Source organism: Leucopleurus acutus (assembly GCF_964270905.1).
Source record: "Leucopleurus acutus genome assembly, chromosome: 14".
Classification (NCBI taxonomy): domain Eukaryota; kingdom Metazoa; phylum Chordata; class Mammalia; order Artiodactyla; family Delphinidae; genus Leucopleurus; species Leucopleurus acutus.
This window is the reverse complement of record NC_139156.1, coordinates 75396606-75540784: the sequence shown is the minus strand read 5'-3', so window position 1 is coordinate 75540784 and position 144179 is coordinate 75396606.

Here is a 144179-nt window from a genome sequence, read left to right as displayed (position 1 = left end):
TCCTTCGTTTGCCTATTTCTTTAATTGCCCGCAGAAATTAAGAGAACCTCTTACAATAATGAATTGGGGTGAGGGTTGCGAGTTTCATTCCATGACAGTTTTGCAGGAAAGCATCGACGTGACTGGACTTTTTCTTTAATCGTACTCTATACCTGCGTTTTGGAAATCAGCTTTTGGTCCCTTCTCTCAGACCCATCCTCATCCCTGATAACCTTGTGCTTTTCATTTCTCACTCTGATGCCATCAATAGTTGTAGGATCCACCTCTGTGGATCAGGGTAAGCCTCCGTATAAATATTAGGGTGGGGCTTCCCTGGCGGCGCAGTGGTTGAGAGTCCGCCTGCCGGTGCAGGGGACGCGGGTTCGTGCCCCGGTCCGGGAAGATCCCACATGCCGCGGAGCGGCTGGGCCCGTGAGCCATGGCCGCTGAGCCTGCGCGTCCGGAGCCTGTGCTCCGCAACGAGAGAGGCCACAACAGTGAGAGGCCCGCGTACCGGTAAAAAAAAAAAAAAAAAAAAAAAATTTCCTCCCCAGGGAAAGTTTTCAGTCTTTCGACGCTGCTCTTGGATGGCTGGACGTGGTCAGTTTGGTATTAGAAACCTGTTAAATAGATGTTTGGACATGAGGAATAAAATGAGAGAGAGAAAGCCAAAGCCTAGCCTAAACTTTCTTTTCCCAGTTCTTTTTTTTTTTTTTTTTTTCTTTTCCCAGTTCTTACGCACTGGGAACAGAGACTGAAAATCAACCACTTGGGCAGTGTTTCTGCTCTCAGGAGGTTTGCAGAGTGTCCTCAGTGCACTGTGTACAAAATAGATATTATTCAGAAAGTTGTGTATTATTAGGAAAGGATTGAAAATGACCATCCATGTAGGGCCCCGGAAAGGATAGGTTTCACATAAGACTTGTTTTGCAGGTAGAAGCCTCGTTTCAGTCACTACTGAAGCGGGGAACGTGTCATGTCTTTTCTGAGGTTGCTCCTGAGGGATTCTATACGCCCGCTGCCACATTCGCCTCTCACTATCCCTACCTGTTTCCATAGATTTCAATAGTTCTGTTAATGTTCACTACTGGAAGAACCTAAGAATTGACTCGCTGCCCTGAGCAGGTTCTATCTTGGGACATGATGGGTGGAGAACAGCCGAGAACATTGTAGCAAATAGGTGTCCAGTTGGGCTTTTCAATATTATGTATTTGACAGAGCGCAGCAGCACCAACATGCATCGGCATTGAAAAAACACAGTGCCCAGTGCTGTTTGAAAACTCCCTGTCATTTCAGAAGCACTTGGAAACAGGCATGCACTGGGCTTTGCTGCTGTGCTTGCAGGGACTATTAATAGGAGTTCAAGACTTGTACTTGTATTGCCCTTCTTATCTGAGAAAAAAAAGTCCAAAAGCTTTACTTTTCCAAAACAGTACCAATCAAGCCAACTGTGGCCATCTTCCCACATTACATCATGTAGCTCTTAAAACTTGTCGGGTGAGCTGAATCACATTCACTTTTAGGCAAGATATTTCCTTTGTGCAGAAGATATTATAGGATTCACATTGAATGAAGGTGGTGAATGCTGGGCTTCCCTACCCAGTCTGGGAACTAGCCAACTCAGGGATAATGCTAGGGCACTGGGTGATTCTGAAGAGCTCAGCTGCATATTATATACCCTGATAGCCACAGTCACGTGCCAGAGGAGAGTTAGGTATAGGTATAGATATAGGTATAGATGCTTTTTTTGGCTTGTTTTAAATACTATAAGGTAAAAAAAGGGAGTGTGTTCCAATCATCTCAGGGAACATAGTGGAAGTGATGTCAAAAAACTTAATGTCTCTTTTTTCAGTAACCTAATATTTTTGTTTTTTACATGAATTTTCATAGCATTTTTATTTATTACATCCAAAACCTGGATTGAAGGAAGGAGTGTCCATCAGCTGGTGAATAGATAAACAAATTGTGCCATATCCCAAGAAGGAATACTACTCAGCCGCAAAAGGGAACAAACTATTGATCCATGCAACAACATGGATGAATCCCCAAAGCGCCATGCCGAGTGAAAGATGACAGACACCAGAGAGTACAGAATAAAGAATTCCATTTATATTAAATTCTAGAACTGAAATGGTGGAAAACAGGCCGGCGATTGCCAAGGGTTAAGATAAAAGAAAGGGATTAACTACAGATTGGCAAAAGGGAACTTTCTGGGATGATAGAAATATTCTGTATGACGATTACAGTAATGATTCAGGAACCTAATATTTTTAAAGACATCGATTTGTCTTACACACTGCTAGCTGGCGGGTGCTTGGCATCTGGAGGCCAGTTGACTTTGCTTTTTGTCCTGTTACTTAATGGGAGAGTGTGAGCTGCTTTACATAGGAGAGCTGTCCAGGGAGATGTCTTTTTGTATGGGACTTCACTCTATGGTCATTCATGGAGTAAATGTGCTAGTTTCTGAGTCGGAAGAGCAAAAAAAGGAAGGGAAATATTCCACAAAGGACAGAGCACAGTGATTCAGTAGTGGAGCAGAGTCAGCCTGCTGGGAGGAGTATGGGTGCCTCCTGCAAGGTCACTTTCCATCATACAACCGTCTTCTTCCTGTCAGGGAAAAGGATGTTCTCTAGGTCAGGAATTTTAGAGGTTGAAACTGAAGTTAAGAAAACTATTCTCCTTTCAAACAACAACTGGAAATCTCTTGAAAATAATACCATGAAGTGCTTTGCCTAGGATTTGAGGGAAAAAAAATATTTCTTTTTTCCTTACTATTGTTTACCAATTTTCAAAGCTGGAAGTTTGGAATTTCGACAAGATGTTCTAGGCTCCCTCAGAGCTGCTCAAGCAGCAACATGAGTTCTGCTCGTTCTGAGGTGCCGCTGGCTTCCAAGCAAGTTGACATTGAGGATGTTTTTACAAACATGCACTGAGGTGAGGGTGAAGTAAATTTAGTTAAATGAATCGTTATTGTTTTTAAAAATGATTCCCCCAGCCTAATCTTATTATCACTCCCTGTTCTTATTTTTTCTTGATGTATTCATATATTTTCTTCTCACCTCTGTGTGTGTGTTCTGTAAGCCATCTCATATCCTTTTAGTAAAACATCTGGGCTTGAACCGATAAAAGAATTCCATCACTGAAACCAATGGAGTATTGGCTGAATTCAATCAGTTAAAGCCTTCTGAGATGTTTGCAGTTAAATAAGTCACCACACCCACTCACATATACTTACATTCACACACACACACACACACACACACACACAATCTTATATTTGTATGTAAACATAGTCAAAGCTATGTTTCGCTCTACAAAGATAGAGTCACGGCAGATTAGGATAAGAAAGTAAGACTTCTTTCTAAACAATAAATCTCATTTCCTTTTGCCCATCAGCCTCCTTTCCGCCTACCCATCTAACAGCCTCTGCATGGGGCGGAGTCCGCCCCACATATCATGGCAGTTGTGGCTTCTACTCATCTCTTAAGCCCTTCACCTTGTCACCATCTTCTCCAACCATCTTTGCCCTGTCCAAAGCCTTCTCACACTCCACCAAATCCCAGGCCTCTCTCATTCTTTCGAAGATCTGTTCCATTTCAATTATGACCTATAGGCCCTAGCAGTTAACATTGTTTATCCCTTAAATAATTCGACATTTTTGCCTCCTAATTATGTAGTGTGTAAAAGTATGTATGAATTCTGCATCTCACGAGTCACAAAGTACAACGTGAGGCACCTAAAAGGTACTTCATGATTTCAGTTTGTAGAAGTTGGTTTCATAATACACTTTTGGAGAAATGTCTCTCAACTTCTAAATTTCTTCCAAGATATGATGAATCCAACTTTTTTCTGGGGGAAAAAAAAAGATAAGTGAAAACAATTGCCATGTGTATTTGCTTGAACAGAATGTTGCAATTTTCGCTGTATCACTGCAGCATGCATACATATTTTGGTCCTTCTCTGTTTATGTGGCTTTGGCTAAACTTGATACAAGAGAAATTTTATATTAAAATGACCTATTTTAGGAAATATTTTTATGATTTAAGTTATTTTAAGAACTGCTGTCTCGGTTATCAGCTGCTGTACAACCACCCCAAATTTTAGTGACTTAAAGCAATAACCATCTCTTGATGACATTTCTGTACTTTGGATTGGTCCCACTTGGGGTCACTCATGAATCTGGAGGTTCGGCAGAGGCCACATGGCCCCACATTGTCTCGCTAGTCTGGGTGGCAGCTGGTGGGACTGTCTGCAGGTGATTCAGCCCTCCTTCACTTGGCTGATCTAGCAGGATAGCCTGGTTTCTTATGACACTCTAGCCAGTCCAAGACGGGAAGAGCAGAAGCAACAGACAGGGCAGTTACACGTTAGGACCTTCACATCCTCTTGGTCAAGGCAAGCCACAAGGCCAGCGTAGATTCAAGGGAAGAGAGGAGATACACTCCCACAATGGGAAGAGCAGGAAATAATTTGTGACCATGTTTAATCTATCATGGTCTTAATTTTTATCAAATCCACTTAATTAGTTGTAGATATGCAAATAAGAGAAATAAGATTTTTACGTTGCAAGACTCAATATTAATGAAACAAGTATCTGGTGTCATTTTTAAACCTCTAACAAAGTTCATTCAGAAACTATGGCCCTGTGATAGTTGAAAGAAAACCAAAAAGCTGTATTGCTGTTTTCCATTTTATTTGTACTTACCACCATCTAGCTCTACCTAAACCTCAACTGAATATAGATGTTTTTAAAAGCTACCAATTTCTATAATTTATTGTAAGAGGAAACAGTTTCAGGATATGTTTAACATCTAGTCATATTTAATGAAGCCATGCCTTGGAACCTAAAGTAAAACAAGTCAGACAAAGAAATGACTTCTATTTAAGTAGAGCTAACAATTGTTTAGGAAATGAGGATGCCTTCATTTTAGTACCTACTTTATTTATAATTTGAACTAAAAATTGAAATTGCTTTTCTTTTTTTTCTAAATTAGCTACACATTTATTTGTTTCAGTGTTTTAAAATCTAAGCTCTATGTCTTTTCTGAACACTCAGAATAATTGAGTTGAAATGATTTAATGATATAACAGCTCAATTAAGTAAACTCTCAGGATATCTTCCATCTTATGAGTCTATTAAAAATAGCCCTCTATCCTGTAATAAACCATAATAGAAAAGAATACGAAAAAGTACATATATATATATATATATATATCCGAATCACTTCGCTGTACCTCAGAACCTAACACAATATTGTATATCAACTATACTTAAATTAAAACAAAATAGCCCTCTTGGTGTACCTAGTACCTAGATCTTGGTCTTTAATACCATTTTGCACTAAAAGGAATCCTTGGAGAAATGGTTGAGTCCAGAGCTGGCACAGGAAATACACAAGATGAGCCTAGAACATCTTGTTAGGCCACAAGTAAGGAAGTGTTCAAAATAAATAAATAATGGAGTATGTTACAAAGACTAGGGAGATAGCTTGAAGGTTTTCTACTGGTCAAATCAAAAACAATTTGAACACAAAATAATTAAGTACACTAATGAATTATAAGCAATTGCAAAAAATCAGAAATCATGATTCATATTAATAATAAATAGGTAAATAAATAAGTAGGGGTGAAGGGAGTACTCTGGAGGAATCAGGCTCCCTGACTTCAGACTATACTACAAAGCTGTAGTCATCAAAACAGTATAGTACTGGCACAAAAATTGAAATTGGTTTTCAAAGGAAAGAGAGAATTTTTTTTTTTTTTTACATTAGCAACAAGTTTCTTTCTTAGAGGATTGTAGGCTTGAGTTATTTAAGGAGGGATCCCCTAATCACATACTACTATAAAATTAGCTAATGATGCAAACAATAATAACAGCTACCATTGCACTAAGGTTTCTTGAGTGTCTATTGCAGTTTTAAACAATTATCCCTTTTAATCCTAGTTTGTGGAAGGTGGATCTTGAGGATCTTAAAGATTATGAAATTTGCTGAGTGTTACACAGCAGAGATTGGAAGCTGGTATGCCTGACTGCTACTCACCTCTACAAATAAGGGCAGGCATCACACCTTCTAACAAGCTTCCTCTGTCAGCCTCACTGAATTGAAATTTGGTGCCGAGCTCGCCCATCATGCCTGTAATAAAATATATAGCATATAAGTAAGTGATAAAAACTGTAGGGAAAATAGGAAAAGGGAAGGTGTGTGGGGCAGGGGCGGTGATGGGGGAGTCATCAAATCAGTTTTAGATGGAGTTCAAGGAAAGCCTCACTGAGCAAGGGGCCAGGTAGCTAGGGAAGAAGGATGTTCTGAGCAGAAGGAAAGAAAATTGCAGATGTCCTGAGGCAGGAGTATGAACGGCTTGTTCAGGAAAGAACAAGGAGGCCAGCATGGCTGGAGGGCAGCCAGGAAGAAGGGCAGGTTGGCAGGGGAGGGTTTGTTTTAGATATTTTAATTTTCATATGCTTATGAAACATCCATGGGGAGATGTAGAAGAGACACATAAATAGATAGATGTAAGAATCCAGACTGCCGGAGGACATCAGGGCTGGTACCTACCTGTAGAAGTCATCGGTTCATAGACTGTTTCAATCGGTGGCAACTCAGATTGGGAAGAGAATAACAAACTTGTGGTGACTTGTCCAGGGAGAGATGCTATCAGGGCAGGATCCTGAGGAAGTTGCCTGAGATCAAGGAGCAGAAATTGGGGAAGAGGACATGGCAGGTGAAGGGATCGGCTTTATGCAAGGACACCGGACGTGGGGAGGTTTGGAGCGTGGGGAGCAACATCAGATGCGGCCGCTTGCAGGACACAACACTGAGGGAGAAGAAAGGGTGTAGGAGAGGGGCTGGTAATGAGGTTAGAGAAATAGATTGGAGAGCCGGAGAGCCAGATTGCTAACATCTTTATATGACACACTAAGAAATATAGTATTCGTTCTGCAACCAGATGGGAGCCATTGAAGGCTTTTAAGCAGGAATGTGACACGATCAGATGCATCCTTTAGGAAAATAACTAGCAGACCAGTGAAGGTTAAATTGGAGACGAGAAAGATTTAATTCATGTACATAATAACTGTCAACAATGTTGAAAGTGATGGTCACACGATGTACAGGTTAAGTGCTATGGAAAGATTTATATGTACCTCTTTAATGTTGAAAAATATCTCTGAAAAGACAAATAGTGATCTGTGTTTGATGTTACTCATTTTTTTCTTTCTTTCTACATAAGTCCAGTTTATATTTTTTACCTTATAGTCTTTAATTTAAGAAGAAATTACAGACTTTAGGAAGCAGGTTCCAAACCCAAGTTAAAAGGACCCCTGTTTGTAACAGCTACAGCATCATTGTTTTTCATTTCATTTTAGTTTGTTTTGCCTTCCAGTTAAAATCTCTAAATATATTTATTTCACAGTTTATATAGCGCCCATCAGGAAGACATCTACCTGGGTGCCTTACAGTTTTGTATTTAATTTTTATTTTATATTGGAGTATAGTTGATTTACAATATTGTGTTTGTTTCAGGTGTACAGCAAAGGGATGTTACTCTTTATTATAATTTTTGTTAGAGAATAATATGCTATGATTGACTTCTTTTTCCTAAAGGCCTTTCTTATCTTGAAAGGTCTAAAATTATAATCTATTTTGAAATGTGAATACACTGTAAATATTCACATCTCTGGCCACAGGGCTGAACCCTCAGGTGCCACAGTTAGCTCACCATTTTACTTGGTTCCTAAAGAAACCTGTCCAACTCACTTGTAATTAAATCCCATTTCAATGGGATATGAAAAAAAAAGAAAGATGGCAATTCAGAAATGCCCTCGTGTTTTCTATCCCAGAATACCACCAGCCATGTAATACTGGTCAGATTGTAGTATTTCATTTTGGAAAAACAATGGAGCATTTAGCCCAAACACAAGGTATAGGAGCCAGAAATATGCATCCCTTAAAGCTTGCTTAAAGGAATTCCCCTTAATCAGACGGGAGCCTGTTCTTCCTGTTGGTGGAGATTGAGAGAAAAGCCACATTTCTTGCATGTCTGTTCTGTGCCAGGCAACTTTCACATGAATTTTCATTTAACTTTTAAAACGCTGTGGTATAGGTGTAATTTTACAAGTGACAAAATTAAGGCTCAGAGATTTAAATAACTTGGCTAAGGATAACAGCTCTTATCTGAAGTGATTGTTACTTCCATTTCACCTCTGCTTACCTTATTAAGAGAAAACATACTCGATGTCTCAAGACAGACAGGTAGCAGAAAGGTCCTATGAATATTGTTTCTCATAGAAGGGTTTGAGTGCTGTTGAAGATTCATCCATCTCAATAAATATCAAGTCTCTTTCTTTCGAAGTATTTCTTTCTGCATCCCTGGTCATGATGCAAGTGTTGGCTGAAAAAATGCACAACCCAGAGGTTGAGAGTTATGTTTTATTTGGCCGACTTTCTGAGGACTTCAAGCCTGGGAGACAAGACTCTCAGATCACTCTGAGGGACTGCTCCAAAGAGGCAAGATGGGGAGCCAGGATATATAGTTTTTGCAGCAAAGACCAGGTAGTCGGAACATCAAAAGGTTACTGTTAATTAAAGAAAACTAGACCTCTCAAGTTAAAGAAATTAGCGTTTTTCTGTGTATGGGAAGATGCAAAGTCTGGGCTCATTGAAACCATTCCTTGGATATGCACCTCAGCTACCTGGAGCCAGTATGCTGTGCTTTCTCATCCTGAGTCTCCCCAGGGTGCACTGTTGTGATGGGGTCAGCTATTGCAGTGGGCATTCTGTTTCCATCCTGAGTTCCCTCAGGGCTCACCTTTGGGGCAGCTGTAATGTGCTGGCTTCATGGCTGCAACATTCTTTGTTTATTGATATGGGAAGTGGCATTCTTAGTTCACACAGGTATAGGTATGAAGGGTTGAAAAAAATTAAATTGGGAGGGTTTTTTTTTCCCCTCCAGGACTTAAAAGTCTTATTAAAGATGAGCATTTATTACTTTAAGTATGTCATTCCATTAAGAAGATATTTGGCTAATTTGGGTGAATAATTGATGAAGTTAAGAGAAAAATCTAAATTTGTTCTTGTATCATGTAAAAAAAGATTAGAAATCATTTGAATTTTCCTGCATTCGAATGGACTGGTTTCTACTCTCGTTTTCTCATCAAGGGACTCAATAAATATCATTCATAGTGTAAATATTTATTGAGCACCTACTCCCTCCCTACTAGGCATTGTTCTGGAAGCTAAATAGAGAACAGTAAACAAAATAAACAAAACTCCCTGCCTTTTGGAAGCAGACATCCAGTATAAGTTTGTGGTATGTTCAGTGAAAGATGTACATCAGAGTCGTCCACAGAACAGTTTAAAGATGCAGAGCTCTTCCCATCAGAATGTGAGGACATTTGCAGGTTTTATCAGTTTCACAGACGATTGTGATTAGGAAGCTCAGACTGAGAAACTTTTGTAGAAAGAAGTGGTGACACTCACATTTTTCCTCCATTGAAACCGGTCTTGCTCCACTTTTCTTATCAAATCCCCACCCTTTGTCAGATATGGAGAGAATATGAGAAAACACAAGGCACAGAGTTACTGCTTTGAAAAAGTGTGGTTTGCTCAGTGTTTTAAATGTATTGATTAAATCAACTTTACAAGCAGAATAATGTTTTAATCCATGAGAAATATTGATGTATAAAGGAACACTATCAAAATAAGAATGAGGGAATGATCTTATTCTAATTTGAATAGACACCTGTAGATCTCACTGTTTCATAAAATTGTACTCAATCATCAACTGTTGGGGTATCTTAAACCGCCGCTCCAGAAGAAGGTGTACACACACTGACCCATTTTCTGCACTAATCTAAAATGTATTGGATATTAACTACTTTTATCATTAATTCTCATTTTGAGAGTCACATTTCTCATTTTTGTCTTATTTTGGTTTTCCAAACATCAGTGCTCTCTTGTTATGAGGACAGAGTTTTATTGGCAATTCTTTCTAATTCTCAGCCTGATCAGTCTCCCATTGTATACTGTGCTTTTGCTCAGCCATACCCTTAAAGGATAAATCATAATACCCACCTGTCCTCGATGCTTTTTAATTCCATAAAATTTTAAAATATATGTTTTTCAGTTAATTAAATGTCTGGACAGCTAAGTAGTAAATTCTGTGCAGAAGTGGACTTCGAGGTCAGGAAAATTTCAACTATGAAGTTATTACCTAGAATCAGTTTGCATATATCTTGCTTCATTGTTACCTCAATGTTAGGAAGAAAAGATGGAACAGCCAGGGAATATGTGATTAGTCCAAGATGAATGAATTGAATTCACTTGATAAATGTAATTAGCCATTACACACCAACTTCATAAACAAGGAACAGTTCGCAGAAAACAAAGGTGTATGCAAATTCCGGTGTGCCTTCTATTTTATGTTAGGCCTTCTCTAGATGTATGCAGGACTGAGGTAACTTGACCTTCATGTTGGGTGGATGGCTTTCTTGAGGGAAAACTATTTGTGTGCAATACCAAGGCTGCACTGGTGGCTCTGTGATGGATGTTTAACTCTGAGAAAACGGTGCTGAAATGAGCGTCGGTATTGAAATACACAGTAATGATGGCTCCTCATTAAGGTGCAGGTAAGGAGAACCTAGGCAATGAGCAATACAGTTACCAAGGCCACAGGCTGTGTTTCTCACTAGTTCAGAAGGCCAAGGATACATTTATTTTTCACCCCTCCATGTTTGCTTTCTCTTTTAGTAAAATTTGGAGTAGGCACTATGTGGTAGAGAAAGGAATCATTACCAGTGGCGAGACTTTACCTTTTGACCCTTGACGACTTTTCAGTAGTGAACTTAAATAGGATCTTTTTTTCCGTTTTGGAGGCTGGTTTTGATCAGACCACTGTACATGGCTGCATAGGTCAGATAAACCCTAAAGCAGGAAAGCAGCTGTCTTCTCGTTATCCCTCCAAACTCCGAGAGCTGGGCACGAAGTTTCGAGGGTGGCTTTGCGTATTGTGTGAGCTGAGTTTCAGGGTGCTGGAAGCCCATTTTAACAAGGACAGTTAAATCATTAACCAGAATGGTTGCATTTGGTTAAATCAGAATTTCTTTCGTAAGCAAATTAAAATTTAGGTAGGACATGCTGACCTCAGATTATAAAATAACCCATTTCGGAAGAACTTACCCAAATGGTAAGAGGATACTTGAGTTATAACGATCTGTGTGAATGATACAAAATAACACTATCACTTTGAGTCTCAGTTAAGGGTTAGGATACTCCATGACTGCCGTTGAAGAAATAGTTATTCATAGATTGAATTCTTACTAATCAGGATAATAATTACCCTATTACATCAAGTTTTATCTTAAATATCACCCGTTCTTACCACTCCTCCATTCATATCACCCCCTCTAACTGCTCTTTTCTGGAGCACTCCTTTTCGTAACTGTTCTGACCTGTACTTACCTGCGTCTTTGCGCCTGTAACTCAGCATTAGAGTTTGCAACTTACTTGTTTGGTTGGCTGGCACAGGATTTAGTAAAATGTGCAGGATATAAATGGAAAAATATTAGATGAATAGATATAAAGTCACTGGGAAGAAAGTACATGAAAGGCTATAATAATGAAATTGTAAAAATCGTACCTATGCTGAATGAATACCCTAGGAAGTCTCCAATGACATATATTTATTGTAGTCAAATGCACTTTGGCCATTTATCCAGAAATTTCTTTCTTTGATAACTTGTGCTGCTGCCGTCATTCAGTCAACTCTTCAAATTCCATTTTCCACGTGAGGACTTCTCATTCAAAGATTTTTGTATTGCCATCACCCAAAAATGTTCTTCTTACCGAATTTCTCCTGATGGATTCTTTCATCTTATCCTTAACAGAACCCCTCTGGGATTTCTTGCTAACATCAAAATGTGTAAAATAATTATCCCTTGAAGGGATGTTCAATGAATAATTGTTGCTACCTCCTATTTGCATCTTTCGTGTTGCTCTAAGGCAGGGGTCCCCAACCCCCGGGCCTCGGACCGGTACCAGGCTACACAGCAGGAGGCGAGCCGTGGACGAGTGAGCAAAGCTTCATCTGCCGCTCCCCGTCGCTCGCATTACTGCCTGAACCGTCACTTGCATTAGTGCTTGAACTATCCCCACCCCTCGTCCATGGAAAAATTGTCTTCCACGAAACCGGTCCCTGGTACCAAAAAGGTTGGGGACCGCTGCTCTGAGGGAAAACAAACGCAAGGTTTCTGTGCTGAAGGTGCCAGCCTCCCAGTCAATTTCTGCGACGTAAATCTGCATTTTACATCAGTCACCTTAAACTGACTTGTGCTGTTAAGATAAGAACAAGTAGACATCAGACGTCTAAATAAAGTTCATATTGTTGGGATTCTTATAAAGATTTTTATTAAAATGTTTTTACTCATAACAACATTTCTTTTGGAAATGGACTTGTGGGTCACAGTTCATGTGCATAACTAGCTAGCGTAATTCCAGAGAAGCAAAGAATCGTCAGGTCAGAAGAAGGAGCATAGGCACTCAGTCAGACACACTGTGATTCTCATCTCAGAACCACCAGGTTATTCAAGGAGCCTCAGTATTCTCATCTACAAAATGGGGACAACAGTAGAATCTACCTGAGAGAGTTTGTGGTAAATAAATAATATCCATGTAAAGTGTTTAACATTCTGTGAAACACAGACTAAGCATTGAAGAACTAGGAGCTCTAATAATTTTAACACATTATTATTTTAAAGGTATGCAAGAAGACACAAAGCAGAATTAATTTGCTGAAGAGTCCATCAGGGCTATGTGTTAGTTAGAGAATGCTGCACTGCTCTATCAAAAGATTCCTTATAGTCCAGGGGCTCAAGGAATGCAGAAGTGTACGCATTGTTCACTTAACCCTCCTCAACAGGTATTCCAAGTCAGCGAGTTCTATTTTATATGATCATTTTCAAGGTCTCTCTGGTTAGCATCATTTCAGCATGGAAAGGACAAAAGAACATGGAAAAGCAAATGTGGGAGATTTAGGGTCAGACATGGAAATTGCATCTGTCAGGTCCACTCAGATTGCACCGGGAGAAAAAAATAGTCACAAAGCTTTTCACAACCGGAAGGAGGCAGGATGGTAAAGGAACACACGTAGCTGGGCAGCCATACGGTTCTATGGAAAAAGAGGAAGATGAATTTTGGTTAGCTGTTAGTCTTCTACGGAAGATTGAAGTTTTCAGAAGATTGGCAGAGCACACGTGGGTCTTAAGGAAATTGCCTACATTAGAGGTTATAAGCCAGCCTGTCTAGAGTTTACAATTTTGTGGTTTTCCTTGTATTAAATGAGTGAGTGGGAATAAACTTGCAAGGTCGTTTCCAGTTCTCGGTATTACAGAATTAGAGAATACTGACTTTCAGCAAAATACCACCTTGGTTATCTTTCCTAATTGGAAAATCACCAACAAAAATATAGGGTAAGTACTATGTGGATTTTGTTTTCCATTTTCAAAGGTGAATAACATTAAGTGTGAAGTTATGAAGAACAATTGCCAAATGTATCCATTCAGACATTTTTAAAAACAAAATAGTTTAATTATGCTGGTTTTTCTAAGTTTTTCTGAACTGGAAAATCGTGAAATTTCTGTGATTGTCTATTTGATGTGATAGTTATATTTTTAAGTGTATTTTCACTAGACTTCACCTGTTGTGGGATTCACATCATAACTCAGAGGAAAAAAAGGGATTAGGGTCGGGGTTAACCTCTTCGTATCTCGGTAAAGAGAATGTGAAGCTTAAGATATACATCATTTTTATTGATATTTATGTAGAAGGAGATAGGTAATGTTTTTTAAATTCATTCTTTGTGGGCTTCCCTGGTGGCGCAGTGGTTGAGAGTCTGCCTGCCGATGCAGGGGACACGGGTTCGTGCCCTGGTCCGGGAGGATCCCACATGCCGTGGAGCGGCTGGGCCCGTGAGCCATGGCCGCTGAGCCTGCGCGTCCGGAGCCTGTGCTCCGCAACGGGAGAGGCCACAATAGTGAGAGGCCCGCGTACCGCAAAAAAAAAAAAAAAAAATTATTATTCTTTTAGGCAGCACAGTATTTGTTTGGAAGAAATACTTTGATAAGCTCCCTAAGGTAGAAGGCAAGACTGCAAAGACATAAACTACTGTGTGTAAGATAAGAATCATTTATATTCTTTCTGAAATCTAGAGTGAGCATATGAACTTCTCCCAAGCTTATTAGCACTTAGAATGACTTTGGGTGAAAAACATAGAAGTTTCTTTATAGTTTCTTGAAGGCAAGAGTTATATCTGTCTTGTTTACCAAGGAGCAGCCCCAGGATCTGGAAGGATGCCTATATCTATAGACATAGATGATATAGGTATAGATACAGATATAGGTGTAGATATAAATGATAGAGACAGTGCATCCTCATATTCTGTTGAAAGAATGGATGATTGTAGAAGTCTGAGCTTCAGGGAGACCCCAGCTGACTCCTGGGTTGTATAGGTAACCTGCAGATTGGGAAGATGTCATTTAGCAAACGACTGCACTTGTTACAAAGACGACAGTGGATATTTCCCAAGAGATTTTTTTTTAAGACGTTTTTCAACAGAGTAAAACATGTAACTCAATAGAAGTAGACAGTTTCCTCTGTTGACCTTTTGAACATCGAAAGTCATGTGTGACCAAGCTCATTCCTGCTTGAATTGTGAGTGTCTTGAATCGTCGGTGGAGACTTTGCTGAGTTCATTCATTTACTAATTTATTGTTGGTTTTCAGTGTTTATTTATGCCAGACTCTGTGCTTATTAGCACTGTGATTACAGTGACAAGCAAGGGGAATAAGACACCCTACTCTAAATGAGCTTATAGTTCAGAAGCAAATGTAGCCAGGTCACCACCAGGCTATTAGGTATAGGCTGACTGTGGGGGGGAGGGGAGGGAAGGGGGGGGATCCAAGAAAATGTCTTCCAATTGCAGTGGTTGGTACAGAGGAAATATGTCTGATAACCACATTTACAAGCTGTGAATATCTGTGTTCCATGTGAACAAATAATTCTGAACCTAAACATCTTCCTCATATTGACTTGGCAACAGTTTAATGGGAATATCACTGCTGGCCTAATTTGAAGCTATGTTTGTTGAGACAGTGATGGTTTCTGTAGACGTTTCAGCACAGCACAATGACTACAGTGGTTCTCAATTGGGGCCAGTATGACCCCTCCAGGAGCCTTTTGGCAATATGTTGGAGCATTTCTGGTTCTCACAATGACTGCGGATACTGGGCAGAGACCAAGATTCCTAGACACCCTACAGCTCAGTACCACAGAGGATGGTTTCACCCGAAATGTCACTGGCTCCCCACTGAGAAGCCCTGGGAGAGATCAAGTCGTTCTTTCTCCCTTTCTGTGTCCTGAAGCTCCTACTCTAGGTATCCATCCCGGGCTAAGCATGTAAAGAGGCAATCCGTTCCCACACTGGGGCACAAGACAAAAAGAGTCATACCAGAATCTGTGATGACTAATGCTATGTTCATAAGGGGAGCGGTGATCCTGGAGTTAACCCCAACCAAAGGACAGTGAGGAAGAAAAACATCAAAGCCCATCAAAGCCATGAGTTATAGGCTGGTCCTCCAGAGGCTGAAAGAGGCAGAAGGAGGAAGGAGGATTTTCTTTCATGATTTGCCCGATTGTGGGGAAAAATGCCCAATCTAATTCTCAGCTTAAGATCATTAATGAATTTTAAATGTGCAGACCCAAGGCTGTCCTACCCAGTCTTAAAAGGATTAGGGATCGTTTTAAGGGACTTTTCTGTTCCATCAAAACTTACGAGAACTTTCCTACTTTATTGAGGTAGAATTCGTTTTCATCTTAATGAGATTTATCCTTTCTTTGTTCTCTTAAAACTAAATCTAAAGCATGTCCTTATCAATGCTTCTATTGCCCAGGTTAAATATTCCAGAGGCCTCTATCCTCCTATTTTTTTTTAAAGGAAATCTGTTCAAAACCACTGGGGATGTCGTGATCAACATTCTAAAAGGTTTCATTTACCTTAAGTATGTCAGGCAGCCCCCAGATTTAATTTTGCAAACCATTGTGTTTTATTTCAGTAACACAATAAAACCTCACTTATCAGGAAGTGCCTTATCTGTGAACTTCAAATACCTAGGACATGGTAAACTCAGGGAACAAAGTTCCTGATTTTTACACCCAAAATGGAAAACTTTTGGCGTCTCCTGGGAGTCAATTTATTTTCAATTTACGTAGAGTCCTAAGGAGCTTGGTTACCTGGTTCTCTAGCTTACAACAGATTGGAAAGTGAACAGCCAGGGTCTTGTTTAGTTCAGGCTGGGGACTGGAGCAGGAGCCTGCCTGTAGCCTTGCAAGGAAAAGGTAGAGAAAATGGTATCAAACATTTGAAAACAATAGAGGAAGTCCAAAACCATGAGAGTCTGGAGCCGTGCTCTTATGTTCAGAGGAAACATCCTAACCAGGTGGTTCCCGAAGCGTGGCTGGTGCCCAGCTAGGGGTAGTCATTGATGATCATGGTAACCGCATCGTAAGAAGTGAGAGAAGTTTGTAGCATATTTTAAAAGGTTCCCCTCAAATTTGTAATTTTTTTAAGTTGTGTTAGTTATAAGACTAAGCTATAGTGGTCTGGGGGGGGAAGCTTATTTAGACTGTCCTATTTCCTAATAAAACTGGATGGATGAGACAGTTGTATGTGAAATTCAGTTGAGAAATCCACCATTGAAAGTTGGAACGATTCAAAGCTGATCACAGCAAGTTCTGTATTTTCTTATGCCCCTCAAAGGGTAGGTGTGTTTCTGAGCTACAGACTTCCTGATACTGTGTGTAGTTCACTTGGTTTCCTCATATGCACATTTGGGTCCGTCCTGGCTCAGATACACATGCTAATGTGTATCCTGAGGCTGGTTCATGCATGAGATCGTCAGTTCCCAGCATTTATTAAGGTGGAAAGAGAGAGCTTCTCCTACTCAGTTCGCACTAGTATGGATAAAAAGGATTGAGGAATTGGACTGAAATCAGATGCTACCAAAATAGAAGATAACTGTTACATAATATTACTAAAGCTTACATATAACATTATTTCTGTATCTTTATCACTCTTAGATTAATATAATTGCATTTGTATTTGTAGAGTACGATTTCAATGAAATCAGTTTATTTCAGAGAAAGACTAATCAATGTTGATAGAGTAAAATGTATAGCCCTAAAATGTTTGTATGTATGGGTCACTATTGTTCTAATACCCAATGTCTGATAAGGAAGAAAAATGTAATAGTTACTGAAATGATGATAAACAATGGGAGTGCTTTGAGACAATGAACTGGATGCTCTGAGAGAAAAAAAAAATGGTGGGAGGAAGATTGACCTGTTTTCTATGCGAAGTTTTGAATTATAGAACCATCCAGTTACAGTTATATTTTGATGCCCAAAGTGGGCAGCATAGATAAATCGTTGCTCTTAGCAAATATTGCCTCTTCTTGTCTTATTCTTTCCTGAGTTTTTAACATAATATTCCTGCCCTCTTACTACATAGAGCTAAATTTTTAGACTGTTTATATTATGAGGAAATTCTGAGATGTAGGTTGTCATTTGCATTTTTAATCATTATGCAAGTGACTTGTAATCATTGAAGAGTTGTATAATTATACATAATCTATTTAATGGAATCTAAAATAGAACATATGCCTTGCTGTAGCCTCATGTTTCTCATTTGAGAATAAAATAGCATTTCTTTTCCTCACATGACAATGTTGTGAATATTGTTTGTAAAGGACTTTGAGAATTTCAAGACAAAGGTGCTAAAGGTTTTTCAGTACAGAAATGAATATTGTTGCAGTTCTTAATTTATCTTCCTCATTCATGAAATAATTTCAAATTCCTATGTATTCCAAACTTCGTCTTGTTGTTAATTCAAGGAATGAGATACTGAAAGATCAATTTCACATGTCTTATCTTTTCCTGTTTAGTTAATGAATGTATGTTATGTCTCCATTCAGTATATACAACCTATTTGAAAATAACTATAGGGAAGACTTCTTTATTAAGAATGTCTGAGTGGTAGATGTGGAAGTATTTTTTATGTACTTGCCAGTGGCTTTATAAAGTAGAAGTTCAGTATAAGCAATCCATTTTAATCCTTTGCTGGTCTGACTTTAAAGCTCAATAAACATTTGGTAAATGAATGTTGAATGTTAATGCATTCTGTTTACCCAGCTCATGAAATAGACAAAAGGAAGCAGCTACCTTAATAAAGGCAGCAGTGGCTGAAGCACTTAATCCTGGTGATATGAAGATGTTTAAATGCAACTCACTCTTCCTGAGTGACTCTAGGTCAGAAGCAGTCAGTTCAACTGCAAGCATCTTATATGTGGTTAAGAAATCTAAGTTAATTTGTAGAATTTAATAATTCCCAGCACTGCCCAACAAAGTAGTGCTAGATCGTAACTGTTTGTTGCATAAATAACAATTATTGATATTGGTTTATAACACTGAGTACCTTACACAGCTCTCCTGGACTTAGCAGGGATTCCTGAAACCTCCCAATCTCATTGGACATAATAGTCAAGAATAACACGTTTCAAAGGAATCCTTTCTCTTGCTTGTTACCAGAGTAAATTTTAGCTCTGACTATATCCCCAAAATATTTTAAAATGAATATAAAAATTCAGCAAATTATATATATTTTTAATGCAATTTTTTTATTGGCCTATAGTTGATTTACAATGTTGTGTTAGTTTCAGGTATACAGCAAAGTGAATCAGACATACACATATATCCACTCTTTTTTAGATTCTTTTCCCATATAGGCCATTATAGAGTATTGAATAGAGTTCCCTGCGCTATGCAGTAGAGTAGGTCCTTATAGAGAGTCAAATATCAGATTTAAGACTGCGGTTGGAAGGTAAGGGATACGAAACAGCTTGCATCGACCTAATATAATACGTTCCAAGGATTGTAGCTCTTGAAACTTTAAATAGTGTCTCAAAATTGTCATTAGGAAAGGGCCTTTTATAGCCAGTATTTTTCATAACTGTGTACTAGGTGGTAGGCAGGAGATATTTCCTGTTCCTCTGAGTTTTGCCCCAAGCATCCAGCTCTGCTCCTGCACATAGTAGCTCTTGGTGAGTAAATGCTGAATGCATCACTGAGTGGTACTTTCCCCGGTGTCTCCCCTCCCCACCCCAGCACACAAGGTGGTGTGTAATGATTGTAATGATCCTGCAGAAGCAGCAGCACATTTCCATGAAAATGGTTGGCAATTGCCTACTGGGATATGAATATATAAAAACATTTATGTAGGTGATTCCAAATTTATCCAACATTTTGGGAGTTGTCTTCATGCTTCATAATCTTTAGGTAACAGGAATTGTTAACTGTCTGAACTTTTTTTTTAATTGCCTTGTCTATTAATAGCATTTCAAAGGAAAGAATATTTTTTCTACTTCTATGATTTTTTTTTTCTTAAGAAAACTCTTATCTCACATTGTTTTTTGGTAAATTATTGTGGTTATTGATTGATTTCAGAAGTGGGCAACTTTGTTTTGTAAATATTCATGTAATAGAGTTTGGGCTTGATCAATATGATTCCTCATTCTCATGCATCTATTTAAGCTGTCCTGCCAGGAAATTCTAAGCCTCAGGCATCTTTTCTAAGAAGTCAGGGAATCAACTGTACAGACTGTCTCAGAGTCAGGTACCTGACGCTTAAATTTGTAGGTTTTTCCACAGTGTTTGTGGTCAAGCATTCAGATTTATTAAATGGCGCCATACCTAAATCATCAGAGCTGGAGTGAACAACCAATCAAAACTTGGACATTTTCCTCCTAACTCATTGTTTAGTTTAAGCGGCTTATCCAGAATGTCTGTGGGCTTTAGCAGAGAGGAAACTCATGTTTTAAAATAAATGCGTACACACCTTTGGCTGAATTTTAATGCAATAAAAAATACGTTTTTTTGCAACAAGCTCTTTAATATATTATCTAAGTTTACCTGGGATTTCATTTCATATTAATTTATCAAAGAGAAAGGGAGAATGAATAGGGATACCATTCATACTTTAGAAAAGGAGCTGCAAGCAAAAGAAATAACAGGCTTTTTGGTATTCCGCATAAATCTTGGCCATGTAACCACAAAACGAAAGGGACTAGAGGATTTAACCTTCAGCATTTTCTAGCCTTTTTATCATTCAAAATGAAACAAAACTGACTGTGGCTTCTTGTTTGTTTGTTTGTTGATATCTAAATTTGTTCTTCAGTCTGTGTATAAAAATAGCAAAATATAATCATATTGCTACTTTAAATTTATTTTGAAAAAACTATACAATTAAGAGATTTTGAAACGGAAAAATGGGTGTGGTCATGCCATGTTTCCCCATTTTTACGCAGCCAGGAAGGAACAGGGGAAATGAGTGCAGACCCCTGCTCTTTCTCCTGTAACAAAATTTCGAGTGCTTAGTTGATTACAGTGTAATTTTACTCCTTAATAAAAGTAAATAGTAAATAGGTAGTAAATAAGACATTATTTTTTAAAACACCTAGAAAGGTGTAGGCGAATAATTTTTAACCAGTTTCTAAGATGTGTCCTTTAATGTCTGTTTATCTTTCACAGTCATATTTAAAATAATCCTATACATCGTCTATAATATAGAACACGTATAATATGTAGCTTTATATATTTACATATACATATAATTTCTAAAAATTTTGCCTCACCAATTGGTTCTCCAGTCTTTATTCAGTCTTCACAAGGTCTCTAAAGTACCGTACAATGTATCATCCCATTTTAAAATTTTCACTGAAGTCTCCGCTTTACTTGAAAAAAAAAAATAGTTTCTTTATTGTGGCTTGAAAGTCAAGGACCTCTTAGCTCTGTTGCTAATCTGTCTTTCCCTCCTCTTGTCCACCCCTGTCCCTCCATTTACACTGCTGGTGCTACCCCTTTCCTGTCTGTTCCCTGAATTCACACTACTGCCTCCTTACCCACACACCTTTTCTTACACTATCCCCTTCTTCCCCTGTGATTCCTCTCTTCTGTTTACCCCACCTTTCTGTCTGTGAAATAGTTTCTCTGATTCTGAACTCTAGGTTGGCAGGTGACGTTCTTCGTTGAGTCTAAAGGGGCTGCTCTGCTGACGCATTTTTGCAGTGTCTCCGACCAGAAGTTGGCTGTCACTTGTATCTTCACTCCTCTATAGAATTTGTTTGTTTCTCTGAGCACTTTTGTTTTAAGCAATGTGATTATAATGTTCCTTGGTGTGGTTTCTCTCCATATTTCTTTTGCGTGGCATTTTTTTGAGCTTCTTGAATCGATGGGTTTATAGTTTTCATCAGATCGGGACATTTTTCAGTCAATATTTCTTTAAGTAGTTTATCCATTTCCCTCTCTGCTCCCCTTTCATGAAACTCTAGTTACCCATTTATATGGTCATCTGATGTTGTTCCACTGTTCACTGATACTCCATTCTTTGTTTTTATCCCAGCCACTGTATATTCGGTTTGATTGATGCTTTTTATATCTTGTATAATTCTCTTATTGTGTTCATGCTTTCCTTTACCTTCTTCAACAGAGAGAGGGAGACGGACAGAGAATGCGTGTGTGTGTGTGTGTGTGTGTGTGTGTGTGTGTGTGTGTGTTCTGTTAACATCCTGTCTACTAAATTACATCATCTTTGTCATGGCTGGGTCCATTTCTATTGATTCTCTTAATTATAGATTGTATGTTCCTGCTTGTTTGCATGTCTGAGGATTTTTTTACTTTGATGCCAGCTATTGTGAATTGTGAATTTTACACCCTGGGGTACTGGTATTTTTGTACTCCTGTAAAATGTCTTATCTTTGTTTTGGGATGCATTTAAGTTGGAAACATTTCCATCTTTTTGAGACTTACTTTTAAGATTTGTTAGGAAGGACCAAAAACTCCTTTAGTCTAAGGCTGCCAAGGCAGTGCCCTTCAGAGTGTTCTGCAGATGTCCCACGCGTCACTCTGGCTGGAGGAGATGTGGACTCTTCCTGGCCTGTGTGCTCTGGAGGTTGCTCTTCTTATTTTTCCTTTTTTTTTTTTCAAAAATCCGTTATTTTTCTTTGTTTCTTTTAATTTATTTATTTTTCTTATTAGTCATCCATTTTATACACATCAGTGTACACATGTCAATCCCAATCTCCCAATTCATCACACCACAACCCCCCCCACTGCCGCTTTCCCCCCTTGGTGACCATACGTTTTTAATTTTTTTTTTTTTTTTTTTTTTTTTTTTGCGGTACGCGGGCCTCTCACTGTTGTGGCCTCTCCCGTTGCGGAGCACAGGCTCCGGACGCACAGGCTCAGCGGCCATGGCTCATGGGCCCAGCCGCTCTGCGGCATGTGGGATCTTCCTGGACCGGGCCACGAACCCGTGTCCCCTGCACTGGCAGGCAGATGCTCAATCACTGCACCACCAGAGAAGCCCCATCTGTACCATTTTTCTAGGTTCCACATATATGCGTTAATATACGATATTTATTTTTCTCTTTCTGACTTATTTCACTCTGTATGACAGTCTCTAGATGTATCCACGTCTCTACAAATGACCCAATTTCATTCCTTTTTATGGCTGAGTAATATTCGATTGTATATATGTGCCACATCTTCTTTATCCATTTGTCTGTCGATGGGCATTTAGGTTGCTTCCATGACCTGGCTATTGTAAATAGTGCTGCAATGAACATTGGGGTGCATGTGTTTTTTTGAATTACGGTCTTCTCAGGGTATATGCCCAGTAGTGGGATTGCTGGGTCATATGGTAATACTATTTTTAGTTCTTTAAGGAACCTCCATACTGTTCTCCATAGTAGCTGTATCAATTTACATTCCCAACAACAGTGCAAGAGTGTTCCCCTTTCTCCACACCCTCTCCAGCATTTGTTGTTTGTAGATTTTCTGATGATGTCTATTCTAACTGGTGTGAGGTGATACCTCATTGTAGTTTTGATTTGCATTTCTCTAATAATTAGTGATGTTGAGCAGCTTTAATGTGCTTCTTGGCCATCTGTATGTCTTCTTTGGAGAAATGTCTATTTAGGTCTTCTGCCCATTTTTGGATTGGGTTGTTTGTTTTTTTAATGTTGAGTTGCATGAGCTGTTTATATATTTTGGAGATTAATCCTTTGTTGATTTGTTTGCAAATATTTTATCCCATTCTGAGGGTTGTCTTTTCGTCTTGTTTATGGTTTCCTTTGCTGTGCAAAAACTTTTAAGTTTTATTAAGTCCCATTTGTTTATTCTTGTTTTTATTTCCATTCCATTTCCATTAGCAGGTGGATCAAAGAAGATCTTGCTGTGATTTATGTCAAAGAGTGTTCTTCCTATGTTTTCCTCTAAGAGTTTTATAGTGCCTTGTCTTACATTTATGTCTCTAATCCATTTTGAGTTTATTTTTGTGTATGGTGTTAGGGAGTGTTCTAATTTCATTCTTTTACATGTAGCTATCCAGTTTTCCCAGCACCACTTATTGAAGAGGCTGTCTTTTCTCCATTCTATATCCTTGCCTCCTTTATCATAGATTAGTTGACCATAGGTGCTTGGGTTTATCTCTGGGCTTTCTATCCTGTTCCATTGATCTATGTTTCTGTTTTTGTGCCAGTACCATATTGTCTTGATTACTGCAGCTTTGTAGTATACTCTGAAGTCAGGGAGTCTGATTCCTCCAGCTCCGTTTTATTCCCTAAAAACTGCTTTGGTTATTCGGGGTCTTTTTTGTCTCCATACAAATTTTAAGATTTTTTGTTCTAGTTCTGTAAAAAATGCCATTGGTAGTTTGATAGGGATTGCATTGAATCTGTAGATTGCTTTGGGTAGTAGAGTCATTTTCACAATATTAATTCTTCCAATCCAAGAACATGGTATATCTCTCCATCTGTTGGTATCATCTTTAATTTCTTTCATCAGTGTCTTATAGTTTTCTGCATACAGGTCTTCTGTCTCCCCAGGTAGGTTTATTCCTAGGTATTTTATTCTTTCTGATGCAATGGTAAATGGGAGTGTTTCCTTAATTTCTCTTTCTCATGTTTCATCATTAGTGTGTAGGAATGCAAGAGATTTCTGTGCATTAATTTTGTATCCTGCAACTTTACCAAATTCATTGATTAGCTCTAGTAGTTTTCTGGTGGCATCTTTAGGGTTCTCTATGTATAGCATCATATCATCTGCAAGCAGTGACAGTTTTACTTCTTCTTTTCCAATTTGTATTCCTTTTATTTCTTTTTCTTCTCTGATTGCCATGGCTAGGACTTCCAAAACTATGTTGAATAATAGTGTTGAGAGTGGACATCCTTGTCTTGTTCCTCATCTTAGAGGAAATCGTTTCAGTTTTTCACCATTGAGAATGATGTTTGCTGTGGGTTTGTCATATATGGCCTTTATTATGTTGAGGTAGGTTCTCTCTATGCCCACTCTCTGGAGAGTTTTTATCATTAAATTGGTGTTGAATTTTGTCAACAGCTTTTTCTGCATCTATTGAGATGATCATATGGTTTTTATTCTTCAGTTGTTAATATGGTGTATCACATTGATTGATTTGTGTGTATTGAAGAATCCTTGCATCTCTGGGATAAATCCCACTTGGTCATGGTGTATGATCCTTTTAATGTGTTGTTGGATTCCATTCACTAGTATTTTGTTGAGGATCTTTGCATCTATATTCATCAGTGAAATTGGTCTGTAATTTTCTTTTTTTGTAGCATCTTTGTCTGGTTTTGGTTATCAGGGTGATGGTGGCCTCATAGAATGGTTTGGGAGTTTTCCTTCCTCTGCAGTTTTTTGGAAGAGTTTGAGAAGGATGGGTGTTAGCTCTTCTCTAAATGTTTGATAGAATTCACCTGTGAAGCCAGCTGGTCCTGGACTTTTGTTTGTTGGAAGATTTTTAATCACAGTTTCAATTTCATTACTTGTGATTGGTCTTTCATATTTTCTGTTTCTTCCTGGTTCAGTCTTGAAGGTTATACCTTTCTAAGAATTTGTCCATTTTCTTCCAGGTTGTCCATTTTATTGGCATAGAGTTGCTTGTAGTAGTCTTAGGATGCTTTGTATTTCTGTGGTGTCTTTTGTAACTTCTCCTTTTTCATTTCTAATTTTATTGATTTGAGTCCTCTCCCTCTTTTTCTTGATGAATCTGGCTAATGGTTTATCAATTTTGTTTATCTTCTCAAAGAACCAGCTTTTAGTTTTATTGATCCTTGCTATTGTTTTCTTTGTTTCTACTTCATTTATTTCTGCTCTGATCTTTATGTTTTCTTTCCTTCTACTAACTTTGGGTTTTGTTTGTTCTTCTTTCTCTAGTTCCTTTAGGTGTAATGTTAGATTGTTTATTTGAGATTTTTCTTGTTTCTTGAGGTAAGCTTGTATAGCTATAAACTTCCCTCTTAGAACTGTTTTTGCTGCATCCCGTAGGTTTTGGATCATCGTGTTTTCATTGTCATTTGTCTCTAGATATTTTTTGATTTCTTCAGTGATCTCTTGGTTATTTAGTAATGTATTGTTTAGCCTCCAGGTGTTTGTGTTTTGAGTTTTTTTCCCTGTAATTGATTTCTAATCTCATAGCGTTGTGGTCAGAAAAGATGCTTGATATGATTTCAATTTTCTTAAATTTACTGGGGCTTGATTTGTGACCCAAGATGTGATCTATCCTGGAGAATGTTCTATGCGCACTTGAGAAGAAAGTGTAATCTGTTTTTGGATGGAATGTCCTGTAAATATCAATTAAATCTATCTGGTCTGTTGTGTCATTTAAAGCTTGTGTTTCCTTATTAATTTTCTGTTTGGATGATCTGTGCATTGGTGTAAGTGAGGTGTTAAAGTCCCCCACTATTATTGTGTTACTCTCGATTTCCTCTTTTAGAGCTGTTAGCAGTTGCCTTATATATTGAGGTGCTCCTATGTTGGGTGCATATATATTTATAATTGTTTTATCTTCTTCTTGGATTGATCCCTTAATCATTATGTAGTGCCCTTCCTTGTCTTTTGTAACATTCTTTATTTTTAAAGTCTATTTTATCTGATATGAGTATTGCTACTTCAGCTTTCTTTCGATTTTCATTTGCATGGAATATCTTTTTCCATCCCCTCACTTCCAGTCTGTATGTGTCCCTAGGTCTGAAGTGAGTCTCTTGTAGACAGCATATATATGGGTCTTGTTTTTGTATCCATTCAGGCACTCTGTGTCTTTTGGTTGTAGCATTTAATCCATTCACGTTTAAGGTAATTATCTATATGTATGTTCCTATGACCATATTCTTAATTGTTTTGGGTTTGTTTTTGTAGGTCCTTTTCTTCTCTTGTGTTTCCCACTTAGAGAAGTTCCTTTAGCATTTGTTGTAGAGCTGGTTTGGTGGTTTTGAATTCTCTTAGCTTTTCTTGTCTGTAAAGCTTTTGATTTCTCCATCATATCTGAATGAGATTCTTGCCGGGTAGAGTAATCTTGGTTGTAGGTTCTTCCCTTTCATCACTTTATCATGCCACTCCCTTTTGGCCTGTAGAGTTTCTGCTGAGAAATCAGCTGTTAACGTTATGGGAGTTCCCTTGTATGTTATTTGTTGTTTTTCCCTTGCTGCTTTCAGTAATTTTTCTTTGTCTTTAATTTTTGTCAATTTGATTACTATGTGTCTTAGTGTGTTTCTCCTTGGTTTTATCCTGTATGGGACTCTGTGCACTTCCTGGACTTGGGTGGCCATTTCCTTTCCCATGTTCAGGAGGTTTTCTACTATAATCTCTTCAAATATTTTCTCGGGTCCTTTTTCTTTCCCTTCTCCTAGGACTCCTATAATGCGAATGTTGTTGCATTTAATGTTGTCCCAGATGTCTCTTAGGCTGTCTTCATTTCTTTTCATTCGTTTTTCTTTAGTCTGTTCCACAGCAGTGAATTCCACCATTGTGTCTTCCAGGTCACTTATCCGTTCTTCTGCCTCAGTTATTCTGCTATTGATTCCTTCTAGTGTATTTTTCATTTCAGTTATTGTATTGTTCATCTCTTTTTCTTTTAATTCTTCCAGATCTTTATTAAACATTTCTTGCATCTTCTCGATCTTTGCCTCCATTCTTTTTCCAAGGTCCTGGATCATCTTCACTATCATTATTCTGAATTCTTTTTCTGGAAGATTGCCTATCTCCATTTCATTTAGTTGCTTTTCTGGGGTTTTGTCTTGTTCCTTCATCTGGTACATAGCCCTCTGCCTTTTCATCTTGTCTGTCTTTCTGTGAATGTGGTTTTTGTTCCACAGGCTGCAGGGTTGTAGTTCTTCTTGCGTCTTCTGTCTGGTGGATGAGGCTATCTAAGAAGCTTGTGGAAGTTTTCTCTTTTTATTTTTCTTAATTAATATTTTTTAATGGAGCAGAGTTGATTTACAATGTTGTATTAATTTCTGCTGTACAGCAAAGTGAATCAGTTATACCTAGATCCACTCTTTTTTAGCTTCTGTTCCCATAGAGGGCAGGGAGGCAGGTCTGCTTTCTCAGTGAATTCTTTGGAGCAGATCAGCTGCCCAGATGTGTGTGTCGGGCATGAGACTTGGGTATGGGAAAGGTGAGGAAGTGGAATAGGGGTTTGAATTGAAGGAGTTTTAAATAGCTCCGTGGAAACCCCACTTCTCAGAATCCTTTCATATCCTTTCTGTGTGCGTGTGGGTTTTCATAACAGAAAGCAATCTTGGTACCTTGCGAATGTCCAAACTTAGCATAATGGGTTAATAAATTAAGTGACATTAACTCAATGGAATAATTTTGGTAAAAGAGGCGATTCTCTGGCCACTTCTCATCAGGATTTATCTCTTGACTTGACAAGTTCTGAACAGGTAAAGACATGTCCACATAGTTACTGTTCAAGAGAGTCTTGTCCATATGAGCCTGAGATTGCCTTTGGTTGGATAACAAGTGTGATCATATGAAGGAATTTAGTCATGCAGTTGACTGGCTACCACTGAGGTAACATTATATGACTCTAGAAAGTCTTCTCTGCCTTTTCCGTAGTCTACAACTCAGAATATTCTAGAAAAAAAATTATTTTCAAGGCCCTTCTGGAATCATAGACTTACAGCAGGCTAGAAATGAAAGGGACCTAGAGATGATCATTTTATTCCCTCATTTTAGAGATGAGGCGAGTCTACCAGTCACAGGGTGCCTTACTCAGTGGTCCAGAAAGTACAAATGATACTGCAGTTCTGCTGCCCAGGCTTCTCCAGGGAAATGCTGATCTTTCACTGAGGGAGCCAGCAAACATCTCTCCAGCTCTCTCTCTATTCAGAGAGCCTGGGAATCTGTCTCTGTCCTCCTGTTGCTGTTCATTGCCTCCTAGGAAGCAAGGAGATCCCTTTGCCATTGGCCCTGGGCCTTGCTGGCTATTTAAGTCCTCATCGCTATGGCAATAAGTCCTGTTCAGGGTCAAGTCCAGTTAATGCGTTGTTATTTTCTAGTTATGATGTTTGTGATGCTAACTGTTCATGGCAACAGAAAATAGGAACCTATGCAGACTTTATTTTGACAGTCTGTGACATTTGACAGAAATAAACTGAAAACACATTTTTAGAACAGAAGATTAGTAGTTGAATCTCTTGATGTTGCTGGTATCAGATTGGTCATAAAAACTGAAGTCTACTTCTGTCCTTACTCAAAAAGTGGCATTGTAGGAAAAGAGCCCAACTTCTGACTTTTGTCTATTTTATTTGATGTAAGAATGTACGAAATATGTTGGAAAGGCCCTCGAGAGGTCAGTACATTCAGCATGGATCTACATGGTCAAAGTGGGGAAAAAATCAAACTGGCAAGGAATGATGAAATGAATGAGTATCTTCTTAACAAAAATACATACTAGAAATGGGAGAGAGAAGTAAGAAGAGGTGGTATGTATAAATAACTGAAATTCTGAGAGCTTATCATCAAATGTGGGATTACCATAAATAGATATGCTGTCGTATAGAAGAAATAAAATGAAGGGAAAACAAGAGGAAAAACAGTTCACCTATCTCAGCACACTGCCCTGCCAAGGCTTGTTGAAATACAGGATGAATAACAAGGGTCCTTTAAGCATAATAAATAAATATTTATTTACCAATACTGCAAATAAAGAAGTTTAAAAGTCTTCCCCTTTAAAATGCAGTAAACTCTTAATGTCATTTCTGTTTTTCCTTGATTTTAGTAAGCATGCATAGGGAGCTGTAGAGAGTTTATGAAACATCCAACCCTTCCTCTTAAGAGTGTTCCCTGTGTGATACCGGTTATAGCAAATCCAGAAGGAAGGACATCCATGCTCTCAAGGTCATGGATCTTACTCACCCTCCTGGCCAGGTGGATGGGGAAGTGGTTTCTACATAAGAAAGGCAGTCAAGCTCCCAACCAGCTAAGCTACTTTAAGAACATGCAGACTCCTATGCTTTAGAACAAAACCTTCCACAAGGCTTAATATTGACGCAATAGTAGGTTTAGCAAAGAGATGGAATACAAAACAACAACAACAACAAATTCACAAAAACCCTGATTTCTTATTCTAGCTTTGCCCGTGAAACACCGTACGTATCCCTTAAAAGTCCTTTAAAAGTCCCTTAAATCCCCCAGGCCTCTGAAGCATCCTATTAAAAAACGATACTGTGTGTCTCTTCTACTTCTAGGAAAATATTGTGAGATTTAAAGAGGGGTAATGGGAAGGGACCTTCTGAACATTTAAAAGTAGACATTGTGTGTGTGTGTTATATATGATATATGATACATATGTATAATATAGAGAGAAGATTATAGAGAGACTGAAACACATAATTCCTAGGACTTCCTAATCCTAAGAAAAAATGAAAAGTTTTGGCCAGTGAAAGCACGTGTGGGTACAAAATACAAATGGAGTTCATAGGATATATATTAAATAATGTAGCAAAAATAGAAAATGTGGGCAGAAAGGATTTTGCTCGTCGATCAGTTGTTTTTTGTTTTCATTTAGCTTCACTTCTTTCCCACTGACTTTTGTACATTTTTCTTTCTGATAGTATCTCAGTAAATGTCTGCTACATGCAACATGGAAAGCAAGCTAATGCAGTTATTTAAAAAATGGATATTGTTTGTAGATGCCTAAGATAAATAGAAGTTGAATTGCTAATTAAATATTAGTGTATTAAATTAATAGCATAAAATGTGTCCTCAGGAATCTAAACATTTCAGACGTGAGACTTAAATTCCAATTCTGTGTCCTCCATTTCTCCTGCAGGAAAAGGAGAGCAACCCAAAGAGAACCATCTCAGATTTATGTAAAACAGCTTCCGATCCCTCTGAAAGTGTAGGTCCGTGTAATGAAAACAATTCCTTTGGAGAAGAAGTGAAGGGGAACTTTTGAGGTTACGAAATTCCCCTTTCATTGCAATAAACATTAATTATACTAACCTTACAGAATCAAAACTATTAACAGATCACTTCTGATGGTCATTTGAAGTGAACAACTATACTTACATATTATATAATGAGTGGAGTATATATAAAGTATGAATAACAATCATACTATTAATAGCTATAATTTATTTAGTAATATTTATCATGAGCCAGGTGATTTATGTATATTACCTTATCTTCACAATGACCATGCAAGATATATATTGTCTTTGCAGGAGATAACATGGTAATCAGATAGATCCATCTGGTTCCAAAGCTAAAGCCTTTTCCAGTTACACCAGAATTTCAAGTGTGTCCTACAAACATTGATGTGTGTGTGAATCTCTCTGGGTATCTTGTTAAAGTGCTGGCTCGGGTTCTGTAGGGCTGCGGTCAGAGGCCTGAGATTCTGCATTTCCAACAAGCTCCCAGGTGATGTCAGTCCTGCTGGTCCATGGACCACACTTTGAGTAGCAAAGTTCGAAAGCGGGGTAATCCCAGAGTAGGTCAATAGAAATGATTAAAACAAAAAAGTACTCCTGTTTAACATAATAGGCGAGCCTGAGCTAAACGTGACTGAACCGACCATGTCAATGCAGGTCTTTTCAGAGCCTGTAATTTGCTGTGTGCCTGTGACTTCCGGAAGGAGAATAGTATATACCCCATTTTTCAAATCTATTTGGCAGTAGGAATTTTTTCTCATAAAGCATCATACAGGGTTAGTGTTCACTTCTGAAGCATTGCACTCCATCAAGCTGACTGTTTAAAGGTAATTTTTTTTTCTGGAAAACACTGTAATAAAGACTTGACAGTAGTCAGGACAGGGTGAAATTATAGAACCATTATTAGGCCTAATATATGCCTGGTAGGAACTGGAGTTGGGAAAGGATGGGATGAATAGGGAATACAAAGATGAAGAAAGCAGGACTCGTGCCTTCAAGGAGAGGTCAACCTGGTGAAAATAAATGTGTAAAATATTAACTTCAGGGCAGGATTAAATAAGTTCTAAGTTGCAGGCTGAAAAAAAAACATGCTGTAAGCAATAAAGGGAGGAATTGTTAATTTTAAACTTTTGTTAGTAGTTTGGAATTCTACTTTTTTCTTCCTTATCCGATGTTTCCTTTATTGACATCTTTAGACACTGTGGGAATTGCTTATGGAGAGATGTCGAGGGCTGAGTACATTTTTAAGATTTAACCTTTTACCATACCATAAGTTTCTTTTTTGCTTTTACTTCTCCATGGGGCTGGGTTACAGCATGAGTGATTTTTTCTTTTTCTTCAGAACATGTCCTGCATGATTTTGCACATCTAGGTTTTGAATTTCTTCTTTAATGCATTTGCTTTATGGGGGGAGTGGTAGGGCCTGTGGTCCATTTGCTTTTCCCTGCCGGCGTCAGGAGAACCTAGGCATTTGGTAGAAAGGATGACTGTGTGTCACCACCTGCGCCCGTAGCACCCTCGGCTGGTCTAACAAGGCTCTGAGCAGTCTTGTCTGAACTTCCCTGGAGCTGATCTCAAAAGTCTCAGGCAGAGGCATCTACGTTGTTGTTATGACACTCGGAGCTGCCAAAGAACTTTAGTAGCAGAGGTGCTGGTTCTCATAGACAAGAAGCCCTAAGATCATCTTTGCTTCACCATGTGAATTTTGGTAATAGAATTACTGACCTATTCAGCATGTAGAAAAGTTGTGTAAGCACCATGTTCCAAAAGAGATCATGGCATTTTGCTATCAGCTTTGTTTCTGTAACTTATTTTTCTAGATCACTCTATAATGCCATCCACGTTTTCTTCTCAGGGTCCAGAATCATGTAGGGTCCACCTCTTCCTTTCCTCAACACAGTTTCTTTTGGTCAAATTCTGTCCATTACTGGAGCTCCTTTCCTCTTAAAAATTGCAGAAACAAAACCACAAATGTTATCATATTACTACCTCATTTAAAAAATACTTACAGATTTTAGAACACTCTGGTTTAATACCCACCAAAGCTCTGTAATAAGTCATGTTAACAGCCCACTGTGGAAAATCCCACAGCGCTTGGAAAGCACAACTGACCTATGGCATTTTCAAACTTATTAGCTTTTCTTCAACTATGTGTTGTTGCTCTCAAGTTCTATGGACGTGTGTTTGTGGAGGCCTAAATTTGCATGGGCTCTGGGACGAGGCAGGGGTCCCAGGGAGCATCTGCCTTTATGAGTTCATGTGACTTTATGGGCCTCTGGCAGTCTCAGCTTAATCAGTAATGCCTGTGACGTGGAAAGTGTATTTGTGAAAAATGGTCATCAAGTGAAAGAGATAATCTCAGTGAAACTTAAAAACATGTTTAACTTGTGGTGTGGGGATATTCACAGGAAATATGTGACTTCCTATGAAAATGTGATTCAGAAGAAAGCTAGACGCCTGGATAAACATTTCAGTGATCATGAATTTAAGGATGCAAGGGTGTTTGCCTTAGGAGTTTTGTCTGCTGTTTGGGAGGGTGAGGGACAGGACTGCAGGGAAGGTGGCTGCGTAGGTGACCAGGGGAAGGCTGGCGAACCAAGGGGAGGCTGGCGAAGGACAGTGGAAAGACAGCAGGGCGATGACCTCCACACCGGGAACTGTTGGATTTAAAATAACTAGTGTTGGGGCTTCCCTGGTGGCGCAGTGGTTAAGAGTCCGCCTGCCGATGCAGGGGACGCGGGTTCGTGCCCCAGTCTGGGAAGACCCCACGTGCCCCAGAGCGGCTGGCCCGTGAACCATGGCCACTGAGCCTGCATGTCCGGAGCCTTGCTCCGCAACGGGAGAGGCCACAGCAGTGAGAGACCCGTGTACCGCAAAAAACAAAAAACAAAAAACAAAAAAACTAGTGTCGGTTGTATACCTGAAACTAATGTAATAGTGTAAATCCACTAGACTTCAAGAAAAACAAACTTACATGGGTAATAAAGAATCCAAACCTTTGTTGACGGTCACACTTAACTTGTCCCAGAATGAAAGTACTCATGAGAGTTTTATATCAATTTGTCATAACAGTGATATTCAAGTAAAATACACTTCCTTAAATTCACATTTCTGATGGTGCTTATCTTTTCTTTCCAGTGGATGAGTTACCTAACCTTTTGATTTCAGAAGCGTTTCAACCCCAGAAGCATTCAACACCCACCTTCCTTCTTGACTTTATCCAATGTGAATAACTTGACTTTATCCGATGTGGCATTCTCAGCATTCCCTCCTGAATCTCTTCAATTCTAACACTTCTGCCCATTCCCACTTTGGACTTGCCTAATCTCTAACCTAGATGATAAGAATCACCTTCTAATTGATCCATTTGCCCTAAGACTCCTAACTCCAGACTCTTCACACTGCCACCAGGATTCTCTCCAAAACATGAAAAAAGAAGAAAATCTGCTAATATAGCAAATCTACTTCTAGAAAACTTCTTCTACAGAAGCATTCACTTAAACAGATAGAGATATACATATCAAAATGTTAGTTACAGTTTTATTTGTGACGAAACAGTTGGGCGACCTGTCTGTCAGTATGGAAATAATGAAATTTATTCTAGTGCATTATTATAGACTGGCAGTCAGCAAATGTTTTCTGTAAAGGACCAGATAGTAATATTGCAGGCTTTGCAGGCCATATGGTCTCTATCATAACTACTCAACTCTGCTCTTAAGAAAGTAGTTATAGACAATATGTAAACAAATGAGTGTGGCTGTCTTCCAATAAAACTTTATTTACATAAACAGAGCTGTGCTGATTTGACCCTTCGACCCATGCAATGCTGAGCCTGTTGTAGATTACTATGCAAATGTTAAGAACAATGACATAAATCTTCATGTGCTGACAGGGAAGTATACTCTTAGGTGAACAGTAGACTATAGATATATCCTGTTTGTTATCCTATCTTTGTTTGCGGTTCTATCTTTGTTGAAAAGATAGATACATACTCAGAGGGAGGTAGATATAGATGCAGACAAATAGTTAAAACAGATGAAAAATCCAGAAGAATACATACCAGATGTTACTAGAAGATTATCCTGAGATAGAATAGGTGTGAAGGCAAGAAAACTTTCCATTTGTATATATTTTACATTTTTATATATTCTGTATTATTTGAACTTTTACATGATTATGTATTATATTTTTGTTATAGAAAAATATTGAAGTAAAGAATTCTCTCCCCAAATCTGATTCTGTCCCTCCAGTGTTTCAAGACCTTCTAGTATTCTGCATCATCTGTAGTATAAACTCTAAGCAGTTGATCAGGGCATCAAAGGAAGTTCACAATCTGCACAGCCTTCTACTCTGGTGTCACCTCCCATCATCCTGCCTCCTCTGCAAAGTCTCCCTACTCCCATGGCTGCCATGCCACTCCATGACTCCCTCCCTTTACAAAGACTGCTTCCCTTTCTCCAAATGGCTTTTGCCCCGCTTCTCGTCCACACAAACTCTTACTTATATTTCACAGCCCCAGCTAGATGTCCCCTCTTTCACAACTTTCCCGTCCCCTTCAGGCAGAAGTTGCTCCCAACACTTTATTTTAATGCATGCTTAGTTCCATTTTCCATATCCACTCTTAGAATTAGTTTCTAACCATTTCCCAATCCCCACACTCAGCACAGAGCTTAGCACACAGTACATACTCATCAAATCTATGCAGGTGGAAACTTCTAGTTAAGGAAATATTTTGAGTATCTTCGTGATATGATAGGGAGATTTTTACACTGAAATTTAAAATATTCAGTAAAGTCTACAGCATAGACTCGTATGGCAAAAATTTTTAAACATCCCCATCTAGAAAAGGGTTCTTCGTTAATGATCTGTAAGAGAAAAGTGCACATTCGGGTGTCCTTTAGGGCTTAACGTACTTACGTGTTTTCAGCATCATCTAAGCAGCCAGTATAAGTCAAAACGCACATTTTATTCTAAAATGTTGACTTTATAGCTATAGTTGTAGTGAAAGTATTCAGCTGCAAACGATAGAATACTCTATTAATGGCCTAGAATGTTAAGAGCTTACTTGTCTCAAATATGAGACCGTCTAGAGGAAGGCAGGTGTTGAACTTGAATTAACTGCTCAATGGTAGCATCAGGGGCAAATGCCCTTTTCATCTTTACTTTTACTGTTTCTTAGCACATTGATTTTGACCCCCATCCTTGTTGACTTATGGTTGCAGGGCGACTACCGCACCACCAAGAATCACATCCACATTGAAGGCAGGAGTTAAAGTGTAAGGACAAAAGACCTTCTCTTCTTTGTCTTTAATTGTGAAAGAGAAGTCTTTACTAATAGTCTTTGCCTTACATTTCGTTGGCCCCTTACCCATGGCCACTCATATCAATCTAGTTAAGGGAAGTGAGATGAAGATGATTAGTTTAAATCAATCATGATTTAACCCTCAGACTTAGGAGAATGATCATAGCCTCTCTTAGTTGAAGGAATCTCTACTGTTACCTCAATATGTAAGGATTTTGTTAGAATGGAAGACAGAGGGAGGATGAGTGAGCAGCCTCCCTCTCAGTGAGCAAAGAACTTCTACGTCAGTGTCACTTAGCCATTGTCAGATTGGTAGGTGATTGGACTCAGATATACTAGAAAAAAAATCATGGAATTTATCGTTACACAGAAGGATTCTAGTTCTGCTATTAGCAACTATGGGAACCTGAGATAATTACTTAACTTCTGTGGACATTTTGCTCTATCTATAAAATAGGAGAAAATACTATATGTCTCACGGTATTATTGCGAGGACTCAACCAAGATGGCTTACCTCAAAGCCTAATGCAATGCACCACGTGGCCGTCATGCCAGCAATCCAGGTCCCTTCTTTATTGGTCTTGGCACAGGGATTGAACTTGATCGATTCTTCCTTATCCTTGAGTTTCAGTCTCCATTTGAGTCCACTGATGTCAGTTTTCTTTGCACAATCATGACTGTGTCAGGCTAGATATGAATTAGGTTCTTTTAAAGCTCCAAGTGTGTATTTAAATAGTCAAAGTAGGAATACCTTGGCAATGTGTTTGTTTAAAGAGAGTGGCGAGGTGCTCACAACACAGAGCAGTTCCTGTGTTGCTTAATCATGAAAGCCAAGTACGGTTTCAACATGGGGAGAAGAAAGATGTGCACAATCAGGATGTAAAAGAAGAAAATTTAATTTAGGAACCAATGCAAAATGAAATTTCTTTTGAATCCAAAGTCCTTGGATGACATAGCTTTGATTAAATAAAATATTTTGTTCATCAACAATGACAGGCGTTCCATTAAATAAAATAATGAGTCTAAGGGACTGTTTCGTGCTTCAGGATCGTCTTGACCTCCAGGGCCCTTCACCCATACTTTCCTTCTGGCAGCTTTCTGCAAACTCTGGGCTTCCATGTGAGCAAAGTCCCTCAATTTAGAAGCAAGAACTATCTGATCCACACCTTGTCAGATATCCCTACTACTAAAAAGGACCAGGAAGGTTTTCCCTTCGCAGAAAAATAAGACACCATGTACCACTCAGACATTTCCCAACAGCCGCTGCGGTGCAGGGTGCCGAGAGGGAAGGATCTGGGGAAAGGGAAATAACTTCCTTAAAACTTATTGTGCAATAGTTCTGGAACTCTTCCTGCCATAAAAGAGGGAGTCAATCTCCATGGAAAAAGACGGTTTGGAAAAAAAAACCCAGAATCAGAAAACCTCCCATGTATTCTTTATATGAATTCTGTCTTTTGGGAGCCCTACTGAAGTGAACTTTGCAATAAGTGCTATTTGATATCATTCCCTTATCTGACAGCCTCCCATATCTTTTCTAATTTAGGATCATGGCTCCAAAAAAAAGTTCATGTCTTCAGGTAAGTTAAAAAAAAAAAATCAGATTCGTTTTGAGACTTACTAAAATATCAAACAATAACTTTATCTTTGACATCCACATTAATAATCCAGTAACACTTTTCTATTTATTACTAAAGAAATAGTTTGAAGCTTGAAAGTTTTCCTACTTACTTCTTCAGGAATATTTGAACTGCAGCCTTGCACAATTAAGTATTACTCTCTGAAAAGTACTTATTTGGAAAACTCCAGGTACTCTTTTTATATTTAATACAGTCAGCTTTTTAAAAAGTGTAGGACTGTCTATGAAAATGTTCAAGATTTCTACCCAGATGGGAGGGATTTTTCAGTTTTCAAAATCTTACCGGAAAGAATTGTGCCATGAAAAAGGTTTAAAAACACATATTATCTTTTGTAATATGAACAGAGAAGTGTCCTCAGTCTCCTTGAATAGAAAATTCAGTTCGGCTTTAACTCTTACTTTGAGAACTCCCAAAATCTCCCAAAGTAGCAGTTGCTGTTGTCCTCGGTTGGTTGTGTACTGCGGCAATGCCTATAGTGTGTTTGATTTCAAGATTCCATTATAGGCTGCTTAGTGAAAGAAAGCAGGAGGTATTGTACAAAATAAATTATAGAATACCGTCATGTGATGGGAGAAACAGACGTTCAGTATATTGCAACTTGTCGTTATGTAATCAGTGGAGAGGTGCAACAGGCTATCACAGGGCAGAATTTGAGAAGCAGCCTAAGATTTAGGGCTGCTGCTAGTGATACAAAAAGGTTTTCAGTTCAGTACAGGTGAGTTTTTAAGAAGGGAGCTTTCTGGGAAAGATTGGTTTAGCTATAATGCCCTGGTGCATCTCAACCTTAAGAGACTTTTAACCTGTATACTTAGGTGTACACCTGAAGTTCTAGCATGCTTTGTACATGTCCCAATAAGAGAAGTCTGATAGGTTTTTTGCATTCCTCCTTTCTTTTGTGCTTGTTATTTGTTTCTCCATTCATTTTCTTTGTATTATCTTCTCTGTTGAAAGGGGCGTCAAATGATGATTTGGCATCTGGAGATGTTTTTCCCATTACTTCCGTAGCAGCATAGTGTAGAGGCTAAAAGCACAGACCACGGAGCCAGACTCCGTGGGTTCGAATCTGGACCCCACCTGTTACCAACCTTGTGCCTCAGTTTTCTCATCTGTAAAATGGGAATAATAATAACTCCTATCTTATAAAGTTGTTATAAAGATTACATGAATTAATGATCATAAAGCCATTACAACAATGTCTGAAACATAGTAAACACCTATATAAATATATCCTAAATTAATTTTTAAAACATAGTTCTAACCTGTCATTAAATAGGATAATAACATAAAGGTTTGTTCAATATATTCTCATTTCTCTCAGTGCTGCTACTCAGAACTAGATGACATACTCCATATCTCCCTCACCCCTTGTCAGAGCGTAAGTCCTTTACAAAATTTTATGAAAGGCAAGGAGGAAGAAGAAGAAAAGGAAGGAGAGGAAAGCAGGACTCTTCCCTTAGGAAAGGATCTACTAATTGAGGACCATGCCAGGCGACTGACTGTAGAGTGGAATATAAAGTAGTACATCCTTCATCCATGAGCTGGAACAATAATTCTCTCAACCAAAGTTTTTTGACTGTCTATGTAATACACTGTACTACTTGTATTCTAGAAGAGTTTGTTAAGCAGATGATTGTGAATAATGGGAAGATAGAAGACATTCCTAGGAATAAACAAGAACTCACCAAAAGAAAGTCATGCCAAACCAACATTATCATCTATTTGATAGAAGAGATTAGTAGAGTCAAATGTTGTGCGTCTTGATTTCAGATGAGGGCATCTTGACTTAAGAAAGACATTTGGCAAAGTTTCTCAGGGTACAGTGCTTGAAAGGAATATGGATTGCTTAATAATGCAGGGAGATGGATGTTTAATTGGATCAACAACTGTGAAAAAGAAAACGAACATTATTTCATAAAACTTTTTTCTGGAAATTGTGCTATGTGTGAGGTGGGATAGTTATAATCAACAAAGACTTCATGTAGACAAAACATTCAATGTATCATGTTTAAGTCAGTCAACTTTAAGCCCCAAATTTGGGCAAGGTCCAAAGTTTTTGTTAAGGGAATTAGGTAGGTGGGTGGCGCACAGAGGGGAGAAAACATAACCTTATACTATTCTTTGAGCAGCCAGGTTATAAGGCTAACTAATGATTTATGCTATTTAGACACAAATGCAGCGCGAATAAAAATGAAGGCTTGAAGAGAGCCGACTGTATTCCAGGTTTTTATGTAAGACACTAGCAACAAACTTAAATCCCTCAGATAGTTGGAGGGTGTGTTTCTGGATACTCGTGTATTGATAATATGCCTTTGGCCAGTTTCTTTTCTTCAGGTGAACATAAGAAACGCAGAACTGGGTTTGACCTTTGATCATCTACCTCAGCATTCTGCCTAAGAGCAGCACAGCAAGCAAGGCCATATCCTTAAATTCAAGACATTTACTGGGATAGAGTCTCAAAGCATAAAATTGCACTGTTAGACTTGATATTATGCAAGTCTTTTGGAGTTCTGTCTACTTGTACCCTTTACCAATTCTTGAAGTAATGAGTGACAAAAGTTTACTATATACTGATTAAATGGTACTTTTATTTATCCTACATTGACTTCTGAAATCTCCAAGGCATCACCTCTACCACCCTCTCTCCATCTCCGGGTTTTAACAGCCTCGGGCTGTCAAAGTTCCATGTTTACCCTACCCGTGCCCTTTTGATTCTGTAGACTTCCATCAGCTCCCTCTTCCACATTCATCTTGGCAGATGAGAATTTATACAAATTTAATGGCCCCCTCCTGACCGTGATCATTTCCACTCCCTTGCTCTGGCCCCCATCCAGTAACATTATAGGATTCTCACAGGGCAGTAACGAAGAACTCAAGTCCTTGCTGTGAGGTGGATGGCTGTGAATCGTTGGTTTGCATACAGTTTTCCTGATAGCAGCTAGGGGATTTGGATTGGATTCAGAAATGACTTGGACGTTACCCACACGCAATCCTGTAATTCCTCTCCTTAGAGCCACAATTACAAGGGATGCCAGGTCCTATTCATTTTGGCCTTTTTTGTCCAACTTTTCCTTCTCTGATTATAAACACTTGCCGTGACCATATAAAGTCCTATCCTTAAAGGACACTCATTTATAGGTTCAGAAAGGTGATGTCTCTGAGTGCAGCTCCGTTTGCATTCTTCTTCCTTCAAAAAGTGTGGTTTAACAGTATCTTCTAGTCGCTTGTCAGAAGGAGGAGTGGACAGTTTTTCCTTTCTATATATTTGCAGCGATCACTTACTAATCAGTCTTGACTTATGGGTTTGTTTGTTTTTATTTGTTTGTATTTTTTAGGGACAGAATTAACTTACTAGTGACAATGCCTTACATAAGTCATTTGAGCCTCCCTGTATAAATATTTGGGGGGCTGGTCGGGGAGACAGGGGGCTAAGTTATTTCTAATGTCTCTTCCAGCTCTACTTTTCAGTGAATTTAGTTGTCTTTATCTTCTTTTATTGCTCACTAGATTTGCATACCAAATTGTTAGTTAAAACCGAACAGCGTCGTATCCCACAGTTGTCTAGCATTTCCATTGTCTCTTCAGCTCCCTTGCTCTCTTTCCAATTTGCCATCTGTCCGTTTGCTGACTTGGCAATATTTCCACCACCCTTGTGCCAGCTTTGCAACCTCTCAGCAAAGCTTGCAGCTCCTTACATGTGATTTGAGGGTCTCAGTATAAATAAAACCAGGGAGGCAGAGGGAAGCCTTCCAGCCCCTGCCATGTGATTGCTCCCCTGTAAACCACACAAGGCCCGTCCTGCATCCTCTTGGCCCATGATTATAGATGAACCCCCTGTAACCTCATTTGGAAGGATTTCGCTTATATAGACAAGGTGAACTTAATGAGTTGGGAAAAATAAAACCTAGTTATGTGACTTCTTAAAGTTAAACTCTGAGTTATGAAGCCTGCATGGTTTTAAATGGATTTTGGAATTTAGTTGAGATGAGCATTTGAGGATGTAAAAATAGAAAAATAAATCACTTAAGCCCCTGGCTTTCTGTCCGCCTGCATGGAGACCACATAGCTTGTTTTCTTTGTTACACTCCCACCCTGTCTCTATTATTCTGCCTTGAGATGTTTGCCCTACTCTCCTGTCTTCTTTCGGTGTGAGGTTTCTTTCTCTTTTCTTTTGTTTTTTTTTTTTTTTTTGATGTCTATGTAATTTCTTATTACCTTATTGATACTTTGTGGACTTCTCAGCTCATGTTTGCCTTGGATGATGATTTCTCCTGATCCCACATGTATTATCTGGGATTGACAAGGGTTAGTTCCTTCAGGAAAAAATGGGGACTAAACTGATTGTGGGAGCAGCTGTCACCAAGAGGCTATAGTTTTTATTTTAATCTTCATGGAAAGGTTTAATTTGTAGAACCTTCCTGCTTTGGCCCTTAGGAACTCTTCCTATGCAAGGGAGTGGAAATATTTTCTTTGGGTAAAATTATGTATTAAAAAATATCGTGTGTGTGTGTGTGTGTGTCCACGTGGGTATAAGTGATCTTATAGGTCCAAGTGCTTTCATTGTATCAACTGAGCTAATATTTTAAACATTATCTCAGGTTACTGACATACATTAAAGGGTTCATCAGCTGCACTTTTAATCCATCTTGTTTCCCCAGTGGTAGCATTAGCCTGTACTTCTCCTGATGTCCATTTAATTTCAGGAGGACTTGGTATTGCTATAGCCAAGATGCAGTCTGATTTCATTTTATTTTTAAAATACATCCTAAGAGCAATCGCTCCCACAGTTACGTATAGTTCATTATATTAACATCTTCTGCCCACTGTGCTAGGCTGTGCTGAGGCAAAAGCAAATCGTAACTATTACCAACGCTTATCAGATGCTATGTGCTGAGTATCATTCTAAGTGCATTGTAAGTATTGCCTCATTTAATCCTCACAACATTCCTATCTCACAACGACTGTGACTAGGCAAGAGAGACAGCAGCATAGCATCAACCAGTTTTAGGGCATCGTTTAGCACAGTGGAAGGCAGGGTAGGAACTGGGTAAACAGTGCAGAACAGGAGTTTGGAGAGCAACAGGATAGGTTGTGGAATATCTTGTAGCTAAATCAGTTGGAAGTTACCTTGGGGGCCGGGGTGTGGGGTTGCTGTTAAAGGACATTATGGAAGCAAATTCAATGATAAGATTTCTTTTTCAGAAAGAGCACTCTGGCTTAAATGCCGAGGTGGTTGGCACAGGGGCCAGACAGAAGTCAGGATGACTAATTGGTGGGCTCCGTAATAAACCAGAGGGAAGGTGAAAAGGTTCAGATCTAGAGTATTGGCTTTTGTAAATAGATGAATGATACTAATTCATATAGAACACGTAGGAAGACCAGGTGGGAAAGGAAAGATGGCACGTTCGATGGCAGCTCAAGAGGCCTGTCTGGAAGTCGGAGGACATTTGCTTTGAAGAAATAGAGTTCCCCTTGAGGTAGCCGCTAAAGGCAGGGGACTCGGACAGTTAAGTAAAGCCATTCGCATATAGAGTGAGAAGTCCATGGGGCAGAGGATGCAGCAGAAGTTGCGTAGAAGCTTGAAAGAAGCCTGCAGGTGGAAAGAAAACCAGGAGAGAATTAAATCTTAGAATCTAAAACAGGAGTTTCCAGTGGGAGGAACGTTCGATAACCTGGATTCTGAGAGAAGTCAAATAAGGATAGAGAAAGGGTCAGTAGATTCGGCAGTTCAGAGGTCTTTGTGACCTGAGGATAGGTCAGTGGAGTGAAACAGGCAGAGGCAGACTTCACTGTGAGCCTGCTGGCCCATGCTCAGAGGATGTAGGGACAGCTCTCTCCAGCTTCTCTTCTAATGAGAAGGAACGTGATAACCAGCACAACTGAGTTCACACTACAGCCCTGTCATTTGCAAGTTTTCCGGTCTTAGGTGGGTGACAGCACACCCTTCCAGCAGTTTTCTGGCATGTGAAGTTAATACTGTGTATCTCAAGGACTATTTGGGGGATTAAATGTGCCAATATAAAAAGATTTTACATATAAAAGATGTTATATGTGATATATGTAATATATCTATTGAATACATGTAACATATTTTAAAACATTTTATAACATGTTTTATTATGTATGTATATATATATATATATATAAAGTACATTGGTAATGTGAATAGTTATTTTTAACTGTAATTCTTAGATTAAACAGATAAGTGTTTTTCTTCCCTTGAATCCCATTTTGGGCAAATATTTTAATATTGGGAAACCAGACAACCACTGAGCTCCAGCAACTAGGCATTTTTTTACATTTTTCATTTGGATGACCCCCAATGTAAGACTCTGCAGCCCATGTTAAATCACCAAAGAAAGATGAAACTTCATGCAATTATAGAGTAAGGTATATTTTATGCTATTTAAATTATTTGAAAGAATATTGAATATGTATTAACTATGACAATTCTAGCTGATATAACTGATAAACTCCAAAAACTCAGTGGATTAAAACAGTGTTAACTTATATTTCGCTTATGCAAGAGTCCACTCTGGATTTTTCTGGTCAGCTGTGTCTTCTCTAAGTGGTGATTTGAGGATCATTCCAACCGCTGGGTTTATCATGGCAGATACAGTTTCACAGTCACCCTAAGGTTCTCTCTGTTGCAGCCAGTGGGAAGAGGAAAAGAGCATGTAAGATTGGGCATGGGAGGGGATGCTGTGGGCGGGGCTTGAGGTGGTGCAGATTATCAGTACTTCTGCCCACGTCCCAGTGATAGCACTCAGACCTCCCTAATTACAAAGGAGGCTGGAGAAAGTCATCTAGCTGTATGCTCAGAAGGAAGAGAAAATAAATTTTGTCAAAATTAGCCAGTGTATGCCCAGTATGTAAGCAATAAGAAATAAGGCGTATATTTTTACTGTTTTAACTAGAATACCACTTTCCCAGCCACACGGAATAAATATACAACGAGTTCCATTTTAGTCTTTTGAGGATTACCTGAGATAATCCCTCATTATTCTTCGGAGGATTACTTAAGATAAATATCCTTCCTCTAGCCTGGCGATTGTGCAAAAGCCTAAACAGAGGCAACCACAAAACTGTTAGTAGCAGAACTAAAAGTGGGAAGATCAGTTCTCCGACCTCTTGCACAGAATATTAGTTCCTAAATCACACTAACCTCCTAGAGCATAGACACGACACAGCCAAGACCCGGCTTGTGCCTCAAAATACAGCTTTATTGACATCAGAGTCAGTTGGAGGGTAAAGCTTCATCTACTCTGCAGTCATACTAAATGTGTAACTTTGTGAAAAGATCAGTTAAAAAAGAAAATGTACAGTGAAATTATTCACAGATAAACTAGTTTGTGTTTTTACGAGCAAAATTCCACATGCACAAAAATAATAGACAAATAGCTGCAGGAGTCTCTCCTGAAGAAAAAAAGATAGCATGTATTACAGCGTATCAAGATCACTAGTATTTCTTTAAAAGGGGCACATTGGGCAATTTTAGTAATATCATTAAAGATCTGCTGAGCAAGGAGAATTGAGTTGAGCGAGCATGTCTGAGTGTCTCTGCATCTTTAGCTGCCATAGAAATGCAACTGTTGGCATTTCAGTTTTTCTCATCAGTTATATTTTTTGATGTTTGATGTAATGATAGATTTTGCTCGCCATCCTAAAGCTTGCTTTGCCCTGGGAGGTCTTGAACCAAACCGAAAGCTCAGTGTAATCTCTGCCAGTTCTTAGAGCTTGAAGGGGAAAAAAAAGTATTCCATTAGAATACACAGGCACTAAGATGGTGTGGAAAAGAGGAAATGGGTCTTCGTGAAGCTGGGTGAGGAGAGCGGATTGAAAGCCTATGGATTCAGCTGTGAAGATGAGAAAGTGATGGGGGTGCAGAGTTACCAGAACCACATTGGGTAAGTGGGCAGCTACAGGAAGGCCTTTAGTAATGTGTGTGTGTGTGTGTGTGTGTGTGTGTAAATATATGTATTTCGTCTTTTTTTAAAATTTTTATTGGAGTATAGTTGATTTACAATGTTGTATCAGTTTCAGGTGTACAGCAAAGTAAACCTGCCATACCTATACGTATATCCACTCTTTTTAAGATTCTTTTTCCCATACAGGCCATTACAGAGTATTGAGAAGAGTTCTCTGTGCTGTACAGTAGGTCCTTATTAGTTATCTATACTGTATATAGTAGTGTGTATATGTCAATGTATTTAGTCTTATAAGTCCTACTCAGCATACTGATTTAACAAAGAGGAAGGGTCCAGTGTGGAGAAGAGGCACGTGGGTGGTCAGGATACAGGAGCGGTTTCTCACTTCCCCTTCCTTGTGTCTCACTGTCACCGCTGTCCACAGCTCTGGCTACCTTCCAGCCTCTCTCTCTCAGCTCCTTGGCCACTGGGGAATCAGGCTAGCAGAAAAAAAAAAAATCTTTCTTTTTCCTGTGCCCTTTTTTCTCCCTGATTTTCACTGCCAGGATACTGGAGGAGAAAAAAACTGCTATTTATGTGTGTGTTAGTTTATGTATTACTGAGTACCTACTATGAACCAGGCATTGTACTGGATACCGGGGAAACAGTGAACAGAAGTCCCTGCCCACTGAGAGCTTTCATTCTGTTCAGCAAAAAGCTTCTGAGATGGAGAATTAATGCTCAGACATCAGCCAAAGAAAGCCTACCTACCTGCCAGGCTCCTAGTGAAGCCTTAGAAAAGACAGAGACAAAAGTCACTTTCCTGCTAGTAACTAGTAACATGTCTTTTAATGTTCACACGTGGATGAGATCATTTTTAAGTTTTTCCTCTTATTCAACAAACTATAAATATGATGACTTCCAAATTCATTGTTCTCCCCGTGTTTATAGCAATTTGTTAAAATCAAAATGAGTTCGTATGAAACTACAGGATGTTAGGACTATGGATTTTAAAGACGGTAAAATTCAAGGCTCACAGAGGATACCTGGTTCTTTCCAAGGACATTCAAATCATGGGCCACAGAGTGTTGGGCCCTAGGCTTGAGGCTTGTTCATTAAATTATATCATTGCTAGTGTCTTCAGTAAATCATGACATGCTTGGATGACACAGCTATGATTGGCATCTTAGAGCAAGACCTAACCTGTGTTTGTGAATGGCCAAGTTACAGATGCCATTAAATAGAACATGATTATCCTTTATGATACAGGTATCGATAGGAAGCCGAGTCCTGAACTTGCTGTTCTCAGCTAGAGAGCGTTCGACTCGGCTTGCAATTATTTTTCAAGAAACACTCCCCGTGTGCTTTAGTCATTTCTCATTCTGTGTCCCACACTTGGATAGCTTCCCCATTTTAGAATAGGAATTATTGAGCTTCCATAAAACACTGCTATGGATTTTAATTTCACCTTTTAAAATGAGTTACGGGACTTCCCCAGTGGTCCAGTGGTAAAGAATCCGCCTTCCAGTGTAGGGGACTCAGGTTCAATTCCTGGTCGGGGAACTAAGATCCCACGTGCAGATCCCTTGCGGCGCAACTACTGAGCTCCTGTGCCTCAATGAGAGAGGCCGCACACCACAACGAGAGAGAGAGAATTCACACGCCACAACTAGAGAGAAGCTCGCGTGCCACAACGAAGAGCCCGCACCACAATGAAAGATCCCGCATGCCTCAACTAAGACCCGACGCAACCAAAAAAAAAAAAAGAGTCACCATTCTTAAAGGTATTATAATGCTGGTTTCGTAATTCTCTAGGGATTACTGCAGGATTGTTTGCTTTAATGTATTTTATCTTCTGTTACAAGAGATTAAGATTTTGTCTGCCCCTGGGAGAGGGAGAAATAAAATCATGATGACCTCGTCATTTTTCACTGGGATGGAGTCGTGGGGAGGATACTGGTGAGACCAGCGGGCTTCCCTTTGATGGGAATCACCTCTCGGATTCTCCACCAGGTTATCATAATTCCAGGAAAGAATGAGGGGGAGCTTGCCCACGTTAGGGACTTTTTGAAAACTGATGGTAAGCAAGCAGACGTAAATCTGAAGAAAAATGATTCCTAGAAACATCCAAAATTTTACCTAACTGCTCAGGCAGATGCGTTAAACATATCAGACTGGAATCATGCGTGAAAACTCCTGTAAATGCTCTTATCTGCTCTGGACGCGCAGGCTCAGCGGCCATGGCTCACACGCCCAGCCGCTCCGCGGCATGTGGGATCTTCCCAGACCGGGGCACGAACCCGTGTCCCCTGCATCGGCAGGCGGACTCCCAGCCACTGCGCCACCAGGGAAGCCCATCTTTTGAGCTTTTAAGCATAAAAGCATTTCATCTACTAGGATTAGGCAAAGGAACCTGAATGATGGAGCTGGCATATCTCCTTAGCTTTTTTGAGGAGTTTAGGGAATTCTCACTTTATCACCACCTTCCGAGTAAGGAGTAAGCCAATGTGTACCTTGCGAGAAATGAAATGTTTACTTTCTCCTCCAATTACCTGCTGTCAACTGTTTAGGTCAGAACCTTTTTCTTTTCTGTACAAGCCATATTTCTGAATGGAAAATATAGAGATTGCAGTAAAATAAATGGTATTCCAGCTATTAGCTGTAACATTTATGTTAGGAGACAATACGGAATGCACTGTAAAATAAATGCTAAGCTAACTGTTTGCTATAATGATGGTGTGCATGGTTGGGGGAACACCTCACAAGTGTAGCAAACACCTTCGCGTGACCTTGAGTTCTGTCTCACCACTTGTTAGCTTGTTCCTGTTTTGTCATTTTCCCCTGGGCTGACGTCTCATTTGTATTAGATTTGTTGTGTGACCATCATATAAATCAAACAGATATGTCTATAACATGCAAGATTTCAGACATTAGAGCCAAAGGGGTGGTAACCAAGAATCTGCTATATACAGTCTGTGCTTTGTTTTAATTAGTGTCACTTGGGCACTTGATACCTAATCTCTCTGTGTTTTTATTCTCCTAGCAGTGAAATATGGGAGTTGGTCTCTACGAATTTGGAGGTTTCTTTCAGCTCTAACACGGTAGTTTTAATTACCACCCTCTGAACAAACAGTAGTGTTTCTGTTTATTAATTTGCACATTTTATAAGATATGAAGCCACTTCTAAGATGAAGCAAATATTTGATAATACATTGCTATGTGTCCATTTCATCATTTTTCTCTTTCATTCTATATTTTCAAGATGTTTCTGTTCATATCAATGAAATTAGTAGCTCTTTTAAACAGCAGAATGGCCCCTGTGTTGGCCAGATAACAGTACTTAACTTGTTATCACATCTCTGTAAATAGCTAGTACTGGACAATTTCCAAAGTTGTTTATATTATCCATACATGAGGACAGGTTATTCATCTATTCATTAACTCACATTTGCAAACTAACTCTTGATGTTCCAAATCCTTACAATATTATACTGGTTATTCTTAAGAGGGTACAGTCATCTTTAATAATTATTTTGTACTCTTTGTATGAAAAACAAATCAGTATCAATATCTTTGCCACGGCAACCAGGTTTTTATTAAACCTCAAATTAAGGAAATATTGGCTTCTCTGGTGTTAACTTATCCAAAGTCCTTTGATTTCATGAGTAGCATTTTGAAAATGAGCTGACATAAAAAATAGGGGGAATAAGGAATATTTTTGTTTGTTTGTTTGTTTTTATTGATGATCTTTTAAGAGTAATTTTACTGAAGTAGATGGGTTTAATGATTATTTTTATTGAGGAACCTTAAGAGTAATTTTTCTTGAGATCCTCCAAGAGAATATATGCCTTTGACTAAAGTGGCTTTAATTTTTGTTCACCAGTGGAGTTGAATTGCATCACGAGTGACTGGTACAAGTACTGGTCAGTCCAACCCCTTATGCTGTGAGTTAGCACATCATTGTCTCAGAGGGTGTGTTTTGATTAATCGTTTCTGAAGCTGATCTCCTGCCTGCTGTCTGAGTTGGCTCTCTTCCAGTCCTTGTTAATTGTCCAAGTACACGCTGATCGGAGTCAGGCAGGAGAATAAAGATAAAAGCCTTTCTCTTAATTTCTTCATTTGTTTCCACCTTCTGTAAAGTGCTTTATTAATCTGTGATAGTAACGGACTCCTTGAATGGATTTACTATAGCCTCAGTAATTGGGAAAACATTGAAAGAGTCACCGTTTTTACTGAAAGTTGATCATCCTTGTGTTTTCAGATTTAGAAGGATCGCATTTTGAATAACTGAAAATTTTTGTTTGCTTAGCTGACAGCACATTAGATCCGACCAATTTGTCTTAGCTTATTTATACTCAGCTTCCACACGATGAGGTATAAGGGGAGTTTATGCTGATATTTTTATGTTGACTGTGTTCAGTGACATTTACATTCTGGCCTGGGGAACACAAAAGAGATGTTTCTTGGAGTCTTCTGGCAACGCGTATTTTTTAAGTTCATCAAAAATGCAAATGCTGAAAATCCTATTGCTATTATAGTTAGTTTTACGACATCTGCTAATATTACTACTGCTTTGAACACACGTATATTAAATATGCACCTGGATGGAACCTCATCTTTCTTGAAGAACGTCTAAAGTTACACATTTATGTGTTGGAGTTTTGATATTTTCCTCCTTTCTCTATGCTGTATTCTATTTTTTCCATTAGAGTTGAAGAAATAAAAATAGGATAAGATGAAGTAAGAAGGAAGGCAGTCACAGGGGATTAAAAAAAAATAAAAGGGAAGTGAAAAACAGTGAATTTTACCTGTATGTCACAGGGGAAAGAAAATCACATTTTTAAGAGGTATAGAGGTCTCAGAATGAACAGACATCACAAGAGGTCCTTGCAGGTAGGCAGAGTTTCAGTGTAACTTTCCAATTATTTCATAAATAATGAATGGAGACTAGAAATCAGTTGTGTGGGTTCCATGTACATTTTGGTGTAATTAGCTATTCACTTTAGGCTCCTGTGCCTACTGGCAGATGTCCGTGGGAGATCACTTAGATGACGCACCTCTCAGAGGCTTTCTCTCCGTTGCTGAAAGGCGTGCTCCCATTGTCTGTTCTTGGCATCCACCACGTCTACACCACCACGTCGAATATTTCATTTGCTACTGTTTGTAAACAAAGTAAATGAATTCATCAGCTATATGAACATTTCCTCTCAACATCACAGTAATAGTTTTTGCAATGAAAGTAAGACCAAAGGCCTGAATTGTTTCCAAAATAATTGGTTTAAAAATATGAAATGGTTAGGCCTGTTCGAAGGAATACCTCAACTGTATGATAGAAACCACTTTATTTAGTGGATGGCTGTTTTCAGTGTGTAGTGTGCAAAACAGCAGTAGCAGCTTGTGCGATATGCCTCATTTCTTCCCCTGTGGGATCTATTTCCTTTTGCTACACAGCATTTTAAAAGTTCTGTGTTCAGTGCAGTGGTCGTCTAAGAGTGTAGCAACTAGGGCACATATAACAAATTGCTTCCTTGATTCTATGGCTGATGCACACTTTAAAACTAAAAGGTCCAAACCCAAATTCCGTATTCCCATAGCCCCAAACCTGCCCCTCTGTCCTTTGACACCTCTTTTTTTTTCCATTTGCTCAGATCTACAACTTTGGGGTTATCCTTGCTTTTGTCTTTCTCCCCTATTGCTGCTGGCTCTATCTTTAAAAAAAAACAGACCAAAAAACCCCCCATAATATCCAGCCAGTTCTACCAGTCCCTCACTTTTTCCCAGTCCAGTTCACCCCCAACTCTCCTCCGAGTTATTTTAATCATCTCTCAGTACACTCCCTGCTTCCATCTTCAAATACACAAGTTTTTGCAGCATATTCTCAACGTGGCAGTCAGCACGATTCTTAAACACTTACATCCATTACATTCCCAACACTCTTATTCAAAACTCTATACTGGCTTCTTCTCTTATCCAGAGTAAAATCCAAAATCTTTGCTGACACCTGAGCCCCAGATGATCTGCTCCCCAGTGCTTCTCTAGTGTCACCTCCCACCACCATCCCCTTCCCTCTCTGCCTGGCCCACACTGGCTTCATCACTGTGTCGCCTGTAGGGTACACATCCTCTTTGGAGGGGCACCTGGAATACCTTTCCTGCAGTTATCGTCATGCCTTGCTGTCTCTTCCTTTAGACCTCTGTTCGATATCAGGCTGTCAGAGAGGCCCCCTTGAACAACCCTAAATAAATAGCCATCCTCTACAATCATGTCATTTCCTTCCTACTGACTTTTATTTATGTTCCTTCATGGTGCTTATCACCACATGAAATAGAGATATATATATTATTGGCCAGGTCCCCCTCCTATTCCAGAATAGAAGCTTCTTGATGGCAAACCTGTTTGTAGACTTCTCTGTTCCTAGCACATAGAACAGTGCCTGGTACACAGCGGATACTCCATAAATATTTGCTGAATGAGAGAGTGATTCAAGGCAGAAATCTCACCCTGCACAATGTCAACTGTTGCTCAGTGCTGCACTGTCTTGGGGAGACAAATAGCTCTGTGAAATACCAAAGAGCAAAGACTACTTTGCAAATCTTAACTGGCACGCATCAGTAGGAAGAGAGGGGTTGTTATAGGCTTAGAAGTCTTTGAAGGCTTCATGGTGCAGGTAAGACCAGGGCTCAGCCTGGGATGATGGGTAGTGTTTAGAGTGAGACGCAAGTAAATGGCGAGATTGCCAATCCTATGCAAATGCCAGGGAGACAGTGGGAGATTCATTATTGGATTCTGGGGAATAAAAACCTCAGATGCTGATACCTATATTCTAGAGGTATTTTCAGTGAAGTATCATTTGAAGCTGTTGGAGTGGATGAGTATCTAAAAATGAGAGTATAGCTGGAAGAAGGCAGAGACTGGACCTCAGGAAGTGGCTGCGTTTAACAGATAGGGTGAGGGGTAAAGCCATTAAAGGCAAAACAGAAGAGAAGGCCAGATATGTTGAAAAGAAGCCGAAAAATGAGGTTCCAAAGGAAGATAAGACATTGAAAGACAAAACTGTTTCAAATATTGAAGTAAAGTCTAGTAGAAGAAGAGCTTTTGAAAGGCCATTGGGCTTGAAACTTAAGAGGTCATGGTAGGGCTTCCCTGGTGGTGCAGTGGTTGGGAGTCCGCCTGCCAATGCAGGGGACATGGGTTCAAGCCCTGGTCCGGGAAGATTCCACATGCCGCGGGGCGACTGGGCCCATGAGCCACAACTGCTGAGCCTGTGCGTCTGGAGCCTGCGCTCCGCAACGAGAGGCCGCGATGGTGAGAGGCCCGCGCACCGCGATGAAGGGTGGGCCCTGCTCACCGCAACTAGAGAAAGCCCTGGCATAGAGACGAAGACCCAACATAGCCAAAAATAAATAAATAAATAAATAAAAATTAAAAAAAAAAAAAAAAGAGGTCATGGTAGACTTTGTGCCATTTAAGTGATGGGAAGGGATGCAGGCTGGATGGAATGAGCTTCCAAGTGAGCACGTGGGAAAGCAGGGCAGCTGGTACGGATAACAGGCTCAGGAAGTTAGGCAGGAAAAGGACCAAGATATAAACGTGATCCAGGAGTAGGGCCAGAGGAGAGGGATCTGCTCTTCCGATGCACACGAGATAAGCCCTCCTTTCCCTGCCTATGCCCAGGACAGAGGAACCATGTCACAGAATCCCTCAGCCCACCCTCGTAGATAACTCACCGGTTCTATTGTTATCTGCCCATGCCACAGACGATACCTTGCCACCCTGTCCCTTTTGGTGACCCAGGTCCATTTGTAGACATTAGGAGAAACAGTCCTATTGGACTTGCATTGACTTTTCTGCCGTAGCTTTTTCTGCCTTGACCATCTTTTCTAACAGTGCACATCTTACTGCCTTCAGGTGAACATGCCGCTCGGCGCAGTCCTGTCTTGGGGAGAAAATAAGAGCTCTGTAAAATACAGAAAAGCATCCATTCCCTTGCAGCTTTCAACGAACCCATGAATTATTAGCAACAGAGTCAAATGAGCACATGTCAGAAGCTTAGACCGCAAACAAGTGTCTGCAATGCACACACAATTCGTTATGCACCCTAAGAGTTGCCTCAGGAAAACTGCTTATTGCTGGTCTTGTTAAAATGGATTTTTATTTCTCCTTCATACCAGGTCATTTATTTTTTTTTCAATACTAATGATATGTGTAGGAATGTAAGCATAATATATGAGAATGCTGAGGAATTTTTTAATAGGGCTGGATATAGGTAGGGAGGTGGAGAAGGGAATAGATGGAAAGAGGATTATGGTCGTTTTTCTAAGATTTCCAGGTAAAGAGCACAAGTCTCCTTTATTTGCTCTTCTCTTTTAGGTGGGCGGTCTCTAAAGAATAGCTGTGTAAATTTCTAATGGAGCAGATGGCAAGTCCCAGTGGGACCAGCTCATTGCTGCTTCCTGGTTTCCAGCTAGAAAACTCTCAAGAGAAGGGGGACATATCACTGTCATCTCTGTGTTCCTCGCAGCTTTTAGCACAATGTCAGGCTCCCATTAGATGCTCAATGACTGTTTGCTGATTTCTCCATCTTAATCACAGTAGGTTAGAGCCTGTAGTTCCTTGGAGATCATCAAGTTCATTGCTTCTCAGTGTTAACACGCATACTAATCACCCAGGGATCTTTATAATATGCAGCTCTGCTCCTGTGGGTCTGCAGTGAGGCCTGATTGTGCACTTCCCACCAGCTCCTGGCGGTGCTTTAACCCCACTTTGCGTAGCAGGGATCTGGTGGAATGCATTTCGAACCCAACACCCCCCCCAACCCGCCTGTCTCTGCGGGTGGGCTGAGGGGACCCAGAGCCAGAAGGTGATCAAAGTTCTTCTTCATGAAATGTCAAATGTGGCTGAAGAGAATTTGAGCTCTGATATTTTTTTAAATATTTAGATAAAGTTTTAATAGGAAGCAGAATACAAAATGTGATTAAGGAAATTTGTAAAACTAAAAATGTAAACTGTTATAAAAATGTAAGACAAATGGAAGGGATTTTTTTGCAGTTGAAAATTCCCTCTTCAGGTTATACTCCCGGTTGGCCTCCAGGGGATGCCTTGTGATCAGATGCTCTTAAAGGTACTTTAGTGGAAAAGTTTCAGAAGCACTAACGTGGTATGGATGAGGAAATGGGGACCCAGGGAGGTTCAAATAGCTAGTTGGTCTAATAATAGCTAACTTTTAAAAATTTATTTGTTTTTTTAAATTAAAGTATAATTGATTTACAATGTTGTGTTAATTCCTGCTGTACAGCAAAGTGATTATATATATATATATATATATATATATATATATTCTTTTTTATATTCTTTTCTGTTATGGTTTATCCCAGGATATTGAATATAGTTCCCTGTGCTATACAGTAGGACCTTGTTGTTTATCCATTCTATATAATAATAACTAACTTTTACTGGGCTCTTACTATGAGCAAGTCGTCGTGCACAAAACATATATCATCACATTTAATATCAGGCTAATTTTCTCAAGTCCATATCACTGTTGTTTCCATTTGGATCTGAGGAAACTGAGGCTTTGAGAAGCTGGGTAGTTTGCCCCAGAAGTTACCTCAAAGTCCCTGCTGTCAAGTACGGAGTTTCAGATCCTCCTGAAGTAAGAAGGCCTGGGGCTAGAACCAGGCCATATCACTTCTGTCCAGGACTCCACGGAGAAGCTGGGCTAAACCAGGCTGATGCACCTGGCAGCACTCCGTGTTTCCAAGGAGTGCCGTTGACAATTACGGAAATGTGTCTCGTATGAATCGGGATATTTATTCCTTCCTTGTTTCTTTCATGATAACAATAAGAAGATTAACTAGGTTTTCTGTTCAGTAACTGAGCCCCGGTTCTAGGCTTAGAGAAAATCAATAGTTTCTCACTAATATGTACTTTTCCTGCCAAGCAGCCATCAGAGTTAAAGGAAAAGAGGGTCTATAATGAGCTTTTATAAATTGCATTACTAGGTGACAGTTAATGGGTTTCATTCCTTACACAAATGGGATTAAAAAGAGTAGTACTCAGAGCTTCCCTGGTGGCGCAGTGGTGAGAGTCCGCCTGCCGATGCAGGGGACGCGGGTTCGTGCCCCGGTCCGGGAAGATTCCACATGCCGCGGAGCGGCTGGGCCCATGAGCCGTGGCCGCTGAGCCTGCGGGTCCGGAGCCTGTGCTCCACAATGGGAGAGGCCACAGCAGTGAGAGGCCCGCATACCGCAAAAAAAAAAAAAAAAAAAAGAGTAGTACCTGGAGTGCTGTAAAGAGTGACTGCTCCGCTTCTCTGCATTTCAACTCAGCATTCTGGAAGCTATCCAGACATCTTCTGGATTTTTCCATGCTTGTGACACTACACCTTCCATGTTTGTGATAGCAAATATGCACTGAGCTCATCATGGGATGAGGCTAAACGTGCCTGCTGCCCCCAGATCTCCCTGGTGACCAAGGGCGGGTGAAGCAGGAACTTTAGCCCCAGTGGCAGGTCTGTTTTTCTTGTTCATTATGGCTCTCCGTCCTATAAAAATAGACCAAATTTTTCCTCTTCCCTCTAATGAATCCCTGACCTTTCCAAACATGAGAAACAGTGGGTCATTTCTATGAAGTGAGATTTTTGTAGAGGTTTGGATTTGGATAAAGCCAAGACGCTTTGAAATTATACAGTCTGACATTGCCGAGATCATCTGTAGGTCCAGGGTAAGTAGAAACCCTGAGGTTTTGTATCTCTCCCCTTAAACTAATAAACATTAAACATGTGCTAAAGAAAAAATATGATCCTGAACCACACGATATCATCATTTTAAATTTATTTCATACTGACGGCTGAGAATATGTAAAAATTTAACACAGCTCGTTAAGCAAGAAATACAACAGGAGCTGAAACGCCACACGGCAAGGCAGTTCAAAACACTTCTATGCCTGTGAATTACATGCTAAAGACCCCATCCAGTGGCTTAGCAGTGCCCTCTCTTTATCAGCGGCAGTGCCTAGCCTTTGTGAGTGTAAGAAGCTGAAGGACCCAGGACTCACTCTACATGTAAATGGCATGTGTAGTCAGCTCTAAATCTTAATTTGAGGTTTGATTGAGAGGCGCAGGGAAGCTGCTCCACGGGAAAATATCTCTTCTAACGAAGCCTAAAATCCACCATATGCACACTATGATTCCTGCTAAATCTGGCCATACTCTTCCCATTGTCTTTACAATACAAATATCCCTGAGAAAAATGATGCATTAAGTTCCTCACATCACAATGTGAAGACATTTTTTTTTAAGTTTTTTTTTTGGTGTGGACCATTTTTAAAGTCTTTATTGCTTCTGTTTTATGTTTTGGTTTTTTGGTCCCAAGGCATGTGAGATCTTAGCTCCCCAACGAGGGATCGAACCCACAACCCCCTGCATTGGAAGGCAAAGTCTTAACCACTGGACCACCAGGGAAGCCCCTGGAGATATTTTTAGAGTCTTCCTTCAGAGCGGAGCAGGGGGGAGAGCTGTAATTTTTCCTAATGCACGGGAACACAAGGTCTTACCTTGTTGGAAGTTTGGGGTTGGGTAACTATCCTCTGTGCCAGGCCATTTTGATATAGTCTGTTATTACAACACAAAGCCTAACACATGGCAGCAAATTCAGACAACACTGTCCTTAAAGTACATCCTGCAGGTGAACTTTGGTACATATTTGCTTATCACTTATTCACTTGGCTATAGTGGGGAACACAGAAAGAATAACGTACTTAAAAAACAGAGGACATGGGCTTCCCTGGTGGCGCAGTGGTTGAGAGTCCACCTGCCGATGCAGGGGACACGGGTTCATGACCCGGTCCGGGAAGATACCACATGCCGCGGAGCGGCTGGGCTGGTGAGCCATGGCCACTGAGCCTGCGCGTCCGGAGCCTGTGCTCCACGACGGGAGACGCCACAACAATGAGAGGCCCACATACCACAAAAAAAAAAACCAAAAAAAAAAACCACAGGGATGCATTTTCATCCTCACACTCCTTTCAAAACCATGGGTCAGTTTACCAAATCCTTTTTTTTTTTTTTAACATCTTTATTGGCGTATAATTGCTTTACAATGGTGTGTTAGTTTCTGCTGTATAACAAAGTGAATCAGTTATACATATACATATATCACCATATCTCCTCCCTCTTGCGTCTCCCTCCCACCCTTCCTATCCCACCCCTCTAGGTGGTCACGAAGCACCGAGCTGATCACCCTGTGCTATGCGGCTGCTTCCCACTAGCTATCTATTTTATGTTTGGTAGTGTATATATGTCAGTGCCACTCTCTCACTTCGTCCCAGGTTACCCTTCCCCCTCCCCGTGTCCTCAGGTCCATTCTCTACATCTGCATCTTTATTCCTGTCCTGCCATACAGTACATTTCCCAGAGAGCATGGGGTATCACCACATTAGGCAGGAATCCTGGGAAATGTTTTCCTTTTTTATCAGCTGGAGCCGATTCAAAGAGCTTTGAATTTCAAGAGGTGACTGGTTTCTCTACCCATCCTCACTGATCATTTCACTGTCAAATTTAATTATGGATTAAATTCTTAAAGATCAACTTTTTTTTCTTAGTATGAATTTTCTAGTCTTAGCCGCTAAGATAAAATCTGAAAGGCATATGGTAGGTAATCATAGTTAACAAGTTAAATGATGCGGGCCAGCTAAGGGTATGTACCACGTTGCCAAGCAGAGCGGACCTCTCATCAAGTGACGCAGAAAAGCAGGGCACCAGCTCTCCCTTTCAGAACGGTCTATTGGAGCTCCCAGTAAGTGCCTTAAGTCACAATGGCATTTGTCTGAATTTAACTCTGCTGTGGTAGCCCTGGGTACAGCAGCAGACAGACTGGTATCTTGCCATTGTCAGACTTGCCAGATTTGCCAACCAAACCAATTTACTTTTTAAACTATGATGATCAGAGGATTTATAGTCTCCAAGAGCAGTAGACATTATGCTAATGGGAGAGAGGCAGCCTTCCCCTTCTCGGGGAACATTTATCTCTCCTGGGTGATGACAGCTTTATGATTTTACTGAGAAAATCCATGGAAGGTGCTTTTACAAAATCGACTGTCTTTTGAGATATTTCCAAGGACAATGGCACAGGAAAGAGGAACCATATTATGAAGCAGAAGCTTAATAAAACTCGGGAGTGAAAAACGAGATGTCATAACCATGAGGGGAAATTGACTTTCTTTCACTTGATCCATCCCATCCCATTGCATCCTTACGTGGTATCCATTGCATTTCTTTATTCATAGTGGACTACAATGGGGAAGTTATTCTTCCTGTGGTAAAGCCCTGTGCATTTGCTGTTTGACATGCTCTCCTGGGAAATTCTCAAAGTTAGGGGCCTTTGAGTTGTATTGTTCCTACTTGGCACAGGTAGAAGGGCTACCCCACCACTTTGTACTGTTGGAAGTCTTATCCTCATTTCGATCAGAACTGCCTTTTGTTTTGAAGGGAGTTTGTTTTGCAGTCAGGTTTCTAAGGGAAACAGGCTGATGGTGACCCTGACTTCCACGGCATCTTTCCTGTACATCATGTGGTCCACAGGGCATGTGCAAGTTCATCCCCAAATCCTATGACTCAGCTTGAGTGAACTGCAGTCCTTTCCTCCTAGCTGGGGCCGAGGAGGCAGCAGAAGATAGAGCTCTATCATTCTTCAAAATCTTCTTCCCTAGCTGCGCACACTGATGCTTTTTTTTTTGCTGTTTCACTTTGCTCTCATATGTTTTCCTCTTGATTTCTCTCTGGCTGTGACTTGTGCAAACTCTTTTCTTCTCCTTTATCATATCCTTGTACTAATATTTCTACTCTTTCATTTCTTCTCATTCTTCCCAAAGATGATTAAGTCATTTCCATCTCCTATTCCTCCAGTATCCTAAAGTCATCCTCTGCTCATTTCCTTCCCTCTTGCATTATTTCCCTTCTAGACCTAAAGTAAGTCATAATGATGAGAGTAGTAATTATTGCATGTTGAAGCTGCTGTGTTTCAGGACACACTGGGCTACACACTTCTCATTTGGCATCTCAATTAATCCCTGCAAATGAGAGGGTGGTATCATGCCCTTTTAATTGACGAGAATCAATGAGGTTCATAACAGTGATTAGTTGGCAGAGCTGCTGGTCCAGCGCAGTTTATCTGACTCCTGGTGTACAAAAAAAAACACCATAGCTTGCTTAATGATGAGCTGTAGCTCATAGGCCTCAGGTGAATTTGAACAGATATTTACACCCCTTCGCTCAGGGTATTCATTGACCTGTATCCATTGATGCAGATAAATTCCTTTTCCTGCAAACCTATCAATAATTATATATTGAATATTTAGCTTAAGAAATTCATAAGGGGCTTCCCTGGTGGCGCAGTGGTTGAGAGTCCGCCTGCCGATGCAGGGGACACGGGTTCGTGCCCCGGTCCGGGAAGATCCCACATGCCGCGGAGCGGCTGGGCCGGTGAGCCATGGCCGCTGAGCCTGTGCGTTCGGAGCCTGTGCTCCACAGCGGGTGTCCAATGTTTTTTTCCAGCGTCTTAATAAATGGTATTTCAGTACTACATTTTTTTAAAAAACAGGCTCTCTCCTGAGTGAGTTTTGTATTTTGAAAGCTTTTGATTCCTTGGGCCAAGATATCAAGGAACCCAGCCTGCCCAGACACCTTTGACACATCTCCACATAAAGCCCCTACCCTGCTCCTGTCAGCAGGTTCCTGGGAGAGGTTCTGGGATGGAGTGAGCCCTCGGCTGCCAGCCTCCAATTCAGTAGCAGCTTTTGCCCAGCTTCGAGCAGCCATCTAATGAATAAGAGGCCCGAAAGAAGATCTCAGATCTCAGAACTTCTGCTCTTCCAGTGTCCTGACTGCTTGCTTAAAATGGCCTTGGCCTCATTCACTTAAAAAAAGAAACAAAACACTTGTGCACAGGTGTTAGGCAGGACCCTGCAGTATGGGTTGGAGTTACACCCGACATACACATCTGTGGGCCTCCAGAGATTATAATTGTTGAGTTCATCAGGAGTAAGGGGGCATATGCTTAGCAAGAAAATAGGATTGACTGCAGGAATTAAGCTGACAGCAGTGAGTGAATTAGTGGGCCAGATGCATCAGGCCTACAGAGTAAGGGCATGTAGTGTTGCAGGTCACATGACCTTGAGTGTGCCCACACGCCATAGGGCCAGGCTTCGTCTGAGAAATGGGCCATTACTGTGTTCACATATATCCTAGAAAACAAATACATACCTGCATGCTGTTTCCCCTTCTAAAAAAATTAGACAAATTTTAACTTTCTTTTCATGGTTCAGAATAGGCAGGGGTTCTTTTGATTGGTTAGTTGGTTGGTTTTAACTTGAAGGATAGTTGATTTACAATTTTATGTTAGTTTCTGATGTACAACATAATGATTCAGTATTTTTATAGCTTATGTTCTATTTAAAGTTATTATAAAATATTGGTGAGATTTCCTGTGTTATATAATATATCCTTGTAGCCTATTTATTTTATACACAGTAGTTTGTACCTCTTTAATCCCCTACCCCTATCTTGCCTCTCTCCCCACTGGTAACCAACCACTAGTTAGTTCTCTATATCTGTAAGCAGACTAGGCAATTTTGGCGAGGGAAGTTAATCGCTGAAAGAAAAGCTAGGTATACAAGGCATCTAGAAATATTAGATGTACTTCCGTTATCTTTCAAGATGGAAAGATAATAGTTCCAGGAAGAACCATAAAGAAGCATGTATAGAAGTCATCTCTCCGTAGGCTGCTCCCTGGTCAAAGGATATTCCAAATGGCTGTGGCTGCATTGTGACTTTTGATGGTGATGATAATGAAAATTCCCATTAATGCAGTTTCTTTATTTGAGGTTAGTATCAGATGACCATGTCTAACAAAGTCTCGGGATTTGACTAACACTCCATCTGCAGGTTTTAGTTGCTAACACGATGAAAATATAAGAAAAGAAGCAAAAGTCTTATTTCGGTAGAAGATCATGTGACCGTTTTAATCTTTAAAAATGTAGTTCCTTTTTGTTCTTTAGAGAAAGAAAAGTTGCTCCAACTCCCTAATCCCTCGTTGTAAATAATTATTCTTCTGGCCTTTTTATTAGTGGTTTTTAGTTTAGAGTTTTATGGCAAGAATAATGTTTATAGGTTGGCACAACGTAAAAAAAAAAATCACCTTGTTTAAAATTGTCCTACCATTTAAATATCATCATTTTGGCAGTGAATACCTTCTAAACTTATCCTTCTCAATTGTGGGCATTAAGCTCATAAATAGGAATGCTAGAGGGGGAGAAAAGGGAGTCTCTTCCAGGAGAAGAAAAGCCTTGGAGAAGTGAATGGAAAATGTTGCCTCTGTTTAGCATGAATGAGCCTGGGATTTAAATAACATTCTTCAGGCCAGATAAATAGTTTTTCTTTGGCTTAGTAATCATGCATGGCATTCAGATATTTAAGTGAAATGTTTTCTGGCTTTCCTCACTTCCTCTTTGATCTTGACGTGCGCTGTTGTATTTTAACTCATCAGCTTCACCAAATAAAAACTCTAATTTATTCTTTTTAGTACATGTAACCGAGGCAGATTTGCTGTAAGACATTGGAAATACACATAATCAAGTTTTTTGCTTTATACACACATATCCCTAAATGCTGAAATACACCAGGATAATTAAACGTAGTCACTGCTGGATGGCTGCATCATGAGGGATTATGATCTCATTTATTCTTTTCTTTGCTCTCTTTTCAAGCCATTCCACAACGACTATGCATTACATTTATTTTAAAATGCAGATTTTTTAAAGAGAACTATTCCAAAATTTATTTGAATTCTTTGTTAGTAAATGTCATTTTGAGACACTGGTTAGTTTGTAGTTTGGGGGGGGGGTTGTTTTGCTTTTAATTTTTATTGGAGTATAGTTGATTTACAGTATTGTGTGCGTTTCAGGTGTACAGCAAAGTGAATCACTTATGCATATACGTATGTCCACTCTTTTTTAGATTCTTTTCCCATATAGGCCATTACACAGTATTGAGTAGAGTTCCCTGTGCTATACAATAGGTTCTTATTAGTGATCTATTTTATATATAGTAATGTGTATATGTCAATCCCAATCTCCCAATGTATCCCCCCCCCATTACCCCCGGTAGCCATAAGTTTGTTTTCTACATCTGTAGTTCTATTTCTTTTTTGTAGATAAGTTCACTTGTACCATTTTTTTAGATTCCACATAGAAGTGGGATCATATGATATTTGTCTTTCTCAAGACACTGGTTATTTTGACCCAGATCTGAATAGCCCCAAAGTCCAGTTGCAGCCAAGCTCCTCTGAAGTATTTACTGCATGGGAGTTCGATAAAGACAGCCTTACAGAATGTATGCACACATCATGACAAGTCACAGCTGAAATCAGATGAGCAAAAAGGAATTGCAAGTCTGTTTTGTGTCTCTCCCTTTTTGTGACCTTCAGGCAAGGTAAATCATTACAGCCCTGATCACTCAATAGAATGCTAGCTTATTCTATGGGCAGGATTAATCTGCGCCAGAGAAGGTGGGAATTCACGTTGGGCATTCAAAACAAGGGAGGCAAATAGAGTTTGCCCTAGAATCGTGCAATGGGTAAGGAGACAACCTCATGCTGCCTTTATTACATGCTATGTGAACTATTTTCACTCTTATACAGGTGATCTTTTCTAGGTCTAATGATATATCAGATCTGGAGGAATAAAGAAGTCTGTTACTTGTCACCTGGAAAGGGCCTGGTGATCATCTTTGCTGTGTCCATAGGGCTGATTAATCAGGTGTGACAAGACTGTCACCCCTTCTGTTTCCTAAAACTCAAAATGGATCATGAAGAAAGAATCAGGGCGAACCACTGATTTTCTTCATAACCTTTAACTGTACATAGACTCTGTATAAGCCTTTCAGACAATTGCCTAAAGTATTTGCATTCCCTAGAAACAGACTAAAAAGAATTAACCAGCTCTTCTATAAAACCCAACACAGATGACTGCTCGTGTTGATGCAGTGGACAGGCAGTCATTGAAAAGGCTTATTTATAATACTGTCTTTTCCTATCGGTAGTATCTTGACAAGCTACCAGTGAAGCATTGCACGTTAATCTTTACAAAAGGAGGAAATAAGGAAGTCAGAACCAGGGGTCTGTGACTCTAAAGTCTATTTTTTTTTCTCCAAATGGCTTAGAAAGATCAACCTTTGAACCCAAAAGATTTCAGCTCGGAAGCCAGCGTGAACCCCGCCTCTTTGTCCCGTCCCTCCCGCAGCACTGTCCCCTCCCAGGAGTACATCTTGGGCCCACTTGTTGTTTTTCCTTTTTGCTTCAGCAAAGCCTCCTTTTGCCCTTTCAGCTGAGCTGATTTGCCACATGAGAAGATAAGGCAGCCACGCACTTCTCCACCTAGGTGGTAGACAGGCTCAGGAAAGGCCAAGGCAGCGTCTGCTTAACCAAGGAGGAGCGGGTATTTGTGGCCATTGCAGTTTTCAATCTCGGGACTCGCAAAGGTTCCTCCTCTGCCTTGAGATGCAGTGTATTCTCAGGAGGCCCACGTGTGGAATGTGGCCACCGTTAGCGTTGTGTTTATCAGCCTGGGCCAAGCTTAGGGGACCCGAGATGATCTGTGTGCTTCCGCTGTCAGAATGTAATGACTGTTCTTCCAAGTATCCTTTTGCAATCCCTGGGGCTGGGGTGAAATGCCAGCTGTGAGGTAATCCTCACCAAAAAGGGATCTGTGCAGCTTTGCATTCCCAGGCTATGAAAGGGAGGCCGGAGAACTTGAAGGCCCACTTGGCTGTCCTGCTGAAGCGCTGATGAAGAGCCCACAGACACTTGGGGGCCAAGTCACAGCCCGCTTCCCCATGGCCCTGGGGACCGCACTGCTGGTATTCCAGAGGAAAGCTAGGCTAGCCCTGGGAAATGTCGACTTCCTCCTGTGAGATCAAAAAAAAGGCCCTGCCAGGGGAACACATCCCAAGGGGAATGCACCTGAAGGACTGGCAAGGGGGAGGATTTCCAAATTATGTGCTTAGGATCCCAGAATTTAAACCTGTGGCACGTACTTCAAATGTCACTTTCCTGGAATTGATTGGAAGTTTTTTGTTTGGTTGGTTTTGGGGTTTTTTTTGCGGTACACGGGCCTCTCACTGTTGTGGCCTCTCCCGTTGCGGAGCACAGGCTCCGGACGCGCAGGCTCAGCAGCCATGGCTCACGGGCCCAGCTGCTCCGTGGCACGTGGGATCTTCGCGGACCGGGTCACGAACCCGTGTCCCCTGCATCGGTAGGCGGACTCTCAACCACTGCGCCACCAGGGAAGCCTTGATTGGAAGTTTTGTTTCCCAGTAGCCTATCATAGAGGGCCAAGTGATAAATGTTAAATTTCAGAGTACTTGCAATTATCAGTAGTGTGTCCTTGGCCAAGTCCAAAGACACGTTGATCATTTGCTAGTAAGAGCTAACAAATGGGGCTGGACTACCAAGTTGTGATTAAACACTGCCACCTGCTTATCAGCCCTTTGAGGCTAAGGAAAATAGTTGTCCTCATTTCACCTTTCATACGTTGTAATATTGCCCTGGTAGCATTTCTGAAAATGGCCATCTGTAAGTGTAAATTCACTGCTGAGTACCTGTACCTGTACCTGTGTGTGGTTCTAACTGAGCCATGGTTTCCAAGATATCCTTAGAATCATCCTAAGTTTTGCTTCTAAGAGCACAGAGCAACCTTGCTACCTTACATATTCGGACATAAGCATACTCAATACGTATGTGTGAATTTTTAAAACGTCTCCTCTAAAGCAAGACACAGTTTATGGATTTGCACTTGCCCATGATTTGACTTTGTTGGTAAAAGCCGTCCTGATTGCCAAGTCTGGATAACATTTCAGGGCATCACTGAGAACGCTCTGTCTGTGAACTGTGTGAGCAGACCGATGCTACAGTGAGGCTCTGCCTTTTGTGTTTCCCAGGTAGTCTGTGATTAGATTTATTTTAGCAATTATGATGTGGCGCTCATCTGGCACATGATAGCACGCTGACCACAGGACCTGTTGTCTTGCACTCAGGCCCTCCAAGACCATGTGAAAATTATCTTCTTTGCCAGCCACTTTGATCTGGTCACCCTGGCACTGAGAGCTTCTGGCTGTTTCCTAAAGCCCTTCACGTTAGCCTCAGCCTCCTCACTCTGGTTGCTGCAGCTTGGCCCTCCCCTAACCACAGCTTCTCCCCTGATCTCCTGTCACCTCCTTTGCTTCAGCCAAAGAAAGCTATTCTCAGATTCTTTTGACACAATCTGACATTCTTGATACCTTGATTTCACTAGCACAGTTTACCGCAATAGAACGAGGATACATAAACCACAGTCTATAAGGCACGTGTTAGTTCCGTTGGCTTCCTAACCTTTAGAAGTTAGGAAAGGATACGAGAGAATGAGGCCTGCATGTTGATTCATGCTTTGCATGTTTTCCGTGGTTATCAGGCATTTAATGTCAAAGTCACTTCAGGAGAAATTTCAAGAGGGAGAAGGAACTGTTCCGTGTTATTTTAATCACAGTTTAAGGATGTTTTAAACCCAATTTAAAAACATGATAAAAGAAACAGAATTTATAGCATCAAAAAGTATCACAGGTGGGGAGGCAACCAAAATGAATAGAAGGTAAAGCTATTCAGTGACCAACGGATAAATTTTGCAAGTGAGCAGCATGAAATGAAGTACAAGGCACAGAATGTGGATTAAATGACTTTTTTTTTTTTTTTTTTTTTTTTTTTTTTGCGGTACGCGGGCCTCTCACCGCTGCGGCCCCTCCCGCTGCAGAGCACAGGCTCCGGACGCGCAGGCTCAGCGGCCATGGCTCACGGGCCCAGCCGCTCCGCGGCATGTGGGATCTTCCCAGACCGGGGCACGAACCCGTGTCCCCTGCATCGGCAGGCGGACTCTCAACCACTGCACCACCAGGGAAGCCCCTAAATGACTTTTTAAGCCACCTTCATTTATACATTCATTCACTCATTTGATAAAATATATCAAGAGCCTGATAGGTGTCAGGTGGAATCCAAAAACTAAAAAATATTGTCTCTACCCTGCAAAACTAGCAGCACAAGTTACAGTTATAGGAAAGCGAGACATATAAGATACAGTGGGGATAGAAATTATAGTGGGTTCCCCATGTAAGCCCTTTAAGTCTACTTATTTTAAATACTATTTTAAAATTCATGATTTATACTGAGAAAATTTATGGACAAGTTTTATAATAATACTAGTCTCTTTGCAGTTGTATCTATTTACTCTTTTTTCAGTCCATTTCTTAGACCTTTGGATATCAGTCGTGTAGAGAGTACATCTAGGATTCTTGTGTGAACCTGAAACCATGGCTACCAACTCAGCAGCAGAGATCCTGGGATCAACACCAGAAGCAAAGCTTGGTTTCATTTCAATCATGCATGAACTGGCTGATTGCCACCATCCTGGGAAGGATTTTTGTCCCCTTGGAGTCTTTTGCTATAATCTAGTATCTGGTAGAAAACATCACTTCTCTTAGAGGAAAAATGATCTGGTCCCGCCATTATGATGACTCTCCAGCAGTGAGATGGGAGGTCCTATCCAGTGGTGTTGGTGATTACTGAGCAACGGAGCCTGGGTCTCATTGAGGCATTCCCAGAACTGATGGTGAAACTTGGGGGAATTCCCTTAACCACTTGTTTGAATCTCCCCTACCAAATGGAGTATATTCCCATAAACATGTACGTGTTTACTTATAAGATGTACCTGGTAGGGCTTCCCAGAAACTATAGAATATGTTGTTAAACATTTCACATGCATCAAGTCCTTTTGCGTTTCCCACCTATGTGACCTTGGGGACTTAACTGCTATGCTGCGATTACTTCATTTGGTTGGGATTTCTCAGTGCCTTCCCCTCCATTTGGAATAAGACTGGGAAGTAGGAGATAAGCTGTTTGCTGAAGCAGTTGAGAAACTGAATATTTGCTAAAATTAGTTCATGGAGAAAAGTTTGTTTGATCAAACAAGTGTTTGAAATTCTGGTTAGTCTAAGTTAGATTTTTTTCTCACACTTTCTACCCCACCTTTTTAAGTGTAGGTTGTACTTAGGACCGTTAGTATACTGATATGTATTGTGAATCTCTGAACTGGAGAATATAGTGGGCATCCTTTGCTAAATTCATTTTTTAATTGAAGTGTAGTTGATTTACAATGTCGTGTTTCAGGTGTACAGCACAGTGATTTGGATATATATATACACTACCCCTCTTTCCTCTTTGGTAACCATATGTTTGTTTTCTATGTCTGTGGGTCTGTTTCAGTTTTGTAAGTTCATTTGTATCATTTTTTTTAGATTCCATATGTAAGTGATATCATATAATATTTGTCTTTCTCTATCTGGCTTATTTCACTTAGTATGATAATCTCCAGGTACAGCCATGTTGCTGCAAATGGCATTATTTCATTCTATTTTATGGCTGCGTAAGAATTTTTAAACTTGTATGGAAACACAAAAGACCTCGAATAGCCAAAGCAGTCTTGAGAAAGAAAAAAATGGAGCTGGAGGAATCAGGCTCCCTGGCTGCAGACTATACTGCAAAGCTCAGTAATCAAGACAGTATGGTACTGGCACAGAAACAGACATACAGATCAATGGAACAGGATGGAAAGCCCAGAGATACACCCACACACCCATGGTCAATTAATCCATGACAGAGGAGTCAAGAATGTACAATGGAGGAAAGACAGTCTGCAATAAATGGTGCTGGGAAAGCTAAATTCATGTTTTTAAAGAAAATTTCATGGAACTAGTTTTCTGCAGAAGCTTCTTTAGGAAGTAGTGGAGTAACAGACCAATGTATCTCCTTCTAAAACCTGCCCTCTTTCTACTGTGAAGTAAAGGCAACTTTCACACATAGAGTTGTAGGAAGGCCTTCCCAGTGACAGAGTTCTTTGCTTTTATTCACACCCAACTTCACAATAATCCTGTGAAAGTTATTAACTTCCCTTAGGAAAAAAACGGATGAAGTAATCTCAAAAGGCCAATCTGAGATTTTTTTTGGTTGTTTAAATCCAAATTTAAATGAAAGATTATAATCACTTTAGGTGCTCATGGTCTAGAAGTCAAATGGTAAATATCAAAGTGAGAATGAAGCTCAGTATGTGGTTTCTTTCTCTCTCTCGCTCTCTCACTCTTTTTCTCTCTTTCTCTTTCGGATTCTCTTTCTCTCATTCTTCCATTCTCTCTCCCTTTCTCTTTCTCTCTCTCTCCCTCTCAGTGTCACAGAATGCACATGGATCATCTAAATCTTGCGCATGGGATTTAAACAAGGCACCGTAGATTTTCTCTGATGTTATTTCTTGGCAAACTCAGCCTTCCCTGCTTTACAGTGTTGTCTGCTTCTCCTCTTAGTCGCTCATAGGAGAAATAGTCTGGAGTCACATGGAGACAAATATAATGTGAATTTCAGAAGCACACAAAGCTTCCTTTCCCTCCCCCAACCCCACCCACGGGGGAATGCACCGGTTTTCCTTTCACCTGCGGTAACTACCACGTGTACCTGCTGGAACCTTCAGCATTATGGATGTCAGTGAAATTGCCTGTAATGTTGATTTGTCTGTCATCCCAGGGATGAGGCACGCTGATGAGTGGCTGAGCTCGGGAGAGAAAGGGTCGACAGAAGGCAGCACGCAGAAGTGCTGTAAATGAGGCATTGTGTTTCAGCACAGCAAGTGGTTTCTGAGTGTGACTGAGTCGGCCTCAGAGATAGGAACAGGATTTGGGCTCCTCCTGATTCTTTTCTTTTTATTATTATTTTATTTGATTGAAGTATAGTTGATTTACAATGTTGTGTTCATTTCTGCTGTACAGAAACAGTGATTCAGTTATACATATATATGCATGCTTTTTCATATTCTTTTCCATTATGGTTTATCACAGGATATTAAATGTAGTTCCCTGTGCTATACAGTAGGATCTTGTTGTTTATCCATTCTATATATAACAGTTTGTATCTGCTAATCCCAACCTCCCAATCCATCCTCCCCCCAACCCCTTCCCCCTTGGCAACCACAAGTCTGTTCTCTATGTCTGTGAGTCTGTTTCCGTTTCACAGATAAGTTCATTTGTCATATTTTAGATTCCACATATAAGTGATATCGTATGGTATTTGTCTCTCTCTTTCTGACTTATTGATAGTTCACTCAGTATGATCATGTCTAGGTCCATCCATGTTGCTACAAATGGTATGACTTCATTCTTTTTTATGGCTGAGTAGTATCCCATTGTATGTATTTACCACATCTTCTTTTTTTTTAATTTTATTTATTTTTGGCTGCATTGGGTCTTTGTTGCTGCACGCGGGCTTTCTCTAGTTGCGGCGAGCAGGGGCTACTCTTTGTTGCGGTGTGCGGGCTTCTCATTGCAGTGGCTTCTCCCGTTGCGGATCACAGACTCTAGGCGTGGGACTTCAGTAGTTGTGGCTCATGGGCTTAGTTGCCCTGTGGCATGTGGGATCTTCCCAGACCAGGGCTCGAACCCGTGTCCCCAGTATTGGCAGTTGGATTCTTAACCACTGTGCCACCAGGGAGGTCCCTACCACATCTTCTTTATCTCTTCATCTGTCGAACATTTAGGTTGCTTCCATGTCTTGGCTATTGTAAATAGAGCTGCTGTGAACATAGGGGTGCATGTATCTTTTCAAATTACAATTTTGTCCAGATCTATGCCCGGAAGTGGGATTGCTGGATCATATGGCAACTCTGTTTTTAGTTTTTTGAACCTCCTGATCCTTCATGTTACTGTATACTTGCTTTTCTTTCTCTTTCCTCTGGCAAACCACCCATCGATCCCTTTTATACATTTTAGCACCTCATCATGTTATCAGAAGGCAGAGGTAAAGTCAGTTTTGCCAATCGAAGGCCACAGAAAAGGGTTCATGAATAAAATTGAAAGTAGCTGTGTTGATTTATGTATACCCTCCTCTGTACTGTCATCGCAAATCAGAGCATACTCATTTTCAGGACTCTCCCAGGCAAGGGAATATGTGACTTTGAACTACATTTCAACTCTCTTCACTTTGTTTTGTGGAAATTTTTTCTTCCATTTCTTTTTTTAAAATTAATTAATTAATTTTTATTTTTGGCTGCATTGGGTCTTCGTTGCTGCACGCAGGCTTTATCTAGTTGTGGCGAGCGGGGGCTACTCTTAGTTGCAGTGTGCAGGCTTCTCACTGCAGTGGCTTCTCTTGTTGCAGAGCACGGGCTCTAGGCGTGGGGCCTTCAGTAGTTGCGGCACACAGTCTCAGTAGTTGTGGCTCACGGGCTCTAGAGCGCAGGCTCAGTAGTTATGGTGCACGGGCTTAGTTGCTCCGCGTCATGTGGGATCTTCCCAGACCAGGGCTTGAACCCATGTCCCCTGCATTGGCAGGCAGATTCTTAACCTCTGTGCCAGCAGGGAAGTCCCTTTTCTTCCATTTTTAAGCAAGTTTCTTTATTTGAAAAATGAAGAGGTTTGTCTAAAACATTCTAAGAGCCCTCCTGCCTTGTTGTCTGATTCCACATACTATGCATAAGTCCATATCTTCATTGAAATGGTACTTATTTCAGAACTTACAGTAATTAAGCCCAATAATATAATACAGTCTTTCTGAAAGCTTAAATCTTTCAGAAGAAGTAATTTGAAAGGTGGAAGGAAGTGAGCTCAAAGACCCAAGTATAAAGAAAATGCCAGAATATTTGCCACCAGGTAGATCTAGCTCAACCTACAGGCAATTAAATCAAATGTGAAACAAAATGCTATTTGAACATTGAACAGAGGTAAATTGACTTCAGGAGGAGGAGGGAGACATTTTCATCTTGAAACCTGTATTTGATCTTGAGGCACACGTTGCCTGGGTCTCCTGCTACACCTTTGGTCCGGATTTGATGTATCTCTGAATTGCACTCTTAATTGACTCTTCTCCAGATGAATGATGTGTAGTGACAGCACTTCAGCAAAATCAATGTGGCACTTTTATCTCAATAACAAATTGGACAGTAGGTCATTACAGTTCATCAGACATCAATACATTTCATTCTGGTTGGCCTTTTTTTTCTTTTTGGCTAAGAGTCATTTAGGAAGCCAAAAGAAAGAAAGAAACAAACAAAAACAACAAAAAAGGGGCTTCCCTGTGGCGCAGTGGTTGAGAATCCGCCTGCCAGTGCAGGGGACATGGGTTCGAGCCCTGGTCCCGGAAGATCCCACGTGCTGCAGGGCAGCTAAGCCTATGCGCCACAACTACTGAGCCTGGCGCTCTAGAGCCCACGAGCCACAACTACTGAGCCTCCGTGCCACAACTACCGAAGCCCATGCACCTAGAGCCCGTGCTCCACAGCAAGAGAAGCCACTGCAGTGAGAAGCCTGCGCACCACAACGAAGAGTAGTCCCCACTCGCCGCAACTAGAGAAAGCCCGTGCGCAGCAACGAAGACCCAATGCAGCCGAAAATAAACCAATTAATTAATTATTTAAAAAAAAAAGAAAAGAGAAATGACAACAACAGCAACAAAAAAAACAAAGCCAGGCTTCTAGTCAGCTTTCTCCCCTCAGACTCTCCTCCCAGTGTTGTATATCCAGAGGATTCACCCACCAGTTAATGCCATCTGGATGCTCTCATAGCTGGCAGAGCCACAGGGCTGCAGAGAAGCTTCTAGAAGGCAGAAAAGGCTGCACGTCAGTATGATTGATGTCTGCTGCTACCCATTCCCATGAGGCTGATTCAGGCTAAGGGAATGTGTTTGCCTTGCTTCAAAGAGATGGTCTTTCCTAATACAGTCTTGCTTTACTACTCCAGCAGGAATGCTCCTTTTTTTTTTTTTTTAATCCACATAATCCTGTTTTCCTGAGCAGAATTATTAATAACTTCCAAGAAGTGCCTCACTAATCCCACGGAGAGTCTATAAGTGAGATCTATAGTGAATGACACTGTTTGAAGGAAGGCAAACTGAGACACAGGTGGAGGAAGAAAAAGAGTCAATGTCAGCCTTTTGGATACCAGGCTCAGAACTTTGCTGGCCGTGCCTGCCTGCCCCTCTCCTGGTCCAGGAAGTACAGAACAAGGTGGATTTCTTCAGGAAGTCACCGGGAGGTGGAATTTAGTGGTTAAGAACAGGGGAGTGAGTCCACCTGGGCTCAAACCTTGGCCCCTTTATTGGCTGTGTGACCTGAGAAACTACATCCAGCCTCTCTGTGCCTCACTTTCTTTATCTATAAACTTAGGGATATTAGTACTGGTTTCAAAAAGCACTTGTGAGGATAGATGAGCTGATGTATGCCAAAAGCTTTGCAGAATACTTGGACATAGAGAGTTTGCTGCACTCGTGACCCTCTCTAGGGAGCCAGCAATGCCCATCCCGGAAGCTCCCTGTTCAATCCTGAAGACCTACTTAAATCCAGGCTAGCTCTTCGTTCAAGGTCTCCTTCCCTGAGTCTTTGCACAACCGCCTTTATCTCCTTACCTTCCCCTTCCTAACAGGGGTTTCTCAGTCAGTTTGATGTGAGTCATATTCTCTAATGGTCCCCTCCCCAGAACTGCCGAAATTTTCAAGATAGGACACAGCCCCACTGAAATCGTCATGGGCCAGAGCTCCCCCTGGGTCCTTGGGACCACCTAGAGTCTTTCAAACTTTCCCCCAGCTCTTCCCAGCTGATGCCTCCCCCTAACACATAAGCACTCACATGCACAACCTCCACCCTCACCCCCGACAAACCCACTACTCCACCCACTGGCTTCCACAAGCTCGCACCAATTTCTCAGCTCAGATCTTTAAATCATAAAGAGATCCCCCCTCTCCGGACTCGGGGAACTGCAATTCAGTCAAAAAACGAGCTCCGCTGTTACCGTGCCCCTTCCCTGTTCAAATGTCAAGAGACACTTACTTGCCATAGAGCATTAGGGACATGGCTTTCTTTTTCTGAGCCTGTTTCTGCATGCATAAAATGGAGATAATAAAGCCTGCTTCACACAGAGGTTTTGAGAATTAAATGAATTAATAGTACCTGCGGTGTCTGCCACACTGTCTCTGTCTACTCTGATGGCCACCACAGACTGGGTGGCTTAGGCTACAGTCATGTATTCTCTCACACGTCTCAGGAGGACAAGTTCAAAATCAAGATGCCAACAGAGTTGGTCTCGGGTGAGATCTCTCTTCCTGGTTTGCAGGTGGCTACCTGCTCATTCTATCCTCACTGCCCTTTCCTCTGCGCATGCCTAGAGAGAAATCCCTTGTGTCCCTTCTGTATTAGGGGCCTACCCTTATGACCTTATCTAACTTTAATTACCTCTTTAAATGTACTGTCTCCAAATATGGTCACTTTGGGGGTTAGGGCTTCAATGTAAGAATGGGGTGGGGGGGCAGCGTGGATACACATTTCAGCTTACAGCACACATCATAGTAAATGATATTCACTCTCGCCCTTCCTGTGCTCCTCCCACCCCCTGGCAACCCCTTGGTTTCCAGTTATTAAATCAAATGTATGTGTCCCTCTTGTCCTAGAGTCCTGCCTCACATGTAGTCGGTTGACTGAGAGCCACAGTCCTGCGTCATGCATGTGGCCAGACTCCCAATGGCCAGGGTCCTCTGTGCTCCTGAGAGCACCTCATGTTATAGGGATGTCAGTCATCCTCTCTGCCACCCACCACTTAGCGCACCTTCCTGACCGGAGCCCGTGGCCAAGCTGAGCAGCAGTGCCCCTCTGGGAGATCTGCCCTCCCTGTCCTCTAACCAGTGTCACCTGGAATAACGGAGGCTGGTGGGCTCGGATCCCACAGTTGCAGGTGTGCATCTTAGGACCCCTCTGAGAGGCACGCGGTCAGTTACTTCATCATACGCATAGGAAGGGTTTGGGTCAACACTTTCCACAGTTACATTTCTAATATTTCTAGAGATCAGCTATCATCTTGGGACCTGTGGTTCCTTCGGAGGGAGAAGAGTAGCAAACAGATAGATCTACAATCCCTTCCTAGCTCAGCCTGCATTTGACCTCAATTTTCTACTGTTTTCTGGCCATGTTGAGAAAGATAGTTAAAGGCATTGAGCTGCATGTATACGCATTTAAAGGATCAGGGAAAGTTGATTGGAAAGTTAAATGCATGTACAAAAGCCTGTAGAAAAGATAAGTGTGAAGATTAAAGTCATTAAGATGACTGTGGCAAGTATTTCTATGTGGAAATGTGCATTGAAGAAACGTGTATGGAAAAAATCTCACTGAAGCCCTGTTACCGTGAGCTCTGACATACGTCAGGCTGCTAAATCAGATACCATCATCCTGTTAATGTGTTGTTTACAGTAAAGCTTGAAGTGCAGAGCAGGCTAGAGGTGTCTAAGAGCTGTTTTGCCCTGCCAGTCATCCTCTGGTTCTCATAAATGAAGAGGCTGTGTGACTGATCTGGGGTCCCCTACTCCCCTCTGACCCTGGTCCACACCCTTTTCACAGTTCATTTCTAGACACAGTCTCAGGGGCTTCCCCAGAGACAGCTACCTGCCCCTGTGCCCCAGGACACGGGCGAGGCTGCACCCCATGTTCATCAGGTGGGCAAGACCTCCAGGGTGTTCAGATAATCCATTTTTGAATCCCCAAGCCCAGAAGAACCAGTAGTTCTACAGCACAGTAAATAGGAAGATACCTCACAGATCTTCAAGAGAGACAGCAAAACAAGTGGCCAAAAATTGTGCTTTTTCTGCTTTACATTTCAGGGGCAATTTTGTATTTCTTTAAACAATCTCACACTAAAGCTATAGCCAGGCTTCCCTGGTGGCGCAATGGTTGAGAGTCCACCTGCCGATGCAGGGGACACGGGTTCGTGCCCCGGTCCGGGAAGATCCCACATGCCGCGGAGCGGCTGGGCCCGTGAGCCATGGCCGCTGAGCCTGCGCGACCGGAGCCTGTGTTCCGCAACGGGAGAGGCCACAACAGTGAGAGGCCCGTGTACCGCCAAAAAAAAAAAAAAAAAAAAAAGCTATAGCCATTTTAAAATGGCCACAGCTAGATGCGTATATTGTTCATTAGGGACTCACACAATTAGGCATTGAATGAGATCTCTTCTCTTCTCTCCTTACATTCTCTTGCATCGTTAAACTGAAGGCAAACTAGAAACGTCACGACCCATGGTGATTTTTGTGGGCTTATTTCTATCTTCTGATGTGCCTGCAGACCATCCAAGGAGGTGAACAGCAGAAAGAGCTGCATGTTCTGACGTAACAGGTTAGGTGGTGCTCCCAAATCAGAGGAAAGCATCTGTAGTTCAGCTGTTGTTAAAATTCAGGCTGCCTTATTTACTTTATGGTGTGTCCATCGTGTAGGATAAAGTCGGCCACCTCTTTCAGTGATACTGTGGTTAGGGTCTGTAATCAGTCACGTACCCACTGATCTCTGCTTGATCTAAAGAGCAACAGCAAGTCTCATCCTCTACCCCAGTTAACCTACTTTAGTATGTGGAGCGATCTGGTCCGACTCCAAGGAAACAGGGCAGTGGAGGCCCTCTGATGCCTTTACTTGGAGTCCTTGCTGGTCTTGAAGCGACTCTCCACTCACATCAGTTATCAAGATATTCCCAGATTCTGGTGCACATTCTGATGACACTCACTTCCATTCTGCACTACCTGGTGCTGGGCGGGAAATAGAAACCAAGAGCCAGGAGCCAAGGGAGTGTCAGTGATGAAGGGCAGAGGGGTGCGGATGGGCCCCAGGCCTTATGCGTGCTGTCTCCCAGACATGTCGAGGGCACGTGTCGATGTGCCCTCGACATGCACACCAGGGCTCACTTCCTTGTGGGATGCAAAAGGGGCAGATTTGAAACTGCTTTATTGAAGGCTAAGAACAGAATCTTTAAATTCCAAAATCAGAATACGGTTTTCTAAAACTGCACTTTGAACATTCGCAAAGTAATAGAGGAGAAACATTAATGGAAGTATTTCTGGATGGAAATCTAATCCACTACATTATAATGCCGTTCAAAAATTATGACACCGTCACCAACACAATTAAGTATTAATAATTGCTCTTCGTCCCAGCAAAGATTCTAAAGCAGAAACTAACACACCACTGTAAAGCAATTCTACTCCAATAAAGAAGTTAAAAAATGATAATAATAATAATTGCTCTTTTATAACCAACTAAAAATACATATGACTTAATTCTGATGCTGGGATTCCCGAACAGTGTCTTATAACTTGTATTTGTGTTTGTAAAACAGGATAGAAAACTAACACAAGGCTAACTAAGAGGAGTACCAGGAACTGCAGGAGAAAAGCTTTTGGCTACTTTCCAGGGACTGTGCATTTGTTTAACCAGAATCTGTTTCAACACATGTAAAGGTGGGTGTACAGTGATGATAATTTACCCAGCATGAAATGTGAGTATATTGAAGAATCGTTATTCTCCAGAAACGCAGTGAGTACTTCTTCAAATAACTTTTGCAACTAGAAAAATTGCCAGCACAGAAGAAAAAGTTTAGACTGAGACCCAGATCTTGCTTTTCAATATCAATCCAGGAAGGTAACTTTATAGTTATACTTAAGTTAATTATTATATAACCTAGTAAACAAAGATTCCTATTATCTATCCCCACGTTTACCCAAACGTGCGAGGCAAAAAAAATATGTATAAATAATCAATAGGAGTGAAACTTGTGTTCTGAACGCTAACACCATTGCTGAAAAATGAGACGTGGAAATGTTTTTCATTCAGTTGTGTCTTTGAGGAGCCTAGGAAATTTGCACTGTTTGCATCATTACCTGAGTAACATAGGTACCCAGAGTAGCAATGAAACAGTAAAAAAAAAAAAAAATCAATGAAAAAGAAAAAAAGGACATGCATGGAGAACCAAACCCAACAGCTGTAGTTTCCCCACAGTTATAAAGTGGCAAAGAAATAGACTAGAACTCCGGTCTCAAAAAAATAATAATTAAAATAACAATAATAATGAGGAGGGTGAGAAGTTAATATCAGAAAGATTGGTTTAGTCAGGTACTCAGAAGTTTGTGAGTGAAATGTTACAAACCAATGGTGGAAAGTTTATCACAGATTTATGCCAAAGTGGGATCATTGTCATTATACATAATCTAATTTCAAAGCACTGTGTCCTACATTATGTTTAATAATTTTTAAGAAAACTTGATGAAGGAGGCAGATAAGGTGATACCCCTCCAGAAACTGAGGCTGGGAATCAGTGACATAATGACATTCAAGCTAGGAATGTAAAAACCAACAGCCTTATGGAATAATAGAGCCAGAAAAGGCCTCCAGGTACCACGTGGTCATGCCTGATCCCTTTAAGCAGGATGATAGCTAATGCTCCCAAGAAAGTTGACAAGCAGATGGTGACAAATTCCCCTAGCCTTGTTCCAGGAAGGCCACTTACGTGATGCCCAAGGCAGAGCCTGGCTTTCGCTCACTTCTGTGCATTCTGTGTTTCCAGCAAGTGGACCATTATGCCTTTGTCCCTGCTCCCTTCCCTCTCAGCCTCAAGTCAGTATCGTCAAGAGAATATCATTGATTGCTCAGAACACTCCCCATGAAATAACTTACTAATGAGTCCGGGTCATCTTTAACAAACCGTTCAAAAAATAGGTATCACTTTATGATGCTGATAAAATGAATTATTTTTCTCATAAGTAAGCAGTTTATGGGAGGTGTTTCAAATAGGAAAGACAGAAAAAGCAGACAACTCCAGAACACATTTTTTAAGTAAAATGACAAACTAGGGAAAAAATAGTTTTCCAAAAGGAATTAAAGAGAAAACTGCCAAGCAGAGAGAATGTCAAATGATACTAAACGAGGGCAAATGCGGTGAAGAAAACTATAACTGTGCAGCTGTGGGCGGAACCAGATTAGACGCTGACCTTCCACAAACACCTAAAGAACACAGCTCCCGAATAATAAATGTTGAGAGTAGCTGGAGGGGCCCCTGTGTGCCTGGGCCGGTGCCTCCTCGGCACGTGCGTGGCTGTCTGCTACCCGGACACGGAAGGCCAGACCAGGGTTGGTGCCTTCAGCCCACGCTGGCGATGCCTCATTTCACTGCAGTTTCTCATGGCATATTTATTAACTATCTTTGATCTTTATAGTCTAAAACATCTGTTTTTTTTTGTTTTTGCGGGTTTTTTTTACATCTTTATTGGAGTACAGTTGCTTTACAATCGTGTGTTAGTTTCTGCTTTATAACAAAGTGAATCAGTTATACACATACGTATGTTCCCACATCTCTTCCCTCTTGCGTCTCCCTCCCTCCCACCCTCCCTATCGCACCCCTCCAGGCGGTCACAAAGCACCGAGCTGATCTCCCTGTGCCATGCGGCTGCTTCCCACTAGCTGTCTACCTTACGTTTGGTAGTGTTTTTTTAAAATATATTTTACTGAAGTATAGTTGATTTACCATGTTGTATTAATTTCTTCTGTACAGCAAAGTGATTCAGTTATACATGTATATATTCCTCTTCATATTCTTTTCCATTATAGTGTATCACAAGATATTGAATATAGTTCCCTGTGCTATACTGTAGGGCCTTGTTGTTTATCCATTTCATATATCCTAGTTTGCATCTGCTAATCCCAAACTTCCAGTCCGTCCCTCCCCCACCCCTCTCCCCCTTGGCAACCTCGAGTCTGTAAAACATCTGTGTTATATCCTGAGTCTAGGATTGGAAAACCTTATAATTTCATTACCAGTAACACCATGTTGAGGATGATATGTGCTAGAAATAGTCAGCAAACATATTTATCATGTTCCATTTAGGACCCGAGAATACACAAGGTGGACTCAGTCCCTTCAGCCAGGGCGTTTCCAACATGGAGGTGTAGACTAAATTTTCTTCCCCGGCTTAACACGTAAAACCATCAAATCCCAGTATTCAGTTCTAGTGCAGTGCCAGTCACATCCATTTATTGCTGGCACGTAATCACATTTAGGGGAAAAAACTAAAACCTCTACTGTTTGTGTATAAACAGAAGATAATTAATGAATGCATTGTTTCTTTTTTTTCCACCCTGGAAGAAGTAAAGATAGACTAGTCTAATATAACAACATAAGCATATCCATTAATTAGAATCATGTTTGTGTTCCTTTTTTTTTTTAACTGAAGTATAGGTGATTCACAATGTTGTGTTAGTTTCAGGTGTACAGCAAAGTGATTCAAATATATATATATATATATATATATATATATAAAATTCTTTTTTCATATTCTTTTCCATTATGGTTATTACAGGATATTGAATATAGTTCCCTGTGCTATACAGTAGGACCTTGTTTTTTATCTTATCTATTTTATACAGAGTAGTTTGTATCTGTTAATCCCAAACTCCTAATTTATCCCTCCCCAACCCCTTTCCCTTTTGGTAACCATAAGTTTGTTTTCTATGTCTGTGAGTCTGTTTCTGCTTCTGTATCCTTTAGGATGGCAAGTATCTTAATAAGAAAATATTGACTACAGGCGAGCCTTGCAAAAGAAAGGTAGTGATTGAGAACACACTCAGGGCAGAGGGAAAGAAATTAACACCTTGTTAAAATACCCATTGGTTATAGAAGGTTAAAGTAACTTAGAACAAACTAACACATTTGGGTATTGACAATAGATCTAAACAAAATCCTAGCCAATGAGTTCTAGCATTTTTGTCTCACAGATTCTTCCTTTTTAATATGTTTCAGATCCAATACCTTTGTTATTTCTTAGAGCTATGCCAGCCAGCCCTAATTCCTCCAGATAAAACCAGCCACAACGGCATTCTCTTTTAGCCCATCTTCGTCAGCAACAAGCATCTTTTGCAGTTGTATGAGCATGAGGTGCCTAGAGGAGATCACTTATACATGTATTTGACAGATGTTTACTGAGTGCCCCTGGGTGCCAGTGCAAGTACTGTTTGCTGGGCATTGGATCACAGTTGTGGGCTAGGCCTGCCCTCAAGGGACGTACAGTCCAATGCATAGCTCTTCAGTTCTAAGAAACTCACTTTCTCATTGTCATGATTTCTTTGCAGAAACGTGAAAATCATGATGTTTAATGTTTTATATCAATTGCATAGCGTTTTCCTCATTTATTCTGGCCAGTGCTGTATGTTCTAGCCTAGACACTGTCCCACCCGCATTTTACCCCCCCGCGTCACTCATTTCTCAACGTTTATGATTATTCTGCACACAATACTAATAGGCCAAGTGCCCTCCCTGAGTACTGCTTCCAAACTCTTGCTACCTTGAAAGTGCCACTCAACAGTTCCCTCTTCTGCAGAGCTCCCATCTGACGCTAAGTGCTTTCCACGGTAAACTGAAGCGCTTGTGCACCGTTCTCATCCTATATCTGTGTTTCTCTGTGACTTTAAGCCTTTTAAAATTGCACACACTCTGAAGAGGTACTTGCACACCCACGTTCATGGCAGCCTTGGTCACAGGACTCAAAGGGAAGAAGCAACCTAAGTGTCCGTGGACAGATGAATGGAAAAACAAAATGTGGTGTATCCACACAGTGGATATTACTCAGCCTCAAAAAGGAAGCGAATTCTGATACACGCTGCATTGTGGATGAACTTTGAGGACATTATGCCGTGTGAAATAAGTCAGTCACCAAAGGGCAAATACTTTATGATTCCACTAACATAAGGGACCTAGAGGAGTCAAACTCATAGAGGAAGTAAAATGGTAGTTGGTTGTCAGGTGCCAGGGAGAGTGGGAACGGAGAGTTATTGTTTCATGGGTACAGAGTTTAGTTTTGCAAGATGGAAAGAGTTCTTGAGACGGATGATGGTTGCCCAACAGTGGGAAGGTACTTAATACCACCGAACTATATGTACACTTAAAAATTGCTGAGGATGGATTTTATCATAATTTTAAAATGTGTTTTTAAAAATTACTCGTGCTCATTCCCCCACCCCACTCCTTTGTGAATGGGACTCTTTTGCTATCTTATAATGCTGATGTCATTTGTAATGTTCTCTAGACACTGAAAACATAAGATAAATATGCTCGATAGACATAATAAATATGATTGCAAAATGACACCACCTGAGACAGAGAGAAACTTCTTCAACATCAAAGCATGTCAGTCCTTCCTCTGGTTTCAGTGTCATGCAACAGTCATAGTCTGATTAAACCAAGGTCAATGGAGAAGATATTTAGGGAGAGGACTGTGGCAAAGAACCAAACAAGAAAAAAAAAAAAATTACGTTAATCCACAGCATTGGAAAGATGAAAAGAATCAGATAAAGTAACCAGTCGAAAAGCTTTGAGATAAATACAGAAGCAGGACACTTTATTAAATAGATTTTTGAAACAGGGCAGAAGCAAGTACCGTCATCAATAAAAGAAACCTGTGAGACATATAAGATACACAAGTGAAGGGACTTCCCTGGAGGTCCAGTGGTTAAGACTGTGCCTTCCAGTGCAGGGGGTGCAGATTCGATCCCTGGTCAGGGAGCTAAGATCCCACATGCCTCACGGCCAAAAACCAAAGCATAAAACAGAAGCACTATTGTAGCAAATTCAATGAAGACTTTAAAAACAGTCTACATCAAAAACAACAACAAAAAAAAAAAAGATGAGTGAAATCAGATGAGAGAAAGTGCATCGATATATTGAGGGGAAAATGCAAGAAAATCGCATTTCCACAATAGAGGGAAAGACATGAACCAATGGAAATAATAATAATATATTTCTTCCCGGACCAACACTAAACGCAAGTTGCAGAGCTGGCCTGTGGTGGAACTCGCAAGTTTTATTGGCAATATATGTGAGGAGACAAAAAGCAGCATATGGAGGAATACAAAAATATACTCTCTAGAGACACTGCCTCTTCAGATGTCAAGAAAAACCTGGCTGAAGTGCAGCGAGAGTGGCACACTGCAAAGTTACAGATTCAAGGCCACCCACAGAACCAAACAGCAAGGCTTAGGCAACTTATTACTGAAATAGCCCCTTTCTTCTCTGCGTTCAGTAGAAGACTCTAGGGGACGAAGAGGGAGAAGCTGAATCACTCCAAGGTGCTTAATGACCCCACCATTAATATGGAAATTACAATGGAGAAGGGATTAACTCTGTGCCCAGTGAAGCATCCCTGTTCCCATCACCCCAGGTGGGCTTGGCCTCTCGGGCAGCCTGGCATCCTGTCCGCTCCCCTGTTCCGTGTGACAGTAGGGGTTACATCATTGTGTTGCATCCTTGCTACTTAACTCGATGCCTGATACACTGTAGCTAAATAAAAGGTGTTTTTTAAATTAAAAATGATGACTAAATAGAAGCGTGAGGACATTGTCATTTGGACCCTGGCTCCACTGCTCATGAGCCCTGTGGCCTCCATTAGGATGCTTTATTTCAGGGTCCTCATTGGTAAATTGGAGGTAGTAATAGTTCCTACCTCAGAGATTTTTTTTAAGGATTAAATGAATTAGAACAGGTAAAAGGTTTAGACCAGAGCCTATAATAGCGTACCTCAATAAATATTAGCTGTTTCTCATATTATTTTCCCTAAGTGATTGCATAAACCTAGTAGCCATCATAAATTTTGCTATACATAGAGAATAAGAAAAATCTTTAAGTACAAATTTAACCCACTAAAAAGTTCAACATAATTTCCACCTAACAGTAAAACCTCAATTGTCCATAAATTTTCGGCAGTATATCACATTGAACTGCAAAGATTTTTATGGTACCTAAGTAGTAAATGCTAAGATAATTTTAATGTGCTTTAAATAAGAAAACATTATAAAGTGCATCATGTAATTCTTTTAGAATCTGTGGGAGATAATTTAATTTTCTCTTTGCATTTCAGATTTACTTTTATGATCATAAATTATTCATTCCTCATCAAACACATTTTTATTAAGCATCTATTATGTTTCAGGCATTGTTCTAGACACAAAGGATGCAGTGATGAATTAAAGTCCCTGCTCTCATGGAGCTTGTGTTTCCATTAGAAAAAACAAACACACACACATACACACACATAATGTTATGGGGCAACAATTGTCGTGAAGGAAAATGGTTCCAGAGGGCATAGCATGAAGAAGATGGCTTATTTAGTGTAGCGAGGAGTGGGCTCTGATGCAATGACATTTGAGTAAAGAACTGAATGACGTGATGCTGCTCTCTGGGAATCGACTAGTTCAGGAAACAGGACAGGTGATGCAAAGGCCCTGAGGTGGGAGCATGTTTGGAGTGTTCATGGAGCAGTGTGGAGGCTGTATGGCAGTGGGTAAGAGAAATTCAAGAAGGTAACTGGGAGCTGTAACATGGGTTTGGATTTTGCTCTAAGTAATAGGAAAAGATTGGAGGGATTTTATGCTGAGGAGTGAGATGTTTTATGTTTTATAAGTGCCCCTCTGGCTGCTGTCAATATAATGGATGGTAGGAGGCCCAAGATGGAAGAAGCAGACAACTCAGGAGGCTGTTGTGTGAGTTGATCATGGCTTGGACTAAGATTCTGGACATATTTGAAGTGGAGCTACAGGGACCTGCTGATGGGCTGGAGGTACTAAGGGTAATAGATGCTGGTGTAGATTCCATGGGGCAAGATAAGTGTGATTTCCCGTGACAGGTATGCAGAGACTTGCTTTCTTGAAATGTCCTTTATGTCAGCTTGCTTTTGTTTTTGTTGTTGTCTGTTTTGGTTTGAACTTATCTCTATCCTTTTGTGAAAGAAATGAATCTGTTTGGTGAATTGGATTGTTTAACTGTAGTTGTGTGTGGAACCAGCAGTTCTAAATCTGATTTCAGCAGTGGGAATCTTGGCCTCTCTGAGCCTCAACTTCTTTAATTATAAGGTAAGAAAAATTGCTGCCTCTGAGAATCTGTGTGACTCTTCTACCAGAAGGTATGGCAACTGTTGCTCTAAAGCCTAGTTTAAGTTCTTTTTTCTTTCTTTCTTTCTTTCTTTCTCTCTCTCTCTCTCTCTCTCTCTCTCTCTCTCTCTCCCCCCTCTTTCTTCCTTCCTTCCTTCCTTCCTTCTTTCCTTCCTTCCCTCCCTCCCTCCCTCTTTCCTTTCTCTCCCTCTCTCTTTCTTTCTCTCTTCCTTTTTCTGCTCACCAAGGAATTCTAGAACTTTCAAACTTGATTCGCTTAGTTTCCATTGAGGTCAAGAGTTATTCCAGTGACACTGAGGTTCGAAAATACCTGCTATCTAGTATAGTGTTTTACTTTCCATATTTAAGAAGCATTTATTTTCAAATCAATTTCAGTGTATCAGTCTTTGGTGTTTCTTCTCATACCAGCCTTCCTTAAAACTCTCCAACCTGCCTTGTCTGCATGCAGGTTGGGGAGGACTGAGAATGGCAGCCAACAGAATGGTTAAAGCAGGATCCGTAGAGCCTGACCTCATGGATTTCAAACCCAGCTCTGCCGCTTACTAGCTGTGTGATCTTGAGCAAATTACTCAACCTCTCTGTGTTTGCTCATCTCTAAAAAGAAGATAACAACAGTACTTCCCTCACAGGATTGAGGATCAAATAAATTCATGTCTGATAGGCACTCGGGGCATTGCCTGACACATGGACAAGCTGAATAGGACTTCTTGATAATTATCATTCCTTCACCCTGCTCAAATACTGTACCCTTCCTTTTAAAGAATTTGAAAAAGGCTTAATATTTAAAATCTCTGTGTCTCCTTCCAAGAATTCTTTTTAATGGTAAAATGATACCCATGCCCTGGAACTGTGACTTAAGACAGACTGTGAAATGTGCCTTTTAAAATACCATGAATTTTCAAATCAGAAAGAACTCAGTTAATCCCATCCTGCTTATTTGTGGGCTCCATGTATTGGGGGAGATTCTGAGTTTCTAGTCCTACATCTGTCACATAAATTAAAATATGTACTTCTTGAGGTGGTTGTAAGGTTTAAAAGAGATAATGTATGTAAAGTGCTGGAAAATACATTACATTCTTTATCCTTCACCCTCAGTCAGAACGTGCTTAATTTAAAGCAGCGTATGTAATATTTCACATGATGTCCACAAGAGTCAGAAATGAAATGTGTCAGTGGACCACGCTTGGATGAGAGTTGCTTCTAAGAAAAGGAGGCCATATATGGTGACTCATGTGGGCAATGGGGGACAGATGACGTCCCTGAGGGGTGGGCAGTGCCAGCACGTGATCTCCACAGGACCACTCTGTAGCCTCTCACCACCCTGAAACTACTGTGTTTTCGTTGGGTGTCTCCTCTGTCTCCACTTCAGAACATCTAGTACCAGCTGACTGGGGAGACAGAAAATTCCCCTATTCATTTCATGAGGAGTTTTTCTCAATCGTCTTTCTTTGTGTTTGGTGGTGTTTTTTGAATGCGGGCTTTGTATTCTAAAAGCACATTTAAGAAAGTCAGAGCTCTACAATGTTGCCTTATTTCCTTTTCCATCACCTGTCACCCAGAGAGGTGGCTAAAAGCAGCATAGCTCCCGGACCAGGAGTCAGAATAAGCGGCTTGGTCCCACAACACTGCGTAGTGGCCAGAGGCTGTTGGAGGACTTGGTTAATCTCTGCATTTTCTCAACTCTAAATGGAAGATACTGAATCAGATGCTTTCTAAGCCTTCCTTCCATCTGTAATCCTTGCATTCCCCGTGAGCGATTTATTTGAAGGGTGCAGTTCAGACGTGGTTACACCCCAGGTCCTGGATGCACCAGGAAAGGGTGCAGGAGGCTGCTGGTCTCTGAGGTTCACTCCTTCAACCAAGTCTTTTGGCATCAAGCGCTGTATAAATACCCTCTTGACCGACTTGAGGGAACAGATACACTATCAGAATACCTGAAGGAACCGTTTTTCTTTGTATATGATTTTTTTTTTTTTTTTTTTTTTTTTTTTTGGTACACGGGCCTCTCACTGTTGTGGCCTCTCCCGTTGTGGAGCACAGGCTCTGGACACACAGGCTCAGCGGCCATGGCTCACGGGCCCAGCCGCTCTGCGGCATGTGGGATCTTCCCGGACCGGGGCACGAACCCGCGTCCCCTGCATCGGCAGGCGGACTCTCAACCACTGCGCCACCAGGGAAGCCTGTATATGAATTTTTAAAATATGTTGCTATTCCTGACTATGGTGGTAAGCGTTCTGGCAATTTTAACAGATTTGAGCAGAAAAATGAGAACTCATCCTCCACAATTTTGTCTCCAATATAGAAGGAGTATCACAGAGATTATAGAACTGTTGAGAGTTCCAAGGAAGAGGATAATTTATCATTTCAAAGTTAGCCTAGCAAATATCCATTCTCTGAAAATTAAGTCACAAGTCCAGAAGCAAAGGTGAGGTCTGGAGGTGCCCTGGCCTGGAGCGAAAGCCCACCTGTGGGATGGGGCACGCTCTTTGCCAGCAGCATTCTGGGGATGTAATTTACTAAGTACCATGTGATGAAATCAGCAATACAGATTGAAAGCAATATTTTTATATTTTATCAGGAGTAAGCAGTAAGACTTTTTGAGTAGCTAGACTTTTTTCTCGTCTTAGAAGCATCCTTCCCCCAAAGCAAATGGGCATTAGCATTCTTTATGTGATATGTTTTCTCTGTGTATTTACGGCATTACGTTTTTGCCTCAGCTGTCATGCTCATTTTTTTTGCTCATGACCTTTATGGAAATGAGGGAAAAAATTCACTCTACCTGCTTGTGGTCTAGGACAGAATGTTCCACTTAACATTTTGTGGTAAAATCTTAGAGAAAACTGCTGCATGTGAATCTGTGTGGTCCCTCCGTTGTAGTGCCAGCCTCCTGATTTCTGGAGGAAACTGCTTTTCCACGGGTTAGTTGCCAGCCAATTACCTTTTGTCCTATTCTTGTTCTTCAATTATAATTTTGTCATACGGAGACAAAAGCTGCCACATCATGTGAAAAGCAAATGATTATTGGTGTCTGTGCTGCCTGTGAGGACATCTGGATTTCCGTGGCTCCTTGTTCATCTTTGAATTATTTTTTTCCTTTGCAAAAATCCCTAGCATTTGTCTTCATTCTGGGACATTTAGAAACCCTCCACTGGATCTACTCCTTATTAGAGCATATGCTAAGAGGGCACCCTGGCCTTCTTGAGCAACAGGGACACTGCCACTGGGTCTGTTGTGCAGGGCACAATTGCATAAGCTACAAAGCCTTGTGGCTTAATTCTCCCAGAGAGTTAGTGCACTCTGCCTTCATATTGACCTGATTTGGGGTCCACCTTCCTTGTGCCATGGGGCTGGGACTGAGCCAGAATTCAATGACTCAGTCCCTCCCCTCGAGAGTGAAGCTTTTTCCTTGGATTGAGCTAATTACCTTGACTCTGTCCTCCTTCGGGCTGAGATGTTTCTCGGCAGGCTTTGGTTGCTCATACAAAGACACCCAGGCCTGTCCTGTCACTCGGATGAATATGGCCTGTGCTTAAGATGGGGCCCCACAAGCCAGAATTTAATGTCCATGGAAATCGAGAACTAGCCCCTGAGAGGAGAGCTTTCTCAAAATCCCGCAGGCATTGACTTCTCAGAGCCTCTGCTGGGGTCACAGCATCTTATGATCTACATCCCAGAGGAGGTCGAGACAAGACCCATCGTCTCGACCCATCAAAGGAGGCCGATGCACTTAGCCTCAGGGTATTATTCACGGAGCGGCCTCTACCCCCACATTTCTTGTTACCCGGCCGAGGAATTCCTATTCACTAACTAGGGAGAATTTTCTTTTAAATCCCGAAGGAGGGGAAGACCTTCTATGTGTGCTGTTCGTAACTGAATTAAAAGACACCCTGGTGGGGTCCAGAGGCTCTGCCTTGTGATTACTTTCGGCATAAAACTGCCTCACTACCGAGTCCTCCTGGTACTTCTGTAGCTCAGTTCCCTTGGAAGGTGTCCAAATTCAAAGCTACCTTTACACTAAATTCCTCTGTGCCCTGAATAGTGAGATTATCGGGTCCACCCACCTGCTCCTGCACTTCCTTCCTGCTCAATTTAAATAAACAGTGAGCTGTTTTTCTTTTTGACTAAGTGCCAGTCTATACAACAGCAACAGGAAGATTGCTTTCTATCTATATGCAAATGGGCTGAATTTTCTCCAGTCCTTGGGAAAAGACCCTTTGAACCAAATGACTTATATTGCTGTTTCTTCATGTATAAAATTAGTGGTTTGGGGGTAAATAAATAATGTGAGTTTCCTTCCAGCTATATAATTCCACATCACAAACACTGAGGAGGACAAGCTTTGCACACACTCAGCAATTAAAGAATAAACACAGTGGTACATGTTTAAATGCCCGGTACGTACCCATCTGCCTAGCATGATACTCTAGTTTTTTTCTCAACTGGATATCAGCTTCTTCCTGTTCAACTTGTACCATAAACCTTTAAGCAACAGAAATACCCAGCCACTTAGCAATCCCTAAAGCATCCTAGACCTACCTGCTCCTGGCAGCCAAGTTCATATAGTCCCCTGTAACCTGAATGCCCCTTATCCTTCGACTTCTGGAAATTCCCATTCCATCTTTAAAGACCTGCTCAAACGTCACCTCCTCTGTTAAGTCCTCCCCCTGGACTCTACCTCTCACTCTCGGCATAACAGGAGACTTTCTTTCTGTGTATACACAGCTCTTTACTCAGATCTATGGTCTGATGCTTGAAATACCATAGCAAAGCTTACTGTGTACATGGCTGCCTGCGCCAAGTAGGCTGAGATCTGGTCAGGTTTCACTTACCTTTCATGCTGTCTAGCACTATGCCTGATAGGGAGCAAGTTCTCAATGACACTCGTTGCGTATAGCTTGAATAAGATCCATTAGGGAAAGGTTCTTAAAATAATCTATTTAGGCTAAAGTTTAACATGTACACACGATTGTGTATTTAAAGTCAATGCTATAGGAAAAGCAAATGAAGATAGGGGCAAGCTTTGGTTCCTGGCAAATTTAGTTTGCTTTCATTACTTGGAGACGTTAGAGGCCATATCTGGTGAAGATTCAGGTGGTAGGGCTGGGGATCAAGGGAGAATTACCCTTTCACCTTAAATTGCCATTTTGATTTAACGTGTTTTGTCTAGCAATGATAAAATATAAATCACATGGAGCTCTCGTGGGCCAACATGAAACTCGGCAGATCTTCAGTCTTCCTGGCTTCTCCATGCCAGCTCATTCCTATGCCTTTTGTTTGAAAATGAACAGAGATAGCTCTGCCTTTCTTCCCTTTTTTTTTTTTTTCCTATTCCTTCCTTCAATGAAGACATTAAAGCATGAATCTTTTCTACATTTCTGTGGCCATTCAGCAAGCGACTGTCCAGCTCCCACTGTGTTCTCTGCACCACACAAAACACAGGGAGAGAAATCAAAAGATGGTTTTGGGGTAGTGCTGTCCAAGAGAGTATTCTTTTTACTCAGGAAAAAATATTTATGTAACAACATTTCTTGACTTTCTTCTATGTGTGAAGGCACCATATGAGACAGAGATGAATAAAGACTGGTTCTCAAAGTCCTTAGAGTTTCAAACAGTGGTTTTCACATTTCGAGTCATGAAATCAACTTAGTAGATTCGGAAGAGCATTTTTATTTATTTAGGATAGCATAGAACAGAACGCATCAGAACACCTCCCACAAAGTGAGGATATTGTCACACGAAATTCATTCTCAGTAGAATGCATATGTGTGTGCATTGAATCACAAGGTAGAATGTTTTTATTTCTGTAAAACGCAGTCAAAAAAGCTAGAAGCCCACTGATTCAGAAGAATCAATGAACATGTACACAAGTCACTGCAATTCAGGTTTTAAGAAATTGAAGATGAGAAGAAAAGTGGGAGTGAGAGGATTCCATGTCAAATTTATAAGCTTCAAGGATCTCAACTGCCAAAACTGTGTCACGTTTGTGCCACTTTATAACTTCCTTCCTAGGACCAGTCAATTCTGTATTAAAGTGTTATCTCTAAGCATCCCATCATGCTTAGAGTATTGGAATTAGATGAACTAATTCTTTGAATGTCCTGCTTCAATTGTTAGTATTCATAACAAGTAGAAGCAGACTGATGGGAAGACCTCATATCTGTCTTCTGACTACTATTTATCATCTTTATTATATCAATAATACATATTCACCATATTACATTGCAGTATTTATAAAAATGACCTATAACCTCATCTCCCAGAGATAATCACTTTTAGTATTTTCCTCGAGGTCATTTTCTGTACATATCACATACTATACATTTATGTAAGATCACTTTCTTGGATGTCTAAATGTTTTTGAGGAAAGCTCGTGTATTCAGTCTTCTTAAAGAAATAACCAACCATATCCCTAACACATCTTTTGCATCAACTGAAGGAAAACCTTAAAGATTTTCAAGATAATCTTTAGAGTTTTATTTTCAAATTAAATGTAACAAATATGAGTGAACCCCCTATGTGCCAGTCGCTAGGAACACAGGTAGGTAAGCATGTTCCTTCCCTTTAAAGGGTTTGTAATCTAGTAGGGGATAAGAAAAAGGTAAATCACCAGAAAACAAAACAAAACAATGCGATAAGGCTCATTTGAAAAGTAAGTATTACGTGCAGAGGAGAAAATGAAGCAGGTTTTCTGGGGGGCATCACAGGGAGCTTTCCAGAGGAGGTGACCTCGGTAGAAAGAGTGGTGCTGCCGAGCCGGCAGGGAACCTACCCGATAAAAAGCCAATTCAAGAACCGTTTCCAGGCATGATTCAAACACAGAACCAACTAAGAGGTAGCAAAACCTGGAACGGGTAGTGCATAAGGGGATTCATCTGACCACAAACCTGGGGACCTTCTCTTTCTAGTGGCACAGGGATCAATCATGACTGGAGAGAAAGAAATGCAATTCTAGTTCACTCGCCGTGCATTAGAGTCATAATAAAGGAAATGTTCGTTATTGGCTTTCAACTTTTAGAGTCAACCTGAAAACAAAATAAAGAAAATGACGATAATGTAACAGATGTAGATATCAGTTTTGGCAACAGAAATACTAAAGATGTGGTCAGCAGAAGATGAAAAAGGGACAGAAAGAGGAAAGTTGGGCATAGCAATAATACCTGATCTTGCAAAGCCAGGAAAACAGATCAGAGTTGATGTTATAAGAATGCAGGGGTTAACTATTTAAACTGTAAAGGCCACGCCATTATTGCTTTGAGTGAAAAATAAATAAAAGCATTTACAACAGGTATCATTGAGGGGGAAAGCCTACCATAAATATAATACCTTTAGTCGGAGCTATTTCAAAGATTCTCTAACTGTAGTACTTATTCTCTTTAAGCTTTTATTCCTGGAACACTGAACTCATAGCATGATTTTATTTAGGAAACAGTAGTCTAATAGGAAATATATTACCATAAGTAAAAAGGTAATTCTTACCATTGATGTCATAAATTTGTTTTTTTGGTTATTTTTTGTTTTGTTTTGTTTTGTTTTGTTTTGTTTGCGGTACGCGGACCTCTCACTGCTGTGTCCTCTCCCGTTGTGGAGCACAGGCTCCAGACGCGCAGGCTCAGTGGCCATGGCTCACGGGCCCAGCCGCTCCGCGGCACGTGGGATCCTCCCAGACCGGGGCACGAACCTGTGTCCCCTGCATCGGCAGGCGGACTCCCAACCACTGCGCCACCAGGGAAGCCCATAAATTTGTTTTTTTAATGTAGCCACATCTTTTTGACTAATGTGTTTTGATTGTTCTTCTGGCTGAAAGAACAAATAAAAGTTGCAAAGTCAAAAAGAAAAAAAAAGAATCCTTTCCAATTCTAGGGACAAAGGTTGAAACTAGGTAAGAAGAGCCAGCTAGGATGAGGGGAATAAATCAATCTCCTTTATCTCGCATTTGAATTCATGGAGCTCTGCGTATGTCCCCAGAAACCCATTTGTTTTCCCTGTGAAAATTGTATCAAAATACCCAGGAAACAATACCATGCATAGCCCATAAAGTCAGTGCAAAAGGACAGGTGCATATGTATGCAATAATATATCCAGTGCAGAAAGAATGTACTCAGGCAGGGTTATTTAGAGGTCGGCTTCTTTTGAGTTGATGGAGGTACATTGGTAGAGGAGAAGGAATTCAGTGCCATGTGTACACAGGCATGGATGGCATTTCGTGGATAGAACTGGCCACAGATTCCACCCAATCACCTGGTATCACCTCTTGTTTTCACCAAGGGGAATATTAGCTTCATCCTGATGAAGCTAAGGTGACCAGTTCCCCAACCAATAAATCCACAAGTAAGAAATAAGAAGACTTAACGAAACATCAGGAAATGCAAGTTATTTTAGCCCTGTCTCTCTCAGCTATTTCAGAACCAAAATCTTATCCTCAGACCAAGAAAGGGTGCAGCTTTAGAGGAAGTATGCTTTCTGTTGCCTAGCCAAGCATTCTGTTGGCTAGCCAAGCATCTGAGCCTGGCACAGTGTTTGCTGAATGAAGCCATATCAAATCTTTCTCTCTCTATTTTTTTTTAAACACGCAGAATATAAATATATTCCAATTGATAAAAATATAAGAAACCCTGTGATTATGTGATTCCTATTCCATTATTTTTCTTGCCTGGGGAGCTGAGATAAGAACCAGTCTGTCCTTAACACCCTCCTCTGCTGCAAGTGTGGGATCCAGATTTATTCCCACTATCCCCGGACAGAGCCCTCAGAGCTCCTTTTCACCTGAAAGCAGACCCTCTTAGGATTCCAGGAAGGAGCTCTGTGGATGTGTATGGAAATCAGTAACAAAAAGAAAGTTTCTTAAAGTGTAAGATGGATAGAGGGGTAGGGAATCTTTTTGAGCACATAGCATCATTTCCTGCTGTCAGATATGCGTAATAAATAGGGTTGTAGGAGAAGATATGGAACGCTTTTGCCTGGTGCTTCGTGGATCACCCAGTGAAATGCTAGCTAAACCATGGATTGAGAATCTGTCATGCCTCAGGGTGTGTGAAGCACCGGGGACGCCTCTTGCTTTTGTTTCATTTCCATGCTTACCCTTTGAAGAGTCTGTTTAGAGCCAATAAATGATACCTTTGACACATCCTTAATGATAGCTCAGGAGAGCCAGAAAAATACCCAGGGGTCTAGATTAGGATGAAGTTGTCGAGGTCATCCAACCCAGCCTCTTGTCTCCAGGTGGTCCTGTCCCTGACATTGCCAATTATAGTTTTGAGATGGGAGGGACCCTGGAGAGGGAATCAGGTACAAGTCCTCACTGTTCCCCTCTCTTAGCCCTGCTCTCCTTAGAAAGTGGCAAACCCTGACAGACATTTGCAACCAATTAATCCCACAGGTTTAATGGCTCCATTATGTTATATGTTTTAGGTTATACTCCACAGAACACTACTGTGAAACAGAGCGGTAGAAACTGTATGACTGTAGTGAATTTGAATTCCTGCAAAATAGTTTTGCACTTAAGCACTTAACTACATAATTACATAACGATTACTAGACACTTCTCCTTTGCAGTTTCATCGGTTTGCTGATTTTACTTGTTCATCTCAAGTCCCCAGTCTCCTAAAGACGGAGTTGGGGTCTCCTTTTGATAATCTCTTATCTGTATCCACTCAATGCAGCCTTCTCTCGCTCTCTCTCTCCTCTGGAGTTTCAAGTGTCATGGAGAAGATACATTGCGTGCAGAGATAACAATACTAAAAGGTAGAAATGATAAAATGGCAACATTCTGTGGAATTTTAAAGAATAGAGAGAATACTTCCGAATACAGGACTCAAAGAAGGATCGTTAAGCAAGTGGCATTTGGATTGAGTCCTAAAGACCAGGACATGTAAAATGACATGTAAAAATGGGACAGAGTGTGCTAAGAGGTGGATAAACAATGAGGTAGGAAATTTCAAGGAGTACTAGGTACACGAGAAGCTGTTTCTTTTGACTACAAAATGGGGTCTATTAATGGAAGGGTAGCTTAAAGTCAGACAACAGTAGGCAACAGAGCTTCAACTTGATTCTAGATTGTGGGAACCAGGGAAGGTGTTTAGGCAGAAGGAATAGATTTGATCAGAAACAGATGTTTGTGGTTAAAGATTCCAAGCTACACAAATACCATCTGTTTTCATGCAGTGTGGGATAACACTGCAACATATAGGGATCGTGTTGGCTGTCACTGGAACAGAACACATGGTAGACACATTCCTTTTTTCACTGCTCCTCTTAAAATTTGTAAACTCTTTAAAATTGCCATGCCCGTTTTGTACGAAACTGATCTCATTTGTCCCTTACCATGAGCCTATGAAGTTTTATCCCATTGTATAGGTGAAGAGAAGCACACTCAAGGAGGCTGGGTGATTTGTCATCTGGGCACATAGCTAGTTAGTAACTAAGTGAACACTGGAATCTTCTTCCTCCAGATCCAGGGAACTTCTCATTGTGTGACGGGCTGCCGCCTACATAGTTCTCAGGTACTGTTAACCACAAGCCCTGTAAAATACTATGGGTCCTTTTATGTGTAAAACATTGTAATAAATAAAGAGAGCTCTTATTGCAGACATTTGAAAGGATTTTCTGGGAAACTGACATTTCTAAAAAACGCGGCTAGTTTTTTTTATATATTCAGAAAAGAATCAAGAAGATTCAAATTAGACTAAGGAAGATGTCAAGCAAAGTGTCATATCTAGAAAATTAAAGCTTGGATGACAACCTATTTTCTAAGAGGAGGAGTAAAAAGAAGGGAGCGTTATATCCATCCTTGAAAATATAGGATGCAAAATAAATATCCCTTCCCTCTGATCACCCTTCAGGCCATTTGCAAAACACCTGATCCTCCAAATAACCCCGTAAGAAAGGCATGGTAGATGTTATTATGCCCCATTTGGTAAATAAGAACATCAAGTCTAATTAATTTGCCCCAGATCATGCTAGTAAATAATTGTTCTTATAGATCGTGTGGCTCTTAATTCAAAGCCACTTTCACTGCCCTTAGATCTGACACACGAGTGAAGATTTGTTTGTTTTTTTGTGTTTGTTTTTTTAATTTATTTTTGGCTGCATCGGGTCTTCATCGCTGCACGCAGGCTTCCTCTAGTCACAGCGAGCGGGGGCTGCTCTTCGTTGCAAAGGGCAGGCTTCTCATTGCGGTGGCTTCTCTTGTTGTGGAGCACAGGCTCTAGGCGCGCGGGCTTCAGTAGTTGCAGCACACGGGCCCTAGAGTGCACGGGCTTCAGTAGTTGCGGCGCGTGGGCTCGGTAGTTGCGGTGTGCAGGCTAAGTAGTTGTGGGTCGCGGGCTCTAGAGTGCAGGCTCAGTAGTTGTGGTGCACAGGCTCAGCTGCTCCGCGGTATGTGGGATCTTCCCAGACCAGGGATCGAACTCATGTCCCCTGCACTGGCAGGCGGATTCTTAACCACTGCACCACCAGAGAAGTCTTAAAGATGTTTTGAGATGATTAAATAATAAGGCGCTATCAGCTGTGTGTTGTTTGGGAAATATCATTTATTCCAGTGGTTCCACGTGCTTATCAACCACATCTTTTAGGTCTTTCTGGGACAGTTCTTTGTTTGGCCTTTGGGAAGTGCTGTCCAAGTCAGAACAGGATGCTTGGCAGCAACATTACCATTTTTTTCCCTAGCTATTTAAATGCTTTAAAACATTCAGGGACTGGTGGCGCAGTGGTTGAGAATCTGCCTGCCAATGAAGGGGACACGGGTTCAAGCCCTGGTCTGGGGAGATCCCACATGCCGCGGAGCAACTAAGCCTGTGCGCCACAACCACTGAGCCTGCGTGTCTGGAGCCTGTGCTCCGCAACAAGAGAGGCCGCGACAGTGAGAGGCCCGCGCACCGCGATGAAGAGTGGCCCCCGCTCACCGCAACTAGAGAAAGCCCTCGCGCAGAAACGAAGACCCAGCACAGCCCAAAATAATTAATTGATTAATTAATTTTAAAAAAAACATTCAGGGTCAGTAATCAGAACCTCCTGAGGGTCCAGTTGTTCATATGTATCCTCTGAACAGAGAGGCATGGGTGAAGTGGCTCACAAGGGGGTTAGGAAGTGCCATGAATGCCTTGAGAGGCTCCATGTTAGATTCAGTGGGAGGTGTGAGCAGTCCTTCCGCACAGCGCACCAGAACTGGAGGAGGAGAAGTAAGAAGAGACAAAAGGAGGTGACATGGGCTCTCCTCCCAGCACTCAAGGAAGAATGTCAGTTCCTGGTGCAGAGTGCAGTCCAGCTTTGGCCTCAGTTTTTAAGTGATTAATGAAATTGTTACATGTTCCATTTATTTTTAATTTTGACAATAGTGCAGGAATACATTCTTACTCCAAAAACGTCACACAGGAAAGAGGGAACTAATATGTCCCTTGACCAGCACTCAGTCTCACCCTCCTCCCCGGATGTAACCACACTCTTCAATTTTGGGTGTATCCATCCAATTGTCTATAAATTTACCTTAATGTGTGCATTCAGAAATACACGGGTTTGTTTTGGTTGTGGTCTTTTTTTCTTCTTTTTGGCATCCCGTTAAAGATATTAAGAAGTCAGTTACCTTAGGACACTGTGTAAATTAAAGAGTTCACCCCATTAACCTGTTCTCTATGCCTCATAACTCATTCGAGACCGTCACTGTCTGGCAGCCCTTGGACACTTGACAGGGCGTTGATTTCCTATTCTTAATCATGTCCAAAGAAACAATCTGGTCTACAGTTCCAGCTGAACTCCTGACAAACTGATATTTGGAGGAAAGTGACAGATAATACACAAAAGAATATTCTGTAAAGAAGCAAATAGCATTATCAAAATGTAGTCTTCTGGCCTGAAGAAAAAGGCGTGGGCAGCAGAAGTGGACACCGTTCATCTATGGCAGGATGTTAGATTTTGAATTATTACTCATCAAGTACAGACCGTTATCCTGGGGTGAAGAGAAAACATTTTAAAGATCCGATTTTAGGGCTTCCCTGGTGACGCAGTGGTTGAGAGTCCACCTGCCGATGCAGGGGACACGGGTTCATGCCCCGGTCCGGGAAGATCCCACATGCCGCGGAGCGGCTGGGCCCGTGAGCCATGGCCGCTAAGCCTGCGCGTGCGGAGCCTGTGCTCCGCAACGGGAGAGGCTACAGCAGTGAGAGGCCCGCGTACCGCAAAATAAATAAATAAATAAATATCCGATTTTAAAAGTCACACCAAACAAAATCTATTCGGACAATAGAAATCTCATTTTTGCATTTGTATGTTCCTCCCATAATTCAAATAACATCAGTTAGAATAAGAAAAAGAGTTACCATGGTGTTTTCTCTTCAAAACTTTCAGGATTATTTCCATTTGTAGTAGCTGTTCAGAAATTGAGCACAGTCACTGTTTGTTCCATTTCTTTGTGATTAATATTCATTGCTGTCACTCTGGCATATGAAGTGATTGTCCCTTGATTCATGGTGCACGTGTGGACAGCAGCAGACACGGAGAAAGCATCATAATTTTAGGCCATTTACAAAGGCCCAGCTATCAGATTGCTCAGAGGTCATCCACTTACATTGTACTTCAAGACACCCTGCCTCTCTGTCTGCTGTGAAACTGACCCGAGGCATCTTGTTCAGTAATGAGCAAAGATTAAGTGAGAACATCTAGTATTGCCTTTCACTGATCCTTAAAGATTGAGAAATGACTTCAGATATGATAAAGCTCTGTACACTTAACTCTGAATTTTCTTGTGGAATCAGCCTCTTGTTGAATGATAACAGTGTTAGTGTGTGTTAGATATTGGCCCTTGGGGGGCAATTTGCTTGAACTTTCAACATCAGTCTTGAGCTATTATGCTCTAGAGATGAATTTAGAAGAAATGTGGGATTTGGTGGGACATGTCTGAACCTGATGTTGCATTTTGGTAAAACAGAATTAGGTTCGTTTCCGATCTTCTGTTGGGATTCACTGTAGAATTTTATTGTGTGCAGATTCACAAACTTCCAGCTGTCTCAAAGGGGAAAATAGGAAGTAAAACTCTATTATTTGTTGAATTGCTATTTTTCATTAGGGCCCACAGGGCCCCATATTTTTCCACCACAAGAGATTTTCCATGTGGTTAGAAACGTGAAAGGCTATGGGACTTGGTATTCTGAATCCATTGACAATTAAGGTAGAAAATGAATCCCAAGAATCCGACGGCCAAGGCCCCGGGAGCTGACTAGACTTACTTCATTTTCCAGTTTGGAGTCATGAGTAGTGTGTGACTCCTGGCATAACTGGCTTTTTATTTTTGTCTCCAATGGGAAGATGGCCCCGAAGGATAGCCTCAAAAGCCACAGAAAGTTGGCTCTCTCTCCAGTGGCTGAAAACTGGAAGTAAACGGGGTAGGATGAGGAGAGAAATTGTGCAAAATAGAATTATAGAACAATAATACTTTGCATCTGGAAGGAAACTTGGAGTTCATTTATTCCAGAGGATTCTTAGCTGTTGGTCCTGTGTAGTTTGAAAATCTCCTTCAGGTGAGGGCGAAATGGGCTGCCCCTAATTTTACCTAGTGAGACTCAAAGATATTGAAAGATTTATTTAAGGCTATCCAGCTTATAACAAAACTAAAATTTGAATCCATGCCCTCCATCTCCAAGCCCTATGATTATTGCATATCATAGAATTATAATATTTTACCTTTAAATCCCATTTTCTTCTTCCTTATTGATGATGGGTGGGGAGAACTGGAAGGAGAAAGGAAGGGAAGGGGAGGGAGGAATGATAAACACAGGAGAAAAGTACAGAACTATATCGGCATCTTTTTTGCCCCAGATGTTTTATCACTTTGAGGTATTAGGAATCCAGGCGTCTTCATAAAATCCCAAAGTTAGATGGATCATCTAGGCTACCCCAACACACACACACACTTTAAACAGAGTATAGCAGAAGATTTGAAAGACGTTAGAATATTATCACCATATCTCAAAACTCTTGGGTTTCTATTCCCATGGCCACCATGAGGGATTCAGATCTTTGTCATCCCTCACCCAGACTATCTCATCAGACTCCTAGATGGTCTTCCTGCCTCTAGAACCTCCATTGTTTTGACCATCCTTTAAATCAGAGCCAAAGTTTTGTGGTGATCATCTCATTCCTCTCTTCCAGAAACTTCAATAGATAAGATCCCACCACTTACTGAATAAGGACAAAACCTCTTACGTGGCTTTCTTGTCCCAAGTTGCTTTTGTTGCCTTTTACCCTTTTTACTTCTTACTTTCCAGGTAATATAATTTGTGGCCCCAAACAAGGACTGTGCTTTGATGACTTGGTGGCTTTGCTCATATTAATCCTTCTGCCCGTAAACACATCATCATCGTACTCTTTACCTCCATTTACCAAACTTTTGCCCATCCTTCAAAACTTAGCACAACTGTGGAATGTGATATTCACTTCCTTTAATCATTCTGTAACAGTGCCTTTGTAGCACCCAGAGACCCATGCTGACTTATGTTACAGTTTTTGATAGATATTTCTTACCTACTCTATTAGAAATTCTGTTGCATTCTCATTTTTCTTGGCATTCCTCTGAGGCCTCATCATTTGCCTTGATATAGCGAATTAGCTGGAGGCATGAATGATTCAGCAATGGTCGTATATAGACAAAGGCAGAAATCCAGCAGAAGATTTAGTTATTAATAAAAGAGCAAGAGTTTCCCGTACTAAAATTTAGGTTAACCCAGTACCCTTAGCATTTCCACATGTTACCAGCTAAAAAAACTAATTTTCTACATAAAAGTACTGGGTCCCTTTCCCCCTTCCAAAAAAAAAAGGGAAAGAAATGGATAAATTTTTAAAAACAAGGACCTAAAGATGCTAGTTTTAGTTTCCCTTTCAACCAATAATGGACAGGTAATTTATGTCTAGAGGACATTATATGCCGACTTTTTTTCTGAAATTATATTTTTTTCACTAAGGCTTCAGGAGGAAAAAATGTTAAGTTTCTACACTTAGAATCAAAACTCAAAGTTTAGGAGATTTGATGTATCAGTGAGCTCAGTATGAGTCATTGATGTCAGGCACTATTATTTTCTATGGCAAACGTGATCCCAGACTATAGGAAAAGAAATGCAGTCAGTATCTAGAATAAAGGAGGTGATAGTCAATCCCCTCTCCAGATGGATCCAACCACATCTGTTCACTTTGAAATTACGTTTAAGATGAAACATGATTGCTTCAACCCTAGGAAGTAGCACTGGGGCCAGTAGATGGCATTTTAACTCAAATTCAGGGAAAATTCCCTGGGAATAAGAACCGTATGATGATGAAATGAATAGCTCTTGCTAATATTTGCGGTTAAGGATAGAGCAGACTCTGATTTGTTATTCCATTCAGTCCTTCCCACCAGTAGATTCTATTATTATCAAGCCCATTTTACCCATAAGAATATTTAGATACGAAGAGACTAAGTAATTTATCCTGGGTTACTTGATGAGTAAGTGGCAGAGCAGGTAGTTTACCCCCATGCATTTGACTTTAAAGCCCAGGTTCTTAACCAAGACACTGATACCCTTTTGGTAATTGAAGGTGGGGGAGGGAGAGGGGTGGGATAAACATGGCCTGAGAAAGTTGTAGATGGAATGCAGTGCAAACAAAGGGAAGGGGCTTGTAGTAGATGTCATAAAAATTGTTACCAACCCCCAGATTCAGGGGAGATTTAATCTGCCTCCAAAGGATATGCTCTTTGAAAGGTAGAAGGTCACAGATGGGCTAAATGGCATGGTATCCGCAGAAAAGAGCTTATAGCCAGTTCACAATGAGTTTTCCCTTAAGCTCCACTTAGTCACAGTATAAAGAAGCTACATAATGCCTATGAAAGAGCCAATGAATAAGGAGATACTAGAAAACTGTAGGAAGTGCTTCCTCAATGAGGGGATGGATGAGTGAGGAAAAGAGATGGTATAAACAAGATGTTTATATGTTTATATATGTTTATATGTTTATAAATATGTTTATATATATATATTTTTTTTTTTTTTAGTTGATTTTTACTCTGCTAATTTGGGGGAGGGAAGGGTGTGTTTTAGGTCTGTTTGTGTTTGCTTTTCAAATAGTTAGTTGCCAATATTTTTAAATCAGAATGTTTACATACATGCTTTTCTTGAAAAGTCAAATCTGGCATTGCTGGACCTGAGTCCTTGCTTCCAGAAGGTTCCTACCATACACTATGGTCTTAGACCTTGTCTGCTTCACTCAGTATATGGTCTGCTCAGCTCTTGTAGTCATTTCAGCGTGGTCCCACCATTTATTCCAACTTTAAGAATACTTTTTAAGTTGCTGGAATTCACTAAGTGACTAAAGCATCATTTTGTTTCTGAAACAGTTTTGCATAAAGAGGCATTAAAGAAAAAAAAAACCTTCAGTAAATCTAAAGAACAACAACAACAAAACAGTTCAAAGCTTAGGCCTTGCATGTCAAATTATAGCTTCTGACCTATGTTACAGATACATGCTAAACACATGTCAAGAGTGGACACATATATCACTGTAAACCGTATACAGTCAAAGGGGCCCTTGCTTACTCTGGTTAATCTTCCTTTATTTTTGCTTTCCCAAAGAAGGATCACTTTTAAGCATTGCCTTTATGAAAATGGATTTTAAATTTGCATTGATTTTACAGAATGAAGGTTTGGTAGAGAGTGATTTGTCAACAGAGGGATAGGTGGAAATATTTTTTAAATGCATACTAATAACATTTTAACTGCTAAAAAATAAAATGTATCAACACACTTATCTCAGGTTCAGCGATTTTGAAATTAATCTTACAATATTTTTTAAAAAGCTGTGATTTAATAGATGTTTTCAAGGACAGGGCTCCTGCTGTTGTAATAAATCTGTGCTTTGTTTCCTTGTAAATTTTCTTCCTGACAGAGACAGCAGTGTCAATGTCATTTTTAAAGTAAATTTCAGAAAATGCTTTCTCTTGAAAGGCCTATAACAAAAATTATATTCCTGGGACTTCTATAGTTATTGGCTATTTGAGACTTGAACATTTATCTAGACATAAAGGAAAAATTATTACTCCTAGTAGATATCTAGTGATTTTTTTTTGTTATAACACAAGAAAAATCCAACAGACTGTATCTAAATTCAGTAAAACTAATTGCCTCCATTTCACATAAGGAAAGGAGTCTCAGTCTAGTGCACCAATGGACAACACAATGAAATATACTCCAGACATGCCAGCTTGGCCAAGGTCTGAGAAAAAACTGAGAGACAGGTCTTCCCAAGCAGCAAGTTAGCAAAAGGCTGAGTGATATGGACAATTCATGACGAATACTAATTCAGAGGAACAGCAATGCAGAACAGCATTTCCCACAGTGTACTGTGTGGAAGGGATACTAATAACCCAGGATATTAATAGGTATTATTCCAACAATTAAAAAAGCTGTGGTCATATACGTTTGGGAAACAGTGAGTTAATGAAGTCAAGCGTTTTCTTTTATTACAGAATTCTCTGAGTTCTTATAGTTATTGTGTTAATATGAATGGTGAATTCCCAGGAAAGATGTGGCATGCAGTAATTCTTAAAAGAAATCCAGTTTGGATAGAACATCTCTTTGGATGAGTACTCCATACACTGTACCTTTTATATTGATTAGGAATAAGTCCAGCTGCAGGAGACAGGATACTAAGCTTCAGTAATAGTGACTTGTTTCTCTTACATGTAAAAAGAAGTTTAGGAGCCAGGACAGGACTCACAGGGCTCCATGTTTATAGAGTCCTCAAACTCCCTCCACTGTTCTGTTCTATCTGTATTTTTATGATCAAAGATGGCTGCTGTAGCTCCACCCATCACATCCATATTTCAAAAATAAGATGAAAGTGAGGGTGATATCCCTCCTCTCTTTTAAGGAGATTTTCTGGAAGTTCAGCCAACATTTTCTTTTATTTCTCAACGAACAAGACTTAGTCCGGACTGCCAGGGAGATTGGAAATGTAGTCTTTTAGCTAAGTGGTTATATGCATGACTAAAAGTAGAGAATCTGTTTAGTTCAGAGAGAAAAGGAGGATGGGTATAGCATAGGCTATTAGAATATGCCATGCCTCAGAAATCACCAAAATAGATAAAATAATATATAACATAAATATTTATCTTTGATTTAGATACATTTAAGGATTAATTTACAAAGGCTTTAATGTTTTTACCAGTATGAATTTTTTAAGCCCATAACCAAAAAGAAATAAAGAAAAAGAAATAGATGTAATGTTGAATTACATGGGAAAAATAAGTAAATGAAAAATAACTACATGGATTCATGATAGTGGGAAGCTGATCTCATTATTTGAAATATATAGGAGATAACCACCATTTAACCCAGTCTTCAACCTCATATTAAAATATCTTTTTGTTAAGATTTTTATGCATAAGTTTGCCTAATTGCAATATATATATCCACCCATCCATGGCAAGGGAGACATTGTCTAAATTCAGAATTTTTTCATACCGTCCAATAAAATTAGCTCTGACTCAGCTCAGCAATAAATCACTATTACAAATGCTTTCAAAAGGAGTAGGAAGAGTTGTGGTCAATGTTTCTGTCATTCAAAGTTATTCTCAAAATTATCCTAGTTGGCTCAGTCATTTGTTCTGCTAGGTTCAAACCCGTATCAAATCACACTATGCTTTATTTATCAGTAGTTTCCAAACATCCTGTTGTTGCAGTTGATTTTATATGATTTTAATGATTCTCTCAAAACATTAGAGAAAATTGTTACAGTTTACTGACTGCTAGGTATTGTGTTAAGTGGTCTGTATACATTGTCACATTATCCTCATAATATCTTATCTCCATTTTTCAAATGGAAACTGAGGCGCGTGGAGATTAAATAACCTAATGTCCACATTTAGGAAGCAGCAGGTGCAAGCTTTTTGGTCTTAGTTTCTAAACTCTATGCTGTATTTCTCCAGTTTGGAAAGAGACTATTAATCCTTTCAGAAGTGTTTATTATATCTATTTGAATGTATTTCTGCAAGGGCATCTCAATATACCATGTTCATGTATAATAGAACAACACATGCCTATTGTTTATTATCAAGAATAGTAAACCTTAACTCATTAAACTGTGGTATTAATGTGCCATGGTGTTTACACAGCATGCACAGGAATACAGTTCTGAACATTCTTGGTCCTATTAGATTGAAAATAATTTGATCATCTGCAAATAAATTTCACCAAACCATCATTAACAGTGTAGAGTTTTCAAAATAAATGATACCATTTTCACCATGGAGTCTTTGAGACTTATTCCTTATGGATAAACTTTAAAGCATTTTAAGAAAAGGGACAGAATGCTAGTTTCAGCTGATTATATAAAAAAGTGATGATGGATAAGTAGTCTTTTAAAAATCAACATCTGTTCCCTATGTATCTTCTAGTCATATTTGCTTAGTTTACACTTCAGGCAAAATGTGGGCTGTTTTTAGCAAAGCCAACACATCAATGGAGGAAGGCGCTGAATACCATTCTGATTTTGCATATTTACTTCCCTGTCCCAGGAGTCTTTATTACTGATGATGATTCAAGTATCATTGCAGCACAAAGATAAGACCAACAGCTACCTTCTTCCATCTACAGACATTTCCTATTATAGGTGCAGTGCACGCCTGGGGGTTGAGTTTAAAACAGACCTAAAATACTGTCTATATAGGAGTTGTTGACTTAATCTCTTTAAATACTAGAAAAACTGTCATATGAAATGCTAAAATTTACAAGAAACAAAACACATATATTTATTGTGCAGCAAAATACAAAGAGACCCCAATAAAATAGTTTTACATTCTTCCCGTATTCTAAGGTAGTAGTTAAAAGCAAAAACTTTTTTTAAGTTAGTTTTTATTGGAGTATACTTGATTTACAATGTTGTATTAGTTTCTGCTGCACAGAAGAGTGAATCAGTTATACCTATATATACAGCCACTATTTTTTAGATTCTATTCCCATATAGGTCATTACAGAGTATTGAATAGAGTTCCTGTGCTATACAGTAGGTTCTTATTAGTTATCTATTTTATATATAGTAGGATGTATGTGTCAATCCCAATCTCCCAATTTATCCCTCCCCCCCACCTTTCCCCCTTGGTAACCATAAGTTTGTTTTCTACATCTGTGACTCTATTTCTGTTTTGTACATAGGTTCATTTGTACCACTTTTTTTAGATTCTGCATATAAGCGATATCATGTGATATTTGTCTTTCTCTGTCTGACTTAATTCACTTAGTATTAGTATGATAATCTCTAGGTCCATCCATGTCGCTGCAAATGGCATTATTTCATTCTTTTTTATGGCTGAGTAATATTCCATTGTATGTATGTACCACATCTTCTTTTTTTATTTTTTTTTATTTTTTATTTTTTGCTGTACGCGGGCCTCTCACTGTTGTGGCCTCTCCCGTTGCGGAGCACAGGCTCCGGACGCGCAGGCTGAGCAGCCATCGCTCACGGGCCCAGCCGCTCCGCGGCATGTGGGATCCTCCCGGACCGGGGCACGAACCCGTGTCCCCTGCATCGGCAGGCGGGCTCTCAACCACTGCGCCACCAGGGAAGCCCCCCACATCTTCTTTATCCATTCCTCTGTCAATGGACATCTTTATGCATTCCTCTGTCAATGGACCTAAATGTCCTGACTATTGTAAATAGAAAACACAAACTTTCGATGTAGGTTGATCTTGATTTGTTCAAAGAAGCACCATTCTTTCACTAGCTGTGTGACTTTGTTGATTAACCTCTTGTTTCCTCAGTTTCTTCATCTATAAAATGAGATGATAATGATACTTGCCTCATGGGCTTTTTCTAAGAAATAAGAGAGTTAACATAGGTAAAGTTCTTTGAAAGTGACCAGTAAATGTTAGCTATTCTTGTTAATATTAGTAATGGGTGTAATTGGTATCTTCAGCTCATGAATCCTGGTTTTCTTACTGAAATGTATCTGCTCCCTTTTTGACACTTGACATACACTTTTAATATAAATATGTCCAAATTCCTAGGAAAATACTTAAGAAATATATAATCTTTTCAAAACTTTGACATCATTTGCTGAGAAATATGTTATAACCAGCCATCTATGGACAGTAAGTTTTTAATTATGGGACATGCCGGCTTCTTTTTGCTGTATGTTCTCACTGGTAAGAGATAAAATCGTATCTACCCAACATAGGAGAGTAAGTGGTCCTATCATCCCACATATTTTTGTCAAGCAGAAGAAAAATGACTTCTCCCTTTCCCAAACTATGGGCTTCCATGACACATGTGGCATTCTTGGATCTGTTACAGACCCTAAGATTCAGCTCCTGTATCCCAAAGAAAATAGTTAAGTTCTGGGAAAAGTGAGTAAAACCAAGGCTGGTCTGGCTCAGGAAAAAACAATATTGATGAGGAAAACTCACTGTTATTACTTTCTAGTGAAAAACATAAAATGAACTGAATGAATGAAAAAGTGTAATTCATTTTGAAGAGTAATGGTTACCTAGCAAATTTAATCATTGATTTCAGAAATTTACTAAACTTTGAAGAACACAATCTAGAGCCTTTAATCCTTCATTAAGAAACTATTTGCTACTTTAGTTGGAATGCGTATCACTCTGAAATACCAAGGAAATTCGAAGAAAAAATAATTTCCATCTTTTTTATTTCAGAAGAACCATATATCTTTGCTAAATTATTGCAAATACAAGCAAAGCATTTTTATCTTCCGATATTATGTAGCAAGATCAGGCAGAACCACAGAAAGGCACGTTTTTAAGCCTCTTACTTACCCCTCACTTGTTGAGAAGAAGCTATTTCATATAATGCAATTGTCTAACAAATGAAATTTAGGTATAAAAGACTCCAAATTTGATTTCAACCATGTTTGATTAAAAAAAAAACTTTCCTGAGACATATTAAAGACCCACAACCCTTTTCAGATAGGAAATAAATAGCAAAATTTGACACCTTCTTCGGAAGCCAGGATTGTCATAATATAGATATGGAAGAAGCATGTGCTGCTCTCAGCAGTGGCTTAGGACTTAATTTATAGGAACTCTTGCTGTCATCTGCTTACCTATTGGCTATTTGCGTGTTTCCATAAAGCTAGCCTAGTAAAGGTACAGTTGCCTTACCTCTAGGGATGAGTCTATATAAAATTAGTTGCGAAATGAAAGGCTTTCTCCAAATGACTTTGCTACCATCTAGTAGACATTGGCTTCTCAAAGTGACCAGCAACATCAGCATCACTTGGGAACTTGGTAGAACTGAGGAATCTCAAGTTCAGCCCCAACCTCATGGAAGCGGTCTGCATTTGACAAAATCCCTGTAGGCACACTAAAGTTTTGAGAAGTGCTGATTTAGATAATCTGGTTTATTATCACCCTTAAGTTAGCACAAACATAAGACAACAACTCTAATTCAACTCCACTTAACTGGCTCCATTCTTATTTACAGTGAGTTTGTTGAAGGTCTGTGAAGGAAGTTTCTCCCTCACCAAGTCAAGGAATCACGCTAGGGTATTTTGGAAAAGGCTTTTTTTTTTTTTTTTTTTTTTTTTGGCTGCATTGGGTATTCGTTGCCGTGCGTGGGCTTTCTCTAGTTGGGGTGAGCAGGCTTATTCTTCCTTGCGGTGCGCGGGCTTCTGATTGTGGTGGCTTCTCTTGTTGCGGAACACGGGCTCTAGGCACGCAGGCTTCAGTAGTTGCAGCATGCAGGCTCAGCAGTTGTGGCTCACGGGCTCTAGAACGCAGGCTCAGTAGTTGTGGCACACGGGCTTGGTTGCTGCGCGGCATGTGGGATCTTCCCGGACCGGGGCACGAACCCGTGTCCCCTGCATTGGCAGGTGGATTCTCAACCACTGCGCCACCAGGGAAGCCGTGGAAAAGGCTTATTTTTAAAAGCTGTGTTTGTTTCATAAAAGAGACATGGAGGAAAATGGGACAGTCTGACAAAACTGAAAAAGCAATTAATTAGACACTTCCCATCATACATTAACTGTAATGTGAGCTTGGTCTAGTCATTATAACTCTGAGCCCGTTTCCGCCTCTGAAAATTTCTCAAGTCCCTTTCAATATAATGCTCGTGCACTTGCGCAAGTATAACAACAGGCATATTTTTCAAGTCTTCAATTATATTCTTTGTATAGGATTTCAGATACAAGCACTAATATGTCCTTCCAGACAGGGAGCTTTTCATTTGTAACAAAGATCATGAAGTCATGGATAGTGGCTAAGACTAAAGTCCAGGTCTCTTGATTCAGCATTCAGACCTACATTATCAATAAATTCTTTAGGAAATTATGTGTAAATGAAAAAGGTGCCCATACTCTTGGATTAGGAGCAACCAACATGAAAGGTTTAAGTTGCCCATATTTTATCAATTTTTCATATACTCTAGAATTAGTCAGCAAATACTTTGAATTCATGACATGAGGTATTTTCAAGAAATTACCAGTACTGCTATATAGTATATTTTAAAGTTCACAAGAAAGTAGATCCTAAGAGTTCTCATCATAAGGAAAATTTTTCCTTTTTTTTTAAATCTATATGAGGTGACGGATGTTAACTAAACTTATTGTGGTATGGTAATCATTTCTCAATGGATGTAAGTCAAATCATTATGCTGGACACCTTAAATTTATACAGTGCTCTGTAATGATTACATCTCAATAAAACTGGAGAAAATGAACAGTGATGGATAAACAAGAAATTAAAACAACAACATACTCAAAAATATTTTGAAGAAATTAAATGAAAAAAGTTTGTACATGGTAGTTTTACTAAAAAATTTCATGCGTCATTGTAAACATTCTAATTTATGTACTGACAAGAATTACATGGTAATTTTTACTTTGTTTTCTCTTTATCTATAAGAAATTAAGATGTTCTGTTGTGGTTTTTTTAACATATTTATTGGAGTATAATTGCTTTACAATGGTGTGTTAGCTTCTGCTTTTAACAAAGTGAATCAGCTATATACATACATATATTCCCATATCTCCTCCCTCTTGCGTCTCCCTCCCAACCTCCCTATCCCACCCCTCTAGGTGGTCACAAAGCACTGAGCTGATATCCCTGTGCTATGTGGCTGCTTCCCACTAGCTGTCTATTTTACATTTGGTAGTGTATATATGTCAGTGCTACTCTCTCACTTCGTCCTAGCTTACCCTTCCCCCTCCCCATGTCCTCACGTCCATTCTCTATGTCTGCGTCTTTATTCCTGTCCTGCCCCTAGATTCTTCAGACCTTTTTTTTTTTTTTAGACTCCATATGTATGTGTTAACATACAGTATTTTTTTTCTCTTTCTGACTTACTTCACTCTGTATGACAGACTCTAGGTCCATCCACCTCACTACAAATAACTTAATTTCGTTTCTTTTTATGGCTGAGTAATATTCCATTGTATATACATGCCACATCTTCTTTATCCATTCATCTGTTGATGGACACTTAGGTTGCTTCCATGTCCTGGCTATTGTACATAGAGCTGCAGAGAACACTGTGGTACATGAATCTTTTTGAATTATGGTTTTCTCAGGGTATATGCCCAGTAGTGGGATTGCTGGGTCATATGGTAGTTCTACTTTTAGTTTTTTAAGGACCCTCCATACTGTTCTCCATAGTGGCTGTATCAATTTACATTCCCACCAACAGTGCAAGAGGGTTCCCTTTTCTCCACACCCCCTCTAGCATTTATTATTTGTACATTTTTGATGATGGCCATTCTGACTGGTGTGAGATGATACCTCATTGTAGCTTTGATTTGCATTTCTCTAATGATTAGTGATGTTGAGCATCCTTTTATGTGTTTGTTGGCAATCTGTATATCTTCTTTGGAGAAATGTCTATTTAGGTCTTCTGCCCATTTTTGGATTGGGTTGTTTGTTTTTTTGATATTGAGCTGCATGAGCTGCTTGTGTATTTTGGAGAATAATCCTTTGTCAGTTGCTTCATTTGCAAATATTTTCTCCCATTCCGAGTGTTGTCTTTTCGTCTTATTTATGGATTCCTTTGCTGTGCAAAAGCTTTTAAGTTTCATTAGGTCCCATTTGTTTACTTTTGTTGTATTTCCCTTTCTCTAGGAGGTGGGTCAAAAAGGATCTTGCTGTGATTTATGTCAAAGAGTGTTCTTCCCATGTTTTCTGCTAAGAGTTTTATAGTGTCTGGCCATACATTTAGGTCTTTAATCCATTTTGAGTTTCTTTTTGTGTATGGTGTTACGGGGTGTTCTGATTTCATTCTTTTACATGTAGCTGTCCAGTTTTCCCAGCACCACTTATTGAAGAGGCTGTCTTTTCTCCTTTGTATATTCTTGCCTCCTTTATCAAAAATAAGGTGACCATATGTGCGTGGGTTTATCTCTGGGCTTTCTATTCTGTTCCATTGATCTATCTTTCTGTTTTTGTGCCAGTACCGTACCGTCTTGATTACTGTAGCTTTGTAGTACAGTCTGAAGTCTGGGAGCCTGATTCCTCCAGCTCAGTTTTTCTTTCTCAAGATTGCTTTGGCTATTCAGGGTCTTTTGTGTTTCCATAAAAATTGTGAAATTTTTTGTTCTACTCCTGAGAAAAATGCCATTGGTAGTTTGATAGGGATTGCATTGAATCTGTAGATTGCTCGGGTAGTATAGTCATTTTCACAGTGTTGATTCTTCCAATCCAAGAACATGGGACATCTCTCCATCTGTTTATATCATCTTTAATTTCTTTCATCAGTGTCTTATAGTTTTCTGCATACAGGTCTTTTGTCTCCTTAGGTAGGTTTATTCCTAGGTATTTTATTCTGTTTGTTGCATTGGTAAGTGGGAGGGTTTCCTTAATTTCTCTTTCAGATTTTTCATCATTAGTGTATAGGAATGCCAGAGATTTCTGTGCATTAATTCTGTGTCCTGCTACTTTACCAAATTCATTGAGTAGCTCTAGTAGTTTTCTGGTAGCATCCTTAGGATTCTCTATGTATAGTATCATGTCGTCTGCAAACTGACAGCTTTACTTTTTTTCCGATTTGGATTACTTTTATTTCTTTTTCTTCTCTGATTGCTGTGGCTAAAACTTCCAAAACTATGTTGAATAATAGTGGTGAGAGTAGGCTGCCTTGTCTTGTTCCTGATCTTAGAAGAAATAGTTTCAGTTTTTCACCATTGAGAACAGTGTTGGCTGTGGGTTTGTCATATACGGCCTTTATTATGTTGAGGTAAGTTCCCTCTATGCCTACTTTCTGGAGGCTTTTTATCTTAAATGGGTGTTGAATGTTGTCAAAAGCTTTTTCTGCATCTGTTGAGATGATCATATGGTTTTTCTCCTTCAGTCTGTTAATATGGTTTATCACGTTGATTGATTTGCGTATATTCAAGAATCCTTGCATTCCTGGGATAAACCCCACTTGATCATAGTGTATGATCCTTTTAATGTGCTGTTGGATTCCGTTTGCTAGTATTTTGTTGAGGATTTTTATATCTATGTTCATCAGTGATATTGGCCTGTAGTTTTCTTTCTTAGTGACATCTTTGTCTGGTTTTGGTATCAGGGTGATAGTGGCCTCATAGAATGAGTTTGGGAGTGTTCCTTTGTCTGCTATTTTGGAAGAGTTTGAGAAGGATAGGTGTTAGCTCTTCTCTAAATGTTTGATAGAATTTGCGTGTGAAGCCATCTGGTACTGGGCTTTAGTTTGTTGGAAAATTTTTAATCACAGTCTCAATTTCAGTGCTTGTGATTGGTCTGTTTATATTTTCTATTTCTTGCTGGTTCAGTCTCGGAAAGTTGTGCATTTCTAAGAATGTGTCCGTTTCTTCCAGGTTGTCCATTGTATTGGCATATAGTTGCTTGTAGTAATCTCTCATGATCCTTTGTATTTCTGCAGTGTCAGTTGTTACTTCTCCTTTTTCATTTCTAATTCTATTGATTTGAGTCTTCTCCCTTTTTTTCTTGATGAGTCTGGCTAATGGTTTATCAATTTTGTTTATCTTCTCAGAGAACCAGCTTTTAGTTTTATTGATCTTTGCTATTGTTTCCTTCATTTCTCTTCCATTTATTTCTGATCTGATCTTTGTCATTTCTTTCCTTCTGCTAACTTTGGGGGGTTTTTTGTTCTTCTTTCTGTAATTGCTTTAGGTCTAAGGTTAGGTTGTTTATTTCAGATGTTTCTTGCTTCTTGAGGTAGGCTTGTATTGCTATAAACTTTCCTCTTAGAACTGCTTTTGCTGCATCCCATAAGTTTTGAGTTGTTGTGTTTTCATTGTCATTTGTTTGTAGGTATTTTTTTATTTCCTCTTTGATTTATTCAATGATCTCTTGGTTATTTAGTAGTGTATTGTTTAGCCTCCATGTGTTTGTATTTTTTACAGCTATTTTCCTGTAATTGGTATCTAGTCTCATAGCGGTGGGGTCGGAAAGGATACTTGATACGATTTCAGTTTTCTTAAGTTTACCAAGGCTTGATTTGTGACCCAAGATATGATCTATCCTGGAGAATGTTCCCTGATCACTTAAGAAGAAAGTGTAATTCTGTTGTTTTTGGATGGAATGTCCTATAAATATCAATTAAGTTCATCTTGTTGAATGTATCATTTAAAACTTGTGTTTCCTTATGTATTTTCATTTTGGATCATCTGTCCATTGGTGAAAGTGGGTGTTAAAGTCCCCTACTATGATTGTGTTACTGTCGATTTCCCCTTTTATGGCTGTTGGCATTTGCCTTATGTATTGAGGTGCTCCTATGTTGGGTGCATAAATATTTACAGTTGTTATATCTTCTTCCTGGATTGATCCCTTGATCATTATGTAGTGTCCTTCTTTGTCTCTTCTAATAGTCTTTATTTTAAAGTTTATTTTGTCTGATATGAGAATTGCTTCTCCAGCTTTCTTTTGATTTCCATTTGCAAGGGATATCTTTTTCTATCCCCTCACTTTCAGTCTGTATATGTCCCTAGGTCTGAAGTGGGTCTCTTGTACACAGCATATGTATGGGTCTTGTTTTTGTAACCATTCAGCCAGTCTGTATCTTTTGGTTGGAGCATTTAATCCATTTACATTTAAGGTAGTTATCAATATGTATGTTCCTATTACCATTTTCTTAATTGTTTTGGGTTTGTTATTGTAGGTCTTTTCCTTCTCTTGTGTTTCCTGCCTAGCAAAGTTCCTTTAGCATTTGTTGTAAAGCTGGTTTTGTGATGCTGAATTCTCTTACGTTTTGCTTCTCTGTAAAGGTTTTAATCTCTCCGTGGAATCTGAATGAGATCCTTGCTGGGTAATCTTGGTTTTAGGTTTTTCCCTTTCATCACTTTAAATATGTCCTGCCACTCCCTTCTGGCTTGCAGAGTTTCTGCTGAAAGATCAGCTGTTAACCTTATGGGGATTCCCTTTTATGTTATTTGTTGTTTTTCCCTTGCTGCTTTTGATATTTTTTCTTTGTATTTACTTTTGATAGTTTAATTAATATGTGTCTTGATGTGTTTCTCCTGGGATTTACCCTGTATGGGACTCTCTGCGCTTCCTGGACTTGATTGACTATTTCCTTTCCCGTATTAGGGAAATTTTCAACTATAATCTCTTCAAATATTTTCTCAGGCCCTTTCTTTTTCTCTTCTTCTTCTGGGACCCCTATAATTCAAATGTTGGTGTGTTTAATGTTGTCCCAGAGGTCTCTGAGACTGTCCTCAATTCTTTTCATTCTTTTTTCTTTATTCTGCTCCCTGGCAGTTATTCACACCATTTTATCTTCCAGGTTACTTATCCGTTCTTCTGCCTCAGTTATTCTGCTATTGATTCCTTGTAGAGAATTTTTAATTTCATTTATTGTGTTGTTCATCATTGTTTGTTTGCTCTTTAGTTCTTCTAGTTTATTGTTAAATGTATCTTGTATTTTCTCCATTCAATTTCCAAGATTTTGGATCATCTTTACTGTCATTACTCTGAATTCTTTTTCAGGTAGACTGCCTAGTCCCTCTTCGTTTGTTTGGTTGGGTAGGTTTTTACCTTGCTCCTTCATCTGCTGTGTGTTTCTCTGTCTTCTCATTTTCTTAACTTACTGTGTTTGGGGTCTCCTCTTTTCAGGCTGCAGGTTTGTAGTTCCCATTGTTTTTGGTGTCTGCCCCCAGTGGGTAAGGTTGGTTCAGTGGGTTGTGTAGGCTTCCTGGTGGAGGGAACTAGTGCCTGTGTTCTGGTGGATGAGGCTGGATCTTGTCTTTCTGGTGAGCAGGACCGCGTCTGGTGGTGTGTTTTGGGGTGTCTCTGAACTTATTATAATTTTAGGCAGCCTCTCTGCTAATGGGTGGGGTGTGTTCCTGTCTTGCTAGTTGTTTGGCATAGGGTGTCTAGCAGTGTAGCTTGGTGATCATTGAGTGGAGCTGGGTCTTATCGTTGAGATGGAGATCTCTGGGAGAGCTTTTGCTGTTTGATATTACATGGAGCTGGGAGGCCTCTGATGGACCAGTGTCCTACACTCGGCTCTCCTACCTCAGAGGCATAGGCCTGACACCCAGCCAGAGCACCAAGACTCTGTCAGCCACATAGCTCAGAAGAAAAGGGAGAGAAAAAGAAAAAAAGAAAGAGAGAGAGAGAGAGAGAGAGAGAGAGAATTAAATTAAAAAGTTATCAAAATAAAATATAAGAAAAAAATTATTAAAAATTAGAAAGTAATTATAAAAAAAGAAAAAAAAAGAAAGAAAGAAGAGAGCAACCAAACCAAAAAACAAATCCACCGATGATAAGAACTGCTAAAAACTATACTAAAAAACAAAAACAAAAAACGGACAGCCAGAAGCCTGGGACAGATGGTAAAGCAAAGCCATACAGACAAAATCACACAAAGAAGCATACACATACACACTCACAAAAAGAGAAAAAGGGAAAAAAAAAAAAAGGTATCTTTTGGGAAGTCTGAGGTCTTCTGCCAGCGTTCAGTAGGTGTTCTGTAGGAGTTGTTCCACATGTAGATGTATTTCTGATGTATTTGTGGGGAGGAAGGTGATCTCCATGTCTTACTCCTCCGCCATCTTGAAGGTCTCTGTTTCTTACAACGGATATAACTCAGGGACAGCCAGATGGGAGAGACACACAAGGCAAGGCACATGGGGAAGGGGCTGGAAGCTTCTACCTCTCTCTACGGGCATCACTCTTGCAGCACCTGCCTATGTTCACTCTCCTGGAAGTTCTCTGAACACTCCTGTCGTTGGTTTTTTTAGGCTATTATTTTACTTGGATTTTTCTTTTGTGTGTTCCGCTAAATTTATCAATCTATTTTCATTTTTTTTTTCTTCTTACTCCTTGAGTTTTTTGTCTTTGTTCTTTCTATAACTTCTTAAATGGAATGCTAGGGTGTTTAGTTTCTTTGCTTCTATTAATATAGTGAAATCATTTATGACTAAAAAGTAATCTCATAAAGGTTTGCTCTCATCCTCTTTTTACTTTTATATTTAAATCTCAGCATCTCCTTCACAACCAAATAAATGTTTGGGGAAGTGGTTTTAAATATCTAAAGAGTTGGAAATATTAAGTTCTTTTTATTGTAAAGTTCTAGTTTTATTAGACTAAATTTAAAGGCAGATTCTGTTGTGAAATGTAATTTGACACTTCTAAATTGTAGAAAGTAAAAGTAAATGTAGCATTTTGAAACATTTTTTAAAGTTCAATGCCAAAAAATATGTGACTTGGAAAATGAAATATATTTCTAAGTTCCAACATTATAAAGAATTGCCTTTTCTGTAGAATTTAATTGCTTTTTTAATTTGAAAAAGTGAATACTCTTTGTACCTCCACTGTTTATTTGTGTAAAAACTTCATCAGTGTGTGTCTCCCTGTCGACGTAGCAGATTCTTTATCTTCAGAGAACATGTGTGATTCACCTGTGTGTTCTTTTTCCTCTCCTTTATGCAAAGCTCAATAGAAAATCGGTATTTTTGAAATCAGATTAAGTTGAAAGGAGAAGAGATAATGGATGAAACCGCATCACCTCCAAACACATAAAAAAATTTAAGTGTAAAAGTGATCTTATTTATCTTTCCATCATTTTCATATTATAAAGGACTAGAACTAAATGGAAAGAAAGAGTTGAAAAAAAAATGCAAAGGAAAGGATCTGGTCTGATTTTCTCAAAGTTTTGATAAAGGCCCACCTTGGTGGAGAAATTAAGAAATACATTACTCTCTGTTTTCAAGAATTTTAAAGATTTTTGTGTATGCAGCTTCTAGGGGGAGAGGGATATATGTGATATTTTATTTAAGATATGAGTCATGTGAAATCTAAAAAACTACCTGATTAAGGTAAATTCATTCTTCTTTAGAATTTTGAAATTTACATAAAGACATCAGCTGTAATAGGCAACATAGATGAAGAGACTGTCCAGGATTCTATCAGAAGCAATATCCATGGTTTTAGAATTGATTTTACTCTTCAGTCCCTCTGAAAATGGAATCATTCAGAATTTACTTTAAATATTCATTCATTCATTTAGTCATTCATTCATTAAATACTTGCTGAGCTCCTACTATGTGCCAGGCGCTCTTCTCAGTAGGGGATGCAGCACTGATCAACTACAACAAAATCCCTTCCCTCATGAGGCTTACAGGTGGTATCCTGAGCTGAAAGGAATGACAAGGAGCGTGAAAGCACAGCATCGTGTGTTTCACCCATGAAAGTACAGGTGAGAAAAAACAGTATGAGAGCAAGAAGAAATGCCAGTCACTAGCAACAGTATGATAAGCTAGTAATAAATGTTTCCCAGAAAACAGAGTTCTGAGAAGCGAAGATCAGTAGGATCAGAGTACAGCAAAGAAGGAAACAGTTGGAAATGTAAGAAAATGAAAATGATTTGTTCTTATTTTCATAGGCTTTCATTCAGTGTCGGTTTTGGAAGCTCTTAATATCATAAATTACTGTTGGGACAGGGACGCCCAGTTATCTGTTTTATATAGAAATAAATCTATTTGTGTCTCAAATGTTTTAAATTGCCCTTTATCATAAACTGCATTTGGGCTTCCCTGGTGGCACGGGTGGTTGAGAGTCCGCCTGCCGATGCAGGGGACACGGGTTCGTGCCCCGGTCCGGGAAGATCCCACATGCCGCGGAGCGGCTGGGCCCGTGAGCCATGGCCGCTGAGCCTGCGCGTCCGGAGCCTGTGCTCCACAACGGGAGAGGCCACAACGATGAGAGGCCCGCGTACCGAAAAGAATTTTTAAAAAAATAGAATACTTTCAAGATGATTCTTTAATGAATAAATATTAGGTCAAGACATAAATAAATTCAGTGAATACATAGCTTTGTGTTTTTAGGCTGGTAAATTCATACCATGATACATGAATCAATACACACATAGAATGAGTAAGGAAAGGATGTGGGAAAGGAGTTGAATTATTTATTTTTTAATTGAGGATTTTTACAATTTTTTAGATATAATTGACATATAACATTATATTAGTTTCAGGTGTACAACATAATGATTCAGTATTTGTATATGTTGCAAAATGATCACCACAGTAAGTCTGGTTAACATTCATCACCACACATAGTTACAATATTTTTTTCCTATGATGAGAACTTTTAAGATGTACTCTCTTAGCAACTTCCAAATATTCGATAATGTTATTAACTATAGTCACCATGCTGTACTTAACATCCCCAGGACTTATTTATTGTATAACTGGAAGTTTATACCTTTTGACCCCCTTCACCCATTTCACCCACCGCTCACCCCCTAGCTCTGACGACCACCAATCTCTTCTCTGATTCTGTAAGCTCATTTTTTGTTGCTTTTTTAAAATTCCACAGGTAAGTGAAATCATAAAGCATTTGTCTTTCTCTGTACGACTTATTTCACTTAACATAATGCCCTCGAGGTCCAAGGTTCATCCATGTTGCCACAAATGACAAGATTTCCTTCTTTTTTGTGGCTGAATAATGTTCCATTTAATACATATTCTATTATGTGTATGTGTGTGTATTCTTTATATATTCATCCGTTGATGGACACTTAGGTAGTTTCCATGTCTTTGCTATTGTAAATCATGCTGCAATGAACATGGGAGTGCATAAATCTTGTCCAGTTACTGTTGTTGTTTCTGTTGGATAAATACCTAGAAGTGGAATTGCTGGACTGTATGGTAGCTCTATTTTTAGTTTTTTGAAGAACAGTTTTCCAGATTGGATGCGCCAATTTACATTCCCACCAACGGTGTGTAAGCGTTTCCTTTTCTTCACATCCTCGCAAACGCTTGTTATTTGTTGTCTTTTTGATAATAGCCATTCTAACATGTGTGAGGTGATATCTCATTGTGGTTTTGATTTGCATTTCCCTGATGATTAGTGATGTTGAGCATCTTTTCATGTACCTGTTGGCCATTGGTGTGTCTTCTTTGGAAAAATGTCTATTCAGATCCTTAGCCCATTTTTTAATTGGATTGCTTGGTTTTTTGCTATTTTAGTTTTCAATAAGGATCTAATGAAAGAGTGAACGCTTTATTCTAAAATATAGTTCAAAAGATTTTATAATGGAAGTTACTTCATGTCATGATGTGCTACTTTAGAAGTCATTTTATAAGGTTATCAGATTTGCAGGTAATTATTAGAAGGACTATAGGACAGATATGCATTGAGAGCTAGCTATGTATTGTGAATATTTTGAAATGTAGTTAAATAGGAGTAAATTAGCAAATATAAAATCATCCATGTGCCATTCCTTTCCAGTTAACCCCAAGGGTAAATAAAGCCAAAACAATGACAGATCTACAAAGATGATTTGAAAATTAAGTCCCATGATTCCTGCTTTTACTGTCATTTATGTAAGACTAGGGATATTCCTCAAAAGGGAAACATGACAATGCAATTCCTGGGTAGGATTTTTAATAAGTATATTGAATTTAATTGGCCCAGTTGAATCTCCTTCTTCCATGAGCTTTCAAGCTCTCCCAATACTGTAAAGATCTAACTTTACAAAGGCCAGCAATGCCCTGATAACTGTTAGGAGAGTTTAAAGCAAATATATCATTTCTTTATACTTTCTGTGTCTCACCAATAATAAACTTCTGTAACCTATGCTACCCTCATTAAAACGCCTTCGTATTCGATCTTTTGTCATTCACTAATGGTTTCCAACCACATTGCAAGCTCTTGCAGTTTCACCATAGGGAACAGAGTTGGCCCTAATGCCCACTTGATTGACCATTTGAAATGCATGCGGTGTGGGAACTGAGCAGTCAGTGATTTACGAAAGCTTAAGTGGATTGTTTCTGGGTTATCCTTGAGAACACATTTTATTCTACATATGAACCTCTTTGTTGATAACACCTGGAAAAGTCTTGGTCATAACCTATAGGTCCAAATATAAAGAAGCTTAAAAAATAGTAATTTCATTTGAAGATGTCTGTTAAAATCATCTGGTCTCTTAATAAACAATTGTTTACGTCTCTACGGTTCAGGAGCATTAAACAACACTCTCTGTCATGGTGGCCGTGTCCCTAGAACGAAGGAATTTAGCAAGATATATTGAATCCATAGGCGTTTAAGCTTGCATTCATTCTTTGTCCAATGTGCAAAAAAAAATGGGCATGTTTTAAAAAGAGACAAATGCCAAAGAACTCAACTTTTATGGGCTCTTTTTAGCCTGAAGGTGATTGACAGAAGACATGACTCATATGCCACCTGGGTTCATAATGAAAAGAAAAGAGATCCTTTCCAAACTGCCTGTTGCCTTGCCTTTGTACCTAAGGAATCACATCCACCATGAAACATGGGCTCTCTGTCGTTACTGTTTGCAGGGAAGAAATGATAAGTCCAAAGGTTTTACCAGTCTGTTCATTCTAAATCACTGTGGCTGTTAGGGATTTCAGAAATATTTTGCTGTGTGGAAAATATGAAAAATTTACGCTCTAGCATGTTCTCTTCACTCTTTTAAAGCTTAATACTGAATGACTCAAAAGAATTCAGATAAGGGGAAGGCATTTTAAAGTTAATTGCTCCATTTTACAAATTGCGTTGCTCAGATTCAAGAATAAAAGCCATTTCCTAGTTTTTGTCAGGTACTTCTTTCACTGTGTATCAGTTGTCAACTTCATTCATAAAGTCTGCAAAGATTGAACAGCCTTATTATGCAGTTGTTTCTGGTAATGCCCTTCACTCTTGACTTTGCAAATTGAAATATGTTTTATTGATCCAGATGCATTAAGTGTTTCAGACACTCTTTAGCATATTCCACCTTGCTCGCAGCTACTTTAGGAATGCCTACTTGAACATAAACGATGACTGTCCCTTGATTAAACCCTTGCCTTCCAATAATGGCTTTTAAATGGTCAAAATGATCATGAGTCATCATACATTCCCAAAATATTTTTTAGCACTTGAGTAAAAAAAAATACAGAGGGATTTTTAGGTTTGAAGTGGACCTTTTTTGATGTGCAGCTTCATTGTGAAATGCATTCAGAAATTACATAACTCAGTTTTACATCAAATATTTTTATTTAAGCTTCAGATGAATTACTATTGTCAAAACACGTTAGACAAGAATTTCCTTCACTACATGTGGACAAAGCAGACTCTAAGCGAGATAAACGCACATTAGTCTAATATATCAATGTGTCCTATGAAACCTAGTCAACATTAGTGGGGTTTTGGTAGCAAATGAATCTTTTTTCAGATTCACAACACACACGCGTGCACGCACACACACACACACACACACACACACACACATACACACACACACACAGGCTTTATTCACAGATAAACTTATCTGTTTATAGATTGACCAGTGGGTAAAATAAGAGAACATCTCTTTCTATCGCCTTTTTACATTATAACTAGCTTTCTCTCCCATCATTGATTATATAAATTTTCAAACATACTGAAAAGCTGTAAGAAATTTTACAGTGAATATCCCTAAACCCACCTCTTAAGAGTCGATAATTAGGGTTGTGCTGTATTTGCTGTGGCACATATCTGCCCACATGTCCATCCAACAATTTGTCATGTGTATTTGGTAGATTTCAAAGTTAGCTGCAGACATCGGTACTTGTTCCCCTAAATATTTCAGCAAACATATCATTGTAACTCATTTTTATGTTGTTGTGGTTTTCTTTTTTAATAGTTTCCAAGAGGGGATCATTTCAGGAGATCTTAAGTATTACAAACTACTGAAAATTTTAGTCTAGCTGTTCTAGCTTCCGCAAAGATCTAATATTCTCCATTCTCTTTTTGGCTACATCCATCCACTGCTCCCTTGAGACCGATGCTAACTGACCTAACTCTGTGTTTCCATCTCTGTTCCTTCTGCTTCACCACACTGATTTTTTTAGGCAGCCATGAATCAGTTAGAGTTCTTGAACCAAGGTGCTCGTAGCTGCGTAGGTTGTATGAGATCACTACCAGCAAGACAATTGGCAGCCATAGAATATTGCAGACCATGAAAGGCAGGGATGGTTGACAAAGTGTCTAACGCAGTGTCTGTGACACCTAGATGGTGCTTGATCAACGTTTATGGGTGGGAGGTTGGAAACAGAGAGGAAAGGAGAGAGGGAGGAAGGGAAAGCACAAGCTAAGACAGTAAGTGAAGGCTTCTTGGAAGAGCTGACATTTATCTGAATGAGATTTCATAAAGAGAGTAGGCAAGGCTCATCTCAGTAGAAAATGTTAAGCAAACCCTCAGCTGAACATAATCTCTACAGCACATTGAAAGAAATGAGGGCTTCCCTGGTGGCGCAGTGGTTGAGAGTCCGCCTGCCGATGCAGGGGACACGGGTTCGTGCCCCGGTCCGGGAAGATCCCACATGCCGCGGAGTGGCTGGGCCCGTGAGCCATGGCCGCTGAGCCTGCGCGTCCGGAGCCTGTGCTCCGCAACGGGAGAGGCCACAACAGTGAGAAGCCCGCGTACCGCAAAAAAAGAAAAGAAAAGAAAAGAAATGAATCCCTTGCTAAATGAAAAGTAGAGCTGGCCAGTGTGTTCTTTGTGGCAGCAAGTTGATTGGAGAAATCTTCCTGAAGACAAGTAGCATTCAGGGGTGTCTTTAAAACTTAGATGATTTTGTAGGCTTCTGCTTAAAGGACTTGAAAATCAGATAGAAGCCACAGGGTAGAAATGAGTGAGTGGCGAGTTTGGGGCAAACAGAAAGTTGCTAAAGCAAGATGGATAACTTTCAGCCACTGATCGCAGTATTTATTTTTTTTAAATGGTAGTATCTCAACACACTTCCCAAAGGGAAAGAACCATTTTTATTTGGAACAAGAATCTCCTTACATTTAGTATATGAAAACTAAGGCGCCTTTCCCAAATTGATTTACAATGATACTCTGACAAACAGGCAAAAATACTAGTCTGTTGCCTAAAGATGAGAAGATGAGATTTATTGCTTTCAAGATGAAAAAGATGAAATAATCCAAAAAATTGCATGTGTATATAATTTAAAATTATATATATATAAAATATCAAGATAAAAATAAAACATCCTTCTAAAATTTATCATATAATTCCAAAAGGTTTTGAAGTTACAAGCTAGGTCTTAGGAAACTGAACTAATATGTACCATTTGTTTTTATTTATTTATATCATTTAAAAATTACTCTTATTAGTTAGTGATGCCAGAGGCTCTCTATGAATAATTTGGGCTATCACCTGAAGTGCTTTTTTTTTTAACCTTGTCCAGGTCCATGAAGAGACCTTGAGGGAAGCTGGATAAGCATAATGAATGACAGTACAGTCAGACTTTCTAGTTCAATTGGACATAAAAATTAAAATAATTTATCAGATGACAAAGAGTTTAATTATCCATAAGTCTTTAATCATGTTTTGTTACTATCGCTCTGAAATCTTAGATGTTTTAACATGATCTGAACTTGCTTTGGACATTACCTAGTGTGGTCCCTAGTCAGTTAAACGATCTAGGTGTTAAAATGTTTATGTTTAAACAATTTATATGCTATAGAAATATGGCTATAAATATGTGTACAAGGTAGAGGTTATATAGTTCTCACCGTATCCATCTCTCTTATTGGTTGCCTTAGAGCAAGATGACTTCAAATGAATTCACTCAGTGATGCACTGGTCATTTTATTAGACAGCAAGAAAGCATCAACAGTGAAATTCATTGACTGGTTTTCAAGAGCTCTCACAAACTGGCATCCTTGTGATTTCACAATATTGCACAGCCAAATGGTGGTGTTCTTTAATCATACATACGAATGCATTCACTCTAAGTATATATTAGATCATCCCTTTCCTTCTCCACACATCCCCTTTTAGAGCTGGCTCTTACTTTTTATTGTCACTTGAATCAAATCAAAGAACATCCAAAAGGAATAGTAAGAGGAACGTTCGTAAGTAGTTGAGTATGTGCTCTAGAATCAGACTGCCTAGACTCCTGTGTTTGTTCTTCCACTAACTAGCTATGCAACTTGCAGCAAGTTACTTAACCTTTCTGTGCCTGAGTATTTTCATTTGGAAGAAAAGAGATAATTGTACTTGCTTCATACAGTTTGCGGGATTTTGTTTTAATCAAGGTAAAATTTATATAGCATAAAATTAACCACTAACCCTTTTAAAGTGTACAGTTCAGTGACATTTAGTATGTTCACAGTGTTAGTAATGATCACCTCTGTCTACTTTCAAGTTCTTTTCATCACCCCATAAAGAAACCTTGTACAAATTAAGCAGTCACTCCCGATTCCCCTACCCCCAGCCACTGGCAACCACCAGTCTGCTTTCTGTCTCTATGGATTTATTCTGGATATTTCATATAAATGAAATGACACGATAAGTGACCTTTTTTGTCATGCTTCTTTCACTTAGCCTATTTTCGAGGTTTGTCCGCATGGTACCGTGTATCAGTACTTCATTACTTTTTATGGCTGAATAATAATCCATTATATGGAAATACCACATTTGTTTATCCATTCAACAGTTGCTGGACATTTGGGTTGGTTCTCTCTTTTGACTGTTATAAATAATGTTGCTGAGAACATTTGTGTACAAGTTTTTGTGTGGACATATGTTTTCATTTCTCTTGGAGTAGAGTTACTGGATCATATGGCAACTCTATGTTTAACCATTTGAAAAACTGCAGGACTCTTTTCCAAAGTGGCTGCACCATTTTACACTCCCACCAGCAATGTATGAAGATTCTAATTTCTTCATATCCTTGCTAACACTTGTTATTTCCATTTTATTTTGATTTTTTTTTTTTTTTTTTTTTTTTTTTTTTTTACTATAGCTATCCTAATGTCCGGGAAGTAGTACCTCGTTGTGGTTTTGATTTGCATTTCCCTAATGATGAATGAGGTTGAGCATGCTTTTCACATGCTTGTTGATCTTGTACCATTTTTAAATAAGAATTGAATGAGCAAATAATACATAATACTTAGATAGTGCATACTACATGTCATACTACATTGTACTAAGTTATATATATAACTAAGTTCTATATATACAAAAGTGTGTGTATATATATAATACACACATATAATCACTGAATCTCAAAATAGGTATAGTATTTTTATATATAAGGTATTTAGAACAGTACTTTGCAGATAGTAAATGTGAGTTAGAAGGGAAAGCCAGAGAGAACAAGCATAGGAAAGAAGACCATATCTTCCTTCTCTTACTACACCATTGATTAACTTTTATGACTGACTACCCAAAGATATCAAAATTGTTTCTCCTCTTCTCTCTGTCATACAGGAATTCACCAGAAGTAGGACAGCTACTTCATTGCTTTTGGTTCATCAGCAGTGAGGATTTTGTTCTTAGGGTGGAGCGGAGTGTTTTTAAGGTTCTGTATTCTAGTGGCACTGATATTTTTAGCCAGTCGGGATCCAGAGATGAACTTCACTCACTTTAAATGAAACTCATGTAAACTGCTATGGGGAAAATGTGCACCTTTATTTCTCATACCCAGTCGTAATTTTGAGAAGGAGTGAGCACATGACTATTATATTCTTCCTTTAGCATTTGCATATGACTCGAAGATTTGGTGGCTCCGTCTATCACAGTCCATTGATAGTTGCTAGAAATATAAGCTTTGCCATTAGCAGGGACATTTCAACAAACCAACACAACCTAATTTTTCAGAAATGTCTGATTCACCTATGAGCAAACAATAAGGTGCCAAGTATGTACCTAATGTCAAAGGTTAGTCTAAAAGTATTTAGCAACAGACATGGCTTGGTTATTACTAACCAATCCAAAAAGATTCTGGCCTTGAACAGCGGCGTGGCCATGACAGTGTATGTCAGCCAGATCTTATGTAAGATCACTCTTTCTCTTCCGTGCTTAGATCCTCTTTTATGAATTAAAGAGGCAGGGGTATATTGGGGAGTACTAGAGCCAGACAGACTTGGTTTTGATTCATACTTTGGGCGTCAAGCAGTCTGGCCTGTGGCAAGGCCATTTGGTTACTGTAAAATGGATATAATAACAACTATTTTGCAAGATCGTTGTAAAAACTACATGGAGTAGATAAAAAGAATCCAGGAGGGCATCTGAAACAGAGTAGGTACTCAATATATCACAACAGTAGTAATTGTCCTTGTGGTTACTGTGATTCGTATCTGGCCAAAATCACTTTGACCTCAAGTGGGCGTTAAAAGAGCTTCAGAAAGACTCTCAAACCCAGCCTCAAACAATGCAAAGGCCGCAATGTGCAGCCCAAAGAATTTGACAGCAGTTGGAAAGGAAATCTATCTCTAACTCATATGTGGCCACAATGAGGAGAAAGCTGCTAAGGAATTGGTCGGTGGTGGAAATTGCTCAGGGAGTTGGAGCTGAGCACTAAACTTAAATCAGAGAATCTCTGGCCAAGTTTCAGCTCTTCATTCACTAGGTCTGTGACTTGGGCAACTCAATCACTTAACATAAACAGAAGCCTGTTCTTTCATTTATAAAATGGAACCATAATAATGCCTATGAAAGTTCATTGTAAACTACAGGGTATTATACAAAAACATTATTGTTATTAAATGTATGAATACCTACATTTCTGCCTTTAACAATAAGCACAGTATCAAAAGAATACAGAGATTCCTTTAAAAATTAAAAATAGAACTACCATACAATCCAGCAACTCCACTGCTGGGTATTTATCCAAAGAAAATGAAACCACTAATTTTAAAAGATATATTTACCCCTATGTTCATAACAGCATTATTTATAATAGCCAAGATATGGAAGCAATCAGTAGATCAGTAGATGAATGGATAAAGGAGATATATATAGAGAGAGAGGAATATTACTCACTTATAAGAAAGAATGCAGTCTTGCCATTTGCAACAACATGGGTGGACCTAGAGGGTATTATGCCTAGTGAAATAAATCAGACAGAGAAAGACAAATACTGTATGATTTCACTTATATGTGGAACCTAAAAAGCAAAACAAATGAACAAACATAACAAAACAGAAACAGAGTTAATAGATTCAGAGTAAAGAAAGATGGTTGCCAGACGGTAGGGGGGCGGGGAGAGGAAAGAAATAGGTGAGGGACATTGAGGTATAAACTTCCAGATGCAAAATAAATGGGTCACGGTGTGAAATGTACAGTGAGGAATGTAGTCAGTAATTATGTAATATCTTTGTATGGTGACATTGTAACTAGACTTACCTTGGTAATCATTTTGAAATGTATAGAAATATAAAATCACTTCGTTGTGTAACAGGAACTAACATAGTGTTGTAGGTCAGTTATGCCTCAGAAACAAACAAACTCGTAGAAAATGAGATCAGATTTGTGGTTACCAGAAGTGGGAGGGCCGTGGGGGGAGGAGGAATTGGAGAAAGGTGGTCAAAACATACAAGTTTCCAGTTATAAGATAAATAAGTACTAGGGATGTAATGTACAACATGATAAATGTAATTAACATTTTGTATGTTATATATGAAAGTTAAGAGTAATTCCTGAGTTCTCATCACAAGGAAAAGTATTTTTCTATTTCTTTAATTTTGTATCTATATGAGATGATAGATGTTCACTAAACTTACTGTGATAATAATTTCATGATGTATATAAGTCAAATCATTATGTTGTAAACCCTAAACTTATACAGAGCTGTATGTCAATTATATCTCAATAAAAGAGGAAGAAAAAATAATTTTAAGAATGTAAGCCTTCTAAAACTGTAAATTATTATAAATATGCTTGTCCATCAATTATTCCTAAATATACAGATAGCAACTGATAGGGTGAAATTGAGACATTAGTCTGTGCAGCTCAAATTCTTTTCTTTTTAATTATTGAAGTATAGTTGATGTACAATGTTGTGTTAGTTTCTGTTGTACAGCAGAATGATTCAGTTTAAATATATATATGTGTGTGTGTATATATGTATGTGTGTATATCTATGTATATAAGTATATACATAGATATACACACATACATATATATATATATTCTTTTTCACATTCTTTTCCATTATAGTTTATCACAGGATATTGAATATAGTTCTCTGTGCTATACAGTAGAACCTTGTCATTTATCCATACTATATATAGTAGTTTGCATTTGCTAATCCCAAACTCCCAATCCAACCCTCCCCCGCACCTCCTCCCCCTTGGCAACCACAAGTCTGTTCTCTATGAGTCTGTTTCTATTTTGTAAATAAGTTCATTTCTGTCATATTTCAGATTCCACATATAAGTGTTATCACATGTTTGTCTTTCTGACTTACTTCGCTTAGTATGATAATCTCTAGGTCCATCCATGTTGCTGCAAATGGCATTATTTCATTCTTTTTATGGCTGAGGAGTATTCCATTGTATATGTATGTACCACATCTTCTGTATCCATCCATCAGTGGACATTTAGGTTGTTTCCATGTCTTGCCTATTGTAAATAGTGTGCAGCTCAAATTCTTAGCATCAAATATGTAGGTGGTAGCATTTATCTGAGAAATTTGAAGCATTTCAAATATCTTTTAAATTAATCCCTAGAAGTTTCACTCACATCTATTATTTTGTTCTTATCATATCCTTTGAGCACTGTTGTTATTATTCATATTCAGAGGTTAAGAAAATTAAAGACCAAAGAAGTATAGTCTCCAGTATCTCACAGGTCACTTAGTGGAGTAATTATGACTAAAATTTAGAGGGTTTTTTCTTTCTATAATTAATATCTATTATAAGTAACATTCAGTTCATGTCCATTAGTATATTTTATGAGTCAGGCCCTCTGCTAGACCGTAGGAATTCAACGTGAAGAAAAAGAAGCTGTGGAGCTTAGGAAGGAGAAGGAACTGTTAGTCCAGTAACCACACAATTAAACATAAAATCACAATTGGAGAGGTGTCTTTGAAAGCAAGTGTTTTGGTATTTTGAGAGCCTGCAGTGGGAGATTGATGTAGATGGGGAATCAGGAAAGATTTCCCAAGGAAGTGATGATGGAGTGGAGATCTAAAGGATAAATTTATATTGATTCAGCAAGACCAAACAGAAAGCTAATTCCAGGCAGAAGAAACAGTATGAACAGCATGTGTTGAAAAGAAACAAGGCCAGTGTTAGAGACTGAAAGAGAACTGAGGCACTGGAGTGCAAGAATGGTGCAGAGAAAGGTCCACGATGAGGCTGGAGAGGTACAAGGGTCAGCTTGTCCAGGGTCACACAGGGCTTGTAATTGTTCATGTGACCAAGTGGGACAAGGCAGGGGTAAGACAATGTTGAGTGATGTGTCTAAGGTCACATGAACTTTGTCCCCTCTCCATAAAGACGTAGCAGAGCTCCTGAGAGCCGAAAGCACATCTCTAAAGCCCTTGGAAATGTCCCTGAGAAATTCAGATCTTCCAATCCAGTGTTTGATATTGTTTTCTTCTTCTGGGCCTTCTTAGTTCACGTAATTTTAGTAAGGATTAAGCTGATCAAATCATTAAAAAGTGAATAAATGTTTTAGTGGAAAGAACAAAAATGGTTTTAGGAGAGATGAACAATTTTGTAGATAGGACATTGAATTCTCTGAAATAGGCCTCTCTTTTGAGACTGTGGAGCCCAGAGCCATCAGGAAAATCCAACAGAACAGCTTAAACAGTAAATCAGCCTTCCTCTCTGGTTTTCTGGTTTGCAATAGGGGAATGGCATGACACTATCCAGACCCCAGCCTCTCAGTTTAGACAGGAGTGCTTGTTTCAATGAAGGCTGCAAAATTAAGGAAAAGATTGCAAAGCCTTCTGAAGTCTGTGGAATTCTCTCATGATTTTCTGAATGTTACCTACTATGTAAACCCTAGAGGAAGTTTGCTAAGTTTCTCAATAACTATGAAGACTTTTAGAAAAAAAAAAACAACTTTTATGCTGGTTTATTTTCCTCTTATCTGAGAAATCTAGGGTATTAAAAAGGAAGCTGTATCAGAACATTGAAATGTCCCTGCAGCATAACTGCTTGGACAGTCATCATCCCTTTGACTTTATTTACGCATAAATTGAAGAAAAACATTCATAATCACAGGTTTATCAAAATAATCAGTGCAGTGGTGACTGTACTTTGGAAGTCATTAAGTGACAATTCCAATGACATGGTTATTTTTACTTTTTTTCTTTGCTAAGTCCCAAGAGGATGGTAGAACACACAAAAAAATAAGAATTGAAATGTAAGCATAGCACTTGGAGGTAGAGATTTTCAGGTAGAGTGTGTTTGAACATGTAGACAAATAATTAAATTTAATGTTTTGATAGTTATTCATTTGATTTCTATAAGTGGCCTATTAGTAACATGTTGTGAAAATAAATATAACAAAGACTCACACACTGTTTCATAAAGCAGAAAGAAAAACGAGGAGCTCATAGGCTCTGAATCACGTAAGTGCAGCCCACACTCACAGAACCTTCTTTCCATTAGGCTGTATACATCACAGCATGGATTCCCATGAAATTAAGGGACACTTTTAGGAAAATTATCACAACAGTTTTCTAATTTATTTTCACCCCTATAATTCTAAATGAAATGCTTGTGGAAAAAAAAAAGATTCACAGAAAAATGTCCCTAACGTTTGGATCATTAAGGTGGATGTTAGGTTACAGAATCCATATTTACATAAATATTTTTGAGCCTCAGGATGGATGTCAGGAGGCGTTTTTACCTGGAGGGAACTTGCAGTCAGGTGATGAGTCTTGGAGTGGGTGGTAGGAGGCTGAAAGAGGATGGAGCGAAACCTGGGCTTGTTCGGCTCTAAACGGTGTACTCCTAATGGCTAAACCACAGCATCTCATATTATGTAGGTTCGTAAATTGCAAGGGAGAAACACTTTGTATATAGGCTTGGACCCTGTTGCTCTGAAAGCAGAATGACATGCTCGCCATCCTCTGAGAGTATGGAGACAGTGGCTGGTCTTCATTCTGGCTATCATCGCAGCGCCTGCAGTGACCCAGCCATCATCTTTTGAGACCCTCAGAAGCCAGGGCCACTTTCTGTCTGTTCCTTCCGTGTGGGCAGCTCTGACTCAGAATCCCCAAGAGCAGAACACATCAGGTCCTGAGTCACTTTGCAGTATGAATGACCTCACTGGCCAGAACCTTGCAGTATGAATGATCTCACTGGCCAGAACCTTAGCCCAGCCAGCTGACATCACCCAGTAGAAGCATTCTTGTCTAATCAGTAATAAACAGGGTAGCAAATAGAACCACTGATGGCTGCTTCCTAAAAATGGGAACATCGAAAGCATGGAGTCACTATCCCCATTACTACTAACATTGTTCTAAAGTTACTGCAATCAAAAAAGAAACTAGATCTGAAAGTTTTTTTACTTGATTCTCTTGGATTCTCTAAGTATAGAATGATATGCAAATTAAACTATCCAAGATCTCATTTTTTATCTATCGGACTGGAGAAGATTAACAAGCATGGTGACACATTATGTTGTCAAGAGTGAGAAGAATCTGGCACTCTCATGTGTTGCTGATGGGAGTGCAAATTGATACATCTTCTAAGATGGAGAATGTGACATCTATCACAATTACAAGTTCATTTCTAGGAATACTTATGCATGTTACATAAGTACAGAATGAAGAATGTACACTGCAGCATTGTGTGTAATAGTAAAAACACAGAAAACACCTAAGTGGCCACTAGTTGATTAAATCATGACCCACCCATGAAGTGGAGTCAGTGCAGTCATAAAGAGAATGAGGAATCTCCTTGTGAAAAGACATGGAATTATTCTCCTCTGTGATATTCTAAATGAGAAAAAGCAAGATGGAGAACAACATCTATAGTAGAAACGCTTATATGTGTACAGCATGCCCCCATTTGGATGAAAAGAAGAAAACAGAATCTGTAAACTTACATATGCATAAAATATCTCTAAAAGAATCACTAGACGCTGAAAACATTGGTTGCCTGTGGCGTAGAACACCGGGTGTCTGGGAGTTAAGGATGTCAGGGAAACATTTCCATGTGGAGTTCTTAAATTGTGAACCATACGAATATATTACCTTCTCAAACATAAATGAATAAAATGTAAATTAAAGAAGGAAGGGGAAGGCAGAGGAAGAGTGGGGGAGTATGGCAGGAATTTAGAGATGAGTGGCTGGTCTGGTCCAAGTAGCTGGAAGGACACATCACCTGGAGAAGGAGTAAGGGCAGAGAGGAGCAGTGTGCGCGTTCCATGTGGTGGGAAGGCTGGAGCAGAGGGGTAGGGCTGGGAAAGTGCAGGAGGGAGAATGTTCAAAGGGCAACAGCGACTCAAGTTCGACCAGAAGGATCAGAGCAAGAATCAAAGGTAGAGGGCTTCCCCGGTGGTGCAGTGGAGAAGACTCCGCACTCCCAATGCAGGGGGCCCAGGTTCGATCCCTGGTCAGGGAACTAGATCCCACGTGCGTGTCGCAACTAAGAGTTTGCATGCCACAACTAAGGAGCCCGCCTGCCGCAGCTAAGACCCGGTGCAAGCAAATAAATAAATATTAAAAGAATAAAAAGAATCAAAGGTAGAAATATTGGGGCAGCATTGCATAGGGCATTTGACAGCAGGCTTGAAGGGGCTGCCTTTTACTTGGTAGACAATGGCAAACCATCAGAGGCTTTTCATTAGAGGCAACGTGATCAAAACTGTTCTGTTAAAAGCTTAACCTGTTACCAATGGAGGTGATAAATTTAAAAGAAAAGACATTGCATGTCGGCTCCTTGAGCACAGAAACTCATGCTGGTTCAGCCCTGCAGCCCCTGTGCCCAGAGCAGTGCCTGGTGCAGAGTAGGGAGACATTCAGGCAGGACTAGCTAAGGCATTACCATGTGCTAGACACTGTTCTAGAATGTTCCATGAAGGGCCTGGTTTAATTCTGGCAACAAACGTATGAGGGGGCTTCTGCTGTTGTCCTCATTTTATAGATGGAAGAAAGTGAGGTTGGGAGGGTTTAAAAATACTTGCCCAAAGTCACAGCCAGGAAGGGTGGAGCCTGGATTCACCAAGCATTTTGGCTGTAGAGTCTGTGCTCTTGAAGTACACTGAACTCTGTTTGAAATACCTTTGTAAACTAGGATGGTCACAGTGTACCTGAAGAGGAAGGCATGGATTCAGAAAAAAAGAAATACAACAGCACACACTGAGCCCGGCAAAATTAGGGTGACATCCTTACACTTGCCGTTAAATTAGGTAATGAATGTGGAAGTTGTTTAAGGAAAAAGAAATGATAATACAGCATATTCCTTCCTTCATTCAACAAATATTATTAGTCATTCTGTGCAAGGAAATTCATTTGACTGGATATAGGATGAATAATAAATACTAACCCCACTGTTAAGAATTGTCTATGAAAAATAATAAATATCATTTATTATTATGCACCTAGGATTAATAAACCTTTACCTGGGATTTTGCCTGCATCATGCTACTGGATCCAGTGATCATGGGGTACAATAGATAGCACTGCCCCCATTTTACATAGGAAGGATGGGTACTCATCCATGAAAACGGCTGTGCCAGGGGTCCTGCAGTTAGTGTGTGGTAGAACCGCAGGGAAATCTGTGTGTCTGACTCTGGACCCCTTGGCTGAAGCCCCAGGCCGGCCCCTGCGGCCTCCCCTTCCCTGCCAAACTCAGAGTAGGACTGCTTGCACAGAGCTCCTTTCTAGCCCAGAGCTCCAACCCAAAACCTCAGTGAGGCACCCGCAGAATGAGGGGACATTGCTCAAATCGAAATAAAATTAGAAAACAAATAAATATAACAAAATACCTTTTCCCTGACACCAACCCAGGAGAGGACTTTTTTTTTTTCCTGTTTTACACTGATACAGAGTTTATTTAAGTTGTACTTCGTGGTTTCCTTATCTGATATTAAGATATATTGTAATTTTTTAACATCTTTATTAGAGTGTAATTGCTTTACAATGGTGTGTTAGTGTCTGCTTTATAACAAAGTGAATCAGCTATACATATACATTTATCCCCATATCTCCTCTCTTTTGTGTCTTCCTCCCACCCTCCCTATCCCACCCCTCTAGGTGGTCACAAAACACTGAGCTGATCTCCCTGTGCTATGCGGCTGCTTCCCACTAGCTATCTATTTTACGTTTGGTAGTGTGTATATGTCCATGCCACTCTCTCACTTTGTCCCAGCTTACCCTTGCCCCTCCCTATGTCCTCAAGTCCATTCTCTACATCTGCGTCTTTATTCCTGGAGAGGACTGTTTTTAAATGAAGATTGTGCTGAGGACAGCAAAGCCTGAACATACAAAATCAATGGTTATATGATCATGTTCTGCATATTTGAAAAGTGAATCAGGGCTTCCCTGGTGGCGCAGAGGTTGAGAGTCCGCCTGCTGATGCAGGGGACACGGGTTCGTGCCCCGGTCCGGGAAGATCCCACATGCCGCGGAGCGGCTAGGCCCGTGAGCCATGGCCGCTGAGCCTGCGCGTCTGGAGCCTGTGCTCTGCAACGGGTGAGGCCACAACAGTGAGAGGCCCGCGTACCGCAAAAAAAAAAAAAAAAAGTGAATCAGATCGTAAGAAATAGGAATATACCCACTAGGAGTAGGGCATTTTCTGTGACACTGAAAGTCACATACAGTATACAACTGTCTTTCTTTCATGATAAAAGAACTTAAGAGTGTACCCAGAGAAATATGGCATATTTTTATAGCTGTGTCTGTAGCCACGCCCACTGGGGCCCCGAACAACACACGACCTCCTATGTTATCTTCCATCTCCCCTCCAAAGGTAGCCTTAGATGCACTGTGGAACTGCCAAAACCTCCAGGCCCCAGAAGTGATGGGGGTGCCGGGTCGCTCCTGGTAATCAGTGTCATTTCATGAGCACTTTGGAGGTACCTGCCGTCACCTGTCTTGTATTCAGCTAGACATGGGTGAGCCAAGGAGGAAAATGCGGCAGAAGCTCCCCGACGATGTGCCCATGGCACCCCTCCTCCAAGCGCTTCCTTATCTTTCCCTCTCCCGTCCTCCATGCACTGTAAACAAATATGAAACGTGGGCCTCTGAAGGAGTTTGCAGGAAAGTACTACTGTGTGGGCAAGAAATGAAACTGCTCGGCAATAGCCTTGGATGCTTTCAGAGAAGAATATTAGGGAACTACTACAGCATGTTGCTGTAAGTGGTCTCTGGTGACCTTCAATGATAATGCTGTATCAGGGTACCCTAGTACAAACTTCCACTGGGCATGTTTATTTTACACCTGTCGCCAAATACCATGTGTATTTACTCATGTGGTGTAGCTGGACTGCCACCCAGAGCCCACGTGGAGGGGCTGTTCTCCTCATTGTCTCTGTCTCTGTCTCTGTCTCTCTCTCTCTCTCTCCGTAAGTGGCAGCTCCTGACCTTAAATGATAAATTAGATAAAAGATATTTCAACAGAAACACCCAAACAAAGCTCACCTTACTGTGAATGCTACCCTGCTGCTTTGCCTCACCCACACCTTCAAGCCAAGTCTGTGACCCCATCCTAGGAAGTCCTCAAGTTCGTTCTCAACCACCATCCATCAAAATCCTCCTTTACCACCCTCCTCCCTGCCTCCCTGCTCAACTGAATAAAAGAAGATCCAATACTTCCAGCCATGCACCAGGGGAAAGACCCCAGAGCCTGGAGCCCCATCTCGGCCTTGGGGGAAGGGTAGGTGAATTAATGAAAGTATGGTGCTGAGACAGGAGCCTTTGCTGCTTAAGAAGCCCTGTTGTTATCACCGATGCTACAACTTCATGTCTTTGAGCTTCAATTTCAAGATTGAGAAAATGTGGACAATAGCCTGCTTCTCATGAAATAAAAATACCCGTGAAATTGCTTTGTAAACCTTAGGTCAGGTTCCCGGGAAACAGAGCCTGTGGTGAGAATTCCTGTGCCTGGAAGGGTTGGGGCAGTGTTCTCAGGAGCTGAGCAGGGATGCTTCTTGGCTGGCGCCGGTTTCCACCCAGTCCCAGGAGAGCCCTGGAGTCCACCTGCACTGCAGACTTGGCCCCACCCCGAGGCAGGGCCCCAGGTGAGCCACTGTGAGTTAGCAGCCCTAACACAGCAGGGCAGTAGGGAGGGACGCTGCGTAGCACTGGAACATGAAGAGGGTGTGTGCAAGTGGGGTCTGCGCGCCGCCCCAGCACCGTGCACCGAGAGGAGCCGTGGCACGTGATACTACAGATTGTCAGCCACATGCAAGGCAGTGTGATGCAGACTGTAAGCTGGGCTCGGAGGAAGATGAAGGAGTTGAGAATTGGTCCAGAAACAATGGTGGGAGGCAAGTCAGAGGGATGCTTTTTCAAGCCCCAGGAATGAGCCAACAGTTCTTCCCCACTTCCGGCTCTAACCTCTCCGTCTGAAAAGAACACGCAGTCAAAAACAGCCTTGCAGCCTGGAACATAATAATTAGCCAATTAGGTGGAACAGAGAATTCACCTGACCCCGAGGCCTGCAGCTTCCTTTGAGGAGGCCTGGCTCATCCCATCCACGCCCGAGGGCTGCTTCCTCCCTCTGACCCCCAGAGCCCTAAATTTATACTTATTACAGTATTTATGGCCTCTTGGTAGGTATTCTCTCTTCCTGTGCGTATGTCATCATTTGCCCCGATTGTGAATTCCTGTAGGAAAGGGCTGTGTCTAAAATTTTTATATGCCTTGTTCTACCTGGATGTTTGGTAACTATTCATTGATGGGACGTAAATTCCTTAATTACTGGAGTGCCAGAGGTTTCAGGCATCTGGAAAGGAGGGGAGAGTCTGTGAAGGGGAGAAGCCCTTGCAGTCACGTTCAACTCGTTTCTTGGTTTCAGGTGCATTGTCTTCTATTCAGAATGGGCTGTTTGGGCTTATTGTTTCCACTGCCATGTATCCTTTACATTTGAGAGCCATTCTGGCATTCTTCTTGGCCAGTTACTCCTTGGTTCTCAAAGCCGAATAGGATAAGGGAACATTCTATGAGGTTCTCCTGGGAAGATTCTCAATGTGTAAATCGCACAGTCTTTGCACACGAGGAGTTTATTATCTAAAGAAGGAAAGAAAAGGTGTTTGCGTACAAGGCTGACAGAAGGAAGTAGACCTACAAGTCACATATGCTGTACAGTCACAGGTTTAGACCTAGGGACATTAGGAGAGGTGAGAAGCAAAGAGCTGAGCGTTTCCATTTCCCAGGCACCTTACAGTTGTCCAAATAAGTGGAATTACCCCTTCCGGGCAGGGAGGACAGATGAAACCTCGTCTGTTAGTTTCCTGTGCAGGCCTTCGATTAAGTCATATGACAAGGATTAATATTGTTTGTTGAGTGTCAGCAAGGTGCCAGACATCTGACACCATCCCTTCCTGTGAGTGCTAGGACAGACGAACAATTCAAACACAAAATGGATCAGCTGATGCGATGGCTCCATCTCAGAGGTGAGCTGTTTCAGGGTTCCAGGGACTGGTTTTGTTGTTTGTTCTTTAGATATTTTTCCCAAAATTTTCACCTGGCGTTCTGGAAGGAAGTAAAGCGCCTCCTATGTGTTTTGTGTTGGGCAATCACTCTGCGGTTATGCTTCCAGAATGGCTGTCAACCTCGTTAGCCACCTTCCTTAGTATTAAAACCTGTCTAAAGCAGAATTGCTCTAAGGAGATCCTGCTTTCCATCCATTCTCACTGGTACATTAAATAGGTGACTGATCACAGGTGGCGGGTATGTTTATCCTCTTTTAGACTAAAATGACATTCATTCGTTTTCGCCTCTGGCATAGCTGAAAGCTAGCTTCACTTCAAGTGAGCAGGGATGAAAATGATAACAATTACAGAAGCAATTTTGTGCTTTCCTTCTCCTTGTGTCTCCCAGACTCATAGCTAATGTGCTGCCCTTCTGATCTAAGGTACCATGTCTGACCTACCCCAGCAGTGAGATGTTCCCAGTGAGTTCTGCAAAGTGAGGATTGTGGAATTGCTCCAAAACTGCTAGTGAGAGAAGATGATCAAGAAAAGTGAAAAGTTAAAATTATAATGGCATTTATTTAAACACATATTATTACTTATAACAGAGGATGTCTGGGAGGTACTACAGAGTAGCCTATGGTATTATTATTTTCTGTGTTTTATGTACAGTATGGGTGGAAATAAGTACTGTAGTAAACCTGAATCAGAATATATGATTAGTGGTCTGTTTCTTCTTCTCTTTGCTTTGTCTTGGTCTGTTAATTTGTAATATGTCCCTGTCGTTGTGTTTTGAGTAGATACTTGCAGTTCCATGAGCTACCCAGCCTAAAAGGGATTCTGGGGCTCTAATGCTTACTGCCTTAGACTTAATATAAGTGCATTAACCTAGAATAGGTTCTCCTTTTCTCCTCAGTAAAAGGCAGCATTCCCAAAGATTGGCCAAATAGGAGGGGTACACTGAAAATTTTAATTGGGGCCAAGAGTAAAAAAAGTTCTTGGGCCACAAATATGTCCATGTTTATATGCAGACTTTTTACATCTTGCTAATTAATTTGGATAATTGTGTTGATTGAATTCTGAAAATAGAAACACAAAACAATTAGTCCCTGGTTGTTCTGATAACCTTGGTAAGGTGGCCAACATACCTCACCCCCACCCTAGCCCCTGGCCACTTTGGGAATTGCTGGTGTTTACTACATAGATGAGGCCTGGGTTCCCAGCCGACTCTGACCTGGAGCTACTGATTAAACACTGTACATAGTGTGATCAAAATACAATTTCCTGTGAGTCAGAAGACCTGAACCTTTGTCATTACCACTTCTCAATTTTAGACTGAAACCCTAAAGGCCTCAGTTTTCATGTCTGTAAAATGGGGTAAGAAGCTGCCATGTCACTTGAGGTTGGTGAGCTGATGATACCTTCCAACTCCGACACTCTGTGACAAATCAAAGTTCCAGTTATACCCAACAGACCTTCAGGCATGGCTAGGCCAGGAAGAGGAGTACCTATGGCGAGAACCTTCCTGAAGAGAACTAGCTCACTACCTATGTGTGAGAGGGGCCCACACTCAAAATCATCTCCACAACAAGCAACTGGGGCTAAATGATTTATCCAGAAGAACTGAGAAATGGCGGGCCACGACACTCATCCTTTCCTGAAGCAGCCCTTTAAGCCTGAGTCCACACGGTCTACTTTTATAAAGAAAAACCGGGAAAAAAAAGTAAACATAATACTTGTGAAAATGTCCAAACATCAGAAGGAAGTATCAAAATCAGAATATAACATTCTGACAGCCTGCAGTCAGGCTAAACTGTGGAGTATTTTTGGCACACGAGTCTGTTTTTTCAAGTCGTATACATGCTGTGATCGATGTCATGAACAGACCTCAGGAATCAGCAGTCTCCGAATTCCTCAGAACATAAGCCACCTGCCCCGAACAGTGCTTTCGTCAAAGTTTCTCTTGTTCGGCTTGAAAGATTTGCAGAACAACCCTTCAGTTCATAGTTTTTTCCTTCTGGAACTACGTGCAGAATCGAGGACCAGAAGATTGTTGTCTCCAGAAAGTACTTTTGAAATGGTCCCAGGATATTGATGGCCCCAGGAATTGTTAGGGAAGCACAACTCTTCCTGGGATCCTCAAACGGTTTTAAAATCACGACTGGGCTCAGCAAGGACACTGGGATGTATGCATCCAAACACCTCTGGGGTCTTCGAGGCTAGAACTGTGAAAAAGCTGAAAGCCCACACTGGTAACATGATCATGTGCAGGGAAATTTTCTAAAAACTGCTTTTTACAGCTATCACTTCCTGTAGCAGACCTCAATTCTTTTCACATAAGAGTCAGAACCCCAGAAGCAGGCCATGCATAATTTGCTGTTTCTCTGTGTGTCTTTCTCCCATTTCCCTGTACGTGCACCCTCCGGTACTGCCACCCTCGTTTCATTTTCCTCTGCGTGTGCCACATACTTCCTGATGCTGACCTGCCGTCTTAGATCCAGGATCTGGTTCTTCACAGGCCAGCTAAAGAACCCCCTCTCCTCCCAGTTGTGTTCATAACACTCAGGCTCTGTCTCCACGTTGTTCACTGAATTCTTAACACATGAGGACTGTCATTTACCTCATGCCCACCAGTTGACTAGGAATTTTACACACATCATTTTATTTTAGCTTCACAGGAACCCAGAGAGAGTATCCCCATTTTACAAATGAGGAAACCAGGCTCAGGAGGACAAATGACTTGCCAAAGGTGCCAGCATTCGTCTTTGGAACTGGTTTTGAACTCAGTGTGAACTCAATTTGAACTTCCCTGTGTGTAGGTTTCCTTCACATGGTTTCCTTGCAACTTTAGTTTTAGGATATATATATATTCTAAATAAATATACATGTAAATATGTGTACGTATGTGCACATACACACATATATGTATTCATTTAGCACATACACACATGTATATGTTCGATGTCCCTGGTTAAATTTAAACCTAAAGGCAGGGTCAGTATATTATATGTCTTTGTATTTGTCTGACTAGAAAAATGCCCAAGAAGTCATTGTTCATTGTTCAGTCATTTGGCAAATATACTGAAATGCCAACTACCTGGGAAGCCTGTGCCACCTGCTAGGTAAACAGTAGTAATAAGACAGACAAGATCCCTGCCCTTCAGGACCAACGGCTCGAGAGTAGATGCATGTTACAAAGAAGGCTAGGTGTGCTTCCATGGCAGGGGGCCACAGACTTTTTCTGTGAAGGGCCAGATAAATACTAGGTTTCACTGTCCTATGGTCTTGCAACTGTTCAGCTCTGTTGCATGAAAGCATAAACAAATGGGCCTGGCTTTTTCCAGTAAACTTTATTTATAGAGACTAAAGATGGAATTCCATATACTTCCCATGCATTGCAAAATGTTATTCTTTTGATTTTATTCTGAACCACTTAAAAATGTAAAAACGTTTCTTAGCTCAACAGACCTTACAAAATAAGAGGGCTTGTCAAATCTGGTCCACAGTCAGCCCCTGATCTATGGAACAGTGTGACAATTAGGATGTAACTGAGTCGTGTTTTTTATTGACAATAGTGATGTTAGGGGCTGTATCTTCAGACAGTGTTGTGTAGCCATTGCTGTTTTATGTTCAGTCTGCCTCAGATTGTTGATCTAATCTTGGTGTTTGATTTAACATGTTGGGGGAAATGAGTAGCAATTGGTCAAAACTGACTGGAAGTTAGTATTTTTCTATATAATGCTTCTTATAATCTCTCCTGTTGTTTCTTCCAAGACAATTTCAAAGGAATTAAAGGACAGAAATTTATATTTAATTGCTCCCTCCATCCTCCAGTCAGGACACTTACTGCCACCCCAGCCTCTTTCCCAAACTGTCCTCCTCGAAGGTAGCTTTATACATTGCTGTAGAAGTAAATCTCATCCCCTATACTTGACTGCATCTTCGTCCTTAATTTGCGAAGATGGGGGCATCAAAAAGCTGATTTCCATACCTTTCCCACTGGTAACATGCTGGATAACTCCACTTTTGCAGATTATTCAAAATCAAAGAATGGCAGTCCAGCCTTTGTTCCCAGTTCCAGCTCTCCTTTGGCTGTTAGTGGTATTAGCCCAATGGATAGGAATTATTTGAATAACCAGCTTCAATTTATGGGGTCTTTGCACATAACTGATAGTTATACACAGAGATAAAGAGCCCCACATCCTTAAAATTGATCTGATTTCTCAATGTTAAAATATCGGTAAGCATTTATGGCTGACACGCATTTATGGTTACGGCTCCTGTGGTTTACCAGCTTCAAAGCAGCTGGAGATAGTGCAAGCAAAACAGAGAGGTAGTGAGATGATAACAAGTATCACAGGGAACCTGAGGCAGGGAAAAGGGCAAGGCTTACGTGAGGCCCTAACTAGGACCTGGAAAGCCATTAGGACCCCAAGCAGAATTGTGTCTTCCGCTGTGCCCTAGTCTCATCGGCAGACCAACTGTCTCCAAACTTCTCTACACATCCATAGCCTGAGGGTACATCTCCACTGTACAGGAAACTAGCCTCCACCGACCCACCGCCTGCCATTCAGTCCCAAATGCACATTCTTGGGAGAAAGAATGTCATCCGACCTGCTCTGGTCAGCTCACTCTGGCCAACCATCTGTGCCAGCATGACAGGGTTAAATAGCAGAAACTAGGAAACCAGAGGGATTTCTGCTGAAGTTACTCTACATTTGGGTATACTATGTATTCTTTTTTCTTTTTTTTAAAATTTTGGTTATGCCAACAATCAGTTTCTAGAGTGGTTATTGGACACTCCATAACCTTTTTATTTTTTTAATTTATTTTATTGAAGTATAGTTGATTTACACTGTTGTTTTAGTTTCTGGTGTTCAGCAAAGTGATTCAGTTATACATATATATACTCTTTTTCATATTCTTTTCCATTATGGTCTATTACAGGATATTGAATATAGTTCCCTGTGCTATACACTGGGACCTTGTTGCTTATCCATCCTATATATACTAGTTTGCATCTGCTCATCCCAAACTCCCAATCCATCCCTCCCCCACACCCCTCCCCGTTGGCAACCACAAGTCTCTTCTCTATGCTCATGACCCTTTTTTAGCTTCACTTTTGGGGTCACTAAAGTGTTTCAAACCAGGCAGATTTGCAAAAAGTCACTTGCCTATTGAACAGCTCTCAGGAAGAGACAAACATCATTTTGTTTTCACTTTCCACAAGTCGTCATCATTGATACCTTCAACAGAGAGAGCAAGTACAAAATGTCTGGAAAATTGCTGCGCGAGAAGCGGCTTGCAGAACACAAAGCGAGTTTACGTTAGGATTTCTCCCTCTCTCTCTCTCTCGTAAACACAGGCCCACATAGAGTCTTTGTGTTTGCTTGCAATCTTAATCTTTAAAAGGCACTCACAAGTCATGTACCAAAATGTTCATTGCAGCTCTATTTACAATAGCCCGGAGATGGAAACAACCTAAGTGCCCGTCATCGGATGAATGGATAAAGAAGATGTGGCACATACATACAATGGAATATTACTCAGCCATAAAAAGAGACGAAATTGAGCTATTTGTAATGAGGTGGATAGACCTAGAGTCTGTCATACAGAGTGAAGTAAGTCAGAAAGAAAAAGACAAATACCGTATGCTAACACATATATATGGAATTTAAGAAAAAAAAATGTCATGAAGAACCTAGGGGTAAAGCAGGAATAAAGACGCAGACCTCCTAGAGAACGGACTTGAGGTTATGGGGAGGGGGAAGGGTGAGCTGTGACAGGGCGAGAGAGAGTCATGGGCATATACACACTAACAAACGTAGTAAGGTAGATAGCTAGTGGGAAGCAGCCACATGGCACAGGGATATTGGCTCGGTGCTTTGTGACAGCCTGGAGGGGTGGGATAGGGAGGGTGGGAGGGAGGGAGACGCAACAGGGAAGACATATGGGAACATATGTTTATGTATGACTGATTCACTTTGTTATAAAGCAGAAACTAACACACCATTGTAAAGCAATTATACCCCAATAAAGATGTTAAAAAAAAAAAAAAAGGCACTCACAGGTAATTTAGGTTCCACTTAAGATTCTATCATAATCATTCCTTCAGAACCTAACTGAAAGATGTGTATTTTGAAAGGTACAGGCACTTTTCATTAAAATCCTATAGGAAGTTGGGGACTTTAGGGAAACCACAGTCCTGTGTTTTTTTTTAAGAATCAAATTTTCAACTACACGGTAGATAAGTTCTACCTGGTGAATAATAACACCAGTTGTCATTTATTTAGTGCCTATTATGTGCTAGATACAGCTGTAGGTGATTTCTAACTTTCAAAACTGCTGCAGAAAGATAATCGCTCCATTTTACAGATGAAGAGACTGAGGCTCAGTTTTGTGAGAGGATTCAGACCCAGGGGTCAGTTGACATGCTTCTTCCCATGCAAAGAAATTCCAGAATTTTTTTCTAACAGAAAATGTTATGTGATGACCATCTTCTCGGTGTTTTTAAATTGTTAGATTTAAAAAAAAACAAAATCTACCCTTAGCTGACCACAGGTGCTAAGGGAGGTGGGCAATCAGACGGACAGTTGAAGCGCAGTTGGTTTCATCATTGCCGCGTGAGAACACGTGCTGGGTGCTCTGTGACTGCCCAGCTGAGGCACCTAACCCAGCCTGAGGACGTGCGGGGTGAGGGGAGGATTTTCCATCAGCATCTTCTGGACTTGACCAGGTGACCCTGGAAGGTGAGGCAAGACTTTTCCAGGTCCAGAGAGTGACAAGTGCAGAGACACAGCAGAAAGAAAAGAGGTAGTCCTTGAACTTGAATGAGCGTCAGAATCCCCTGGAGAGCTGGTTAAAACAACCCTGATTGCTGGGTATCACCCCCAGAGCTTCTGACTCAGCGGGTCTGGCATGGGGTCCAAGAACTGTGCACTTCCAGCAAGCTCCCCAGTGACTCTGCTGCTACCGGACGCCCCCCGCCCCCGCTTGAGAAGCACTGCTTTAAACATCCCAAGCCTCAGTAGGCCATTCAAACTGGGCTTTGCTTTCCAGGTTTTATCAATTTGGTGTTTATAGCCACGTTACCTCAGAAACCAATTTTGTGTCACTAAACGTTTACTAAAGCATCTATAAATCTGTCAGGCTTTCTTCGTTCAATCTGAAAACTCCCCCAGCAAGGGAGCCATGAATCGTCAAATTGAAAATCGGGCTCCCCAGTGAACTGGTTGGTCCAGGCACTGGGCTACATGCTGGCAGTTGCGGGTGAGCAGAAGCCAGAGTGATGAAAGCCAGAGAGGAGAGAGAACTGCCCTCCTTCCTTCTCGTCCCTCCAACCCCCTTAGAGGAGTACTCACTGGTCCAAAGCAGAACCAGTCAGTCACACACCCCTCCAGGCTCACACACAG